This window comes from Heterodontus francisci, chromosome 1 (genome assembly GCF_036365525.1).
Source record: "Heterodontus francisci isolate sHetFra1 chromosome 1, sHetFra1.hap1, whole genome shotgun sequence".
Lineage (NCBI taxonomy): Eukaryota > Metazoa > Chordata > Chondrichthyes > Heterodontiformes > Heterodontidae > Heterodontus > Heterodontus francisci.
In genome coordinates, this window is record NC_090371.1 from 97,033,322 (window position 1) to 97,177,500 (window position 144,179).

Here is a 144,179-nt window from a genome sequence, read left to right on the forward strand (position 1 = left end):
TTGATGATGGATGAACATGTTTCAGCCCTGACCTTGAATAGTGTTCGAAAGATAAGCAGACTTTCCTGTGAATTGCAAGGTCAGTATTTTACTTTGTTTACCAACAATCAGAAGAATCATAGTATTGAAACTATTTTGTGATCTGTAACAATTGCACCACATTTTAATTGCTTCCTGTTGATACCGCAAGGTTTTTGCAGCAGCCACCAAGAAGAGGATGGAGCAGATCATTCTAGTTGGGTGATTAGGGTCAGGCATTGCCAAGAAAGGCTCTCTCAGGAGAGAAAATCAGGCACCACAGAAACTATTACCTGGAGTTACCAGCTGTGGCCTAACCAGCATTTTATACAGCTCCATCATAACCTCCCTGCTCTTATCTTCTATGCCTCGGCTAATAAAGGCAAGTATCCCATATGCCTTCCTAACCACCTTATCTACCTGTGATGCTGCCTTCAGTGATCTATGGACAAGCACCCCAAGATCCCTCTGACCCTCTGTACTTCCTAGGTTCCTACCATCCATTGTATATTCCCTTGCCTTGTTCGACCTCCCAAAGTGCATCACCTCACATTTCTCAGGATTAAACTCCATTTGCCGCTGCTCCGCCCATCTTACCAGCCCATCTATATATCCTGTAAGCTAAGGCTTTCCTCCTCACTATTTACAACATCAATTTTCGTGTCCTCTGCGAACTTGCTGATCATACCTCCTATGTTCACGTCTAAATCATTAATGTACACTACTAACAGCAAGGGTCCCAGCACTGGTCCCTGCTGTACCCCACTGGTCACAGGCCTCCATTCACAAAAACAACCCTCTACCATCACCCTCTGCCTCCTTCCACTAAGCCAATTTTGAATCCAATTTGCCAAATTACCCTGGATCCCATGGGCTTTTACTTTCTTAACCATGCAGGACCTTATCAAAAGCCTTACTGATGTCCATGTAGACTACATTCTATTAGCTTTCCTAATTACTTGCTGTACCTGCATACTAAACTTTTGCAATTCATGCACTACGACACCCAGATTCCTCTGCCCCTCAGAGCTCTACAATCTCTCACTATTTAGATAATATGCTTCTTTGTTATTCTTCCCGCCAAAATGGACAACTTCGCATTTTCCCACATTATACTCCATCTGCCAGATTTTTGCCCACTCACATAACCTATCTATATCCCTTTGTAGCCTCTTTATGTCCTCTTCACAACCGACTTTCCTACCTATCTTTGTATCATCAGCTAATTTAGCAACCACCCTTTGGTCCCTTCATCTGAGTCACTTATATAAATTGTAAAATGTTGAGGCCCCAGCACAGATCCCTGTGGCACATCACCCATTACATCTTGCCAACCAGAAAATGACCCATTTATGCCGACTCTCTGTTTCCTGTTAGCTAGTCAATCTTCTATCCATGCCAATATGTTATCCCCTCCACCATGAACTTTTATTTTTTGCAATAACCTTTGATGTGGCATCTTATCAAATGCCTTCTAGATCACTGAAAGTATTTAAAGAGGCGGTAGATAGATTTTTGAAATATCAAGGAGTTGAGGATGTGGGTTTGAGTCTGAAAGTATACAGCATATCAACTGTACTATGGAGGAGATGGCAGACAATATCAGTTCTGTTGTGATGTTTGAAAATTGACTCATCGGAATGCAGCCTGTCTCTGTGTGCTTTGTGTTGAGGTTTGGCTCTTATTCACAGTACTAGTGTCCTTGGGGGTTGGGGTTCCTTCCCCATACTCCACAAAGTCCAATTTTAAAGTCCAGTTGGGGGGGTAGGAATTCCTATCCCACATCTCCCCCCTTTAATATCTTTTTTTTTACAAAAGATATTACCTCCGAGGAAATCTTCTGTTGCTTTATGAGAATTGTGAGCCTCAGCCAAATCATTATCTATACATCAGAATCCATTATCGAAACCCCTCCTTAACCATTTCCCCATGTTTTGCCTTTTTGGTTTTTCATTTCAGTTTACACGACAATCTTAACATATACAATATTATAAATCGATCACTGACACATGCGAAGCGATTCGAATCCAGGAGGGAATTTCAATATTGAAACCAATATCCTACCAGGGTGGGGAGGATATTTCCCTAATATCGTCCCCCATGTCTCTGTTCCTCTGTTCAAGAGTGTAGTAGTGCTTTTGAGACAGTTCCACCTCCTTCGCCAATTTTGTGAGGTGCTCGGGCAGGGATGGAATATCATATCCAAAGTGGGCTATGTATTCATGGGATGTGGGCGTCACTGGCTATGCCAGCATTTATTGCCCATCCCTAATTGCCCTTGAGAAGGTAGTGGTGAGCTGCCTTTTTGAACCGCTGCAGTCCATGTGAGGTAGGTACACCTACAGTGCTGTTAGGAAGGGAGTTCTCAGGTTTTGACCCAGCGACAGTGAAGGAACGGCGATATAGTTCCAAGTCAGGATGGTGTGTGACTTGGACGGGAACTTGCAGGTGGTGGTGTTCCCATGCATCTGCTGCTCTTGTCCTTCGAGGCGGTAGAGGTTGCGGGTTTGGAAGGTGCTGTCGAAGGAGACTTGGTGCGTTGCTGCAGTGCATCTTGTAGATGGTACACACTGCTGCCACTGTGCATCGTAGTGAAGGGAGTGAATGTTTGTGGATGGTGTCCCAATCAAGCAGGCTGTTTGTTCTGGATGGTGTCGAGCTTCTTGAGTGTTGTAGGAGTTGCACCCATCCAGGCAAGTGGAGAGTATTCCATCACACTCCTGACTTGTGCCTTGCAGATGGTGGAGAGGCTTTGAGGAGTCAGGAGGTGAGTTACTCGCCGCAGAATTCCTAGCCTCTGACCTGCTCTTGTAGCCACGGTATTTATATGGTTACTGCAGTTCAGTTTCTGGTCAATGGTAGCCCCTAGGATGTTATTTGACTGGGTGTGAAGTTTTGTTTGATAATGGTCTTGTGAAGTGCCTTGGGATGTTTTGCTACATTGAAGGCACTATATAAATGCAACTTATTGTTACTGTTGTTGTTGGTGTCTGTTCTATCATCTTGTGTATCATGATGTAAAACTCAATTCAATTCAACAATGTAATGTATGTCCCATTTGATAAATGTAACTTTTATAAATCCCTCTGACATATCACAGCAAGTATTTTACATCAAACAATCAAGGATGACAGATTTCATAAATAATATTAGGGACCAAGGGGGAAATTTGTGGGTGGAGCCAGAGGACATTGGTAGGGTGTTGAATGAATATTTCACATCTGTCTTCACCCAAGAGAATGAGGATGTAGATATGGAACTAAGAGAGAGAGACTGTGAGGTTCTTGAGCAAATTGTCATAGGGAGTGACAAGGTATAGGAGGTTTTGGAAGGCTTAAAAGTGGACAAGTCTCCAGATCCAGACGATTTGTGTCCCAGGATGCTGTGGGAGGTGAGGGAGGAGATTGCAGGGGCTCTGACCCTAATTTTTAATTCCTCTCTGGCCACGGGGGAGGTACCAGAGGACTGGAGAACAGCTAATGTGGTCCCACTATTTAAGAAAGGTTGTAGAGATAAGCTAGGGAACTACAGAGCACTGAGTCTCACGTCAGTGGTGGGGAAACTATTGGAGAAAATTCTGAAGAATCTATCTCCACTTGGAGGGGCAAAGTTTGATTAGGAATAGTCAGCATGGCTTTGTCAGAGGGAGGTCATGCCTAACAAATTTGATTGAATTTTTTGAGCATGTGACCAGGTATGCAGATGAAGGTAGTGCAGTTGATGTAGTTTACATGGATTTTAGCAAAGCCTTTGACAAGGTCCCACATGGGAGACTTATCAAGAAAGCAAATGCACATGGGATACAAGGTAACTTGATAAGGTGGATTCAAAATTGGCTTAGCTGTAGGAGACAGAGAGTGATGACAGACGGCTATTTTAGTGACTGGAAGCCAGTGTCCAGTGGCGTACACAGGGATCTGTGCTGGGTCCCCTATTGTTGTCATTTATATAAATGACATAGATGACTATGTGGGGGGTAGGATCAGTAAGTTCGCGGATGACACAAAGATTGACCAAGTGGTTAACATTGAGGTGGAGTGTCTTAGGTTACAGGAAGATATAGACGGGATGGTCAAATGGACAGAAAAGTGGCAGATGGAATTTAACGCTGAAAAGTGTGAGGAAGGATTGGAAGGAGTAATGTGACACGGAAGTATTCAATGAATGGCCTGACACTGGGAAGTTCTGAGGAACAAAGGGACCTTGGCGTGTTTGTCCATAGATCTCTGAAGGCAGAAGGGCAGGTTAATAGGGTGGTGAAAAAGGCATATGGGACACTTGCCTTTATCAATCGAGGCATAGATTACAAAATGTAATGCCTGTGTGGAGTTTGCAAGTTCTCCCTGTGTCTGCGTGGGTTTTCTCCGGGTGCTCCGGTTTCCTCCCACAAGCCAAAAGACTTGCAGGTTGATAGGTAAATTGGCCATTATAAATTGTCACTAGTATAGGTAGGTGGTAGGGAAATATAGGGATAGGTGGGGATGTTTGGTAGGAATATGGGATTAGTGTAGGATTAGTATAAATGGGTGGTTGATGTTCGGCACAGACTCGGTGGGCCGAAGGGCCTGTTTCAGTGCTGTATCGCTAATCTAATCTAATCTAAAAAGCAGGGAGGTCATGTTGGAATAAAAGCAAAACACTGCGGATGCTGGAAATCTGAAATAAAAACAAGAAATGCTGGAACCACTCAGCAGGTCTGGCAGCATCTGTGAAAAGAGAAGCAGAGTTAACGTTTTGGGTCAGTGACCCTTCTTCGGAAGGGTCATGTTGGAGTTGTACAGAACTTTGGTAAGGCCACAGCTGGATAATGTGTGCAATTCTGGTCGCCACATTATAGGAAGGATGTGATTGCATTGGAGGGGGTGCAGAGGCAATTCACCAGGATGTTGCCTGGGATGGAACATTTAAGCTATGAAGAGAGGTTGGATAGGCTTGGGTTGTTTTCGCTGGAGCAGAGAAGACTGAGGGATGACCTGATCGAGGTGTACAAGATTATGAGGGGCATGGACAGGGTGGATAGGGAGCGATAGGGAGCAGCTGTTCCCCTTAGTTGAAGGGTCAGTTACGAGGGGTCACAAGTTTAAGGTGAGGGGCAGGAGGTTTAAGGGGGATTTGAAGAAGAACGTTTTTACCCAGAGGGTGGTGACGGTCTGGAATGCCCTGCCTCGGAGGGTGGTAGAGGCAGGTTGCCTCATCCTTTAAAAAGTACCTGGATGAGCACTTGGCACGTCATAACATTCAAGGCTGTGGGCCAAGTGCTGGCAAATGGGATTCGGTAGACAGGTCAGGTGTCTTTAATGCATCGGTGCAGACTCGATGGGCCGAAGGGCCTCTTCTGCACTGTATTATTCTGTGATTCTGCAATATTCACTATGTATTTTTGGAATAGTAATGTCCATTCTAGTGTCTCAAAACCTTTGTTTGTTTTGTTAACTAGCACTTTGTCTTCAACAGTCAGTATTGTGAACCCTCAAGTTATATAGATTGTATTATAAAGTCCGTTTTGCTTCCCAGCAGCATTCCATCTTCTGTTCATTAGCAGTGAGACAGCTCCATAAACAAACTGTTTCATCAGCTGCTGCTGAAAACATGATGTTGCCATCAGGACTTAATGCCAGATGCAGAACTCTTCCTCTGTGACCTGCAAAAAGGGAATATGTAGTATGAAACCCTTAAAATATAACACCATCTTTATTCCATGACTGAGCTCTATAGATTAGTCTAAATCACAGAATAGGGGACCAGGTTTACTACAGGTATGACAAGCTTACATCTAAGTATACACCTCTGTGGACTAGCATCCAAATGCTAACTAAAATAACTCTCCCACTGGCTCTCTGGTGACAGTTTAAACATTAAAAATTATGTTTTAAAAGTTCTCGAGTAGTCCAAAGGATCATAAGGCATAAAAACAGAAAAAGCTGAAATACACAAAAGTAGCCAGCTTGTATTTCAGTGTTATACTCATCATCAGCAGTGAAAACTAGATAGAGACAAACAGAGAAAAGGGAGAAACAAAAGGTATTCTAACCAGATGGAGTTAATAGGACAAGTGACCTGCAAAATTCTTACCAGACAACTGCGAGATGACAATATGAGGCAATGCCAAGCAATTAAAGGAACAGCTGAAGCTGCAAATAGTTAGGACAATGATAAAAACAAAAGAGTTCCATACAAACGAAAAGGCAAATGCAGAGATCCGTAATGAAAACAGAAAGTACTTGCAAAATACAGTGGGCCTGCTAGTTCTGGGAAGAGAGAAACGGGCCTGCATCACACGGACAGACTTTCTGCCCCTTTCATTTCTACTTTTCCAAAACTAAAATGGCAACTTAATTTTTCTCATCAATTCTGATGAAGGGTCAATGCCCAAACTATTAACCTGTCTTTCCTCTTTACAGATGCTAGCTCACCAACTATGTGTTTTCAGCATTTTATAGTTTCATTTCAGATTTTCATTTTTTTCTTTTACTGTCATCAAAAGACTTAGAAAAAAAATATTTTTTGCAGGCCTGCGGTCATATTGCATCAGGTGTGAAAGGGAAACACTGTGAAACTATCTCCTGATTGCAACCTCACATCTCATACCTCAAACTTTGTACTCAAATTACACACTGCAATTTGCTTTATTGTGGAACGGAAATCATTTTGCATTGATGTGAATTAACATGGAACTGAACTCAGCACAGGTTTCCATTTAAAATTAGAACATACATTGAAAGCTAGTGTAGATAAAGAGTCAAATTCAGTACACATGTAAATATAAAAATATAAATACAAGTATAAAAACAGACTATAAGCGCTTTTACAAGTACATAAGAGTAGAGAAAAAGGTGGAAAGTAGCTAAAGTAAACGCTGCTCCCTTAGAGGCAAAGACAGGAAAAATTATCATGGGGATTGAGGAAATGGCAGAGATGTTGAACAAATATTTTGGATGTCTTCACAGTAGAAGACACAAATAACATACCAGAAATCAAGGGTAACCAAGAGGCAAATAAGAGTGAGGAACTTAAAATAAATTAATAACAGCAGAGAAAAAGTATTAGCAAAACATAAGGGACTAAAACGTGACAAATCCACAATACCTGATAGCTTACATTCTAGGGTTCTAACAGAGCTAGCTGCAGAGATAGTGAATGCACTGGATGAAATTTCCAAAATTCTCTGGATTCTGGAATGGTCCCAGCAGATTGGAAGGTAACAAATGTAACACTACTATTTAAGAAAGGAGGGAGAGAGAAAACAGGGAACTAAAGGCCAGTTAGCTTGACATCAGTCATCAGGAAAATGCTGGAATCTATTATTAATGAAGTATTAACAATGCACTTAGAAAAACATAGTATGATCAGGCAAAGTTAACATGGCTGAACAAAAGGAAAATGGTGTTTGACAAATCTATTACAGTTTTTTGCAGATGTAACTAGTAGAGTACCTGGTAGACGTAATATACTTGGATTTCCAAAAGGCATTTGATAAGGTGTCACACAAAAGGTTAATACTCAAGATAAGGGTTCATGGAGCTCGGGGTTATATATTAGCATGAATGGAGGATTGGTTAACAGACAGGAGGCAGAGAGTAAGGATAAACAGGGCATTTTAAAGTTGTCAGGCTGTAACTAGTGCAGTATCACAAGGATCAGTGCTGGGGCCTCAACTATTTAATAAGAATGGAAAAGCAGAATATTTCTAAAAGGTGTGAAACTTCTAAATGTTGATGTTCAGAGGGTCTTGGGTGTACTCGTACAAGTAACACTCAAAGTTAGCATATAGGTGCAGCAAGTAATTAGGAAGGCAAATGGCATGTTGGCTTTTATTGCAGGGGACTGGAGTACAAGAACAACAAAGTCTTGCTACAATTGTATTGGGCTTTGGTGAGATGACACCTAGAGTACTGTGTACAGTTTTGGTCTCCAAATCCAAAGAAGGATATACTTGCCTTGGAGGCAGTACAGTGAAGGTTCACTAGATTGTACCTGGAATGAGAGGGTTGTCATATGATGATAGGCAAATTGGGCCTATATTCTCTGGAATTTAGAAGAATGAGAGATGATCTCATTGAAACATAGAAGATTCTGAAGAGGTTTGACAGGTAGACACTGAGAGGTTGTTTCCCCTGGCTGCGGAATCTAGAACACGGGAGCACAGGCTCATAATAAGGGATTGATTATTTAGGACTGAGATGAGGAGAAATTTCTTCATTCAGAGCATTGTGAATCTTTGGAATTTTCTACCTCAGAGGTTTGTGGATGCTCCTTTGTTAAGTATATTTATAGATTTTTGATTTCTCAGGGAATCAAGGGATATGGGGAAAAGGCAGGAAGGTGGAGATCAGCCATGATCGTATTGAATGGAGGAGCAGGCTTGAGGGGCTGTACGGTCTACTCCTGCTCCTAATTGTTATGTCCTTATATTTTTATGGTCACAGACAGGGTGCTCTGAGTTTATTGCAATCCTAGTCCTAGTCCACTTCGGCTGATCCTCTGAGAGATATGTTTCTGCAGGGGACAATGACTTAAAAACTGCAGTAAGTTTGAATTCATCTATGTCTCAAGTTACCAGGAATGCTGACAAGCCCAGGTGATGTGCCACTTCCTCTGACTCATCCATGACACATTCCTCTGCTGCTGGTCCATTTCCTCCTGATCCTCCATTTTAAGCAGAGTGAAATTTCTAAAAGAAGGTCCATGGAGTTGGACAAGTTGCCTGGCCAGGTAAGGTCACTGGATAGTTTGAGGTAAAGAAGAAACCAAGTTGCCAAACAAGCATTAACCAATTCCTGCTCCACTCCACATTAAACAGGAGTAATTATAAAACAAAGTGTCAAAAAGATAAAAATATAAATAGACACAAAGAAGCTGCAACAAGTTCATCAAATGCAATGGGTTATAATTTATCTTGGACATATGCGTGGAATGGGTACTATTGCATTGGCTGCCGGTTATACGGTATGCCCAAGATTCGGTTCTTTGACTTCAGGAGTTGGATAATCAGTGAATTTATTTTTTCTCTGGTGGTATTTGTTCAGGAATGTATGTTGGTCAGGGGACTAGGAAAACTTTCTACTGTCTTCAACTATTGTTATGGGATCTTTGGTGTCTACCAGAACAGACATCTGGGTCTCAATTTAAAACTTTTTCACTCTTTCATGAGATATGAGTATCGCTGGCTAGGCCAACGTTTTTTGCCCGTCCCTAGTTGCTGTTGAGAAGATGGTGGTGAGCCACATTCTTGAACCGCTGCAGTCCATCTGGTGTAGGTACACCAACAGTGCTGTTAGGGAGGGAGTTCCACATTTTTGGCCCAGCGACACTGAAAGAATGGCGATATAGTTCCAAGTCAGGATGATGTGTGCCTTGGAGGGGAACTTGCAGGTAGTGGTCTTCGCATGTGTCTGCTGCTCTTGTCCTTCTAGGTGGTAGAGATTATGGATTTGGAAGGTGCTGTGGAAGGAGGCTTGGTGAGTTCTGCAGTGCATCTTGTATATGGTAAACATTGCTGCCACTATGCATTGGTGATGCAAGGAGTGAATGTTTAAAGTGGTGGATAGTGTGCCAATCAAATGGACTGCTTTGCCCTGAATGGTGTTGAGCTTCTTGAGTGTTGTTGGAGCTGCACTCTTCCAGGCAAGTGGAAATTATTCAAACACACTCTTCACTTATGCCTTGTAGATGGTGGACAGAGTTAGGGGAGTCAGGAGGTGAGTTACTCGCCACAGATTTCCCAGCCTCTGACCTGCTCTTGTAGCCACAGTGTTTATATGGTTGATCCAGTTAAGTTTCTGGTCAATGGCAACTCCCAGGATGTTGATCTCATTCCAAAAAAAAAACACATCTGACAATGCAGCACTCCATTGGCATTGTACTGGAGAGTCAGCCTGGATTATGTGCTTCAGCCCTGATAATTGAGCTTGAACATGATATTTTCTAATCCAGAGATATGAATTCACACAACAAATGTTAACCTAGGCCCAGTGGTGTCACAGTCAGAAGGTTATGGGTTCAAGTCACATTACAGAACTTGAGCACAAAATCTAGGCTAACACTCCAATGCAGTACTGAGGGAGTTCTGCACTTTCGAAGATACTGTCTTTTGGATGAAATTTTAAACCAAAGGTCCCACCTGCTCCCTCAGTTGGACTGAAAGAGCCCATGGCACCATTTCGAAGACAAACAAGAGTGTTCTGTCCAGTGTCCTGGCCAATTATTTCTTACCACCTAGCTATGTGTAAATTAGCTGCTACATTTCCTATATTACAACAGTGCCTACACTTCAAAAGTACTTCACTGACTGTAAGGTGCTTGAGCACATCCCAAGGTCATGAAAGGCCCATAATAAAAGTATTTCTTTCTTATAACAGAGGCACATGGACACATGATGAATAGTTGAATACACACTACACTCCAATATCTTACAGAATAGAAATCCAGAGGACAGTTTAAAGGACAAGCTATCTGTTTCATTACTGTATCCTGCCATCTTTTAATCAGATTCCAAATGACTGTCATATGGAGAAATCCTCATACGTTTATTAACATTAATGTCAAGATTACACGGCAGTATCTTAATAATAATACCCAGTTTTTGTCAGTCCGGACTGTTCAGTTGGGTCAGTTTGAGCGACATGCCTGTTGGTGGGTTTATTTGGTGGGCAATGCCTGACGCACGCACAGGCAAGTGGGACGCATGGAGGACTGGAGCCCATGACACATGTGCATCTGCCAACGGTTGGTAGCAGCAGTGGCAGCAGAGTGGGGGAGGATTTGTGGAGAACAGAAACAACAGAGCCCAACAAAAAAGTTACCTTGGCTGGATAGATTGTTTCTGTGAGGGATGGGATAGGATTGATGGCAGGGATGGGGATGGCAAGAGCAGGATAGGAATGGCATGGGAGAGATAGAAGGAATGGGATGGGAATGGCATAGGAAGGATGGAATGGCATGGAATGGGGATGGCATAGAAGGGAGGGGGTGGCACAGGAGGGGTGGCATGGGAGGGATGGATGAGATGATGGAATTGGTTAAGTTTAGCAAAATGGTGGAGAGTTATTTGATACAACTTATTCTTCAAAAGCTATTCTTTGTGCTAAAAATGAAGATTCACTAGATTTGAATGAAAACATTTTGGAAAAGCTGTCAAGTGAATTAAAATAATACATCTGCATTGATTCTACAGCTAAAGATGATGATAACAGTCTATAGCCTCCAGAGTTTCCACACAGCCTAATTCCAATGGGCATGCCTAGATTGGTAGTTAGGAAGCTGTTTTCTTCGATGATAGATCCTGAAATTATAACAGGCAGATTTCAAGGAAATAGAGTGCTTATTCCTTGAGTAATATTGAGCGCATCAGATGTAAACCTGTCTTTTCAACTCAGGAGGAAACAGTTCCCAATCAGACATTTATGTTCTATGACTATAAACAAGTCTCAAGGCAAGACTCTTGATAAAATTTGTATTTCTATTCCGAGGCCTGTTTCAGACATAGGCAGCTTTTCCACAGTGAGAAGACTTTGGTGAAAGAATAACTAGAAATCCTATATTTAAAGCAGTACTGTTGCAATAAAGATACTAATTTGACCGTAGAAGTTTTGCTGGTCTCTGTTAGTATAACAATTATTTGATAGATTAATTCTGACATCTAGTATTATAACTTTCATGCAAGACCTCCCTTTTCCAGATTTGTACCATCTTGGTATGTTGCTACACTATCTGGTGGAGGCCTGAATGAAGAAACCTATCTCATAAAGTCTTATTCATTCTTGAAGGGATGTGCATATTCCAAACAGCACAATATCACCCAACCATCCCTACAAGACAAAGACTGTATTTTTGGGGAGGTGTGGAGGGGTGGATAAATGTCAATTGGTTTGTTCGTTTAGCATAAGGTCAAAACAGGTTAGAACAGAGTAGAAACATAGGTGATCTAGTAGAAGTATTTAAAATTATGAAGCGTTTTGGTAAAGGAAATCAGTAAAAACTATTGGCACTCATTATTGAGAAGGTAACAAGAAGCCATAAATTTATGATCGTCATCAAATTTATAGAATGTGTTCTCAGGAATTGGAATGTCTGACCAACAACAATGGTGAAGCAGGACCAGAATAGCTTTTAAAAAGGAAATGAATAAACATCTGTAAAAGAAAACTTTCAAAAGGCATGGAGAGAGGGCAGTGGAACTTTCAGAGAGCCGGGCACAGGTGTAAGGGACCGAATCATATCTTTTCTGTAGAATTTTATGCTTCTGTGCTCTCATCTATATAACTTAGGATATGATCTTAGAGCAAGCAAAGGTAAGAGATTTTAATATGGACCCCTAATTACCCAGAAAATACCACTAAAGGATTTAGATTTGTTATGCAATGAGGTAGAAAATGAAAATAAAATGACTAAATGTAAAGTATTTGACTGTGATTTTATGGGAGTACTTGACTGCAACATCAACAACATGGATGTTTGAATGCATATCAACTGTCTCTACCAGAATAGAGTCATAGAGTCATAGAGTCGTACAGCAGAGAAACAGGCCCTTCGGCCCACTGCGTCCATGCCGACCATAATGCCTATCTATACTAATCCCACCTGCCTGCATTAATTCCATATCCCTCTATGCCTTGCTCATTCAAGTACCTGTCCAGATGCCTCTTAAATGTTGCTACTGTTCCTGCCTCCACCACCTCCTCTGGCAACTCATTCCAGATACCTACTATTCTTTGTGTGAAACATTTACCCCTTTAATCACCTTTAAACCTCCTCCCTCTCACCTTAAATCTATGCCCTCTAGTTTTAGTCACCCCTACCATGGCTATCTCTGGCTATCTACCCTATCTATGCCTCTCATAATTTTATACACCTCTATCATGTCGCCTCTCAGCCTCCTTCGCTCGAGAGAAAATAGACCCAGCCTATCCAATCTCTCTTTATAACTCAAGCCCTCCAAACCAGGCAACATCCTTGTGAATCTTTTCTGCACCCTCCCTAGCTTAATCACATCTTTCCTGTAGTGTGGCGACCAGAACTGCACACAGTACTCCAAATGCGGCCTAACCAATGTTATGTACAACTGTAACATGACATCCCAACTCTTGTACTCAATGCCTCGGCTGATGAAGGCAAGCATACCATACGCCTTCTTCACCACCCTGTCTACCTGTGTTGCCACTTTCAGGGAGCTATGTACTTGCACGCCAAGGTCTCTCTGCTCAACAACACTCCCCAGGGCCCTGCCAATCACTGTATATGTCCTGCCCTGGTTTAACTTCCCAAAATGCATCACTTCGCACTTGACTGCGTTAAATTCCATTTGCCAATCCCTTGCCCACTTTCCCAGTTGATCTATATCCTGTTGTAACCTCAGACAACCTTTTTCACTGTCCACTATACCACCAATTTTGGTGTCATCTGCAAACTTACTAATCATGCCCCCTACATTCACGTCCAAGTTATCCCTGCGGCATACCACTGGTCACTGGCCTCCAATCTGAAAAACAACCCTCCACTACCACCCTCTGCCTCCTATCACCAAGCCAATTTTGTATCCAATTGGCTAGCTCATGGTGGATCCAATACGTTCGAAATTTCCGGACCAGCCTACCATGCGGGACCTTGTCAAAAGCCTTGCTAAAGTCCATGTAGACAACGTCCACTGCCCTGCAATCGTCAATCCTCTTGGTCACCTCCTCAAAAAACTCAGTCAAATTCATGAGACATGATTTCCCATGCACAACACCATGCTGACTATCCCTAATCAGACCATGCCCCAATAACTGATGTAAGGCTCACCGGCCTGTAGTTCCCTGGCTTATCCCTGCTGCCCTTCTTAAATAAAGGCACAACATTAGCTCTCCTCCAGTCTACCGGTACCTCACCCATGGCTAACGATGATACAAAAATCTCTGCCAGGGCCCCAGCAATCTCCTCCCTTGCTTCCCATAGCATCCTAGGATACACCTGGTCAGGCCCTGGGGATTTATCCACCTTAATGCACTTCAAAACCTCCAGCACATCCTCCTTTGTAACGTTGATATGCTCCAGGATATCGCTGTTCCCTCCCTTGAACTCACTAGCTTCCATGACCTTCTCCACATTAAATACAGACGAGAAGTATGCATTTAAAACCTTGCCCATTTCCCGTGGCTCCATACGTAGATTACCACACTGATCCTTTACGGGACCTACTCTCTCCCTAGCCACCCATTTACTCTTAATATACTTATAGAATCTTTTAGGATTCTCCTTTATCTTATCTGCCAGGAAAATCTCAAGGCCCCTTTTCGCCCCCTTAATTTCCTTCTTAAGTGTAGTTCTACATCCCTTACACTCCTCAAGGGACTCGCTTGATCCCAGCTGCCTATACCTGACATATGCCTCCTTCTTTGTTCTGACCAGATCCTCAATATCCCTCATCAACCAAGGTTCCCTAAACTTGCCAGCCTTGCCCTTCAATCTAACAGGAACATGCCGGCCCTGAACTCTTCCTATCTCACTTTTAAAAGCCTCCCACTTGCCAGACATCCCTTTACCTGTAAACAGCCTCTCCCATTCAACTTTTGAGAATTCCTGTCTGATGCCTTGGAAATTAGCCTTCCCCCAATTTAGGACTTCAACTTGAGGACCAGTCATATCCTTTTCCATAACTATCGTGAAGCTAGTAGAGTTATGGTCACTGGTCCCAAAGTGCTCCCCCACTGACACATCAACCACCTGCCCAGCCTCATTTCCTAAGAGGAGGTTGAGTGTAGCCCCTTCTCTCGTAGGGCCATCCACATACTGCTTCAGAAAACTATCCTGGATACACTTAACAAATTCTTCCCCATCTGATCCCTTAGCACTAAGACAGTCCAGTCAATATTAGGGAAGTTAAAATCACCTACTATTACAACCCAATAATTCATACACCTATCTGTGATTTCCCTACATATATGCTCCTCCAATTCCCTCTGACTATTGGGGGGGGGCCTATAGTATAATCCCATCAAAGTGATCACCCATTTTTTATTTCTAAATTCTACCCATATGGCCTCGCTGGACATTCCCCCTGGGATATCGTCTCTAAGTACTGCCGTGATGTCCTCCCTAATCAATATTGCAACTCCCCCTCCTCTCTTACCTCCCCCTCTGTCACGCCGGAAGCATCGGTACCCTGGAACATTGAGCTGCCAGTCCTGCCCTTATTATAGCTATAATATCACAATCCCATGTACCGATCCATGCTCTGAGTTTATCTGTCTTACCTGTAAGGCTTCTTACATTAAAGTAAATGCAGTTTAGCCTACCAGACCTTCCATGCTCCCTGTCCTGCCCCTGCCCGGCCTGCCTACTGGACTTGCTTGCTTTAACCTCTACATTTGCCTCAACTATCTCATCTGAGAGACTACTACTTTGGGTCCCAACCCCTGCAAGATTAGTTTAAACCCTCCCGAGTAGTACTAGCAAACCTCCTCGCAAGGATATTGGTCCCCTTCCAGTTCAGATGCAACCCGTCCTTCTTGTACAGGTCACCTCTGCACCAGAAGAGATCCCAATGATCTAAGTATCTGGAGCCCTCCTGCCTACACCAGCTCTTCAGCCACGCATTCATTTGCCATCCTCCTATTCCTACCCTCACCAGCATGTGGCACAGGGAGTAATCCTGAGATTACAACCCTAGAGGTCCTGCTTTTTAACCTTCTGCCTAACTCCCTATATTCACTTTGCAGGACCTCATCTCTTTTCCTGCCTATGTCATTAGTACCAATATGGACCACGACCTCTGGCTGCTCACCCTCCCCTTTCAGAATGTCTTGCAGCCGCTCCAAGACATCCTTGACCCTAGCACCAGGGAGGCAACATACCATCCTGGAGCCTTGTTTACGGCCACAGAAACGCCTATCTGTACCCCTTACAATAGAATCCCCTATCACTATAGCTCTTCCACCCCTTTTCCTCCCCTGTTATTAGTAAGGCTATTCTCCTACAATATATGCAGGATACATACGACCAATCAGGTAAGCAATTACCTTTATGGATCAGTGACTCAACTATCCTGGATGTAGCTGAAACATAGATTTCATCAACATGCAATAAAGATTTATGCATCAATATGAGACTCAACCATCATTATTAGTAAAACTAAGTAGTACATTTCTGCATATTTTAGTTTGATCTACAACTAACCACATCCTGGACAGAGATGTCCATGCAGCAGTGCAAAGAACCCTCAGTCATGACTTTTGCTCCAATCTGGTTTTGTCTGCTATACAACTATTTGACTGATGATGCAGATCTGAACTAAAGGTAATTATTTATTCAGTAAATTCACTTCTGCTGATAGTCAAACAATGCATAAAAGTAGTACTTCCAACCAGTTAACCAGGGTATACCATTTACATCAGCCCAGACATTGAACTCAGCAGCTAAGTAACATCACTCGCTCTTTAGCTCGCTAACAGCTGCCCACAGACATTTTGCAGGCTTATCAGTGGAGATTTCCTTGAATCGGACATGTTTTCCAGTTCACTACCCTCTACAGGAGATCTGCGCGTTTGTGAGAAGGGAATGAAAAGGAGGAGGTTTTCGCGGTTTTAGCGGGCTTAAAAGTTGATAAAGCCCCAGGCCCAGATGCGATGTATCCCAGGCTGTTATGTGAGGCAAGGGAGGAGATAGCAGGGGCTCTGACACAAATTTTCAAATCCACTCTGGCCACAGGAGAGGTACCAGAGGATTGGAGGACAGAGAATGTGCTGCCATTATTCAAGAAGGGTATCAGGGATAAACCAGGTAATTACAGGCCAGTGAGTCTAACCTCAGTGGTAGGGAAATTATTGGAAAAAATTCTGAGGGACACGATTAATCTCCACTTGGAGAGGCAGGGATTAATCAAGGATAGTCAGCATGGCTTTGTCAGGGGGAGATCATGTCTAACTAACTTGATTGAATTTTCCGAGGAGGTGACTAGATGTGTAGATGAGGGTAAAGCAGTTGATGTAGTATACATGGACTTCAGTAAGGCTTTTGATATGGTCCCGCATGGGAGATTGGTTAAGAAGGTATGAACCCATGGGATCCAGGGCAATTTGGCAAATTGGATCCAAAATTGGCTTAGTGGCAGGAGACAAAGGATGAAGGTCGAGGGTTGTTTTTGTAATTGGAAGCCTGTGACCAGTGGTGTACCACAGGGATTGGTGCTGGGACCGTTTCTGTTTGTAGTGTACATTAATGATTTCAATGAGAATATAGGAGGTATGACCAGCAAGTTTGCAGATGACACAGAAATTGGTGGTGTCATAAATAGTGAGGAGGAAAGCCTTAGATTACAGGACAATACAGATGGGCTGGTAAGATGGGCGGAGCAGTGGCAAATGGAATTTAATCCTGAGAAGTGTGAGGTGATGCATTTTGAGAGGACTAACAAGGCAAGGGAATATACAAAGGGTGGTAGGACACTAGGAAGTACAGAGGGGCAGAGGGACCTTGGTGTACTTGTCCATAGATCACTGAAGGCAGCAGCACAGGTAGATAAGGTGGTTAAGAAGGCATATGGGATACTTGCCTTTATTAACCGTGGCATAGAATATAAGAACAGGGAGATTATGATGGAGCTGTATAAAACACTAGTCAGGCCACAGCTGGAGTATTGCATACAGTTCTGGTCACCACGCGATAGGAAGGATGTGATTGCATTGGAGAGGATGCAGAGGAGATTGACTGGGTTGAAGCATTTCAGCTATGAAGAGAGACTGAATAGGCTAGGGTTGTTTTCCTTAAAGCAGAGAAGGCTAGGGGGGACACGATTGAGGTATACAAAATTATGAGGAGCAGAGATAGGGTAGATAGGAAGAAACTTTTTCTCTTACTGGAGGTGTCAATAACTAAAGGGAATAGATTTCAGGTAAGGGAAGGAGGTTTCGAGGGAATTTGAGGAAAAGCTTTTTCACCCAGAGGATGATTGGAATCTGGAACACACTGCCTGAAGAGGTGGTAGAGGTAGGAAACCTCACAACATTTAAGAAGTATTTAGATGAGCTCTTGAAATATGCAATAGCATACAAGGCTATGGGCCACGTGCTGGAAAATGGGATTAGAATAGATAGTTGCTTGATGGCCAGCACGGATCCTGAACGGTCTTGACAAGGTGGATGTGGAGAGCATGTTTCCTCTTGTGGGAGAATCCAGAACCAGGGGCACTGTTTTAAAATTAGGGGTCACCCTTTTAGGACAGAGATGAGGAGAATTCTTTACTCAGAGAGTAGTAGGGGCGTGGAACGCCCTGCCTGCAACAGTAGTAGACTCGCCAACTTTAAGGGCATTTAAGTGGTCATTGGATAGACATATGGATGAAAATGGAATAGTGTAGGTCAGATGGTTTCACAGGTTGGCGCAACATCGAGGGCCGAAGGGCCTGTACTGCGCTGTAATGTTCTAATTCTAATTTTTTTCTCTCAGAGGGTTGTGCGACTTTGGAACTCTGCCTCAGAAGGTGATGGAGGCGGGGCCATTGAATATTTTTAATGCGGGGGTAGATAGATTCTTGTTAGGCAAGAGAATCAAAGGTTATCGGGGATAGATGAGAGTGTGGACTTCAAGACACAAACAGATAACCATGTTCTTATTGAATGGCGGAGCAGGCTAGAAGGGCCGAATGGTCTCCTTCTGCTCCTAATTCATATGTTCAGATTTATTGGGAAATACAAATGGGATTAAGGGAGAAAGATAAAACAAAAAGGCCAGAAGTACAACAATTTTTTTTTAAATCCCCAACACTCATTTCCTTCTGAGGGAATGAGACTCCACACTTGTAACATTGTATTTTCAGGGCCAGAGAGGTTGCTTAATAATTATAACTATTACAGTGTTAAAAACTCACTTTCTCCCGAATGCACCAGCCCTTACTTTTTTAACCATTTTTAGTGTGGAACTAATGGGAGAGTACAGCAAGTTCACACCATTGCATTCATTTCAATGCTGGGTCTATCAGTGAAGACTGCAACAGAAAACCATGTGGAGGCTAACTCTGACAGTAACTTCTGTATTTCCGTGTTTAACTGCGGTATGTGCATACTCCTGAAGTTGCTGTCAGATTTCCTCCATTATAACGGAGAGTGCTGACAGCCTCAACATTATTCTCATTCCAGGCCAATTTAATAATGTATACCATCTAATGGGTGGGGGGGAAGGCTTGAAATGAATCACAACTCATTGTCCTTTTCTATTTGAATCACCATTTGTGCTAGTTCCACACAACTTACTAAAGAAAATTGTACTTGCAACAATCTTCAGCGTTCATAATACGAGCTCTAAAAAGTTCTCCAGGTCTTTTGGGGCAGAACTTCCACCTGCTCCATGAATGTGCTCCTGAATTCCTCCCAAATATTAAGGGCAGGACCTTTGGAAAATTTTCAGAGGACGTCTGTGTCCTTTCAGAGCAACTCTATGTCAGCAGGAAAAAGACGGGAGTAGAGAATTTGCTACAGTAGTTTCCTGCAGCTGTGACTCCCAGAGGTTTTCAAAAACATGTTGCTGTTTCCCCAACATGAATCTATTATTTCATGATCAACTGATATTGCAAAACCAACCTTTGAAATGACAATGAACCATATATTCACCAGGATCAGGTCCAGTCACATTGTCATTCCTACAACAAAACAACTGCACTTACTGTGGAAATTTTAACAGAGAAAAAAAGCATGGAGATCGAGTGTATCTGTGGCTGCCCTAAAATTCCACCTCAACCACCCATATTGCGTGAATTCTGTACCACAAGAGTAGGAATGTCAGGGCTTTAATCTATATGCTAAAAAATCTTGTGTGTATTGGGTCACTTACTATCTACAAAGATTACTTCATTTTTGTCACAAATTTTGGTGACTAGTTTTAAACATTTCCCATTCAAGAGTCTGAAAGCAAGGGGCAACCCTGCTTCGGCGTTCCACAGAACCCAGAGCCACGTTTTCCAGGGGTGGAGTAGTTGGGGGGGGAATGGTGGTAGGCATTGCCGTCAAGGATGCCATCCCTATTAAGGACTACCATTCGCCCCTCGGAGCTACCGGCTAATTAGCAGACCGGCAGCTCAGCTGTCTCAACAGCGCCACCAGGAGCGGTGGTCACTGCTGGGACTGCACCGAGAAGCAGAGGATGCCATTCAAAGACGGCACCTTCCCAACCAGGTAAGTGGCATCCGGGGGTGCCAGTGCCAGTCAGACAGGCCCAGGCGAGGGGTGGGAAGGGACTGATGAGAGCAGGCAGCGCCATTGTCCCAGAGGTGGATATTGCCTCTGGGGAGGCCGACTATGGGACAAAGAGTGCCTGAAATGAGGGCCACTCTCCTAAGCCTGCAGGGAGGTGCTGGGGTTTACCTGGCAGTTTCCCCATTTGGCAACGGGCCCACTCGCCATTGGTAAAATGCCAGCAGCAGTGAGGAGGATCTTAATTGGCCATTTAAATGTCTCAATTGGCCTCTGGTCAGGAAGGCCATCCACCACTTCCCTGCTGCTGGCAAGATGGTATGGTGGCAGGAAGACTGAGGGCACTCCACCCCTCTCCTTCCCTCGCCCATTTCATGGGTCCCCCTGCCTCCCAGCCCATTCCCAGAGGCGCTGGTAAAATCCAGTCCAATGTAACTACATCAACAGTCACAGTGTAGTTGTAGGCTCCTGCCACTAGGTGGCCCATGGCGTGAGTTTCTGAAGTATAGCCTGGCTCGGGTATAAAATTAAAACCCGACCAGGGCCCGACCCGACAACAGCCAACCCAAACCCAACCCGGGCTGAGTCCTTTAATTTTTTTAAATACCCGACCCGAACCCGACACATGTAGTCAGGTTTGGTCGGGTAGCCAGGCTTTAATGCAGAGTGCGGAGTCCGGACTGCACGTTTCCCGCCTTGACGTCCTGAATGTTCAGTTGAAGATGACTTCCCGGAGCAAGGCAGCACTGTCCACGTCCAGTCCGGCCCGAACCGAGCCTGAATGCTGGACCCGGAAGAGAGACCTGACCCGACCTGAACCCGATACATGTCGACGGGTCTGGTCGGGTTCGGGTCGGGTAGCCACACTTTACTCTGAAGTGTCTCTGCCTTTCACCATCTTCTATATTTAAAAGAACATAGGCAACATCATGGACAATTTATTATCATAAAAGATCTGATTCAAAGTAATTTTCAAGACCAAAAAAATCAAAAAAGGTTCAGAAACTTTATTTTAATAATTGTGCAGTATTTTCACATGGCAGCAAGCTTTCATTAATTGTGAATGATAGGCAGTGGTTTTTAGTGGCCAAAGTGACTGCAGGCTGAGTTAATATTGTTAGTACTGTAGTAAATATTCTGAACGATGGTGTGATGAGAAGAGGTGAAGGTTTCACCCCAGACTGATTCCCCTGGAAACTACTGGGTCCAGGCCTATTTGCTGGGCCGTCTGCTGTATTCCCACCGGAGTTATGGCAGAGTTACTATTTATTTATTTAGAGATACAGCACTGAAACAGGCCCTTCGGCCCACCGAGTCTGTGCCGACCATCAACCACCCATTTATACTAATCTTACATTAATCCCATTACCCTCTCACATCCCCACCTTCCCTCAATTCTCCTACCACCTACCTATCCTAGGAGCAATTTATAATGGCCAATATACCTATCAACCTACAAGTCTTTGGCTGTGGGAGGAAACCGGAGCACCTGGCGAAAACCCACGCGGTCAAAGGGAGAACTTGCAAACTCCACACAGGCAGTACCCAGAATCGAACCCGGGTTGCTGGAGTTGTGAGGCTGCTGTGCTAACCACTGTGCCACTGTGCCGCCCATTATAGTAGGGAAGCTATGGAAAACCCATGCCTTTCCAGGGTCCAAATATTTTAAGGATTATAATATTCATGGTAAAGGAAAAGTAATTTAACATATTTGAAGACTTTTTAACCAAAAAACAAATAAAGGGGGTTATTTTCATGTCCCCGCTGATCACCGCCGTATCAGAAAATTGTGACTGTTATGGTTGTTATTTTCCAACCATTAATTTCAATGAACAATTGCTTATAATTTTCCAAGATATGATCTTTTGGTGCAAGATACTTTACCACAGCCAAAGACTTGGAGAATCAAGTTTAACCACTCCGCATACTGCTGAGAGGCCAAATAAATCTGTTCAGTGTGGTTCTTCATACATTGATATTTTCATGTAATCTATGAGATGGTCAAGTCATACCTTTGAGGTCAGCTGACTTCATAAGAGTTGGGTAATTCCAGACAGAGACCTGATGTTTGGGAAAACCATGGCCAGTTACTAACTCCTTGTATTGTGATAACCAGAGCAATGAACAAATCTGGAAAAACAAAAACAATTTGTATCAGCATTGGGTATTTTATATTATATTATTTTATATTACAGCTTGGGTGTTTCACCTTTCTGTTGTTAGAGAACTTTGGCCACCACCTGACCTAGGCTAATTTTTAGGCCAAGGGGTCGTTTGAAAATTGCAAGCAGTTTATGCTGGAGAGTCTGACTGAAATAGAAATGAAATTTTCTTGGGGAGACATGAGAACCTTCGCTCTGCCTGTGAAACTTTTAAAAAACCATTCACATCAACCTCAGAGCAATCCATTGCTTGAAAAATACTGCACAGGGCCTGCAGGAAAAATATTTTATGCCTCTCCCCACCTTGCACTTTGGCAGCTGTTCCTTCCCTTTCACTGAAAAAGTGACAGATTTGTTGCCCCCGACAACAAAGAGCTGCAGTGACTGTTTGATACATCAGTGTATGATCAACTGACCCATCTGAATTATCTCAACAGAAGTGGCTTAAAATCAGCCCGTAGCATAAAAGTTCAATGTGGTGATGACTTTAACTGCAACAGGTCAGGTTACACCTGAATTGGATATTGTTTAAGGTCAGGCGCCAATAAATGGCACAACTTGGTAACTGCCACCTTGCTGAATCATAGACAGTGAAGTCAGGTTTCGTCCAATATACCCAAGTAGTTGTTCTTGTGCCATATGATGTAACCACATGATGTTATTCGTGGGTCATCTGTTGGGTGTAGGATTCCGGGTGCCTGCCATGATTGTGCCCGTGCCTCTCCTACCGATGCAGAAACTCCTCTTCCTCATCCAAATCCAATTCAGCCACTGGAATGCCCACAATTAGCATTGTTTGCAACTGCTGGAGTCAACTGGTGGCAACAAGAATGCTGGTGTGGGAGGAGTGCACCAAAGGGGTGCTGAATCAAAAGAAACCAACAGAAAGGCAGCAGGAAAAACATACATTAGCTCCAGTGCACTTGGATTATCAACACTGCACTCAAAATGAACATCTCACAAATACAACAACCAAACCTCAGATGGTGATGTATCATCACCACATTGACTTCAGCAGTTCATAGAGAAGGCCCAACATGGCCTGAGGACAATGGGGGAATGGATATTCGTTGCAGCTTTCCCAATGCTGCTCATATCCTGAACAACATTTTAAAAAGTTCTTCATATACTAGCTAGGTTGAGAAAATCAGGAGCTGCACTGCAAATCAACGGGGGGAATATGACATGGGACTATTTTTCAACAGTTTACATAATCCTGTAGGGACTAATGAGAAGTTGCACACATATTGTACCGCCTCAACTTAAAAACTTTTGCTCCTATGCAATTGGGAGCTCCACAGGATATATGCTGCTGGTAAGGGGTCACTCTGAAGTGGCGCACTATGAAACTTATATATATGATGCTAAAGCGTGACAGAAAATTTTCTAGGTGTTCAATAATATTGTCAGCACAATTGTGATAAATGATTACATCTTCAGTTTTTTTAAATGCCATGGCGCATCTAACATATAATAATTAGGAGAATTGGAGCCAGGAATTACTGAATAAATATTGTAATTCAACCTTTTATGTGGTTACGAAACACCACCAGTTCATTTCTACATACACACATAATAGACTCTGGTTGTAAGTTGGACAATTTTCAAAAGTGTTTCTCATACATGTGGTCAACCATTACACATCATAGCTGTTACACACAGTCGCATCTGTGCAAACCTCAAGACCTACTAAAGCTGATCAATACTTTCAAAAAGGATCATGATTCAAAAGTAGTCATTTATACAGGCCTGTGTCATACAAAAACAGAGGGGAAAATATCAAGCTGTATGAGGTCAGCTGCTGTTACGGCAATGGAAAAATATATGTACCCACCATTGATCAGGAGAGGTACTTTCCTGGGTCAGCATATTTAAGTGGTGATTGCCATAAAACCTGTGTAAAATGGGTGCAAGCTGTTTGAGTGCATGGAAATTAGAGTGCAGCCTTGAAAAAGAGAGTCCAGTCTGCACACATCAGGAACAGACTACTTCACTGCATGCTGATCAATATTTAATGATGCTTTAAGAAAGTCTACAGCAGGACTCTATGCATCAAGCAGCCAGACAAGGCAGCTGGCTATGGCACCAAGCCAGAACCTTTCTGACTTGGAATATAGTGTAGAAAGTTCAAACTCTCTAGCAGGACATGCATTAAGGAATCACAGACTCTTAGCTGCCCATAAATAAAATTCCGCCATGTGTTCTCGTTATTTTATGAGATCGGAGCAAAATCAGTGAGCAATATTTCAGATTCTCCCAATCAGAAAATATAATCACAAAGTTAAACTCATTAATGCCATGACCCTGTTGCAAGTATTCTTATTGTCTCACTTGTGATTTTGTATCCACATCTCGAATACAGTTCCCACTCTTTGTGTCCCATATACGCAAATGTCCATCTTTCACACCTCCCCCAACAGCAAGAATTCCAGATTGCCAAGGGCACCAGTTCATGGCCTATTGAAAAGGAAATTCAATTATTGTTAAACAAAAGATTTATGTTTTTGCCCAAACACTCTGTGTTTTGCTGCAGTAATTGAAATCACAAGTATATATAATTATATTATCAGAACTACGCGCTGAATCTTTGTATCAATGATCCATTTTAACCATGTAATTTCACAATGGGTAAACCTGGTATCCAGTCAATAAGGCAATTTTCTAGAATGCCTATTCCATCCATACAGAGAGAAGGACAATCATGTTTTCAGTAGGCAAGTGTTTATAGAGATTGGGTGGTGGGATTTAGATTTATGCCTATTTTAATTTAATTCACAATTTCCTCAGGCTTCATGTCCCTCCCCACAATTTCCCCTAGCAATGTTTTATTGGCCAACAATAAAACCTTTGAATACCTATGGGGAAATATTCCAAATGATAAACTATTTTAAACAGCCAGTCTCCCTCGTCTGATGACTCATTAGTAAAAGGCACCATGTAGTGTTGTAAGTAGAACTATAGAAACATACAGCTCATGGAAGAAGGAATTGAAAAATTAGGCTGTTTTCACTTTCTTTCTATGTTATGTCTGCATCCTGTACCATTGAGCTCAGGCTCTTAATTAACCACATTCTCAGGAATATGATCCAGAAATCCCTCATCCTCTCTGATGGAGTGTGGCCATTGTTGCGTGAGCTCCAAAATCCTCTGCTACAGAGAGTTAATTATTCTGACGTTCAATGCTCAATGAAAACATGCTGTCATTGGATACACTGAGGATTCATGACAGCCAACATATCTGCACACATTAAGAGGACACCCTGCATCGAATGTTGATTGTGTTTGCCTGACCTCCCACCAGCACCAAACTCTCACAATAACCAAACTCCACTTACTCACTTCACATAAAAATTAATTATAGAAAAAAACACCTGTCCAACTGTACATCACGGCCAAACCCCATTTAAGACTGAATGCACACTAAGACGAAACTTCTCTGATCATGGCCTTTTGCCCTTCACTGGCAGCCGAGTTCTTGTTACTTTGTTCAAATTCATATTTAATTTATACAATAGCCCAATTGCCACAGGAAAAACAACCAGAGAACAGCTTTACCTACTTGATCAATTGATTAAACTAATCCAATCAGTTCACAGAGAAGGCACCAAATAAATACGTTTAAATGGCTCCTAATAGTGAAGTAAGTGAATTAAAGCTCAAAATACAATAAAAGAAATAAATGGAATTATTTATATCTGAATCAGTCCCACTAAAAGTATATCATACACTCTCTTGGCCTGTCACACTTCACTAGCTGTAAATGCCAAAAAAATTCCCAGGTTTGAATGCTGATCTGTGCTGTGTTAAATTGGGATAACAGTGGAGAAGAAATATTGGTTAGGATTCAATTTTTGAATCAAGAGTAAAGTACCGTGGAAGCTGGAAATCTGAGGTAAAAACCGAAACTGTTGGAAATACTCAGCAGGTTAGGCAACATCTGTGGAGAGAGAAACAGAGTTCAGGTCGGTGACACTTTGTTAGAACTAGCTTCTGACAACTTTTCCGATGAAGAGTTGCTTACCTGAAATGGGCTGGATTTTCATTGCCTGAGGGAGGCAGGATCAGAGGCAGAATAGGCCCAAATTTCCTGAGGCTGGCCATTGGCCGATGTGCTGCTTTGCCAGCATGGTCTTGCCTCTGGGCCATTTTCCAGGAGGGTGGGTCAGGGACAGAACCGCTACCCGCCCACAAGCAGTGGTTAGCCACTAAAGATAATTAAGGGGCCTATTAAGGCCCTTCTCCCACACTGACTGGAATTTTCAGCAGGCAGCTCCCTGCAGTGGTCAAAACACAGCCAGTGAAAGGAGGTGGCACATCAGTGGGTCAGCCTTCTGGGCTCTGGAATCATTTAAACCACCACATCCCCACCCCCCACCACCCTCCCGCCCCCTGCCATTGCCCCCACCGGTGCAGAAAGATGGCTACAGCTGCCATTTTTATTTTCAGAACTTTTAAAAGTGCTGAGAGGACACCTCAAGATGCAGACGCCTTCTCTCTCCCTTACCTGCATCATCAGTCTCCAGCTCTCTCAGTGCTGGAGCAATTCCTATTGGCCCTCCATGTCGGACCCGCCCACCATCCTTAATTGGACAGCAAGCTGCCTCTGACCATTAAATGGCCAATCCTTGGAAAATCATATCGGGTAACTAAGCCTGACATGGTGTGGGGTTGGGCCCGGATTTGATTCCTGCACCGGCTCCCAACCCCAAAATAAAAAGCCAGCCCGTTAACTCTGCTTCTCTCTCCTCAGATGCTGTCAAACCTGCTGAGTATTTCCAGGAATTTTTGTTTTTATTTCAATCGCCATTAAGCGATCGCAACTGAAAATGTATGCTTGTTATGAGGACGGGGTATGGCATGGCTATAGTGAATCCTTATGGATCAACATCCTGCTAACACACTAACTGAGTTCACCTATAAAGACTGGCCATTTGAGTGATTTCCTAGAAGTGGCGCCTGTTGAGCTCTATCCAAGTATGAACCATCACCTTCAGGAGAGTAGGAATAGGTGGACAGAACTGTACAAAAAAGGGTAATAATTCTGTTTTTGAAAAGGTCTTGTTTTTTGTGCAGGTTAGCAGGTTGTGTTGCCAGTATGACATTTACTGCTACAAGTACCTTGCACAAGACGTCATACCATCCATCAATACAAATTCCAGACCATTTGAAAGTAGAGTGCTGTACTAAAAATTATTAACAGAACTCGCAGAGACCTGCAAAACATTTGCAGTAAAATTAGTACCTTTATTGCAACAGCATTTCTTTAAATCCCCATGTCATGCCATTCCGTTTTTCCCATGCCATCCCTCTCATGCCATACCCATCTCATTCCTTTTATCCCTCTCATCATCCCCATCCAATTCCCCATCCCACCTCTTCTTCTTATGTCACCCCATCCCCATCCCTCATTTCACACCTCCCATTCAATCCTCCCTCTCTCATGCCATCCTTTACCCACCACCCCCACATGCCATATCCTCCCATGTTATCCACCCCTCCAACATGCTGGACACCCCCCATGCCATCCTTCCCCCTTTCCATGCCATTATCCCCCCCCACCCCATGCCACAACTCCATGTCGTTTCACTCCCCCACCCCATGCCGTCCCACCTACCCCTCCCCAATCCCTCCAGTCAAGGCAACTGTTGTTGGTCTCCCCCTACCTTCCACTGTTCTTTTTCTCCACCGAGCCACCCCCAACCCCGCCACTACCACCTCCGCCAGCAACCGTTGACAGCCACACGCGCCTCACGTGATGCAACCGACACCACATCAGAGCAGCTATGCCTCAAAGCAGCAACCACAAACTAAAGCTCACAGAAAAATAAGGCTCTTTTTTGAGCAGGGATTCAAAGAGCATGTGGACAGTTTCAGCTTTGAGCCCTACTCCTCACATTTTCTGGTCTCTCAGCTTACATTCTTTGGAAGTGATTGAAATGTCTCCCATTTGAGGGGATGGGTGTTGTGGAGGTGGGAGGAAAGGGTGGGGGAGAGGGAAAAATCAGATTGGAGAGTCACATGATGTGGTCTCTGGCCGTTCCTGGATACAGAGGTTTTGACAGTGGCTGAAGAGCCAGGTTTGAGGCCTACCCAGCCTATCTGCTGTAGAGTGTTCAGCCAGCCAGAAAAAGAGACAATAAAATTATGCGAAACAAATAAAAATATAACAACAAGGCTGTTTTGCTATGTCTGAATTTAGCTTCTCTCTGTGACCCTGAATTAATACAATACATGCCTCATGAGCTCCAATTCTTCATGTGTCCCACGTGCAACCAGGCTCCACCCACCAATCAGAAAAGTGCAGACAGACAAAAGACTATTATTATTACAGATGTTCAATAACGTCTAATATGCTGTGGTATTTCACTTACTGGCCTGTAAATTCTGCTGGGGTTCTTCCAGTTTTCTGCCATAGCTTTAGTCAGAGACCAGACGAACCCCCCCACCAGTCTCCTACTAAAATTAAGGCAGGAAATGGGGAGAACATCTGTGGAATTTCCAGGCCATCTCATTTAAACAGCAGGAAAGGCAAAACAGATTATGGTTTGCTCAAAACATTCAATGGAAAATTTAGCTCTGAACAACGAATGCATAACTGCGTGTGGGCCGGTTCTGTCACTTCACAGGGTCTTAGAATTAGAGAATGTTAGAGTCACAAAAACAGGATATTTGACCCATCAAGTCTGTACCAGTTTTTACATGAGCTCCCTATGACTTTTAATATTCATTTTTTCAGAAACTATTTAATTCCCTTTTAAATAATCTAGTCCCCTAAATTGGCAATGTTTCTGAACACTTAGTTTATTTAAGAAGTAGGAAAGGAAAGAATGAAATACAATGAAACATTTTCATGACTTTTTTTTGAATATGTTTTGCATCCATCAAGGTAAAGAATATAAAGTGGGGAACACTCTCCTATTTGGGCATCTAGTTTCAGCATCAAGCATTAACAAGTGATGTGCAGTGTGTTTGTGAAGTAAAGTTCCCTTTCATCTGCCCAAGCAAGGTGCCTTTAGCCAACCCAAGAAGTGTGATATTTTTCTATTATCTCTTAGTAGCTTTCCTTGGAACCTCACTGAGTGAGATCACCAATTGCATGCAGTATAGCCCTGGAGGCTTATCCCCATTAGAAATTGGATTAAAATTATTCAAACTCAATTTTACATAGAATATTTACAGAGAACAAACAGATGATGCACTCATTCTATTGGCTTGGGTGGATTCGATCCCAAGTCCCAGTGCTAAACAAAACTGTTCCGCTAACACATTAGACCACCCAAACACTACAGAAGAATTCATGATCATTACGGTTTTGAACAAATCTTATTGGTAGCATAAGACAGAACACATGTAACAACAACATTGTTCATAATTAAGTAACATTCACCTTTACAGCTGACTGTTGATTATTGATGGTCATGTCTGGTTTACTGTTAACACTGGTCCCTGGGTCATTGAGCCAGATATTCAGTAGACCATCATTGCCACCACTAGCAAGGAGCCCACCATCTGGTGACCATTTGAGGCTACATACTTGGGAGTTGTGACCACAGAGTGTGCCAACATGGTGTTGTGCAATTCTTACATCATGGTGGTGAATAGATCCAAACCGGGAGCCACTGCAGAAAATATATAGATGAAAATACATATAAATTTCAGGAAACACCAACATTTTATTTCCTCTCTCAGCAAAGTTCAGCACTTATTTAAGAACTGTAAAATTCAGTTTACAAAGTATCTCAAAAATTGCTTCATATTCTAAACCAAAATGCATAATGTAAATTGTGCAAATTGTTATTGTTCATATTAGATTACATAAAACCCTCCACTTAACCCTAAATTTAATTTTTAAGGCAGAGACTTGCAGGTTGATAGGTAAATTGGCCATTATAAATTGTCACTAGTATAGGTAGGTGGTAGGGAAATATAGGGACAGGTGGGGATGTTTGGTAGGAATATGGGATTAGTGTAGGATTAGTATAAATGGGTGGTTGATGTTCGGCACGGACTCGGTGGGCCGAAGGGCCTGTTTCAGTGCTGTATCTCTAATCTAATCTAATCTAAAAGACTGAACCACGAATATGAAGATTCAGATTTAAATCCCATCATTATCTGTTCGGTCTGACATACCCCATCCATCAAAAGGAAATTGGATGACCACTTGAGGGAAATAAACTTGGAGGACTATGGGGATAGAGTGGGGGAATGGAAATGATTGGATTGCTCTGCAGAGAGCCAGCATGGACTTGATGGGCTGCATGGTCTCCTTCTATGCTGTTATGACTCTATGAAACTCTATCTGATAGCACAATGTATTATACAGTATTGCATGGTATTTACAGCAAAGAGGTAATTTGTCCCCAAAAGATCTATGCAAGTTTCTATGCTCCACACAAGCTTCCTCCACATTACTTCATCTCACCCTGGCGTTGGTACTAGAGTGTAAAGGATGGGAATTGATTTTCAATTGACCCTTCAATCAGACAGATTGGAGGTTTCGTGTTACTGTTCCATACCTACCTGAAGACAGGGGAGGGGGTAGGATGAAAATCTACCCTGTGAAGGAGAATTTTAACTTACAAGGTTGGGTGGGGGCAGGCGTCAGTGCATGTGGGGGTTAAAGCATCAAAAATTGTCTGCGTCACAAACCCGACGTAATCCTGCTGACTTCCACATTTAACTGGTGCGTTTTTAGAAATACGCAGGAAACCACATGGAACGGGTGGGTCGGTGATTATAATATGGAAATTACAAATTACCACCATGCTAAATGGGATAGATTATAAACAGACCTAGCAACTCAAAACTAGACATCCGTATAGCAATGTGGGCCATTAGCAGCAGCAGAATTGTACTCAACCACAATCTGTAACCTCATGGCCCAGCATATCCCCCACTCTACCATTACCATCAAGCCGAGGGATCAACCCTGGTTCAATGAAGAGTGCAGGAGGGCATGCCAGGAGCAGCACCAGGCATGCCTCAAAATGAAGTGTCAACCTGGTGAAGCTACAGCACAGGACTATGTGGATGCCAAACAGCGTAAGCAGCATACGATAAATAGTGCTAAGTGATCCCACAACCAACGGATCAGAACTAAGCTCTGCAGTCCTGCCACAACCAGTCGTGAATGATGGTGGGGGTGGGCAAATAAACAACTAACAGGAGGAGGAGGCTCCACAAATGTCCCATCCTCAATGATGGGGGAGCCCAGCACAGCAGTGCAAAAGATAAGGCTGAAGCATTTGCATCCATCTTCAGCCAGAAGTGCCAAGTGTTTGATCCATCTCGGCCTCCTCCTGAGATCCCCAGCATCACAGATGCCAGTCTTCAGCCAATCCAATTCACTCCACGTGATATTAAGAAACGACTGAAGGCACTGGATACGACAAAGGCTATGGGTCCTGACAACATTCTGGCAATAGTACTGAAGACTTGTGCTCCAGAATTAGCTGTGCCCCTAGCCAACCTGTTCCAGTACAGCTGCAACACTGGCATCTAGCCGGCAATGTGGAAAATTGCCCAGGTATGTCCTGTACACAAAAAGCAGGACAAATCTGACCCGGCCTATTACGGCCCCATCAGTCTACTCCTGATTAACAGCAAAGTGATGGAAGGGGTCATCGACAGTGCTATCAAACAGCACTTGCTCAGCAATAACCTGCTCACTGACGCTCAGTTTGGGTTCCACCAGGACCACTCAGTTCCTGACCTCACTGCAGCCTTGGTCCAAACATAGACAAAAGAGCTGAACTCCAGTGGTGAGGTGAGAGTGATTGCTCTTGACATCAAGGCAGCATCTGACTATGACAACAAGGAGCCCGAGCAAAACTGGAGTCAATGCGAATCGGGAGAAACCTCTCCAGTGGTTGGAGTCATACCTAGCACAAAGGAAGATTGTTGTCATTGTTGGCGGTCAATCATCTCAGTCACAGGACATCACAGCAGCCGCTCCTCAGGGTAGTGTCCAAGGCACAATCTTCTTCAGCTTCTTCAATGTCCTTCCCTCCATCATAAGGTCAGAGGTGGGGATGTTCTCTAATGATTGCACAATGTTCGGCACAATTCGCGACTCCTCAGATACTGAAGTAGCCCGTGTCCATATTCAGCAAGACCTGGACAATATTCAGGCTTTGGCTGATAAGGGGCGAGTAACATTCACACCACACAAGTGCCAGGCAATGACCATCTCAAACAAGAGAGAATCTAACTATCTCCCCTTGATGTTCAATTGCATTATCATCGCTGAACTCCCCCACTATCAACATCCTGGGAGTCACCTTTGACAAAAAACTGAACTGGACCAGACACATAAATGCTGTGGCAACAGGAACAGGCCAGAGGCTGGGAATTCTGCAGCGAGTAACTCACCTCCTGTCTCCCCAGTGCCTGTCCACCATCTACGAGGCACAAATCAGGAGTGTGATGGAACACTTGCCTGGATGGGTGCAGCTCCAACAACACTCAAGAAGCTCAACACCATCCTGGATAAAGCAGCCAGCGTGATTGGCACCTCATCCACCACCTTCAACCTTCACTCCATCCATCACTGTGCACAGTGGCAGCAGTGTGTACCATATACAAGATGCACTGCGGCACCTCACCAAGGTTCCTTCCACAGCACCTTCCAAACTGTGACCTCTACCACCTAGAAGGACAAGGGCAGCAGATGCATGGGAGCACCACCATCTGCAAGTTCCCCTCCAAGCCACACACCATCCTGACTTGGAACTATATTGCCGTTCCTTCAAGGTCACTGGGTCAAAATCCTGGAACTCCCTTCCGAACAGCACTGTTGGTGTTCGTGTATCTACACCTGCAGCGGTTCAAGGAGGCAGCTCACGACTACCTTCTCAAGGGCAATTAGGGATGGGCAATAAATGTTGTCCTAACCAGCAATGCCCACATCCCATGAATGAATTTTTAAAAAGGACTTTACCATGCAAGCCTGGGGTTAATATTGCAGTCGCGTCCCGCTGGCATCATCAGCACCTGATCTGCATATTTAAAGCAAGATCCTGCTGTCTTCCTGCTTCTATACCAAGCTTGAGAGCCTTCAGAAGGCAATGGGATTGGAGTGGGTAAGTGGCATGAGGCATTTTAATTGCCTGCCTGTCTGCCCAGTTGACCACCACTGACAGTATCAGAGTACATGAAACTGTTTATATGAAAATTGTAACAGAAATCAATAAGATTTGTACAAAACATGAGGGGCTGGGAAATTCTAATTACACTTTGCAAATTGGTTTAAAAACCATGTAGCATTTAACACTTAAAGTATAAAGCAGGATTTTTGCAAAATTGAGAAAAATGTCAAACTGAAAGTGCAAGTGTATTTTTATTATTCTAAGTTTTAGTCCCAGATTTCTTCGGCTGGATTTTCAATCCCTGTTGAGAGCGGGAATGGCAGCGAGCACGATTTGAAGATTGCGTTCTTGGAGGTTGGGACTGGGTCCCACCACCTCCGGAACATGATGCTATTTTTAAACTTCAGCCAGCAGGAAGGGAATGGGTCGGCCACCCTCATCCAATTAATTGCCTGTTGATCTCATTAAAGAGCTCATTAGCAGGCTTGTCAGGAACAGGGAGCTATTTTTAAAGTCTGGGAATGGGGAAAACGCCATGGAGGGAACACGGCAGGGTCATGAGGACGTGAGCATTGTGGAGGGAGATGAGGGCTATGGAAATGGCTGTTTAATTTCAAGCAGAGGCAGTAAATGATGCTTAGCTGCCTCAGGTGTGTCTTACTGAGGATATTGTTGCAGATGTAGGAGTTAAATGTTACCTTGGGGATTGAAATGAGACCAGATAGGGAAGTGAACCTGCTGGCAGCACTGTGGCTGCTAGGCTTGGCACAGGAAGGCCTGGTGAGTGTTAAAGGCACAGCTGACAGAGGTGTGCTCTGATCCGCAATGACCTAAGGCCTCATGGTCCCCATGGCAGTCCCCTACCGCAGCCGTCAAGGTCTCAGGCACCTTGAACTTCCATGCAACCGGGTCATTCCAGGGAGAAACTATGGACTTGCGTGGCATCTTGCAGTCAGTATCTCATTAGGCCATCAGGCAGGTCACGGATGCCCTTTTCAGGAAGGCGGGGACTACACCCACTTTAGCACAGATGGGTCTGTGCTGGCATGGAGTGCATTGGGTTTTGACATCATTGATGGATTATTTCAGGTGCAGGGCATCATCAATTGTATCCATGTGACCATGAAGACACCCAGTGATCAGCCAGTAAGATCCATCAACAGGAAGGCTTCCTCTCCCTCAACATCCAAAATGGTCTGCTACCACAACAAGAGCTTCCGCCATGTTTGCATTCGCTTTCCTAGCAGCTGCCATGACTCTTTCAACCTCCGCCAGTCCAGGCTGCCTCAGATCTTCACTCTGCCCCCAAAGTGCAAGGATGGATCCAAAGGGACAAGGAAAATCCCTTGAAGAGATGGCTGCTGACCCCTCTATGGCAGAGGCACAGAGGCAAAACAACCAATGCCACCTGCTCAGCGGGCCAAACATTGAACAGGCCATCAGGTTTGTGAAGATGCGATTCCAGTGCCTGGATGAGTGGAGTGGTGCACTTCAATACCCTCCTGCAAGAGTCTCTGCCATTATGGTGGTCTACTGCACTCTCCATAGCAAGGCCCTCCAGAGAGGTGTGAACCTGAGGACATTGAGACCCTGGAAGGAGACAGCTCATCATGGGGGGGAGTAGAGGTAAGAGAGAAGGAGGAAGAGGGGGCAGAGGAGGATAACACTGAACAGATATTATAGGCCAGTGAGCCTTACGTCAGTGGTAGGGAAATTATTAGAGAGGATTCTTCAGGACAGGATTTACTCCCATTTGGAAACAAACGAACTTATTAGCGAGAGGCAGCATGGTTTTGTGAAGGGGAGGTCGTGTCTCACTAATTTGATTGAGTTTTTTGAGGAAGTGAAAAAGGTGATTGATGAAGGAAGGGCAGTGGATGTTATCTATATGGACTTCAGTAAAGCCTTTGACAAGGTCCCTCATGGCAGGCTGATACAAAAGGTGAAGTCACACGGGATCAGAGGTGAGCTGGCAAGATGGATACAGAACTGGCTCAGTCATAGAAGACAGAGGGTAGCAGTGGAAATGTGCTTTTCTGAATGGAGGGATGTGACTAGTGGTGTTCCGCAGGGATCAGTGCTGGGACCTTTGCTGTTTGTAGTATATATAAATGATTTGGAGGAAAATGTAGCTGGTCTGATTGGTAAGTTTGCGGACGACACAAAGGTTGGTGGAGTTGCGGACAGTGATGAGGATTGTCAGAGGATACAGCAGGATATAGATCGGTTGGAGACTTGGGCGGAGAAATGGCAGATGGAGTTTAATCCGGACAAATGTGAGGTAATGCATTTTGGAAGGACTAATGCAGGTGGGAAGTATACAGTAAATGGCAGAACCCTTAGGAGTATTGACAGGCAGAGAGATCTGGACATACAGGTCCACAGGTCACTGAAAGTGGCAACGCAGGTGGATAAGGTAGTCAAGAAGGCATACGGCATGCTTGCCTTCATCGGTCGGGGCATAGTGTATAAAAATTGGCAAGTCATGCTGCAGATGTACAGAACTTTAGTTAGGCCACACTTAGAATATTGCGTGCAATTCTGGTCGCCACACTACTAGAAGGATGTGGAAGCTTTGGAGAGGGTACAGAAGAGGTTTACCAGGATGTTGCCTGGTCTGGAGGGCATTAGCTATGAGGAGAGGTTGGATAAACTCGGATTGTTTTCACTGGAACGACGGAGGTGGAGGAGCGACATGATAGAGGTTTACAAAGTTATGAGCGGCATGGACAGAGTGGATAGTTGGAAGCTTTTTCCCAGGGTGGAAGAGTCAGTTACTAGGGGGCATAGGTTTAAGGTGCGAGGGGCAAAGTTTAGAGGGGATGTACGAGGCAAGTTCTTTACACAGAGGGTGGTGAGTGCCTGGAACTTGCTGCCGGGGGAGGTGGTGGAAGCAGGTACGATAATGACATTAAAGAGGCATCTTGACAAATACATGAATAGGATGGGAATAGAGGGATCCGGTACCCGGAAGTGCAGAAGGTTTTAGTTTAGGCAGGCATCAAGATCGGCGCAGGCTTGGAGGGCCGAATAGCCTGTTCCTGTGCTGTACTGTTCTTTGTTCTTTGATTTGTGCCCCTGCTGCACAATGAGGTGGCCTCCTCCTGCTACCCTCCGGGAAGAGGATCTCCCTCCTGTCTCTCACAGCCTCTATCATTACATCCAGGTGGGCATTGATGAAGTGTGGGTCTGCCCTGCCCCCAGTGTCAGGCCTCCAGCTCCCCTGTAACATCACACTTCTCTCTGGTGCTGTGGAAGGCAGATCTCTCCCTCAGGACAATCAGCAGCCTCAGTGATGGCTGCCGTAGAAGTCTACTTGACCTGACCCATTGCCATTTTCAATCCCACCGGCTCTAAAAGGACAGGAAACCCATCTCTATACCACCTAAGGCTTTCCCACTCACAAATTGCAATCTGTATCAGTTTCCCAGAACTGGCAGGTTGCAGACCAAAAATTAGACCTGGCTCCTGTTTTCTGCCTCCACTTTGAAAATTTGACCCCTTGTTTCTGCTTTTTCCCACTGGAAGGAATTGTCAAACATGAGGCTTTTTTAAAACTATCTGAACAAAACTGTGTGTTTAATCTTATACATACAATAAAAAAACAGCAAATTTTAATAGTCAGCTATTACCTGTTTAAGAAGCATTTAAATGGTCAGTAAAATTAAGCTAAAATGATTGAAACATGTGAGTATATACAAGTTTAAATGGTGATTGAAACATGAGTGTGTATATATATATATATATATATATATATATAATGTGCTTACATGGTGATTGTGCAGCCAGACTACTACAGACATACCTGCTAAGAATGTAGTCGTTCCAGCTCAGAGCACCAACCATTGAGCTATGGCTATGCATATTTCGCAATTTCTTCTTAGTCTCAACATCCCACAACTTGAATTTGAAAAATATTTCTTGTTATGAGAAAAATTTGTGAACAAAATACATCCTTTTTATAATGATCTAACCTTTTGCATGCAAAATATACAATGGAGATATCATTTTTTTTTTGCTTTGCCTCTTTTCCCTCTTCTCCTAAAGGCTGTGGCCTATAACTGCAGTATGGTTCCATGTATGCCGGCAGCACTCTTATACCTCCACAGTGCCCATTTGTTTAAAAACTATTAAATATATAAATAATTTGTTAGCTGGTATTGGAACAATTTTGTAGGCCTCCACCCATAACTCATCCAGAGAAGTGCAAACAGAGATCCACTAGGTTTGTATAAAATCTGGATCCTGAGACTGAATTGCTGTGACCCCCATCTGTATTCCTATGGTGCAAGATGAGGGAAAGAGGTCTGGTTAGGGTGGAATATACAGTGCAACACAGAGATGGCTGATCTCCACTCGAAATCCATTGAAAGGACCTGGTTTGGGACAGCTTTCGTCCATCCTAAAAATGGCTCCTTGATGTCAGAGGATGCTGAGGTTGAGCAGAGAGAATTCTCACTCAGGGAATTTCTTCAGCCCTGGCCTCCATACCATTGAGTGACCTTCACAGCAGAATGAAAAAAAGGGTCAACCTCTCCTGACTATGCAGAAATAGCCATATTTTTTAATTGGAAGTAGCTCCCAAGTGAAGGGTTAAAAGGGAAATAAACACCAGCTTTGTTGAGAATAACAATATTCCCTGAATCCCATGAAGTATATCTCCATCCATTTCGTTTTTGTTTATTTAAATTGGCTTGGCATCCAAGAGGATTTTTCGGCACTGGAGTGCATAGATGTTTCTATTGTCACTTGTATGGTAGCGACAGTTATTATTTGCTGAAGGATGCAGCAAAGAAATCAGATTTTATTGCAATCAGGTTTTTGGAATGGCAGAAGTGGGGCCCATGTGAAGAACCAGGCCTGGGGCCTTTCCTTGAGCTACTCCATAAGAACACTGGCAGTTGTATTTCTATTGGCTACCTTAGATATTTTTACAATGCATGTCTACAATATTGCACACAATCGTTGTTAATATCTCTAGCTTATTTCTTCAAGCCAGAATTTATTACATATGACACCTTAAGCACGTTACAAACTAAAATGATTTCCACAATCTGTTTGGTCACTAAAATTGAGCTGAAAAGAGAATAATTAATACCCTATTACCTGTACATGAGCAGTGCTGGTTCCAATTGCAAGATTGTTTCTATCCTTAATCCAGGCGACCGATGAGATATATCCTGATTCCACATTTATGGCCCCATGCACTCCCTTCTCTGGGTGCCAAAGATACACAGCATTGGAAAGAGCAATGGCTACCAGATTTGCAGCATTCCAGTCAACCAAATTAAGATCTAGAAAATATAATGCAGAATGGTGTAACAACAAAAACCTATATTTTATATGGTGCCTTTAAATAGAAAACTGTCCCAAGGTGGTTCACAGAGGCTTGAGGAAAATGAACACTGAGTCAAAGAAGAGATGGGGAGGGGTGACCAACAGCTTTGTCGAAAGAGGTAGATTTTTAAGGAGGGTCTTAAAGAAGCAGACCATGGTAGAGGCAGAAGGGTTGAGAGGGGAAATTCCAGAAAGTGGGACCCAGGCAGCAGAAAGTATAGCTGTCAATGATAGGAGGTGCCCTAGAGGTTAGTATCAAAGGATCAGAGAATTTGTTGGGTGTTGTAGTGTTAGAAGAGATTATATAAATTAGGAGGGATAAGGCCGTGCAGAGATTTAAACTCAGGAATGAGAATTTTAAATATGAGGTACTGGGAAACTGGAAGCAATGCAGTTTTGGAAGAACAAAGGTGATGGGTGAGCGTGTCTTGGTGTGAGATTGGATATGTGCAGTACAGCTATGACAACAAAATCACTCAAATTTGTGTGGATTTTTTCGGCTAGAGCTTAAAGCTATCTTCTCAGCAAATATTAGACCCTGAAATTTCACTGGAGTTATCCTGGTCTCCCACTGCTATTCCTTTGGGAGACAGGCAGAACTCCTGGCAAGACAGCGGAGACCCAGCTTAACCCAGGTTACATTGGATCACTGCCAGAGTTACAGCGGGAAACTTTGGGAACCCCATTAGAACTTCAGTGCCTTAGCGTCAGTTAATTAGGTGTGTAGTTAAAATGGCACTGATGATGATCATTCACTAGAATTTGCCAAAATCCAAATCAATTCCTTCTACCACAGTATAGTAACATTAAAAAAAGTACTTCCTCTTGGTTACTTTCTCCACCCCAACTTCATCTAAATTATCTTATTTGCAGTAAGGTTTATCACACAAATATGTCTGTAGTAATCTGTTAGAGCAATGCCGCTGCTTAGGCTAGTTGCTGAAGATTCCTTCATCAGCATACTATGGATCCCTCCCTGTCCCATTTTCCCTTCTTCCCTAGGTAACCTGGGTAAAACAGTCTTGTAAGGAAAGCCAGAATGTAAATGACAGCTGAAACTGGGATTCAATTTTTTATAAAAGCAAAATATTGCACATGCTGGAAATCTGAAATAAAAACAGAAAGTGCAGGAAATATTCAGCAGGTCAGGCAGATCTGTGGAGAGAGAAGTAGAGTTAACGTTTCAGGTCTGTGACCCATGCCAGTTGTTTGTACCAGGTCATCACAGAAAGATGATATACCTAAAGAAGAGACAGAGCAATTGCAAAGCTTGATTCGTCAATTAAACTGGTTGTGCACTCAGACTAGACCTGCTGCTAATTTTAATATGTTGGTGTTAAGTACTACAATGAAACACGCAAAAGTTAGAATGTTTTAAGGGCAAATAAAACATTTAAAAAATTAAATCTGGAGAAATGTATACTTAAGTTTCCCTCCTTAGGTGACCCAAAGAATATGAAACTAGTTATTTTTAGAGATGCTTCACATGCTAATTTTGCTGATGGGTTTGCAATTGCAGCTGGCTTCATAATATTTTTGAGGGTGAACATGGGAAATGTTGTCCTTTAGCTTGGAAGCTAAGAAAATAAAAAGGGTTGTTAAAAGTACTTTAGCTGTGGAAACGCTGGCTCTTGTGGAGGCACGGGCTATGAGATTCTATTTGTCAAATATTTTAGGTGAGATTCTGGAAAAGGGGCATAATGAAGATAAAATACCCATTGAATGTTCTTTAGATAATCATTCCTTGTGAGATAATGTACATGCTACAAAAAGTGTGAGCGAGAAAAGATTACGATTGACCTTGCTGGATTGAAAGAAATGTTGGAGAGAAAGGAAATCTCCAAAATTAAATGAGTACATATAAGTCATCAATTATCTGTTTTCTGAAAAGAAATGTTTGTACAAAGAAATTGTTAGGGGTCCTAGAGGAGGGGATACTTTGGATAATGCTTTGTACAGAATATAGAATTTATTTTGATTTGTTTTGAAATGTTTGTGCATGTTAAACTCTAAGTTTTATTTAAAGAAAAAGAAGGAATCTGTTCATTGTGATTAATTATATGCAGGTGGAAGGTGTTAATTAGGGTCTTACTTGAATATATATAAGGAGACACTTACTGAAACTCAGAAAAGGTTTGAATGAGGAGATGCATGTTTGTAATCTTTCTACTTTGTAAAATAAATGCAATACTGAATAAAGAAAGATTGACTCCAGCATAATCCTTCAACAAAAAGATTTCTGGAGTATATCAACAATGATATTTGCTTTAAACCCAGGTCAAGTAAAAATGCTTGTAAAACTCAGAAACATGCAAGAATACGTACAGTAATCATCCTTCAGACCTGGAGCATCCAAGACTTTCATAGGGATTAGAGATATACATCGTTTGCTTTTTGTGCCATCACGTTTACCATGAAGAAAAGCTTCACCTAGATTGTTCTTGAATGCTGAAACAAAGAACAGGAACTTCAACTTTGTTGATAGGGCCTGTAATTCTTTTCTTATTAGGCACAAAATCTAGACACAAATACTGACCAATAATTGGTACATAGATGCACCACAGTAAAATTCATTGGAATATTTTACCTCGCTGGAAGTGTGTATGTGCAGACTTTCTGATTGTTCACTCTCTGGCCTGAAGAATGATCAGTTGGGTGAGCTAAAGGTAATCAATGCCCATTTCTGTGGATGATAAACAAACTACAAGGGGTAGAAATTCATCTTGGGTGGCAGCATCACATGGGCCACCTGTTATACCCCCTACCCGATATTTAGTTCCAGAGTATTGGGTGGGTATATAACAGGCAGCCAATGTGATCCCACTCAGTTTATGCTACAACCCAAGATGAATTTCTCCTGATTATAGTCATATCAGCACTGGGAAGAATATTGAAGCCAAGATGCACAATAATTCAAAAATCAGGATCCTGGACACAACATGGATCTGAAAACACTGTCACAGGCAATCACTGTACTAATGTGATATCATGTGGCTTGATAAGACTGCAATTTATTGTGATCTTGTGGTTTAATTTTGCATTTAACAGGCCTAGTCAATTTTCTACTATAGCATGTGGTGAGGCCAGGCGAGCATAACCAAGAGTTATCACTTGACTTAACACCAGCGAATAACTGTGAAATGTCTCTAAGAAGAACTCGAAGAGGACAGTGTCATACCTTACCGAACGAGACTACAGTGTCAATTTTTGAAGCTTTGTGCGCAAGGCAGAGTCTGACTGGCCATCGTTGCCCATTGGAGAATTTAGCCTGGATGCCCATATGCCTGATTCACTGTGTGGCACATTTGCAAAATAAAAGGTTCCTAGTGAGCAGATAGTGGAAATAGGGACAGCAGTGAAGAGACCCATTTGAGGGCACAGGACATTCCAACCTCTGCTTAACTGGACATAGGGGCCATCAACAAAGATGGAACAGCAAAAAATGTGTGAGGTGTGTCAGACTGTTCAGAGACACTGTGCATGATTGGAGAGAAATCGGAGGATCAAACTGTGAAATGAGTGCCATGATGTCTCAGGCCCTCGCGTTGATGTCTACGTCCATAGAAAGAGTGGTCACCTGCATGAAGTATAAGATGCAGCAGGCAACCAAGTGCATCTGGCCCTCAACAATGGTTTGCACACTCAGCTTAAACAGGATTGATGAAAACTTCGGCTTGGCCATTCAGCACCTCAATGAAGTGCAGTAAAGTGCTCTCCAACTCAGTGCTAGCAGGGATTTGTGGTGGGCCAAAAGGGGAAGGATGAAGAAAGGGGACATGGAATTGAGGGCTCAACTCAAGGTGCTTCCATCACTGATCCCTTCTACCTCCCACCCCACTCATTCAAGGCATTGCTGCCTCTGGTCCTGATGGCCATGTTTGCCCCTGTATGGGTGCAGATGGGGCAGTGATTGACTATAAAACCCAACGGATGCCAGCGACGAGCATCTTAGCAGTCAGAGCAAGGATATGAGCAGCCTACCTCTACCTCTGCTGAAGCCTCAGGGGAAGCACCACTTAGGAGTAGTCATAAAGGAACAATAAGGAATTTTGTTGCACAGGGTATGGACAAGAATGTCGAAAACAGTGTTAGAATGTTAATTTCCTGTTCATTGTTTCCATACAATAGAATTTCGCTGTTTGCTCCATTTTCCTGTATTGCCTATTTTTGCCTGCTGCTTGGCAAGTGACTTTCTGCTTTGTGAAGAACGATAAGACAAGAGTTAAAGACGAGCAATAGCTGTATGTAAAAGGGATGAATTGCTGATTGTGGGACTGTTTAGTACTGTGGGCTGTGGGGTGGGTGGGGGGTGGGGGGGTGGCAGTGAATTCAGTATTTGACAGCCTATCAGGTGCACTGCCTCAGTCTGCATGAACCATGCCTGAATCAGGCCAGCCGAACATCCTGACAGCTACGAGTGTGGCTGCTGGTACCCTCGCCATGCACACTCTTCCTTCTCCTGCTCCTCTTGTTGTTCCTCCTCCTCCACCTCCACCTCCTCCTTCTTTGAAGAGGCAGAGAGCTCAGCACCTTCCTCCTTCACAAGGTCTTGGCCTCACTGCTTTTACATGTTGTGCAAGGCCCAGCAGACCACTATCTTGCCCTGGCTGGGGCATACTGAAGGGCTTTCCAGATCTGTCCAGGCACCTAAAGTGCATCTTTAACATCCCATCTTTAACATGCTTGATCAATGATAGCTCTCCTGGTTAGGTGGCTTCAATTGTATTTCTCCAAGGCATTACTGTCTGGGCTCCTCACCGGTGTCATCAACCACATCTTCATAGGGTAGCCTAGTCTTCAAGAAGCTATCCGCTAACTTTTCTTCAAAGTGTGAATATCTCAGGGAGACTTGATAGGCGCAGAATAAAAGCATCATGCCAGCTCCCGGGGAATCTTGCACAAATATGCATGGTGTTCTGTTTGTGGTTGTAGACGGGCTGAACATCAATGAAGCAAAATCCCTTTCAGAAGATGAAGACTCCAGGGTGTCCTGGGGGCACCTTCATCGCCATATTTGTGCAGTCGGTGATTCCCTGGACCTGTGGGAAGCCAGCCAGAGTGGCAAAACTGAACACCCGCTCATTCTGACTGGCCTCAATGGTTGAGAAGAGCACATAACTCCTGACTTGGCAAACATGGCATCGGTCACCTGTGAGATGCACTTGTGGGCAGCAGATTGCAAGGTTCTGCAAATACCACCTGCAGATTCTTGCAAGAAGCCAGAACCTAAGAAATTAAGGACTCTGGTGACCTTGCCAGCCATCTTGCCCACTTGGCAGGAGGTTGTCTTTCCATGTCTGCGACCACCGGAAGCAAAACCTTAAGCCTCCTGAGGCACAGTTGCTCAGTCATGTCCAGAAAGCTTCTGCTCTGCCTGTAAGTCCTGTGTTGAGGATATCGCCTCCTGCAGGCTGGAGTTCTGTGTTCATCCTCCCTCTGCTATGATGCAGTGGGTGGTTGAAGAGGAGACTGCTGCTGCTTCTGCTGCTGCTGTTATTGTTACTGGTGTTGCGGCTCCTCTTGTTCCTCATCTGAGTTCCAAGGTAAAGCTGCATAAGCGACTCCCATGCTGAACTGAAGGTTGACAGCTGGGAAGTGTAGGTCAAACGCACTGGTAGAAATGACTTCCAAAGCAGTGTAAGCACACACCATGAACAAGTCCTGTGAGCAAAAGCCTTTCAGCTAGGCAAGGAAGCAGGTGTGAAGTCTCATCATTTAAAGGATTTACTGCCTGTCAATAGTTCAGCCCTCTCAAATGCTGCAGTCTTCTCACTTTGATTTCCCTGGCAAGTTCCCTGAAGCCCAGTAAACCTATGCACCTACAATTAAAGTTCAAATCCTGAGTTACACTAGCTCTTAATGAGCACTTCACATATTATAATTGCCAACCCACCTTTCCCATGGTGCTTTCCCACATGCGGTGGATTGCTGGCGATTTGCCATCAGCTTCCCAACACGCTGGCAGTTTCAGCCCTTTTAACCAACCTCCCGCTCACAAACCCATTCTTTTTTCCCAGTTAAAACTCTCCCCTTGATATCCAGCTTGAATGTCAAGCGAATGCATTGTTATATTCCCTAAATTATGCTATCATATAAATAGATATTCAGTAATGTGAGTCAATTTCAGCATTGGGTGAGAACTGCTTATTGGAGTGCCTAACACCACTGAATCTAAGAATGTCTCTAAGTCAAGATTCTAAATTTGGAACAGTATGCTTGAGACCACAGCTGATTGGTTCTGTCACTGCCTGTGCTATTCCAGTGACATTTGTTTGCAAATCCTTTTACAATAGATGCAACAGCTCTGCATATGGCTCTGCGGTGACCCAGGACCCAATAAAGTTCTTGCTACTTCTAGTGCCAAGTTTCCTTGCACTGGCTCCTATCTGCCTGCCCTACAAAAGTGTACATCATGCGCAATCCAAATGAAGATCTGGTATTACATATTTACACTCCTTTCTCATTCCAACATCCAAAGATTCATACTCAGAGGTGAAATCAGCTCACTGTGTCTGATGTATGTGTAATTTAATGTATGCCTGTGTAGAAGTGAGACTGAAACAAGCATAAAAACTTGCACTCATATCGCATCTTTCATGTCCTCAGTACAGTTATCGTTGCAATGTAGCAAAATGCAAAAGCCAGTTTGCACACATCATGCTCCCACAAGTAGCAATGAGATGAATGACCAAATAATCTGTTTTTAAAATTATGTTGGCTGAGGGGTAAGACATGTTGCATTTTGGAAGGAAGAATGAGGAGAGGCAATATAAACTAAATGGAACAATTTTAAAGGGGCACAGGAGCAGGGAGATGTGGAGAGTACACACAGAAATCTTTGAAGGTGGCAGGACATATCAGTGAAGCTGTTAATCCATGCCTTTTTTACCTCTCGACGTGACTATTCCAAAGCACTCCTTGCTGGCCTCCCACATTCTACCCTCAGAAATGTGAAGTCATCCAAAACTTTGCTGCCCATGTCCTTACTCGCACCAAGTCCCATTTACCTATCATCCCTGCGCTCGCTGGCCCACATTGGCTCCTGGTTAAGCAACGCCATGATTTTTAAAATCTCATCCGTGTTTTCAAATCCCTCTATGGCCTTGCCCCTCACTATCTCTGCAATCCTCCAGCCCCACAACCCTCTGAGATATCTGCGTTCCTCTAATTCTGGTCCCATGAGCATCCTTGATCTTAATTGCTCTGCCATTGGTGACTGTGCCTTAAGATGCCTAGGCCCTAAGCTCTGGATTCCCTCCCTACACCTCTCTGCCTCTCTACCTCATTTTCCTCCCTTAAGACGCTCCTTAAAACCTACCTCTTTGACCAAGCTTTTGGCCATCTGCCCTAATATGGCCTTATGTGACTTGGTGTCAAATGTTGCTTTATAATGCTCCTGTGAAGTGCCTTGGGACATTTGATTATGTTAAATGTGCTACAAATACATGTTGTTGTTACAAAGCATATGGGATCCTGAGCTTTATAAATAGTGGTATAGAATACAAAAGCAAGGAAGTTATGTTAACCCTTTATAAATCACTGGTTAAATCTCAACTAGCATATTGTGTTCAATTCTAGACACCATGCTTTAGGAACGATGTCAAGGCCTTGGAGAGGGTGCAGAAGAGATTTACTAGAATTATACCAGTGATAAGTGACTCAGTTATTTGGAGAGACTAGGGTAGCTGAAATTGTTTTCCTTAGAGCAGAGAAGGTGATGGGAGATTTAACAGAGGTGTGCAAATCTATAAGGATGTTGATAGAGTAAATAAGGAAAAAACTGTTTCCACTGGCAGGAGGGTCAATAACCAGAGGACACAGATTTAAGATAATTGGCAAAAGAACCACAGAAAAGATAAAGAGAATTTGTTTTATGCAGCCAGTTATTATAACCTGGTTTACACTGCCTTGTGGAAGCAAATTCAATAGAAACTTTCAAAAGGGAATTGGATCTATACTTTGAAAGGAAAAATGTGCAGGGCTATGGAGAAACAGCACGGGAGTGGGACTAATTGGATAACTCTTTTAAAGAGCCGGCACATGCACGATGAGCTCAACGGCCTCCTTCTTTGTTCTATGATTTTTTTTTTAGAGATACGGCACTGAAACAGGCCCTTCGGCCCACCGAGTCTGTGCCGACCATCAACCACCCATTTATACTAATCCTACACTAATCCCATATTCCTACCACATCCCCACCTGTCCCTATATTTTCCCTACCATCTACCTATACTAGGGGCAATTGCTAATGGCCAATTTACCTATCAACCTGCAAGTCTTTGGCATGTGGGAGGAAACCAGAGCACCCGGAGGAAACCCACGCAGACACAGGGAGAACTTGCAAATTCCACACAGGCAGTACCCGGAATCGAACCCGGGTCACTGGAGCTGTGAGGCTGCGGTGCTAACCACTGCGCCACTGTGCCGCCCAAATGCTTAGAACTCCCCTGTTCTTCTTTGAATAGTGTCATGGGAGCTTTTACATCCATATAAGTGAACAGACGAGGTCTCAGTTTAACATTTCATTTGAAAGACAGTTACTCTGAAAATGCAGCACACCCTCAATACTATAAATTGAAGTGGCTGCCTGGATAAGTCCGAATGGACTTGAACTCATAATCTTCTCAGAGACAATGCTGTGGCTGAGTAAAACAGTCACAGAAAAACCTGCTGCTGCAGCAACAATCAGGTTCCTGACCCACTGCCACCAAGCCCCATCCCCCCGACCCCCACCGCTGCAATTGGGTCTGTTGCATTAAAATTCTGCTCTAAGGATGAAGCAGAACAAAACATAACATTCAGAGACAATAATCCTGAGCTTGCAAGAGGACTGATGCTTCATGCTTCCCTATTCCTTCCATGCTCTGATATCCCAGGATACCCTAGATTTCTTATCTACAGAGGCGAGAATCATGGATTATGGTCATGCCACTGCACCTCATTATGTAAAATTTAAAACTACACACTTTAAGATTGAGATTTTAAAACTTTAAATAATTTTTGCTGAGACCTGTAAATGTTTAATCCATCATTTTCATGGCCTATGTACATAACATAGAAAGCATTTGTGCTTATGTTTGTCAACAGGTTACCTCTTTAAATGGTTAAACAACCAGAGAAAATGGACTTTCAAGAAATTAGAATGGAACATTTTGGTCACCAAAGTTTAATTTTCTGGTAAAGTTTATATCTTGCAATCTTTTGCAGTTTTACATGCAATTCTAAAAATAATTTACTCAACTCTTTCTTGTGGGAAAACTTTTGACACAGATAATGAGGTTTTAAATCTTGTGCTCATAGAGCCACTTTGCCTCAGGAAGTAGCTATAGCAACTAGTAGAAAAAACCTCAAGTTCGATGCAAATCATACCACACAAATTCTCAACAGACTGTGAGTGGAAATAATGCAATTTGACCAACAGTCTTAAAGATCATGTAGGAGATTGTACAGCAATTATTTTCATTCTGTTGCTTCTTTGTTCCATTCCACTCCTCTCCCCTACCATCCAGCCACCCCCACTTTCACACACCAATTATCATCAAAAGGAGCTTAAAGTGGCAATCTAGAAAACTCACAAAAACTAAAGAACAGCTTAAAAATAGCATAACAACATAAAACTGAAAAAACAGCATTGAGCAATAATTAAATACCTGTTCCAGGGGAATTGGACCAACTTCTAGAACACGGAAAACTACACTTCACCTGAACCAAAATGGCACCAGTGTGCTTGTACAGAGGGTAAATAAAGCTGTAGTAAAATGTGAGATTATCCACTTTGGTGGCAAAAACATAAAGGCAGATTATTAGCTGAACGGCGATAGATTGGGAAAGGGGGAGGTACAGCGAGACCTGGGTGCCCTTGTGCACCAATTGCTGAAAGTAAGCATGCAGGTGCAGCAGGCAGTTAAGAAGGCAAATGGTATGTTGCCTTCAAAGCGAGAGGATTCAAGTACAGGAGCAAGGATGCAATTATACAAGGCCTTGGTGAGACCACATCTGGAGTATTGTGTGCAGTTTTGGTCTCCTTATCTGAGGAAGAATGTTCTTGCTATGGAGGTAGTGCAGCGAAGGTTCACCAGACTGATTCCTGGGATGGCAGGACTGACATATGGACAGAGATTGGGTTGATTAGGCTTATATTCGCTAGAGTTTAGAAGAATGAGAGGGGATCTCATAGAAACCTACAAAATTCGAACAGGACTGGACAGACTACTTGCAGGAAGAATGTTCCCAATGGCGGGGGAGTCCAGGACCAGGGGTCACAGTCTAAGGATAAAGGGTAAGCCATTTAGGACTGAGATGAGGAGGGATTTCTTCACCCAGAGAGTGGTGAACCTGTGGAATTCTCTACCACACAAAGTAGTTGAGGACAAATCATTAAATATATTCAAGAAAGAGTTAGATATAGTTCTTAGAGCTAAAGGAATCAAGGGATAGGGGGAGAAAGCGGGAACAGGGTGCGGAGTTTGAACGATCAGCCATGATCTTGTTGAATGGCGCTGCAGACTCGAAGGGCCGAATGGCCTACTCCTGCTCCTACTTTCTATGTTTCTATGTTTTATTGCAGTAGGTGGAAAAGTCTACATTTGCAAACAGAGAGGGAGAAAAGGATTAATATAAGCTTGTGGGATAGAAGCTGTAGTTTTTAGTTGAAAATATTATCCAAGGAGAAAGGGAGAAAAGAGGATCTGAGATAATGAATGATAGACACACTGGGCTGAATTTTAAGTTTTGAACGCCAGTCCCGCCATCATTCCCAGAGTCAGCCACAAGGCACATCAGGGGATGCAATGGACGGCCGCATGCGATTCAGCGGCGGCCAGCCAGTTAAGACTAATGAGCCGTGAGCTCCAACCAATTGCAAGGTCAGAGTCGGGCCCGAAGGCAGGGAGCAGGTGACGCCTCGGCAGGATCTGGCACCATTTTCAAAGGGCTGCCTGTCCTATATTGAACTCTGCATTGGGAAGGCCTGGAAGAGGAGGAGGTGACATCAGATGATTAGAGATGGCTGATAGTAGACCCCATGCGGCCCTACACTTTCTGGATGCCTCCTTCCAGGTGCTACTGCAGGCTGTCAGGGAGAGGAGAAACATTTTGTTGTGCATCACACAGCAAACCACTACAATACAGGAGACCCTTGCTGAGGCCTCAATGGAGTTCCCGAAGCCTGGGTGAATGAGGTCCATGATAAATGGCCTCTCCCTTAAAGGCGTACTGAAGGACCCCACCATACCGATCTAGGCATCTGAATCTTATCTTCAGCAGACCAATGGCAGTGGCGTAGTGGTATTGTCACTGGACTGATATTCCAGAGACCCAGGGTATTTCTCTAGGGACATGGGCTTGAATCCCACCACAGCAGAAGATGGAATTTGAATTCAATTAATAAAATCTGGAATTAAAAGCTGGTCTAATGATGGCCATGAAACTATTGTCGATTGTTGTAAAAACACATCTGGTTCACTAATGTCCTTTAGGGAAGGAAATCTGCTGTCCTTACCTGGTCTGTCCTACATGTGACTCCAGAGCCACATCAATGTGGTTGACTCTTAAATGGCCTCGCAAGCCACTCAGTTGTATCTAAACGCTACGAGCTACGAAGTCAATTAAACAGAATGAAACCGGACAGACCACCCGGCATCGACCTAGGCACCGGAAATGACAACGGCAAACCCAGCCCTGTCAACCCTGCAAAGTCCTCCTTACTAACATCCGGGGGCTTGTGCCAAAGTTGGGAGAGCTGTCCCACAGACTAGTCAAGCAACAGCCTGACATAGTCATACTCACCGAATCATACCTTACAGAAAATGTCCCAGACACAGCCATCACCTTCCCTGGGTATGTCCTGTCTCACCGGCAGGACAGACCCACAGAGGTGGCGGCACAGTGGTATACAGTTGGGAGGTAGTTGCCCTGGGAGACCTCAACATCGACTCTGGACCCCATGAAGTGTCATGGCATCAGGTCAAACATGGGCAAGGAAACCTCCTGCTGATTACCACCTACCGCCCTCCCTCAGCTGATGAATCAGTGCTCCTCCATGTTGATCACCACTTGGAGGAAGCATTGATGATGGCAAGGGTGCAGAATGTACTCTGGGTGGGGGACTTCAATGTCCCTCACCAAGAGTGGCTCGGTAGCACCACTACTGACCGAGCTGGCCGAGTCCTAAAGGACATAGCTACTAGACTGGGTCTGCGGCAGGTGGTGGGGGAACCAATAAGAGGGAAAAACATACTTGACCTCGTCCTCACCAATCTGCCTGCCACAGATGCATCTGTCCATGACAGTATTGGTAGGAGTGACCACTGCACAGTTCTTGTGGAGACGAAGTCCCACCTTCACATTGAGGATACCGTCCATCGTGTTGTGTGGCACTACCACTGTGCTAAATGGGATAGATTTCAAACAGATTTAGCAATGCAAGACTGGGCATCCATATGAGGTGCTGTGGGCCATCAGCAGCAGCAGATTTGTACTCAATCACAATCTGTAACCTCATGGCCCGACAGATTCCCCACTCTACCGTTACCATCAAGCCGGGAGACCAACCCTGATTCAACTAAGAGTGCAGGAGGGCATGCCAGGAGCAGCACCAGGCATACCTCAAAATGAGGTGTCAACCTGGTGAAGCTACAACACAGGACGACTTGCGTGCCAAACTGCGTAAGCAGCATGCGATAGACAGAGCTAAGTGATCCCATAACCAATGGATCAGATCTAAGCTCTGCAGTCCTGCCACATCCAGCTGTGAATGGTGGTGGACAATTAAACAACTAACTGGAGGAGGTGGCTCCACAAATATCCCCATCCTCAATGATGGGGGAGCCCAGCACATCAGTGCGAAAGATAAGGCTGAAGCAGTTGCAACAATCTTCAGCCAGAAGTGCCGAGTTGATGATCCATCTTGGCCTCCTTCTGATGTCCCCAGCATCACAGATGCCAGACTTCAGCCAATTCGATTCACTCCACATGATATCAAGAAATGACTGAAGGCATTCCAGCAATAGTACTGAAGACCTGTGCTCCAGAACTTGCTGCGCCCCTAGCCAAGCTGTTCCAGTACAGCTACAACACTAGCATCTACCCTGCAATGTGGAAAATTGCCCAGGTATGTCCTGTACATAAAAAGCAGGACAAGTCCAACCCGGCCAATTACCGCCCTATTAGTCTACTCTCAATCATCAGTAAAGTGATGGAAGGTGTCATCGACAGTGCTATCAAGTGGCACTTGCTTAGTAATAACCTGGTCAGTGACGCTCAGTTTGGATTCCACCAGGGCCACTCAGCTCCTGCCCTCATTACAGCCTTGGTTCAAACATGGAAAAAGCAGTTGAACTCAAGAGGTGAGGTGAGAGTGACTGCCCTTGAAATAAAGGCAGCATTTGACCGAGTATGGCATCAAGGAGCCCTAGCAAAACTGAAATCGATGGGAATCAGGGGGAAACTCTCCACTGGTTGGAGTCATACCTAGTGCAAAGGAAGATGGTTGTTGGAGGTCAATCATCTGAGCTCCAGGATATCACTGCAGGAGTTCCTCAGGGTAGCGTCGCAGGCCCAACCATTTCAGCTGCTTCATCAATGACCTTCCTTCCATCATAAAGTCAGAAGTGGGGATGTTCGCTGATAATTGCACAATGTTCAGCACCATTTGTGACTCCTCAGATACTGAAGCAGTAGAAATGCAGAAAGACCTGGACAATATCCAGGCTTGGGCTGATAAGTGGCAAGTAACATTCGCGCCACACAAGTGCCAGGCAATGACCATCTCCAACAAGAGAGAATCTTACCATCTACTCTTGACATTCAATGACATTACGATCGCCAAATCCCCCACTATCAATATCCTAGGGGTTACCATTAACCAGAAACTGAACTGGAGTAGTCATATAAATACCATGGCAACCAGAACAGGTCAGAGCCTAGGAATTCTGCGGTGAGTAACTCACCTCCTGACTCCCCAAAGCCTGTCCACCATCTACATGGTAAAAGTCAGGAGTGTGATGGAATACTCTCCTCTTGCCTGGATGGGTGCAGCTCCAACAACACTCAAGAAGCTCGACACCATCCAGGACAAAGCAGCCCATTTGATTGGCATCCCCTCCACAAACATTCACTCCCTCCACCACTGACACACAGTGGCAGCAGTGTGTACCATTTACAAGATGCACTGTAGCAACACACCAAGGCTCCTTAGACAGCACCTTCCAAATCCGCAACCTCTACCAACTAGAAGGACAAGGGCAGCAAATGCATGGGAACACCACCACCTGCAAGTTCCCCTCCGAGACACACCATCCTGACTTAGAACTATATCGCTGTTCCTTCACTGTCGCTTGATCAAAATCCTGGAACTCCCTTCCTAACAGCACTGTGGGTGTACCTACCTCACATGGACTGCAGCAGTTCAAGAAGGCAGCTCACCACCACCTTCTCAAGGGCAATTAGGGATGGGCAATAAATGCTGCACTAGCCAACGACGCCCACATCCCATGAACGAATCAAAAATTTTAAAAATGGCCTGCTCAACGGTAGTTCGCGTTGTCCTGTGACAGGCCTTGTACCTCTCCTCTGCATCTATGCAAGACTTCCTCACAGGCATCAGTCGCCATATCTTCAGTGTCTCCAAGGATCCATACCTGAAGGCTGGAGGGAAGGTGGTAACGTTCAGGCACTTGTGTCTGCCTTAAAATGTAGGCATTGTAACAACTTCCCAGATAGCGTGCGCAGACCGTGATCCATTTACAGTGGTCGTACACCAGTTGTACATTGAGGGGGTGGAAGCCCTTCCTGTTGGTGAAGGCCACTGGCTGGTGTTCCGGAGCTTTGATGCCCACATTGATGCAGTCGATAACCCCACTGCACCAGGGGGAATCCAGCGATGGTCCCGTAACCAGTGGCCCTCTCAACTTGTGATTTGGGATCCGTGTAGAAGCACGCATAATCTCCGGCCTTCCTGAACAGGGCATTGATGCACTGATGTACCTGGACTGTGAGATTCCACAAATGTCCCCTGTTGATCCCTGGAATGATCTGGTGATATAGAAGTTCAGTGTCATGGTGACCTTCAGGGCCACTGGAATTGGATTCCCACCCAGTCCCCTGGGGCACAGCTGATTAAGCATCATTGCAAACAAGTCAGTGATGGCATCCCGAGAGAGGCATAGTCTTCATTGGCATTGCCTCTCAGACATCTGCAGGTAGTTGAGCCTCAACCTGTACACTCTTTCTGGAGGGTACATCCTTCTGCGCCGGCCACCTCCCTCTCTGTCTCCTCTTTGCCCTTCTACTGTGTCTGGACACCACTGAGGTCCCTCCTTGGTCCATAGTCCATTGCTGTGCCGCTGCAGGTGCCTGACCCTCCCTTCCACTCAGGTACACTTCGTCTTCGAAGGGGTCCCTGAAGCCTGGTGAATTAGGCCCATGATATATGGCCTCTCCCTTAGAGACAGTCTTGCCCCAGCTGTGTCCCCCTCTTGATGCCCACACTTGTGACCCTTGCCTAGTTGTCACTTGCCTGTTGTCCTCTTGTATTGGCCCCCCTGCAGCACAGCCAACCTTCCTCTCACTCTTTACATGCTAAGCTCAGCCCTCCCCTCGTGGCCCTTCTTGGGCCTCAATCTTTGCCCTTTTGATAGCCTTCCCTTCCAGGCAGCCATGATCTGCTCCCTCAATATCGCCTCCTTGAAGGAGGTGAAACTTTGAAGCCTCATGAGACCCTTGTGCTGTTTACAAAATTGCATCCGACACATAAAATCGCTTTCAATTGGCCATTTAACAAGCTTAATTACTGCCCGCCGCGTTGCCATTGGACCTCTGCCCTCCATGTTTGCCATCATGGACAAAATCGGGATGGGATGTCACTACCCTGACGTGTTCTGCACCGATTTTATGTCCCCCACGACTCCATGCCTGTCCACATCATTCCCTTAAAATTCAGCCCACTGTTGTAGATCGGGCAAGGGATACAAAAATTAAAAGATAAAACGAGGAAAAAGAATATGAAAGTAAGAGGGGCCAAAAGGGATTATGAAAAATAACTGATAGGTAATATAAAAGGAAATATTAAATATAAAGCAAGAACTTGCATTTATATAGTACCTTTCATAACCTTCCAAGGTACTTTTGAAATGTAGTCACTACAGCAATGTAGGAAACGCAGCAGCCAATTTGTGCCCAGCAAGAGTCCACAAACAGCAAGGGATTCATAAGCATAAAAATGTCAAACATTAGTTGAAGAAAGGATAGGACAACTATGTGATGATAGAAGGAATCTAATTGAGGAGGATGAAAGCACAGTAGAGATACTAAATAAATAAATTGCATTATTTTTATAAATATTGGTGGAGATGCAAATATTGGTGTACAAAAGGAGAACATGGAACAACTGTTAGAGTTAACTGTGGAAAAGGAATTAGTTCTGAAAAATTAGGAGAACTCAGAGTGAATCAGTCAACGGGCCCTGATGGAATAAAGTCTGTTGAAAGACGTCAGATGCAATAGCAGTGACTTTGGTCACAATTCTTCACTCCTCCTTCAATATGCAAATTATACCATAGGACTAGAGAATAGCTGATGTAACATTCTTATTCAAGGAGGGATATAAAGTTAAACCAGATAACTATAGATAATCAAGTTCAATACAGCTATGGGTTAAATCTGAAAATTTATTACTCAAGATCAAATTAGTTTTTTCAAGAAATGCCCCGAAGGGAATGCAGTAGAGGCAGTGTATATGGATTTTAAAAAGACATTCAACAAAGTTCTCACAAGAGACTTGTTCCAAAAATTCAAGTTTATGGTACAAGAAATATCGCACCATGGATAGAATGTTGGTTGACAGACAAGAAGCAAAGGAGAAAAAATTCATTTGCGTAACAGACTATGTAGATTTCTTGGGAACAGAGCACCATGGGCCACTACTTGCACTTTGAACAACACTACATGAATGAAATTTTCTGCCAAAGAGTTAGGGTAAATTGATGTTGCTCAGACTGGGACAGCAATGTGGTTGACATTTAACCGTCCTCTAAAATGGCTGAGCAAGCCAATCAGTGGTGTTCAAGAATTAGGGATGGGCAATAAATGCTGACCTTGCCAGCAATGCCCATGTTGCTATGGGTCTGGAGTCACATATAGACCAAGCTGGGTAAGGAAAACAGATTTCCCTCCCTGAAGGATATGAGTGAAACAGATGCATTGTTACAACAATCCAGTAATTACATGGTCAATATTAATGATACTATCAGATTTATTTCACTGATTTTTAAGCTCACCAGCTGCCATGGTGGGATTTGAACTCATGTCTCTGAATACCCACATCCTGTGAATTAATTTTTTTTAAATCTTAATTTTAAAGTAAAAATTCAGTACGTTGAAAGCAAACAGATAAGTAATGGCATCAGTTTACCTTTACAAGTCTGGCTACATTTTCTATTGATGGTCACAATTCTGGACTTGTTCAAGCTGGAAGATATCACTCTCTGGGGTTTCTATTTAAAAATATAGTTAAAACAATTATGAACACTCGTTTTAGTCATAAAAATAGAAAATGCTGGAAATACTCATCAGGTTTGGCTGCCCTGTGGAGAGAGAAAGAGAATTAACGGGCCAAATTTTCAAACAGCCGTGCAGAGGTGCATCCTGCAATTTCCTGCCATCGGCTGGCATGCCAATTTACCGGCATGTTCCTGCCTCCGGGCTGCCGATTTGTCAATGCTGGAGGGCCACCTATTGGCCCTGCAGCCTTGGGAGCTTGCGCTCTGTCTTTGTTTCCAGGGTCCCACTGCCAGCTGTTTTGGGTTCCCGACCCAGAATTCAGTCGCCATCATGATCAGGACCCAGGAACAGAAATCCAGCCCAACATTTCAGGTCAATGACCTTTCAAGAGAACTAGTTTTAGTAGCACATGCTTGCAATACATACACAAGAGCCTAGAAATTGCTGGACACAGGCAACATAGAAACAGGAAAAGGTCATTTAGCCTCTCAAACCTCTTCCGTCGTTCAGTGAGATCGTGGCTGATCTGCAGCTTTTTCCCCATATCCCTTAATTCCTTTGGTATCTAAAAATCTATCAATCTCAGTGTTACAGCCAGATGAGAAAGGTGTCTAGGGGTCTTTTCAGCCTTTACCTGGTCTTATTTTAACAGGATTTGTGGTTGATCAACGGGTGGTTGCTGTGTCAGTTGGGGAGCACTTTGGGACCAGTGACCATAACTCTATTAGCTTCAAGATAGTTATGGAAAAGGATAGGACTGGTCCTCAGGTTGAAGTCCTAAATTGGGGGAAGGCTAATTTCGATGGCATCAGACAGGAGCTCTCAAAAGTTGAATGGGAGAGGCTGTTTACAGGTAAAGGGACGTCTGGCAAGTGGGAGGCTTTTAAAAGTGAGATAGGAAGAGTTCAGGGCCGGCATGTTCCTGTTAGATGGGAGGGCAAAGTTTAGGGAACCTTGGTTGATGAGGGATATTGAGGATCTGGTCAGGACAAAGAAGGAGGCATATGTCAGGTATAGGCAGCTGGGATCGAGCGACTCCCTCGAGGAGTATAGGGGATGTAGGACTACACTTAAGAAGGAAATTAGGAGGGCAAAAAGGGGCCATGAGATTTCCCTGGCAGATAAGATAAAGGAGAATCCTAAAAGATTCTATAAGTATATTAAGAGTAAAAAGGTAGCTAAGGAGAGAGTAGGTCCCCTTAAGAATCAGTGTGGCAATCTATGTGTGGAGCCAGGGGAAATGGGCAAGGTCTTAAATGAATATTTCTCATCCGTATTTACTATGGAGAAGGTCCTGGAAGCTAGTGAGTTCAAGGGAGGGAACACAGATATCCTGGAGCATATCAACATTACAAAGGAGGAGGTGTTGGAGGCTTTGAAGCACATTAAGGTGGATAAATCCCCAGGGCCTGACCAGGTGTATCCTAGGATGCTATGGGAAGCAAGGAAGGAGATTGCTGGGGCCCTGGCAGAGATTTTTGTATCATCGTTAGCCATGCATGAGGTACCGGAAGACTGGAGGAGAGCTAACGTTGTGCCTTTATTTAAGAAGGGCAGCAGGGATAAGCCAGGGAACTACAGGCCGGTGAGCCTTACATCAGTGGTGGGAAAGTTATTGGAAGGGATTCTGAAGACAGGATTTATATGCATTTGGAATGGCATGGTCTGATTAAGGATAGTCAGCATGGCTTACGAGGGCAGGGCGATGGACCTTGTCTACATGGACTTTAGCAAGGCCTTTGACAAGGTCCTGCATGGTAGGCTGGTCCAGAAGGTTTGAACACATGGGATCCAGGGTAAGCTAGCAAATTGGATACAACATTGGCTTGGTGATAGGAAGCAGAGGGTGGTAGTGGAAGGTTGTTTTTCAGATGGAGGCCGGTGACCAGTGGTGTGCCGCAGGGATCAGTGCTGGGCCCTCTGTTGTTTGCCATATATATTAATGACTTGGATATGAATGTAAAGGGCATGATTAGTAAGTTTGCAGATGACACCAAAATTGGTGGTATAGTGGACAGTGCAGAAGGTTGTCTAAGGTTACAACAGGATATAGATCAACTGGGAAAGTGAGCAAGGGAGTGGCAAATGGAATTTAACACAGACAAGTGTGAAGTGATGCATTTTGGGAAGTTAAACCAGGGCAGGACATATACAGTGAATGGCAGGGCCCTGGGGAGTATTGTTGAGCAGAGAGACCATGGCGTGCAAGTACATAGCTCCCTGAAAGTGGCAACACAGGGAAACAGGGTGGTGAAGAAGGCGTATGGTATGCTTGCTTTCATTGGCTGAGACATTGAGTACAAGAGTTGGGACGTCATGTTACAGTTGTACATAACGTTGGTTAGGCCGCATTTGGAGTACTGTGAGCAGTTCTGGTAGCCACACTACAGGAAAGATGTGATTGAGCTGGAGAGGGTGCAGAAAAGATTCACAAGGATGTTGCCTGGTTTGGAGGGCTTGAGTTATAAAGAGAGATTGGATAGGCTGGGTCTGTTTTCCCTGGAGCAAAGGAGGCTGAGAGGGGACATGATAGAGGTATATAAAATTATGAGAGGCATAGATAGGGTAGATAGCCAGAGTCTGTTTCCCATGGTAGGGATGACTAAAACTAGAGGGCATAGATTTAAGGTGAGAGGGAGGAGTTTAAAGGGGATCAAAGGGGTAAATTTTTCACACAAAGAATAGTGGGTATCTGGAATGAGCTGCCTGAGGAGGTGCTGGAGGCAGGAACAGTAGTGACATTTAAGAGGCATCTGGACAGGTACTTGAATGCGCAAGGCATAGAAGATATGGAATTAATACAGGCAGGTGGGATTAGTATAGATAGGCATTATGGTCGGCATGGACGTGGTGGGCCGAAGGGCCTGTTTCTCTGCTGTACGACTCTATGGCTCTATGAGTCTAATTTTTTAAACACACTGTTTTGAGCTCCCCCTTGGTGAATCCCTGTTCACCGCTTTCCAATTATAAGGCAAAGAAACCAGCACACCAGGTTTTCTTAGGTTTAAAGAAGAAAAGTGAATTTTACTGAAACTTAAACTGAAACTCGAATTCAGTTAACACCTACGAATACACTCCGCACCTCACACTAGCATGCATAAGCGATATGCACATGCAAATAGAGACAGGAAAGAGCAGAAGAAAAATAGTGGAGAGGTTTGAGGCAATCTCTGAAGAGGGTTTTTTTTTTTACTGTGCTTCGAGCTCGCTGCAGAGTCCTTGCTTGTAGGTTGTCTTGCTTTTCGTTGGGGCTTAGTATTCTTCTTAACCCTTGTTCACGGTAGAAGACTTTTCTCTCTTGGGGTTCATGTGTCTTCAATGGATTCCAAAGCTGGTGAGAGAGAGATGAGAGTAGATAGGAGAAAGATGTTCTCAATCCAGGAGTCAGGAGCTGGCTGCCAGTTCAAAACTCCGTGGTAAGTTCAAATTCCTGCAACAGCCAATTAATCATGAGACTAATATAATATAAACACAAAAAATGCTGGAAATACTCAGCAGATCTGGCAGCATCTGTGGAGAGAGAAGCAGAGTTAATGTTTCGGTCAATGACCTTTGATTAGAACTGGCAAAGGTTAGAAATGTAATAGGTTTTAAGCAAGTAAAGCATGGGAGGGACAAAAGATAACAAAAGGGAAGGTGTTGATAGGACAGAGGGTCACAGAGAATAACTGAGCAGAAGGTGATGGAACAAAGGCAAAGGGTGTGTTCATGGTGTGGTGAAAGACAAAGCGTTAGTGCAGAGAGGGTATTAAGTGACCAAATAATAAACAGCCATGGCCAAAAGCACATGCATGAAAAAAACCAGTGGGCAGGCACATGGTAAAAAAAATGAATGATGAAACAAACTAAAATAAAATAAAAAGAAAAAAGAAAACTGAAAATACAGAAGGGGGGCAAGTCATGCTCTGAAATTATTGAATTCAATGTTCAGTCCGGCAGGCTGCAGCATGCCTAATTGGTAAATGAGATGCTGTTCCTCAAGCTTGTGTTGATGTTCATTGGAACAGAGATGTGGGCAGGAAAGCAGAGGGGTGTGTTGAAATGGCAAGTGACAGGAAGCTTGGGGTCGTGTTTCGAGACTGAGCGAAGGTGTTCTGCAAAGGGGTCACCCAATCTGCACTTGGTCTCCCCAATATAGAGGAGACCACATTGTGAGCAGCTGCATACTAAATTGAAAGAAGTACAAGTACATTGCTGCTTCACCTGAAAGTAGTGTTTGGGGCCTCAGACAATGAGGAGAGAGGAGGTAAAAGGGCAGGTGTGACACCTCCTGTGATTGCATGGAAAGGTGCCATGGGAAGGGGATGAGGTGTCGGGGGTAATGGAGGAGTGGACCAGGGTGTCGCGGATGGAACGATCCCTTCAGAATGCTGACAGTAGAGGGGAGGGGAAGATGCATTTGGTAGTGACATCACGCTGAACATGGCAGAAATGGCAGAAGATGATCCTTTGGATGTAGAGGCTGGTGGGGTGGAAAGTGAGGACAAGGGGAACCCTGTTGCGGTTCTGGGAGGAAGAGGAAGTGGTGAGGATAGAGGTGCGGGAAATGGGACAGACACGGTTGAGGGCCCTGTCAACCACAGTGGGGGAGGAACCCTCATTGAGGAAAAAGGAAGACATATCAGAAGCGTTGTTGTGGAAGGTCGCATCATCAAAGCAGATGCGTTGGAGATGGAGAAATTGGAAGAATGGAATGGAGTCCTTACAGGAGGCAGGGTGTGACGAAGTATAGTTGAGGTAGCTGTGGGAGTTGTGGGCTTATAATGAATATTAGTAGACAGCTTATCCCCAGAGATGGAGACAGAGAAGTCAAGGTAAGGAAGGGAAGAGATGGACCATGTAAAGGTGAGAGAAGGGTGGAAATTGGGAGCAAAGTTGATAAAAGTTTTCCAGTTCGAGGTGGGAGCAGGAAACGGAACCAATACAGTCAATGCACCAGAAAAAGAGTTGGGGGAGGGGGCCTGAGTAGGAATGGAACAAGGAATGTTTGACATATCCCATAAAAACACAGACATAACTAAGACCCATGTGGGTACCCTTGGCAACCCCTTTTACTTGAAGGAAGTGAATGGAGTTGAAGGAGTTGTTTTTCAATGTAAGAACAAGTTCAGCCAGGCGGAGGAGGGTGGTGGTGGATGGGGACTGGTTGGGCCTCTGTTCAAGGAAGAAGCAGCGAGCCCTCAAACGGTCCTGGTGGGGGATGGAGGTGTAGAGAGATTGGACATCCATAGTAAAGAGGAGGTGGTTAGGGCCAGGAAACTGGAAATTGTCAAAATGACATAGGGCATCAGAAGAGTCACGGAAGTAGGTGGGAAGAGACTGGATAGAGAAAAGATAGTCATGATAGGAAGAAATAAGTTCAGTGGGACAGGAACAGGCTGAAATGATGGGTCTGCCAGGATAGTCCTGTTTGTGGATTTTAGGAAGGAGATAGAAGCGGGCTGTCCTGGGTTGTGGGACTATGAGGTTGGAAGCTGTAGAGGGGAGATCTCCGGAGGAGATGAGGTCAGTGACAGTCCTGTTGACAGTAGCCTGATGTTCAGTGGTGGGGTCATGGTCCAGGGGGAGGTAGGAAGAAGTGTCTGAGAGTTGGCGCTCAGCCTCTGCAGGGTAGAGGTCGGTATGCCAGACAACAACAGCACCACCCTTGTCTGCAGGTTTGATCACAATGTCGGGGTTAGACCTGAGAGACCTGATGAAGGGTCATTGACCTGAAACGTTAACTCTGTTTCTCTCTCCACAGACGCTGCCAGACTTGCTGAGTATTTCCAACATTTTGTTTCAGATTTCCAGCATCAGTAGTATTTTGCTTTTATTATCGTCATGTGACTAAACTGGTCGGACCATGTCTTTTGTGTATTGGGGAGCAAGGACTGGTTCCTTTGTTCCAACTCTGTCTGCTAGTATGCAAAAAATGTCTTTTCAGCCAGGGACTTGGCAAGCCCTTGTAATAGGCCTTCATTTCTTCCCAGCAACAATTTGAAGTTTAATGTCCATGTGGCAAAATTAATGTGCCTCATTCTTGGCAGGTGGGGGCCTGCATCACACTGGGTTCCAGACTGCACCGTTTGATGTTGGTCAGAGTCTGTGAGCAGGTTCTGGTCCTTGCAGATTTCTCCTTGGTAATGCTCTTGTGGATAGTTATGATGTTGAGGTTCTTACACGCTGGTCATCCTGCCACTGCTGGTCTGCTCGTTTCTACTCGGTAAAACATTTGTGGTTTCCACGCTGACTTGCTGTATCTGCATTGCATTGTTAATGTGCCACTGCAAGGGATGGGTGACCCATTGTATGCAGATAGTTTGGCGGTTGTCAGTTGTATCATCGATCTCCAATGACTCTGGTACATGCCTTTGAGGATTCGGACTGGTAGGATATTTGCACTATCGCCGGTGTCAATCTTGACCTTCAGTGTGTATTTGCCAGCTTTCTTTGAGCATGTGATGTTGATGGTGGTGAAAACTTCCAGTTGTTGGACTTCATCAACATGATGTGTAAGGTTGACAATGTGGAATGCTTGCTCGTCTTCTGACTGAGACTCGCTCCTACCTGAGTCTTGTGTCAGGTCTGTTTTGCTGTGGACCTCATGTATTGGCTTGCGACTATACAGCCCTCTGCCTCTTTCCTTGCTGCTCTTGCTGTGTTGTCTGTTCGCTTGCATCCGACTGTGACTTCTGGCTTCGTCTTTGGAGCCAGAATTCCCACATAGGCAGTGTCTTTTTGCACTGCATGCCTTGCACAGGTCTCAAAATGCAAGGCAACTTCACCATGAGTGGGACCAACCACACTTACCACACAGCTTGCTTGCTCTTTTTGACCTGGCTATCGTGCTGATACTGTTGGCTACACCTAGTTCTTGTAGGTGCTGTTGTCCAGCTACAATAGCTTCATACTTCCTACCATCTTCCAGAAGTGCATCAATGCTGTGACCTTTCTTTCTCTCTAAGAGGTCTTCCTGAAATACTTCAATGGGTGTCGATACAATCACCAGCTCCGTTATTTGGTCTGATAGCTCAGCTTCTGAGAAGTTGCATTTGTTGCCCTAATTACAGCATCTGCTGATAAACTGGTTTATTGATTCTTGTGGCTGTTAACGTTAGGCAGTGAATTCAAAAATTCATTCTTATTCTGAGTTGATCTTCCAGCACTTTCCATATCTTTGCAGGATCTTTCTGGTCCTGTTCAGATAATCCAGAGGTATCGATTCTGTACAATCCATCATTTCCAATCGGTATCATTATTTTTACAGCTGGCTTCTCTGGTTTTACCTTCACTTGGTCTGCGAAGCATAACTGCATTCTCTGTTAGAACAGTTGGAACACAGATAGGATATCCAAAGCTTTCCAGTTCATGCTGGGAAATAATTTGGTATCCATTTTTCTGCTGTTCTTTTGCTTTAAATCTTGCTTTAAGACCTGGTTCTGTGACTCTGCATTGAATTGCCTTTAAGAGGCTTATTTGATTGAAAGCAGCAGTTTGATTGTTTGTCTAGCTTCCAGCACTAAGCCTGCTCTGTTTACACAACTATGCAACAGGTATTTCAAGTGCTTTCTTCTGCTATTTTGTTTCTATAGCTGTTCAATAGGCAATTCTGCACAGTTGAGTAGGTTTATGAGTTTTTAAACTTTTTAAACTCTGCAGCGTTCAGATGATCTAATGGGGTTTCTATTTATAGTTGTGAATGGAGGATTCCCGCGCTTTCCACTGTCGGGCCCCTCCTGTAATGGCGAAGACTTAATCAGCCAAAGAAAGGGATTGGGTCTTCCTGGTATATTTTACTCTCCCAAGCAGCCTTTGAGAGACAAAAGAAATCAATCTTTTGAGGACCTCAAGGCTTCTCTTTTTTTTTTTGAAAGGGGTTCCTCTGCCAATGGCAGACTGACTCACCTGATCACAGTGATTGATCTGCAGCCGATCGCTCAGCGCTCTGTCTCTGCAGCTGGAGGTGAGTTTATTTTTTCTTTCCCGCTTTGGGCCAGTATTTTCTTTAACTTTCCGTCTTCCAGCAGTAGGTAGTTTTTAAAACTGTTTTCCTGTGGTCTTCAAACTTGGGTTCTGTCTTCTCACTACCACTGCCACCATGTAATGTAATGTGGGAGGTCCAAGTAGTTGAAGATCTCAAAACAGGTTTAGTAAACAGCTAACAACTATATACAGTACAGAGCCATCTATTTGCAAGTCTTGCCACTTGGTGTTGCAGTACAGAGTGGGCATGTAGTCACATGACTATGTCCTGGCATGTAGCTTATTAGCATACTACAATCTTAAAGGTACATTACTCTTAAAGGCAATCACAGAACAAAAAGAACCATAGAACCATAGAAAAATTACAGCACAGAAGGAGGCCATTTAGCCCGTCGTGTCTGTGCCAGCCGAAAACTAGCTGCCCAATCTAATCCCACCTTCCAGCACCTGGTGCATAGCCCTGTTACTGTACTTCAGGTGCATGTCCAGGTACGTTTTAAAAGAATTGAGGGTTTCTGCCTCCACCATCATGCCTGGCAGTGAATTCCAGACACCCACCACCCTCTGGGTGAAAAAGTTTTTCCTCGTGTCCCCTCTAATCCTTCTACCAATCACCTTAAATCTGTGCCTCCTGGTAATTGACCTCTCTGTTAGGGAAAACGGGTCCTTCCTGTCTACTCTATTTAGGCCCCTCATAATTTTGTACACCTCAATTAAGTCACCCCTCAGCCTCCTCTGTTCTAAGGAAAACAACCCTAGCCTATCCAATCTTTCCTCATAGCTGCAACTTTCAAGCCCTGGCAACATTCTTGTAAATCTCTTCTGCACTCTCTCCAGAGCAACTATGTCCTTCCTGTAATAAAAGCAAAATACTGCGGATGCTGGAAATCTGAAACAAAAACAAGAAATGCTGGATTCACTCAGCAGGTCTGGCAGCATCTGTGGAAAGAGAAGCAGAGTTAACGTTTCGGGTCAGTGACCCTTATGTCCTTCCTGTAATGTGTTGACCAGAACTGTATGCAATACTCCAACTGTGGCCAAAGCAGCATTTTATACAGTTCCAGCATTACATCCCTGCTTTTGTATTCTAAACCTCGACCAACAAAGGAAAGGATTCCATATGCCTTCTTCACCACTCAATCTACCTGTCCTGCCACCTTTAGGGACCTGTGGACATGCACTCCATTGTCTCTCACTTCTTCTACCCCTCTCAATATCCTCTTGTTTATTGTGTATTCCCTCATTTTATTTGCCCTCCCCAAGTGCATTACCTCACACTTCTCCAGATTGAATTCCATTTGCCACTTTTCCACCCACTCAACCAAACCATTGATATCATTCTGGAGTCTACAGCTATCCTCTTCACTATCAACTGCACAACAAATTTTTGTGTCATCAGCAAATTTCCCAATCATGCCTCCCACATTTCAGTCCAAATCATTAATATATACCACAAACAGCAAGGGATCCAACACTGAGCCCCGTGGAATGCCACTGGAAACAGCTTTCCGTCTGCAAAAACATCCGTCAACTACTACCTTTTGCTTCCTGTCACTGAGCCAATTTTGGATCCAACCTGCCACATTCCCCTGTATCCCATGGGCTTTCATTTTACTGGCCATTCTGCCATGCGGGACCTTGTCAAATGCCTTACTAAAATCCATATAGACCACATCCATCACACTACCCTCATCAATCCTCCTTGTTACTTCCTCAAAGAATTCAATTAAGTTAGTAAGACATGACCTTCCCTTAACAAATCCATGCTGACTATCCCTGATCAGTCCGTGCCTTTCTAAGTGGCAGTTTATCCTGTCCCTCAGAATTGATCCTAATAATTTACCCACCACTGAGGTCATACTGACTGGCCTATAATTATTTGGCCCATCCCTCGCACCCTTTTTAAACAATGGTATAACATTCGCAGACCTCCAATTCTCCGGCACCTCGCCCATATCCAGTGAGGATTTGAAGATGATCCTCAGCGCATCTGCTATTTCCTCCTTGGCTTCCTTTAACAACCTGGGTTGCAATCCATCCAGCCCTGGTGATTTATCCACTTTCAAGGATGTCAGACCCTCTAGTATTTCCTCTCTTATTATGCTAATCGTATCTAATATTTCACACTCCTCCTCTATTACTACAATGTCTGCATCATCACTCTCCTTTGTGAAGACAGAGGCAAAAAACTCATTAAGAACCCTGCCCACATCATCTGGATCAATGTGCATGTTCCCTTGTACATCTCTGATAAGCCCTGCCCTTTCCTTAGTTATCCTCTTGCTCTTAATGTACTGATAAAATATCTTTGGGTTTTCCTTGATTTTACCTGCCAATATTTTTTCATGTCCTCTCTTTGCTTTTCTAATTTCCTTTTTTACTTCACCCCTGCCCTTTCTATACTCCTCTAGGCTTTCTAAATTATTATGTTTTTTGTGATCATCATTTCTTTTTCTGCTTCAACATATCCTGTAAGCCTCTAGATAACCAAGGGGCTCTAGATTTGGCCGTACGACCCTTTATCTTTGAGGGTACATGCCTACACTGGGCCTGTAGAATCTCGCTTTTGAATACCTCCCACTGGTTTGCCACTGATTTTCCTTGCAGTAGCTGTGTCTACACCACTTTCGCCAGATCGCCTCTCAGTTTTATAAAATTTTCCTTCCCCCAATTTAGAACTATAACTCCTGTCTTATCTTTGTCCTTTTCCATGATTATGCTAAAACTAACTGTATTATGATCGCTATCTCCAAAATGGTCACTCACTGCTACTTCATCTACTTCCCAGCTTCATGACCGAAGACTAAATCTAGAATCTAGAACTTCGATCAAATCACCCCTTAACCTTCTAAATTCCAGGGAAAATAACCTTTGTTTGTATAATTTTTCCTCGGAATTTAAACCTCGGAATCCAGGCATCATCTGGTAAACATACGCTGCACCCCCTCTAAGGTCAATATGTCCTTCCTACGATGTGGTCCCCAGAATTGCCTGCAGTACTCTCGGTGTGGTCTAACCATGCCTTTGTCTAGCTGTAGCATAACTTCTACCTCTTGTATTCTAGTCCTTTAATTATAAAGGCCAGTATTCCATTAGACATTTTGATTATTTTTTATAGCTGTTCATGACATTTTAATGATCTGTGTACCTGGACCCCCGCACCCCTTCCCCCCTCCCCACAAGTCTCTTTGGACCTCCACTGTTTCCAGCTTTTCACCATTTAGATAATATTCTGTTTTATCCTTTTTAGGTCAAAAGTGAATGACCTTTCATTTGCCTATATTGTAATCCATTTACCATGGTTATGCCCATTCACTTCATTTATCAATATCTCTTTGCAATTTTATGCATCCATCATATATCTTCATAATTTTATGCTTCTATCTAGCAACAATAGCATCATGTTAGCACTTAATGTGATTGCATCAAATTCCTTTGCTATTTTAACAAAGATATCAACCTAATTATCAAAATTTTATCGGACAGAAAATTAAGTGAAGCATGAATCGAGTACACTGACCTCAGCACCAGAACTTCCAGCACAACGCCCTATCATCCAAAGCTCTGCACCTGGATTGCTAAGTCATAAAATATATCTCAAAAGCCAAACAGTTATTAGAGTCATAGAGTGATATAGCACAGAAACAGGCCCTTTGGCCCATCGTGTCTGTGCTGGCCATCAAGCACCTAACTATTCTAGTCCCATTTTCCAGCACTTGGCCTGTAGCCTTGTATCCTATGGCGTTTCAAGTGTTCATCTAAATAATTCCTAAATGTTGTGAGGATTCCTGCCTCTACTACCCCTTCAGGCAGTGTATTCCAGATTCCAACCACCCTCTGGGTGAAAAAACTTTTCCTCAAATCCCCTCTAAACCTCCTGCCCCTTACCTTAAATCTATGCCCCCGGGTTATTGACCCCTCCGCTAAGGGAAAAAGTCTCTTCCTATCTAACCTATCAATGCCCCTCATAATTTTGTATACTTCAATCATGTCCCCCCCTCATCATTCTCTGTTCTAAGGAAAACAACCGTAGCCTTTTAAGTCTCTCTTCATAGCTCCAGCCCAGGCAACATCCTGGTGAATCTCCTCTGCACCCTCTCTAGTGCAATCACATCCTTCCTATTATGTGGTGCCCAGAACTGTTATTATTATAGATTTAATAATTGTTAGTTTGATAAACTATTATGTACTTTTTAAAACTTACTGCCTGAATTAAAGCAAGGAGGTAGATATTTGCTAAAATAAGTCACGTCATCAATGTTACTTTGTAAGACATTCTGCATTTGCCTACCTGTTTTGTTACAATGTAGTTTTCTTCCTGATTGTTTAGAAAGTGGTTGGCAGTGCTTCGGTTTGAATGCTTATGATCAGGGGGGCAGTAATCGAGAAAAGTTGTTGCAGATACTCTCTTCCTGTTCGTAGACTCTGTCATTTTGGTCAACATAAACAAAAAGAGTTAACAAGCACAGCTGTGAACACATTTACAAACTAAGACAGGCAGATAATAATATCTGGTTTACGAACATATGAATTAGGAGCAGAAGTAGGCCATTCTGCCCCTCGAGCCTACTCCGCCATTCAATAAGATCATGTTTATGTCTCGAATTCCACACTCCCATCTACCCCCGATAACCTTTGATTCCCTTGCAACAAGAATTTGTTGGGCCGAAGGGGCTGTTTCTGCGCTGTATAACTCTAAGAATCTATCTACCTCTGCCTTAAGAACATTCAATAACCCCGCCTCCACCACCTTCTGAGGCAGAGAGTTCCAAAGTCACACAACTCTCTGAGGGAAAAAAATTCTCCTCATCTCTGTCCTAAAAGGGTGACCCCTAATTTTAAAACAGTGCCCCCTAGTTCTGGGCTCACCCACAAGAGGAAACATCCTTTCCACATCCACCTTGTCAAGACTGTTCAGGATCTTATATACTTCAATCAAGTCTCCCCTCACTCTTCTAACTCCAGTGAAAACAAGCCCAATCTTTCCTCATAAAACAACCCACTCATTCCAGGTATCAGTCTAGTAAACCTCCTCTGAACCACCTCCTTTTACATCCTTACTTAAATAAGGAGACCAAAACTGCACACAGTATTCGAGATGTGGTCTCAACAATGCCCTGTATAAACTGAAACATAACATCCTTACTTTTATTTTCAATTCCTCTCGTAATAAGAGATAGCATTCCATTAAATTTCTTTATTATTTGCTGTACTGGCATACTAACTTATTGTGATTCATGCGCTAGAACATCTGGATCCCTCTGCACCTCAGAATTCTGCAGTCATTCTCCATTTAAGTGACACTCTGCTTTTTTATTCTTCCTGCCAAAGTGAACAACTTCACATAAAAATAAAAATCCGTGTCTACAGCTGTTCTGTGTGTTCATTTTTTCATACAATGATGACCTGAAAAATAAGGCATGTGAAGACAGGGAAGTGCAGTGAATTGATCTCTGGGATTTGGATTAAATCCGGATGGGATAAATTGGATGCAAGTCCATTCTATCCGTTCCCACATGAAAAGATCTGAATTGTTCCTAGTGAACATAGCCTAACTGTACAAACTAGCCCTATTTTGGTATTAACATTTCAAACTGAGTATACATTATACAATACAGGTTGACGCTGGGGCCATGGCACATTAATGGGGCAGAGTAAAGGGAGATTTATCATGTTGTATCTAACCTGTGTGTGCATGATGCTGAGTCAGGGTGCCTGAAATGGGATTGTATTCTACTAACATTCCTTATATTGACGAGTATAAGCTTCACTAAATGCATTTCTTAAAGAAACATTTGAAATAAATACAGACTTTAAATATTGGAACATTGCTTAAAACTGACCTAAAGATTAAAAGAGCTGTACATAATAGCAAGTAAAGCAGTTGTGCATAAAGTTTGCTTTTAAAATTTGGGGGTATAATAATGGACTCAAAAACAAGGTTCTAAACTGCATGTACCTGCCACTATATACAGCTTCTTTAATTGTTCAACAACTTTCGGCAATATCACAGTTTGATCATTTATTTTAAACTTTCCTTTAAAATATAATCATTATACAGTGATTAGTTTTCTTGTATATTGTTTCATTTAAAAACATAAGAAAGTGGAATGAGAAATAGCTGGGTCAGTTAGTTTTGCTGACCGTGACTACCTATACGGCCACTGAGGACCAATGATTGATGTCCACTGGTCCTCAGTGCTGGAGGACCATAGTGTAGCTGGCAGGTGACATCTATTCTGGAGGATTAGTAACTGACTGAATTAGTTCAAGTTTATCAAATTATATTCCATAATTGATTGGAGGAAAATAACAGCCGGTACATATATGCTATGTTATTGCACCACCTAGCTTCAGTTTTATAGCAAGCATTGCATTAAAATCATTTCTCTTTGGGATTATTTCATTCTGTAAATATTAAGAATCTAGCATTAATGTGTAGAACACATCGTGCAGAGAATGTTTCAAGGCATCGAGGGATAATATCAGAAACTGTGATCGTGTACCTAAGGTTTATTCTTTGGAACACACGAAAGTTTGTCATTCTTTACAATACATCGAGATCTACGCAGGTTTCTGTTTTCTTGTCAGTTCTCCACATTTGCCTGCTCTCTTGAAAGCATTAACTCCTAGTTGGAATATGGCTCTTCAGACAGACTTCAGCATCTCGCCTAAGTGGCCATTATTCACAAATGAGCCTTGACAGTGTCTGCTGGGAAAACTACTCGGTCACAGGGTTTTAACAGTCAACTTCACCTGACATCCAAACAAGCTGCCAGTAGGTGTCAGTGCTGGATAGCATACAGCTAGGGAGCCCAAGGATGTTGAGAACAATTGCAACAGCCCTATTATTGCTGCCCATCTGAATTCAGCCAACTCAAGACATAAACCTTTCAATTTCTTTTTTCGTTTTGGTCCATGTGATCTCACAATTTCTGGTGATAAAGTTACTGGCATGGACTCGATGGGCCGAATGGCCTCCTTCTGTACCGTAAATGACTCTAATGATCAGGGAAAGAAAAGATGTTGGGAAGAAATTGTGCAATTTAAATTGTTCAATTACCAGATAATTCTGGTGGGGCCAATGGGTCAAAAATGGGATGGAACCTGAATCCACTGAGATTTCACCCCATTCATAAAGTTGCAGGTAATTGTGAGCTGTTGATAGGCGCTTCTTCTAGCTGCTTCAACTACATTTAGCTAGCACTTTGGGGTGGTATCTGGAGGACACTTCCAGGCTACCCTTGGAATTCATGAGATGCACTCCTGACAGGCCCAGTAGGACCTATATCTGCTAAGGTTTCCATCCTGGAGCTACAGTGAAGCAAAAGGTTCCAAAGGCAAATGGCAATCAATCCCAAAAGGATTCCAACAAAGGCATTTGCCAGACAGGCAGGAGAGATGGTCCCAAACACAAAAGCAAAATACTGTGGATGCTGGAAATCAGAAAGAAAAACAGAAAATGCTGGAAATACTCGGCAAGTCAGGCAGCATCTGTGGACTGAGAAACAGAGGTAACATTTCAGGTCTGTGACATTTCGTCAGATGTTTCCAAAGTTTTTTATAGGCCCTTGGCTTTTCCCCAGTCAGAAGGAAGTTCATGGATTGTGATGCCTGTCATTACACTAGGATGGTGCCCACATGTGCCCTCCAGTGTTTACAGGGTCAGTGAGAAAGCACCCCATATCATGGTGCAGGTGGGCATAAGTATCACTTCAAGTTCATCTCCAGTAACTGCCTACCCTTGGTGGAGCGGTGGGGGGTGGGTGGGGTGGGGGTGGTGGAGGTGTATAGTAGTGGTTTGTGCAGGACTGCCCATTACCTGGGTTTAGTAAGGAGGCAGATCGATCCAATTTCTATTTTAAATCCTCTTCTTTATAGGTACAAGCCATTTCCCAATAGGCCCACACCAGCCTTTGGAGAACAGTATGCCTCAATCCACTCAGTGTGCCTCTCCACTGATATACCAGTTTCTACCTGAGCCAATGAACTGGAAGAAATTTTCATGTGAGCCAATGAACTGGCACAGAAAGTTTGTCTAGGATTTTGACTACGGTTAAGCATGACAGAACATTAGGTTGGCAGAGAGAAAATATGCACTAGATTTACAGTTTTTATTACATTAAAACATAAACTTAGATAAATGAGGAAACACACTTTATTCCTGTTTTTCATTTCCTTTTAATAATTATTTTGGTTAAAAGTTACGGAACACACATACCTGGAGTCTCACAGTGCCCTGGTCCCATTGGTGGGAAATCCACCTTCCTCATTGTAGAGAGATCCAGTTTGGCTAAATCTTCTGTATCTGCCTCTATCTCTGTCACTGCCTCAAACCCAGGCCCAGTCTCTGTTCCTGGTCCTGTTACTGTCCTTACCACAGTCCCAGCAACGCTCACAGATCTGGTTTCATTCTCTGCTCCTGCCCCAGTCTCACCCTCAGCTGCTATTAATGTGCCTTCATCTGCCTGTATCATTATCACTACTTCTACTCCAGACCCACACTCATCTCTTGCTAGTATATCTGTTGCTATCATTGCTTTAGCCTTAGTAGCTGCCCCAGTTAATGTCACTGCCCCAGTCCCTGTCACTGCCCCAGTTCTAGTTCTCCCTTCTGCCTCTATTACAGTCACTACTGGAGCTCCACTTGATGCAGCTGCACTTCTGTATTCTCTCCTCTGTAAGTCACGCCACCGTGCAACAATAGGACTGCTACTGGCAACCGGACTCGGCAGCTCCCACTTCAGCTTGTTCCCTGTTGATCTGGTTTTAAATTGAGAAGCCGTCAGCTTTCCTCTTTCTGCCACCTGCAAACCAGTACAGAGAGAGAGAGAGAATACATGTCAAAAGCAGATGTAGGCAGTTCTGATTAGCTTTGACGACTACAATAAGTCTTTGGGAAACATTCTGGGAGTTGCAAACAGACAGCAGCGATGTACCATGTGATCTTTAACAGAACTATAAGTCCCGATAAATGCAATATTATAGACACTAGAACAATGTAATTTTAGTCCTTTTCTATTACACCATAGCCCCTTTTATAGAATAGGAATCATGTGTGCAGGGGCCAGAAAAGCTGTCTATCCACCTTCCTGGAGCATGAGGATTGGGCAATTTTAATTCCCAATCCTCATTTTAATCCCCCTTCACTGTCTCCCCTGCAAAGCTAGCAGGGATTATGTACAGCATAAATAAAAACAAGAAATGCTGGAACCACTCGGCAGGTCTGGCAGCATCTGTGGAAAGAGAAGCAGAGTTAACGTTTCAGGTCAGTGACCGGTCACTGACCCGAAACGTTAACTCTGCTTCTCTTTCCACAGATGCTGCCAGACCTGCTGAGTGGTTCCAGCATTTCTTGTTTTTATTTCAGATTTCCAGCATCCGCAGTATTTTGTTTTTATTATTATGTACAGCATATTGGATGGGAGTGGGAAATCACACGGCTGCAGGACATTGTCAGATACCCAAGAAAACAGGCCCCAGCAAGGTCAGTGAGGAGGCAGGGGGTCATGTTTGGAGGTCCAGGATGATCACAGCCTGTAGGGAGAGAAAGCTGGGCACAGAGGTGGCCTAAGGTTTCCTTGTTAGAAAGTCCTGCTCCTCCTGGCCCACAGCAACATTTGGAAAAAAGATAAAAAATTTGCCACTGCCTCCTCAGGCCTGCTGCTACTTGTCATACAAAAATGCTTGCTATCTTACATAAACAGAGTAAAGAATTTACCAAAATTACTGAGATAAGCGAATCAGAACCACCTGGCTGTCAGCCACCAAGTTTAAAAACAGAGACATGGGGCCGAAATTTATGGTGCAAATGATGACGATCCGCCCAGGCAGACCGCAAGTCGCAGAGCCGCAATGATATTCAACACAGTGACTCATTTAAATGGCCAGGGAGGACCGCCCACCTCAATGACATGGAGGGGGCCCACGATGTTGTGCCGAACCTTTAACCTACTCTAAGATCAAACTACCTACCTACCCTTCATTCTACTATCATCCATGTACCTATCCAAGAGTCGCTTAAATGTCCCTAATATATCTGCTTCTACTACCACCGCTGGCAACACATTCCACGCACCCACCACTCTCTGTGTAAAGAACCTACCTCTGACATCTCCCTGAAACCTTCCTCCAATCACCTTAAAATTATGCCCCCTGGTGACAGCCCTTTCCACCCTGGGAAAAAGTCTCTGGCTATCCACTCTATCTATGCCTCTCATCATCTTGTACCCCTCTATCAAGTCACCTCTCATCCTTCTTCGCTCCAATGAGAAAAGCTCTAGCTCCCTCAATCTTTCTTCATAGGACATGCCCTCCAGTCCAGGCAGCATCCTGGTAAATCTCCTCTGCACCCTCTCTAAAGCTTCCACATCCTTTCTATAATGAGGCGACCAGAACTGAACACAATATTCCAAGTGTGGTCTAACCAGGGCTTTATAGAGCTGCAGCATAACCTCACAGCTCTTAAACTCAATCCCCCTGTTAATGAAAGCCAACACACCATACGCCTTCTTAACAACCCTATCAACTTGGGTGGCAACTTTGACCGATCTATGGACATGGACCCCAAGATTCCTCTGTTCCTCCACACAACCAAGAATCCTGTCTTTTAGCCTGTATTCTGTATTCAAATTCGACCTTCCAAAATGAATCACTTCACACTTTTCCAGGTTGAACTCCATCTGCCACTTCTCAGCCCAGCTCTGCATCCTGTCAATGTCCCGTTGCAACCTACAACAGCCTTCCACACTATCCACAACTCCAGAAATCTTCGTGTCATCGGCAAACTTGCTAACCCAGCCTTCCACTTCCTCATCCAAGTCATTTATAAAAATCACAAAGAGCAGAGGTCCCAGAACAGATCCCTGCGGAACACCACTGGTCACCGAGCTCCATGCTGAATACTTTCCATCTACTACCACCCTCTGTCTTCTATGGGCCAGCCAATTTTGTATCCAGACAGCCAACTTTCCCTGGATCCCATGCCTCCTTACTTTCTGAATGAGCCTACCATGGGGAACCTTATCAAACGCCTTGCTAAAATCCATATACACCATATCCACTGCTCGTCCTTCATCAATGTGTTTTGTCACATCTTCAAAGAATTCAATAAGGCTTGTGAGGCATGACCTGCCCCTCACAAAGCCATGCTGACTGTCTCTAATCAAACCATGCATTTCCAAATAATCATAAATCCTGTATCTCAGAATCCTCTCCAATAATTTGCCCACTACTGACGTAAGACTGACTGGTCTATAATTCCCAGGGTTATCCCTATTCCCTTTCTTGAACAAGGGAATAACATTTGCCGCCCTCCAATCATCTGGTACGATTCCAGTGGACAGTGAGGACACAAAGATCATCGCCAAAGGCGCAGCAATCTCTTCCCTCGCTTCCCATAATATCCTTGGGTATACCCCGTCTGGCCCCGGGGATTTATCTGTCTTCATATCGTTCAAAACTTCCAGCACATCCTCCCTCTTAACCTCAACCTGTTCGAGCACATCAGCCTGTTTCACGCTGTCCTCACAAATGACCAGGTCCCTCTCACGAGTGAATACTGAAGCAAAGTATTCATTTAGGACCTCCCCTACCTCCTCCGACTCCAGGCACAAGTTCCCTCCACTATCCCTGATCAGCCCTACCCTCACTCTGGCCATCCTCTTGTTCCTCGCATAAGTGTAGAATGCCTTGGGATTTTCCTTAATCCTACCCGCCAAGACATTTTCATGTCCCCTTCTAGCTCTCCTAAGTCCATTTTTCAGTTCCTTCCTGGCTGCCTTGTAACCCTCTAGAGCCCTGTCTGATCCTTGCTTCCTCAACCTTAAGTAAGCTTCCTTCTTCCTCTTGACTAGCTGCTCCACATCTCTTGTCATCCAAGGTTCCTTCACCCTACCATCCCTTCCCTGCCTCATCGGGACAAACCTATCCAGCAGTGCTCCCTAAACAACCTCCACATTTCTGTCGTGCATTTCCCTGAGAACATCAGTTCCCAATTTATGCTCCCCAGTTCCTGCCTAATAGCATTGTAATTCCCCTTCCCCCAATTAAATATTTTCCCATCCCGTCTGCTCCTATCCCTCTCCATGACTATAGTAAAGGTCAGGGAGTTGTGATCACTATCACCGAAATGCTCTCCCACCGAGAGATCTGCCACCTGGCCTGGTTCGTTGCCAAGCACCAAGTCCAACATAGCCTCCCCTCTAGTCGGCCTATCTACATATTGAGTCGGGAAACCTTCCTGGACACACCTGACAAAAACTGCTCCATCCAAACTATTTGCACTAAGGAGGTTCCAATCAATATTAGGGAAGTTGAAGTCACCCATGACAACAACCCTGTTACTTCTGCACCTTTCCAAAATCTGTCTCCCAATCTGTTCCTCCGTGTCTCTGTTGCTATTGGGGGGTCTATAGAAAACTTCCAACAAAGTGATTGCTCCTTTCCTGTTTCTGACTTCCACCCATAATGACTCAGTAGACAAACCCTCCTCGACGACCTCCCTTTCTGTAGCAGTGATACTATCCCTGATTAGCAATGCCACTCCCCCACCTCTTTTCCCTCCCTCCCTATTCCTTTTGAAACATCTAAACCCCGGAACATCCAACATCCATTCCTGCCCCTGTAATATCCAAGTCTCTGTAAGGGCCACAACATCGTAGCTCCAAGTACTGATCCATGCTCTAAGTTCATCACCCTTATTCCTGACACTTCTTGCGTTAAAATAGACACCCATCATACTGGCTGCAACTTTGCCCTGTCAATTGTCTAACCTTCCTCAAAGACTCTCTGCACTCGGTATCTGCCTGTTCAACAGCTACCCCATCCACTGATCCGTAGCTCCGGTTCCCATCCCCCTGCCAAATTAGTTTAAACCCTCCCGAAGAGCTCTGGCAAACCTCCAGCCCAGGATATTGGTGCCCCTCCAGTTCAGATGCAACCCATCCTTCTTGTACAGGTCCCACCTTCCCCAGAAGGTATCCCAATGATCCATATATCTGAAGCCCTCCCTCCTACACCAGTTCTGTAGCCACGTGTTCAGCTGCACTCGCTCCCTGTTTCTAGCCTCACTAGCACGTGGCACTGGTATCAATCCTGAGATTACTACTCTGCTCGCCCTGCCTTTTAGCTTCCAACCTAACTCCCTATATTCGCTTTTCAGGTCCTCATCCCTTTTCCTGGCTATGTCATTGGTACCGATGTGTACCATGACTTCTGGCTGCTTCCCCTCCCCCTTAAGAATCCTGTAGATTCGATCTGAGACATCCCTGACCCTGGCACCCGGGAGGCAACATACCATCCGGGAGTCTCGTTCGCGACCACAGAATCTCCTGTCTGTTCCTCGAACCATTGAATCTCCTATCACTATCGCTCTCCTATTCTCCCCCAGTTCCTTTAAGCATTCCTGCACAAAAGTAATTTTTTAAATTGCTGCTTGAGATAATGGAAATCCATACAACTCACAACAAATCTTATACAAGAATTATGTAAATAAAATGAGATAAGCCCAATCAAATCAAGTTCTTATAACCTGTGTGGATATAGTGCATCCTCTTCAATGCCCAAGAAGGCATCAGTGTGATGGCCAAGTGGTATAAGTACTTTGAGATTTGTCCAATACCACTCCATCCACCACAGCAAAAGACCACCATTGCTGACAAAAATACATATTCTATTTAAACTATTTTCTGACTGAAATATGCAGTGCAAATGCTGAGTGGTCTCAGAATTGCAAAAATACTTCACTTTTTGGTGGTGCTGAGAATGCTGAATTCTATGCCTCATTGATTACAACTGGGCAGTACCTAACATTACGTGACAGGTCCAAACTGTACACTTACTAATCCATTGGAGTTCCTTTCCTTACATAAAGGCAATGTTGCAGCCTCCCAGAAGAAGGGGAACTGCACAAACAATATTGCAAAATAACCTCTGCTGTCCGAGTTTAAATAGCTATATTTTCTGAGAGGAAACGAATGTACAGAAACAAAAGTAAGTCTGACAAAGTTCAGTCCAAAATTTGTGAAGGTGGCCCTGCAGCAGTGTGAATATGGAGGTGGGCTGTCAGAACTGTCAGTCTTTGTAAATCATGAGCAAATGTGGAACAATGTACTGAAGGAGCAAACGAATATATGCACCCACGTTACCACTACAGATAGTACAAACTTCCACAACTTTGTAAAATTGATGAAATATAGACAAAAATGCATTTTTTATTCATTCCTGTGATGTGTGTATCATTGGCATGGCCATCATTCAGTGCACATCCCTAATTGCCCTCGAGAAGGAGATGGTGAACTACCTTCTTGAACGGCTGCAGTCCCTGTGGTGGAGATACATCCACAAAGCTGTTAGGGAGGGTGTTTCAGAATTTTAACCCAGCAACAGTGAAAGAATGGCAATTTAGTTCCAAGTCAGGATGGTGTGTGACTTGCAGGGGAACTTGAGTATGGTGGTGTTCCTATGTATCTGCTGCCTTTGTTCTTCTCGGTGGTAGAGGTCACGGGTTTGGAAGGTGTTGTCGAAGGAGGCTTAACGGGTTACTGCAGTGCACCTTGAATTTGGTACAAACTGTTGCCTTTGTGCACCAGTGGAGTAGGGAATGAACGTTGAAGATGGTGGATGGGGTGCCGATCAAACTGGCCGCTTTGTTCTGGATGGTGTCAAGCTACCCGAGTGTTGCTGGAGCCGCACTCATCCCGGCAAATGGAGAGTATTTCATCACACTTCTGACTTGTGCCTTGTAGAAAGGCTTTGAGAAATCAGGAGGTGAGTTACACACCGCAGATTTTCCAACCTCTGACCTGCTCTTGTAGCCATAGAATTCATAACAAGATGGATGAATTGATGGCCCAAATATAAATAAATGATGATGATATGATAGCCACTACAGAGATGTAGTGCAAGGCGACAAAGTGAATATTCAAGGGCATTTAACATTTTGGAAGGATAGGAAGAAAGGAAAAGAAGGTGGGGTAGCTCTGTTAATATAGGATGAGATCGGTACAGTAGTGAGAAATTATCTCGGCTAGGAAGGTCAAGATATAGAATCAGTTTGGGTGAAGATAAGAAATAGCAAAAGAACTAAGTCACTGGTGGGAGTAGTTTATAGGCCCCCTAACAGTAGCTACACTGTAGGACAGAGTATAAATCAAGAAATAATGGGAGCTTGTAAGAAAGGAACTGCAATAATTGTGGGCGATTTTAATCTTCATATCGATTGGACTAATCAAATTGGCACAGGTAGCCTGGAGGATGGGTTTTTAGAGTGTATTCAGGACAGTTTCTTGGAACAATACATTTTGGAACCTACCAGAGAGCAGGCTATTTTAGAACTGGTAATGTGTAATGAGGCAGGATTAATAATGACCTCAAAGTAAAGGATCCTCTAGACAAGAGTGATCATAACATGATAGAATTTCACATTCAGTTTGCTTGTGCGAAATTTGAGTCTGAAACTAGTGTCTTAAAAGCAATTACAAGGGTATGAAGACAGAGTTGGCTAAAGTGGATTGGGAAAATTGGTTAAAAGGTAAGATGGTAGAGAAGCAATGGCATACATTTAAGGGGATGTTTCATAACTCTCAACAAATATATATTTCATTGAGAAAGAAAAACTCTATGAGAAGGATGCACCATCCATGGCTAACTAAGGAAAATAAGGATGGAATCAAATTGAAAGAAAGAGAGTACAATTCTGATGGGCCAAACGATTGGGAAAATTTTAGAAACCAGAAAAGGGTGGCTAAAAAATAATAAAAGGGGAGAAATTAAAGTATGAAAGTAAACTAGCAAGAAATATAAAAACAGACAGTAAAAGCTTCTACAAGTATATAAAAAGGACAACAGTAGCTAAAGTAAGTGTTGGTCCCTTAGAGGATGAGACTGGGGAATTAATAATGGGAAACAAGGTGTTACAACCAGGTGAGAAAAGTGTCTAGGGGTCCCTTTCAGCCTTCACCTGGTCCTACTGTAACAGGGTTTAATTCTAAACACATCGTGTTTTTAGCTCCCCCTTGGTGAATCCTTGTTCACCTCTTTCACCAGCAGAAACAGGTTTCTTAGGTTTAACAAAAAAAGATTGAAATTTATTAAACCTAAACCTAAATTCTAATTCAGTTAATGACTACGGATATACTACGTGCCCACGCTAGCGTGCATACGTGATACACGCATGCAGATAGAGACAGAAAAGAGCAAAAGAAAAGTAAAGTGGAAAAGTTTCAGCAAATCTCTGTAGAAGGTTTTTGTTACAGTTCTTCAAGCTTACTGTGGAGTCCTTGATTTTCATTGGGGCCCAGTATTCTTCTTAAACCTTGTTCACTGTAGGAGACTTTCTCTCTTGGGGTTCATGTGTCTTCAGTGGATTTGGGATTCCATGAGAAAGAGATGGGAGAGGCTGTGATGAGTCAGCCAGGAGAGGTCTTTTCAGTCCAGGAGCAAGCAGATACTCTCAGTTCAAACAATTTGTACCATTCAGAAAACCCCAGGTTGCTAAGCAGGTTAGTCATGTGACTGGTCTTGGCTCTGTGGATTGTATCATCTTAGCAGGGAATGGAATGTGCTTCCCTGCCTTCAATGTCTGGTGCTCAAAGTCCATTGTGGGTTAAATGGATAAGAGGAGTAAATTCTCTTGTCCCTATTGGTATGTAAATGTCTTCCAGCCAAGTGTCTGGCAGCCCTTGTAACAGGCCTTTTCTTTTTCCCAGCAACAATTTGAAATTTTATGCCCATATGGCAAAACTAATATGCTTCATTCTTGGCAGTTGAGGGCCTGCATGGCACAAGGAAATGGTGGGGACTTTGAACAAATATTTTGTATCTGTCTTCACAGCAGAAGAGACAAAAAGCATTCAAGAATAGTAGAAAATCCAGAGAAAAAAGGGAGGGAGGAACTTAAAACAATCACTATCACTAGAGAAAAAGTACTAGGAAAACTACTGGGACTAAAGGCTGATAAGTCTCCTGGATCTGATAGTCTACATCCTAGGGTCTTAAAAGAAATGGCTGCAGAGATAATGGATGCATTGGTTGTAATCTTCCAACATTTCCTAGATCTTGGAAATGTCTCATGGGATTGGAAAACCACATATGTAACACCTCTATTCAAGAAAGGAGGGAGATGGAAGCAAGAAATTATAGGCCAATTGGCCTAACATTTGTCATGGGGAAAATGCTAGAATCCATTATTAAGGAAGTAGTAGCAGGACATTTAGAAAATCATAATGCAATCACACAGAGTTAGCATGGTTTATGAAAGAGAAATCATCTTTGATAAATTTATTAGAGTTCATTGAGGATGTAACAAGCAGGATGGATAAAGGGGAATCAGTAGATGTCATGTATTTGGATTCCCAAAAGACATTTGATAAGTTGCCACATAAAAGGTTACTACACAAGATAAGAGCTCATGATGTTGGGGATTGGCTAACAGGAAACAGAGAGTCGGGATAAATGGGACATTTTCAAGTTGGCAAACTACAACAAGTGGCGTGCCACAGGGGTCAGTGCTGTGGCTTCAACTATTTCATGCCCTATATTAATGACTTGGATGAAGGGACTGGCTGTATTTGCTGACTATACAAAGATAGCTCGGAGGGCAAGTTGTGAGGCGGACACAAAGAGTCTGCACAGGGACACAGATAAGTTAAGTGAGTAGGCAAAAATTTGGCAGATGGAGTATAATGTGGGAAAATGTAAGGTTGTCCACTTTGGCAGTAAGAATAGAAAAACAGAATATTATTTAAATAGAGAGAAACTGCAGAATGCTGTAGCACAGGGTAATCTGGGTGTCCTCATACATGAATCACAAAAAGTTAGCACGCAGTTACAGCAAGTAATTAGGAAGTCAAATGGAACATTGACCTTTATTGCAAAGGGAGATGGAATATAAAAGTAGGGAAGTCTTGCTTCAACTGTACAGGGCATTGGTGAGACCACATTTGGAGTACTACATACAGTTTTGGGCTCCTTACTTAAGGAGGGATATACTTCCATTGGAAGCAGTTCAGAGAAGGTTCACTAGGTTGCTATCTGGGATGAAGGGATTGCCTAATGAGGATAGGTTGAGCAGGTTGGGCCTATACTCATTGGGATTTAGAAGAATGAGAGGTGATTGTATTGAAACATATAGGATTCTGAGGGGGCTTGACAGGTTAGATGCGAAGAGGATGTTTCCCCCTGTGGGGGAATCTAGAACCGGGGGACAGTTTCATAATAAGGGCTCTCCCATTTAAGATGGAGATGAGGAGGAATTTCTTCTCTCAGAGGGTCCTTAATCTTTGGAATTCTCTTCCCCAGAGAGCAGTGGATGCTAAGTCATTGCATATATTTAAAGATGAGTTAGACAGATTTTTTATCTACAAGGGAGTCAAGGGTTATGGGGGCAGGGGTTGGCAGGAAAGGGAAATTAAGGCTACAATCAGATCAGCCATGTTCTTAATGCATGGTGGTGCTGGGCCGAATGGCCTACTCCTGCTGCTATTTCTTATGTTTTAACGCCACTGAATACTATTTTGCATGAATTCTACCAACAGGTAAGGCTCAGTTGGGATTTATATTTGACCTTAAAGCAAATATTTTTCAAGTCTCTACGGTGATGGACGACAATCATGGGTTGAAGGATAAGGGAGCCGTAGCTGAATATCTCAATTTGCCATGTAAGCTGTCTCCTCCCCTCTCTTCCATTCCCCTCCCCCAGGAGAGTTCCATTTACAGTCCAGCCCAATTCCACTTTTTTTTCTCTCCCAGCACAATGGAGTCTGTGCCTGCTTTCAAACTGAAATCCTCAACGCCGAAAGCCCGAATCTTTGCTATCTTCACATGCATGCTGGTCTGCCTGGCTGCGTTATGCGTCCTGCAGTTTAAGTTGTTTAAACCCAAAAACAAAGACTTCTATTCTTTCCAAGTCCTGAATTCCAAGGGGAAGCCCGTCTCCCTGGAAAAATACAGAGGCAAAGTGAGTTGCATCAGAACCTTGGCTTCTTTGCATTTTTGAACACGTTTTTTGCGCGTTAATCTGTTTTATGTACGGCAGTGTGTAACTCTGTAGGCATTTGCTTTTATTTTACAATCGTGTCTGTTTACAGTGTGTGTATGATTGAAATTAATGTCTGCATTCCTTCTGTGTTCCCCCCCCCCCAAAAAAAAATTAACTTTTACTTTGATAATACGGTTTGTCTTTTACTTTATATTAGTTATAATAATCCAATTCTCCCTTTAGGATCGATTGTCGTGCATTGACAGCAGGTCTTGCTCTTGACGTGTTGGCCAGTTTTTGCATCACTAGTGAGTGAATGTTTTTTCTTGTGCTTCGTCCTATAGGCTTCTCTGGTTGTAAACGTGGCGAGTAATTGCGAGCACACGGAGAAGAATTACCAGGGCCTGCAAGAGCTGCAGAGAGAGCTCGGGCCCATGCACTTTAATGTGCTGGCATTCCCCTGCAACCAGTTCGGAAAATCCGAGCCTGGCACTAACTCTCATATCGACAGCTTCTCCAAAACAAGTTATGGAGTCACTTTCCCTATTTTCGGCAAGATCAAAGTGTTAGGGAACGAAAGCGAGCCTGCATTTCGCTATCTTATAGGTAAGACAACTTCGATCGTTAACTAAAACTTCACTTGTAAGTCTACATTTACGTTGCCTGAAGAGCTTAAAATAAAGCTATCATTTAATTACACATTTCCTTCATCTGTTTCTTCAACAAATGATGATCTAAAGTTAAACATTGTTTTAAAATTGCTGTTGTATTTATGGGCTAAGCAATGGAAAACAAACCAGAACTGTGGTGGTGTGGTGACCAGAACTGGATGCAATACCCTAGTTGTGGGCTAACCAGAGCTTTATAAAGGTTCAGCAGAACTTCCCTGCTTTTACACTCTATGCCTCTATCTATGAAACCCAAGATCTCATACATATGCTTTGCTTACCACTCTCATAATGCCCTGCCACCTTCAAAGATCTATTCACATGCACCTCCAGGTCCATGTATCCCATGCAATCTTTAGAACTGTGCCATTAAGGCTATATGACCCTTCTGCCAAAATGCATCACCTCACACTTGTGTATTAAATTCCATTTGCCACTTGTCAGAACTTTCTGCTAACCTGTGTCCTGTGGCAGTCGATTTGTATCATCCTCACTGTTCACCACTCGTCCAAGTTTGGTATCGTGGCAAATTTTGAAATGTTACTCACTATTCCAATATCCAAGTCATTTATATATATCAAAAAAGCAGTGATCCTACCCTTTGGGAACACCACTGTCTACCATCCTCCAGCCTGAAAAATAACCGTTTACCATGATTTGCTGTTTTTTGTTATTAAGCCAATTTTTTATTCAAGCTGACACTCCTATTCCATGAGCCTCAATTGGGTTAAGAAGCCTTTTTATGTGGTACTTCGTCAAATGCTTTCTTAAAATCTAAATAGACAACATACATTGCATTCCTTACATCAACCTTCTCTGGGATATCAAAAAATTCAATTAGATTAGTCAAGCACAATCTCCGTTTCACAGCTCTGTGCTGGCTATCCTTAATTAGCTCAAACCTCTCTCAGTGTCCGTTGATTATTGTCCCTAAAACCTTACTCACCACTGAAGTTAAACTAACTTGCCTTTAGTTGTTAGGACTGTCTTTTCACTCTTTCTTGAATGAGGGCATCACATTTGCCACTCTCCAATCCTCTGGCAGCTCCCCCATATCCAGGGAAGACTGAAGATTATGGCAAGCCCTTCCACTATCTTCACTCCAACCTCCTTTAGAAACCTTGAATGCAAGCCATCCAGACCAGGCGACTTATTCACGCTAAACATAGCAGCCTTTTCAGTACATCCTGCCTCTCAATTTTCACCCATCCATACCTCTACCATCTCCGCTTCCACCAATATTTTATCAACATCCTCTTCCTTAGTAATCACTGATACAAAGTACTCATTAAGTATTCTAGCCTGGCTTTGCGCCTGTTTGTCCCTAACGGGCCCCACCCCACCTCTTACTACCTGCTCACTATTTACATGTGGTGGAAGATTTTTGAGTTCCCTTTTATGTTGACTGCCATTTTATTCTCATATTCCCTCTTTGCCAGTCTTATTTTCCGCTTCACTTCTCCTCTCAACTTATTGTATTTGGCCTGGTTGTTACTTGATGAATTCACCCGACATGCATCATACACCCTCTTTTTTTGTCGCGCCATAATCTCTATCTCCCTGGTCATCCAAGGAGCCCTGGCTTTGGTTCCCATACCTTTTGCCCTTGTTGGAATGTACCTAGCCTGCACCTGAAGCATCTACTCTTTAAAGATCATCCATTGTTTCGTTACTGTTTTTCCTGTCAGTCTTTAGTTCGATTTTACCCTGACTAGATCTCATCCCATTGACGTTAGCCCTTTTCCAATTTAGAAGTTCTACTTTAGATTGTTCCTTGCTCTTCTCCATTACTAATCGAAACGTTATGATGTGATGTTCCTTTCTATTTTCCTCCAATCACCCTCCACCAACAACAATGCTCTTCTCATCCATAAGACTTACCTCCTGCTTCTCCACTTCATTTCAATTAAACTCCTGATGACCCAACTTACCTTCCTGACCCCATGCTAGCTGATCGAGTAAATGGTTCCCTCTCCTCAGGCAGCGCCTCCCCCTTTCAAAATTACTATTGTCACATTCCTCCTCAAAAAACTTACCTCAGGCCCCTCTGTTTTCACTAATTAGCACCCCATTCCCAACCTTTTTTTTCCTATCCTAGATCCTTGAACATGTTATTGTCTCACAGATCTGTGCCCATCCCTCCTTGCTTGAATCCAGCCATTCAGGTTTCCAGTCCTCCCATAGCATCAAAACAGACTTAACTTAAGTGACAAATGGTATCCTCTGTAACTGTCACCAACCTGCACTATCCCTCCTCATCAACCTTGGTCTCCCCAAAGCCTTTAATACAGACAACCACACCATCCCCCTCCAGCACGTTTCCTCTAAGGTCCAACTGCATGTGACTACTGGCACTTGGTTCCAGTCTTACTGTCCAATCACAGTCAGAGCATCTCTAAAAATGCCTTCAATTCCCATTCAAGCACTGTCACCACGGGAGATATTCAAAGACCCATCCTTGGGCCCTTCCTCTTGCTCATCTAAATGCTTCCCTTTGGAGACATAATTATCAGACATGGGTCAACCTTCACATGCACATTGATGACACCCAGCACTACATCTTCACTGCCAAATCTCTCCTTTAGCTTGGTCTCTGTTTTCCTTGGGATGTTTTTCTACCTTAAAGGCGAGTTGTTAAAGGTCACCGTTGGTGGCCGAGCCTTCAGTTGTGTAGGCCCTTAGCTCTGCAATTTGCTCCCTCGACCTCTGCACATCTCACTCCGCCTTAAAATCTACCCCTTTACCCAACCTTTTGGCCACCTGTTGTAATTACTTATTGTGTGGCTCAGTGTCAAATTTTGTCTGATAACACTCCTGTGAAGCATCTTGGAATGTTTTACTGTATTAAAGGGGCTATATAAATACAAGTTGTTGTTCTTCTTCTTGGCCAATTTATTTTAAATGAGTTTACCCCACGGTTCTCAGAGGTGGGAACGGCAATGGCGCAGCTGCCCACTGACCGGAGGTGGGTGGCCTATTAAACAAATTGATTGGCCAATTAATGGCCACCACCCCCGCCAACATTTTACTTTCATCGGGACAGACCCCCACTGCATGGCGAGACTGCTGGGTAAACCGTGGTAACATCGCAGCAGGTTCCCGGGATGGGGGAACCTTCCTTTATACCATGGCTCACAGAGGGACTTCCTGGCAGCAATGGCTGCCCCAACAGCTTGATGCCACCACTGGAAGGTTAACCACTCAGATCACCGGGGCCTGCCTATCTGGCCTTCAAGAGCGCCTCAACATGGAGGCGCCCTCTTCTTCCTGCAGCCTCATCAGCGGCCACCTCTATCGATGGCGCTGCCAGTCCTCTGATTGGGCCGGCAACTGGGAGGTGGACTGCTGTCCTCAATTGGACGGTGGTCCCGGCAGCAGCCTCTTGATTGGTCGCTGCCGGTCATATCCCACCCTGTGTCCTGCTGTCCATCCGCGCAGGCTCACAATCCACTTTTGGCCTCGGTGGCGGGACAACCTCGCATTTAAGAAAATTCCAGCCATTCTCAACCATAAACCCTGCATAACCACATTCTCGGAGAAGGTTCTCCTGTTGTTCCCTCCGACATTTCTGATCCTTCTGACTCTCACACCTTGCTTCCACAGTGGCATGGCATTGTAGTTCAAAGCCCTTCACTTCTTCTTTCATTTCAACATGTCATTGTGGATTCTGACCAGGGTGTCCGAACAGAAATGATCATACTACGTTACTTCAAGTGAATATTCAGTGTGTTCTTACAGAACTTTTATTGTCCACCATGTTTTCTTCTGCCATTCACCAATTCTCCATAAAGCATTTGCTTCGGCAACTGCATGTCATCCATCCTAACATGTCCAACCTACTGCCACTGCAGGGGCACACAAGTATTGCAAGGGATAACTGATGCAAAAGTACCACAGACATATTTTTTACTCTGCTGTGGACGCTGGCACTTGCAGTGTTATCCTTCAATGTTGATAAACTAAAAAGCTTGGGAGTACAAAGATGTTTCTTTTATAATAGCAGTAATATAAATCAATACTGGATTTATAAGTGCTTATCCTAAATAAGACTCAGGTAATAAGTTGTTTCTGCTGCACTTAATTTTATCATTTAAAAGATGTTTGCAGGAAATCTTCATTGAATGATATAGACTAAGGATATCCCCTTGCAGCTTGTTTACTCTTCAACACAGTGAGACCAGTTTGTTCAGTTTGACCATTTGACCAATGATAATATTTAAACTTTCAAAATAAACTGTCCCTAGTATAGGTAGGTGGTAGGGAAATATAGGGACAGGTGGGGATGTGGTAGGAATATGGAATTAGTGTAGGATTAGTATAATGGGTGGTTGATGGTCAGCACAGACTCGGTGGGCCGAAGGGCCTGTTTCAGTGCTGTATCTCTAAAAATACTAAATAAAAATAAAAAATAAAAAAAATAAACTCATTACCTAACAATGCATGTATATTTAATTAGTCTCAAATTAGGCACTACTGATTTATACTTCTCGTGCATTTGCCAACCTCTTCTCCCAGTGATTAAAGTTTAAGGGGCCATATTGGGAAGTTACGGGCTTACTGACCAGGACTGTCCATACATATCTTTGACTACTCAACACATTTGTGGATGACAAGAAGCTTGGAAGTATTGTGAACTGTGAGGAGGATAATGATAAACTTCAAGGGGACATAGGCTGGTGGAATGGGCAGAACAAGTGGCAGATAATATTTAATGCAGAGTAGTGTGAAGTGATTCATTTTAGTAGGAATAACGAGGAGAGGCAATATAACATAAAGGATACAATTCTAAAGGGGGGTTGCAGGTGCAGAGGAATCTGAGGGTATATGTGCACAAATCATTGAAGGTGGCAAGGGAGGTTGAAAAAGTGGTTAATATAGCACACAGGATCCTGGGCTTTATAAATACAGACATAGAGTACAAAAGCAAGAAAGTTATAATGAACCTTTACAAAACACTGGTTCGGCCTCAGTTGGAGTATTGTGTCCAATTCTGGGCACCACACTTTAGGAAAGATGAGAAGGCATTAGAGAGGGTGCAGAAAAGATTTATCAGAATGGTTCCAAGGCTGAGGTACTTCAGTTACATGGATAGATTGGAGAAGCTGGGGCAGTTCTTCTTAGAGAAGAGAAGATTAAGAGGAGATTTGATAGAAGTTTTCAAAATCATGAGAGGTCTGCACAAAGTAGATAGGTTGAAACTGGTCCCATTGGCGTAAGGGGCGAGAACCAGAGGACACTGATTTAAGGCAATTGGCAAAAGAAGCAACGGCGACATGAGGAAAATCTTTTTTGCGCAGCAAGTGGTTAGCATCTGGAATGCACTACCTGAAAGTGTGGTGGCGGCAGATTCAATCGAGGCTTTCAAAAGAGAATTGGATATTTATCTGAGGTGAAAGAATTTGCACGGTTATGGGGAAAAGACAGGGAGTGGAATTAGATGAGTTGGAACTAGATCTCTTGCAGAGATCCGGTATGGACACGACAGGCCAGCTGGCCTCCTTCTGTGATGTAACCATTCTATGATATCGCATGATAGACTTTTTAGCAAAACTAAAACATGGGATTAAAGGGACAGTGGCACTGTAGATACGAAATTGGCTAAAGGCCAGAAAGCAGAGAGTAGTGATGAATGGTTGTTTTTCAGACTGGAGGGAAGTTTACAGTGGCATTCCCCAGGTACAATATTAGGATCAATGCTCTTTTTGATATATATTAATGATATTAATATTGGATATACTGTGCATAATTTCAAAGCTTGCAGTTGACATGAAACGTGGAAATGTAAACTATGAAGAGAATTGTAACAAACTGCAGGAAGATTTAGTCATACTGGTGAAATGAGTAGACAATTGTCAGAGAAGGGTGAAGTGATAGTGATACATTTTTTTAGGAAAAATGAGGAGAGGCAATGTTAACTAAATTGAACAATTTTAAAAGGGGTGCAGGAACAGAACAACCAGTCATGTATGCACACAAATCCTTGGTGGCAGAACAATTTGAGAAGGCTGTTAAAGAGCAAATGGGATCCTTTGCTTTATTAATAGAGGTCTAGAGTATAAAGTGAGGAAGTTACGCTAAACCTTTATAAAACACTAGTTAGGCCTCAGATGAAGTATTGTGTTCAATTCTGGGACCCACATTTTAGGAAAGAAGTCAAGGTCATAGAGAGGGTGTAGAAGGGATTTTCTAGAATGGTACTAGGGAGAGACTGGAGAAGCTGGATTGTTCCCCTTAGAGCAGAGAAAGTTCAGAAAAGATTTGATAGAGGTGTTCAAAATCTTGAATGATTTTATTGAGTAAATAAGGAGAAACTATTTCCAGCGGCAGAAGAGTCATAAACCAGAGAGCACAGATTAAAGATGATTGGCAAATGAACTACAGGCTTCATGAGGAAACATTTTTTTTAAGCAGCAAGTTGTTGTGATCCAGGATGCACTGTCTAAAAGGGTGATGGAAGCAGATTCAATAATATTCAAAAGGGAATTGGATCAATACTTGAAGGGAAATATATTATAGAATCATGTGGAAAGAGCAGTTCCCTCACAATTTCCTGAGTTGGGAAAGATGAGGCTTCTGGATAAAAGCAGGCATTTGTACAATAAATTCCAAATAGTTTAAGGAGCATAGACTAATAGCTAATATTGGCAATATCTAATCATTTAAATTAATTTTAGATAGTATTATGAACTATCTAGGATGGCCAAATGATCCACAAGCCAACTTTTATACCCAGTTTGATATTGTCCTGGAGTTACGTTCCATGCAATGTCAAACCTAAATCCTTGAAGGAGGCTCACATTTCTGTACTGATTTAGATTGGCACTACAGGTTTATCATCACAATAAGCAAACTATCTCAAAGTGACAATAGTGCAGTATAAATTAACTCTTGGGGTACTTAGTACTATGTTCGTGTTCCTGTAATAATTTTAATTTATTGACAGCTTCCTAAAATATTTGTGTGTATAGCCGTGCTTCCTATGAATCATGCACTGCTGTTATTGAGGACTTCATCCTAGGGTGTTAGAAGAAGTGGCTAGTGAGACAGTTGATGCATTAGTTTTAATTTTCCAAAATTCCCTAGATTCAGGGAAGGTTCCTTTAGTTTGGAAAATAGCAAATGTAACTCCTTTATTCAAAAAGGGAGGGAGACAGAAAGCAAGAAGTTACAGGCCAGTTAGCTTAACATCTGTCCTGGGAAAATGTTAGAAGCTATTATTAAAGATGTTATAGCAGGGCATTTAGAAAAATTCAAGGTAATCAGGCAGAGTCAGCATGGTTTTATGAAAGGGAAATCATGTTTAACCAATTTATTGGAGTTCTTTGAGGGAGTTACATGTGCTGTGGATAAAGGGGAACCGGTGATTGTATTGCACTTAGATTTTCAGAAGGCATTTGATAAGTTGCCACATCTAAGGTTATTACAGAAAATGAAAGCGCATGGTGTAGTGGGGTAACATATTGGTATGGATAGAAGATTGGTTAGCTAACAGGAAACAGAGAGTAGGCATAAATGGGTAATTTTTTGTTGGCAAGATGTAACGAGTAGTGTGCCACAAGGATCTGTGCTGGGGCCTGAACTTTTTACAATTTATATAAACGACTTAGATGAAGGGACTGAAGGTATGGTTGCTAAATTTGCTGATAATACAAAGATAGGTAGGAAAGTAACTTGTGAAGAGGACATAAGGAGGCTACAAAGGGATATAGATAGGTTAAGTGAGTGGGCAAAGACCTGGCAAATGGAGTATAATGTGGGAAAGGGGTAAATTGTTGACTTTGGCAGGAAGAATAAAGAAGAAGCATATTATCTAAATCGTGAAAGATTGCAGAGCTCTGAGATGCAGAGGGATCTGGTTGTCCTAGTGCTTGAATCACAAAAGGTTAGTATGCAGGTATAGCATGTAATTAGGAAAGCTAATAGAATGTTATCGTTTATCGCGAGGGAAATTGAATACAAAAGTAGGGAGGTTATGCTTCAGCTATCCAGGGCACTAGTGCGACCACTTCTGGAGTACTGTGTACAGCACTGGTCTCTTTATTTAAGGAAGGATGTAAATGCATTGGAGGCAGTACAGAGAAGGTTTACTAGACTAATACCTGGAATGCGTGGGCTATCTTACGAGGAAAGATTGGACAGGCTAGGCTTGTAGCCGCTGAAATTTAGAAGAGTAAAAGGCGACTTGATTGATACATATAAGATCCTGAGGGGTCTTGACAGGGTGGATGTGGAAAGGATGCTTTCACTTGTGGTAGAATTTCAAACTAGGGGTCACTGTTTAAAATTAAAGGGTCGCCCATTTAAGACAGAGAGGAGGAGAAATTTTTTCTCTCAGAGGGTCGTAAGTCTTTGGAGTTCAGTTCCTCAAAAGGCGGTGGAAGCAGAGTCTTTGAATATTTTTAAGGCAGAGGTTGATAGTTTCTTGATAAGCAATGGGGTGGAATGTTAACGGGGGTAGGTGGAAATGTGGAGTAATCAGTTCAGCCATGAACTTATTGAATGGCGGAGCAGGCTTGAGGGGTCGAGTGGCCTACTCCTGCTCCTAATTCGTATGTTCATTTCATAGAGATGAAAATATACTGCAGTAATCTACACACTACTAAATTGTATTAGTGCTGCACACCGGGGCTGAATTTTGTGGCACCGGTGGGGCTCCCAGCGTGGGCTGAAAAGGCTATTTGGAGCCCCCTCCCCCGGCATGGCGCCCGGATTCCTGTTCCTTTAAAGACAGGGATTCCACCTCCAAGAGCTGCCAGCCAATCAGAGGGCCAGCAGCTCAGTAATATCGGCAGCGCCACTGGCAGCAGTGCCTACTATCAGCAATACACCAGGTCTTGGATCCAGGCCCAGCGTTGGAGACCTGCAGCTGAGATAAGTGAGGCAAGGTCGCTGGGGCCAGTCCAGCAGTTTATATTGCCACTGTTTATTTCCCTTCCCTAATCTCATTAGCTTGTGCTTATTCACAGCAGGTACCATTTTGCATTTATCGGCCTCTTTCCCAACCTAACCAGATCCCTTTGCATTTGATTTGCTCCTCTCTATTATTTGAACCATCATGCTCCCCCCACCCCCTTTCCCAATTTGGTGTCATCCACAAACTTAGCTTTGTTTCTGTCTCCTTCTTAAGATCATTTATATATACTGCAAGCAGCAACAACCACAGCAGCAATCACTCAGAATCCCCGTTAATGACCCCTTGCCATTGGACACAACTCCTTCGTTTTTTCTGGTTTAGCCAATTGTAATTTGACCTCAGAAGTTTGCCACCTGGTCCATAGCTTCAAAACCACAAAAAGTAATTATTTATGCATTACCTCCATTTTTTTTAAAACTTTAGATGCTACAAAGATGGAGCCTCGATGGAACTTTTGGAAATTTCTGGTTAACCCAAAGGGTCAGGTGATAAAGGTCTGGCGAACTGAAGATCCCTTGGCAGCCATCAAACAAGAAGTTTCAGAATTAGTGGCAAATATCATATTGAAAAAAAGAGATGAATTTTGAAGCAGAACTGCAGTGTGTGACAGCTTCCTCTTGTTTGGAATTTCAATAAGAGTCATCTGTCTTATGGCTCATAGACCCTGTTGCAGTTTAACTTGGTAGTGAACCTCACTGAGATCTGAATTATCCAGCTGCATGAAGGTATTGTGGGATTTCATATTGGATGTTTAAGTCTAAAATTATTTAGTCAGATGATCAGCTTTTCATACAATTAGTTCCAAATATTTACATGTGTTTTGGTTGCAATGCAAATAAGTCATCAATTAAAGCTAAAGTTTACATGACTGCCTTGCAAGATATATACATGTCTCATAATTTCTTTGAAAGATATCATTCCAGCATTGCAGGTCATTGTCAACTACTACTGCACATACATTCACACACTGTGGTAATCCTAAAGTCAATTTAAATTGTTTATAGGTGTAAGATAAAATAACCACTAAGAATGAAAAGATTACCTTTTCTAATTGAAATTGGTTTGCGATGTAAGTACAATAGTATAAATCAGATGTGATTTAAAATGAATGCTTTTCTGGTCTCACATATGTAAATGTATTGTATGCCTTTTATTTAAAGGGGCATTGGAATGTTTTGTACATACGTTCAGATCCTACATCAGACAAAATCAATTACACAAAACCCCAGATTACAAGTCACCATGTTGGCTATTGGAAATGTTTGTACTGAAGCAGATGTGCTACCTGCTGTAGAGCAAATGGCTGAACTGCATATTTGACACAATTACCTACATTTCTGAAAGAAAATGTTTACTAGCATACAATGGTTGGTAATATGATCATCAATGCATTAGTAAATGTCTCATTGTCTACAAACCTGGCAAGTCATCTATCTTTTGTCGGACGACAATGCCCCTTAAATATCTAAATACACCAGTTAAGTTAAAGTGATAATTATTCACAGTTTTTACACGTTACCATCACATCACACAGTTCACTGGTTTGAGTTCATGTCCAAACTACTACAACATTAATTTGCAGATTGTACCTTCATATTTTTTAATTCAGGTGATCTGATTCATTCATACTTCTGCACTGTTACTGGTTAATTGCTAGTTTGGTATCATATTTGTATACATTCCTATGAGTGGCCCAATAATTTTTATTGCCAGTCCCAGGACTGACAGTTTGTGTACCTAAAGAAAATATTCAACTTCAGATATGTTTCCTTCAGCATTCAAATAAATAGATACAGATAGTGATACTCCAATTTTGTAAAATAAATCTTTGTAATGCATTCCTTCTTGTGCATACTATCTCAACGAGAGCACTCTTTTTCATCACGAGGCTTGTATCATCCCTTTTCCAATGTGATGCCATTCCTCAATAAATAATTGAGTTGTGTTGTATATTGTATAAAATAGTAGCTGGCCAAGAGTGTGTGAAAAGATTAATGCACATTCCCAATGTTCTGATTATTTTCATAAACTGCTCTCATTTCACACTTGTGATTTATGACGCAAGGACCTCATGTTTGTGATTGTAACAATTCCGTTTGAGCATGTGATTTATCAGTATCTAAGAAACAAAAATATTCCTACCTAACATAAATAAAAACAGAAAGTGCTGGAAATACTCAGCAGGTCTGGCAGCATCTGCGGAGAGAGAAACAGAGTTAATGTTTCATGCCGATGACCTTTCATCAGAACAGCCCAGTTCTGATGAAATGTTATCAACCTGAAACATTGGGCTGAAGTTTATGAGGACGCCGCTGATTTTGGCAGCAGACAAGAAAATGGCGGCCCACCAGCACGCCAAAGAGCCACCGTGATTCCAAGCGCGGTGGCTCATTTAAATAGCCGGGATCACATGGAGGGGGTGGGCTGTCCATCCCTGGGAATGGCATCAGCTACCTGTGCACAGGTGCTAACGCCATTTTTAAAGGGCTGTCAGCCCTACTGGGGAAATTTAAATATCTAAAGGAAGTCAATAAAAATAAATAAATACATCTCTTTTGCCCCTCTCCCACTCCCCAATAACAATTTATTTGCCCTTCTCCCCCCCCCCCACCCCCAAAACACTGAGCTTTACCATCTGACCTTCCCCCCGCAAACCAGGACAAAGCAGCCCGTTTGACTGGCACCCCATTCACAAACATTCACTCCCTCCACCACCGACGCACAGTGGCAGCAGTGTGTACCATCTACAAGATGCACTGTAGCAATGCACCAAGGCTCCTCAGACAGCACCTTCCAAACCCGCGACCTCTACCAACTAGAAGGACAAGGGCAGCAAATGCATGGGAACACCACCACCTGCAAGTTCCCCTCCAAGTCACACACCATCCTGACTTGGAACTATATCGCCGTTCCTTCACTGTCGCTGGGTCAAAATCCTGGAACTCCCTTTCTAACAGCACTGTGGGTGTACCTACCCGACATGGACTGCAGCGGTTCAAGAAGGCAGCCCACCACCACCTTCTCAAGGGCAATTCGGGATGGGCAATAATTGCTGGCCTGGCCAGCGATGCCCACATCCCATGAATGAATTAAAAAAAACACAAGCTTTAAACTATAATCCTTCCCATCATTCTCTACACCCATGGCATTAATTTGACCCCCTCCTTGCTCCCCATACTGAGAAACATACCTCCTCCCCGCTCCCCACGAGTGTTCCGCCTCGTTTCCCCGGACGGGGATCCGAAGGCACACCAGTGCCAGTCGCCAGGATGAAGATCACGGCGGGAGATCAGGAGGAGATGTAAGATTAATTAATTCAATTATTTTAATTTATTTAAACATTTAAATTGTGGTCCCGTCACCGAATGGCGGGGGAGGCCGCCATGAGGCCTTGCTGCCACTGGCAATATCGGGCCAGGCCATGCCGGCGTCGCGGTCCGTGGCAGGCCTCATCCGGGGCCATCATCAGGCCCCCCCACCACTCCACCTCACCACGGATCCCGACATAGAGGGCTGCTTAAAATCCAACCCATTAACTCTGTTTCTCTCTCCACAGATGCTGCCAAACCCGCTGAGTATTTCCAGCATTTTCTATTTTCATTTCAGATTTCCAGCATCCGCAGTATTTTGCTTTCCTACCTAGCATATGTTTCATATCATGTGTACTGAGGACTTTTTGCATGATTGCAATTGGACCTGATTATTCTGTCACATGATACAACTGCAACATCCCCAGGCTCTCAACGTGAATAATGGTGCCCTTTAATTACTTGTGGAGCACTTTGAGCTTGCTGGACAGTATATATTTGGGGGTGTTTGGGAAAGACCAACACACTACTCGTGTCCAGCTTGAGATGACAAGAGATTTAGGAGGCCCCCATCATCACCATTCCCAACCATCCACCCTCTCCCGCACCCCCCCTCCCCAACTCCCGGCCCCCAGGAGCTGTTCCATTATCTCTGTGTCTGTGTTATTCCTTTTCTCTTCCACTGTTGCTGTTCAGATATCTCTTACATGTTACTTCCTTACTCTTTATCTGTTATTCTTCTCTTTCTATTGTCCCTTCTACTAATTTACCACTGTACCTCTGTTACTTTTCTGCATCTATTAGTTTCTATCTCTGTTTCTCTCTTCATTACTGTCTCTGAACCAAAACGATGAAAGAGTGCAAGCGAAGGATGGCTGAGACTGACGCTGAAAGGAGAACTGCAAAGAGAATAAGTATGGAGTGCTTGGAACCAGCAGTGGTGGACAATGAGCTTGAAGTCAGGAGTTATGTGCTTGCCATTGATCTGCTACACATGCACATGTCTTGTTCATATCAGCCCTAGATATCAGAAATGAGGATGGGTATGGAATAGCCTGCTTGCTGAGAAAGTTGTATTCAAGGTTGAGGCTGTTAACTTTGATGTGACGGGAATACATCAGAGCACCAGGATAGTGGAATGGAGAGGTTTTGGGTAAGGATATGATTTTTCTGTGAATTTTTGAATTTCAGATAAATTATTGTGATTTAGTTATGTACTTAATACCGTATTGAATTAATATGTTTTTAAATGTGAGAGAATTTGTTCTGGTTAGACCTGTACTGTGTGTTCAGGAGCTTTCAGTGCTTCTGTTCAATGATAGTCAATGTGATTGACATTTCAGTATTCCAAATGCTTGCATCATTGTAGCTGTGATGATATTAAAATAGAACAAAAGCCATGAAGGGTATCATATTTCCAGTTTATTAAAGGGTCAAATATTTGATCTAAAGAAAAATCTCTCTGTGGCAGCCGTGTTGTGGAGGATTTTGTTTGAAAAAATGGTATATTTATGTGTATCTCAATGTGACTCCAATCCTTGTGCTTTGTATATATCTGCAAAAATCAATAAACATACTTTATTTTGAATGTTTTTTGTGTTTTGGGTAGTAACATTGACTGAAATGTTTCCCTCAGTGTGTGCCTGAATTGCACACTTAACCAACACACTGGTAGGTGTATCCTAATATGCTTCAGTTTCCACTAACAAATTGATCCTTCATCTGTTGCCGTGCTATCAGATTCCCTGTTCAATATCAGGTTGTCAGTGAGACAGAGTTTCTTCCTACTCAACTCTGGCAAGATCAAAGTTATCCTTTCCAACTGAAACGCCATGCCCTAGTCCATGATCTTACTCTTCACCACTGTCATTTAAACTAATAGTATGCAACCTCGGTATCCTGCTCAACCTTTCCCTGAACGTTTAACACCACCCAATCATCTACACCGTCTACTTCCACCTCAGATACATCACTCATCTTCTGCCTTTCCTCAACCCTATTGTCACCTACAACTTTGATACTTCTTGACTCAACTTATCTGATACCTTCCTCATTGGCCTCCAGAGTTTCATCTAATAAAAAGACAATTTATCAGATCTCCATTGCCCACATCTTTTCCTGCTCAAAATGTCTTCATAGTCTTTCTCCTTGTATCTGCAACCCCACCACAGGGCATTGGTGAGGCCACACTGGAGTACTGTGTGCAGTTTTCATCTCCATATCTAAGGAAGGACATCCTTATCTTAGACTGAGTGCAACTAAGATTCACTAGATGGGTTTCTGGGATCAGGGGATTGTGCTATGAGGAGTGATTGAGTAGACTAGGCCTATATTCTCTGCAGTTTAGAAGAATGAGAGGTGATCTAATTGAAACATGTAAAACTTTTAAGGGGCTTCACATGGTAGATGCTGAGAAAATGTTTCCAGTGGCTGGGGAATCTAGAACATGAGGCCACAATCTCAGAATAAGGGGTTGGTTATTTAGGACTAAGATGAGAAATTTCTTCACTCAAAAGGGCTGTGAATCTTAGGAATTCTCTATGTCAGAGAACTGTGAATGCTCAGTCGTTGGCAATATTCAAGTCAGAGGTCAATAGATTTTGGATTCTAAGAGGAATTAAGTGATATGGGGATAGTGCAGGAAGGTGGAATTGAGGTAAAATATGAGCCATGATCTTGGTGAATGGCAGAGCAGCCTCGAAGGCCAAATGGCCTACTCCCTCTCCAATTATGTTCTTAAATATCACGTCCCTCACTCTTTGCTCTTCCAATTTTGATGATCTACACACTCCACAAACAGTACTTCTCACCATTCTCCCTCACCTACCCCTTCTATTCCTGCTGAAGTCTTACGTCCAACTGATTTTCAATTGCTGACTGTTGTAGCACAGGTCTCCAGCAGGCAAAAATCATATCAATGTAAACTAGCCAATTAGGTCAGCAGCAGAGAGGATACATATTTCACTAGGTCTTCTGAATTGTCACTAGCCTTACTAACTCTGATAAACATACTGCTTACCACAACAGTGTATTTTGATGGTGACAACATCATGCAAAAACTTGGCTATTATCTTTGTAGTGATATCATGACTCAATATCCATTACTCCACTACTATGCACATGCACACTGGAAAATGTAATGGTCAGCCTTGTGCATGTAAAGGATGTTGGGCCTCCATAATGCAGCCAACTTACAGATGCCAATTAAATGTCGGAAAGTGACTTACTCTGAGTCCCAGAGAGCAGCACGTGAAACATCTTGAGCCATTTTGCATTGTTAAAGGTGCTACATAAATATAATTGTTCTGTTGTGAGGACATGAGCTAATGTGGTAGTGCATGTAGCTGCTGATTCCTGTTTTGCAGCCAGCTAACATTACACTGCCTAATCAACACACATACTCCTGATTGCCTCTCATTCATTGTTCTCGATAAAGCCCCAGCACACAAGTATTACTGTGTAAGTAGTTTACTCTTTAGCTGGATATCTGTCAGTGACAGACATCTGCTGTCAGGCATCCAGCTGGCAAGAGGCAAAGGGACTTTATACAAAAATCAGTGAATAAAAGAGGAGAAAATTTAGTTCTCATACAGATATCAAACTCTGGACTGAAAATCTTGACTAAACTACCAAATAATTCCTTTTGCTCTTAACTTAAATACTGATTTGCCATAAATACTGACTTGACTTCGAAATCTCATTTGCGTTACAATTAGTAATGAATACACTGATACATAGTATGAAACTCCTTTACACATTATTTTAATGAAGCCACTAATCAATTTAAAATAAATCAGTTAACACTTTATTAAAGTAGCCAAGGATAGAATTTCATGCTAACATATTCTTTAATATCACACAGAGCAATTTCAATGGAATTGCATTTTCAAACGTAGGTGCCTCCAAGGAATGATGGTAGAGTAAGCATGCACGGTAGGAGGGCAGCAGCAAGTTAACCGGTGTCATAGATAGATACAACCAGCTAACGTTACACTGCCTTGCCACCATGCACAAAATATATAAAGAATCATTTGTTCTTCTGGTGGTTTCCTTCCCTTGTCTTGAAACAACAGAGGCACTGACCATGAGGCAGGTGGCGGGGTACATAGCGGCTGCTGTCTAAACAATATGCAGCCAGCTAACTGTACACTGCCAACCTGGCTCAAGCACTTCAAGGATAAACATTCTGGCTTAAAGATGCTATGTTTCAGAGATTTGTGTCAAAAATATTCTGTCACGGTCATATTCCTCTAAATAGGATAAAGGCCAATGTTGGACTAGCCAAAAGACAAAAGCGCAAGGAGAGAGCCAACTGTGTAACAGCCCCGACAAACAAATTTTTCTGCAGCACCTGTGGAAGAGCCTGTCACTCTAGAATTGGCCTTTATAGCCACTCCAGGCGCTGCTCCACACACCACTGACCACCTCCAGGCGCTTACCCATTGCCTCTCGAGATAAGGAGGCCAAAGAAGAAGAGCAGGAAAGCAAATCAGTAGAGTAGTTCTCAGTCGAGATTCCTCAGGAACATAAGACTATGCAGGATAAAAATAAATGACAATTTCTGTCCACTGGGTCAGACCCAAAAGTCACAGATCTCTAATCCTATTTGTGATACCCTTCAATAGCCCTGTCTGCCAAAAATGTGTCCATCATCTTAAAATTTGTAATATCCTCCACTTTTAATGTCTTTTTCTGTAGGCTATTCTACACATTCACTACCCTCTACATCAAGATGTTATATTGTAGTTGTGTATTCATTCTGGAATCTAGTTATCTATTCCCGGCACAGACACAATGGGCAGAAAAGGCTTCCTTCTGTGCTGTGATGTTCTATGGTTCAACCTTGATAGATTGCACTCTCTTAAAATATATGACCCTGAAATTTTGCAAGGGTTCTCCTGATCTGTCATAACTGCACCATAGGTGATTGGCAGACTGCACCCCACATCCCTCCATTTCGGGGAAAAGGTATAAAGGCTGAAACTGGCCATTGATACCATTTCTCCAAATAGTCCAAAAATCTCCCACAGCTCCCACAGAAGTTAATGGCAGGAAATCAGGACAACCCACCTTCAGAAATTCAGGGTCCTTACATTGGGCTGAATTTAATGCCAACAGTGGTGGCTCCGATGACAGGCCAGAAAGCCAGGGGCAACTCCACCGCGACCATTTCCGGGAGCCCGCATGATTCGATGCCCATCAAGCAATTAACTGCCTGGTGTCAGGGCTCCCATCCCTTGAAGGGATTATATTCTGCCTCCAAGAGCTGCCAGCCAATCAGAGGGCTGGCAGCTCTTCAGTCCCAGCAGCGCCACCAGGAGCAGTGGCCACTGCTGGGATTGCACCCAGCCCGGAGAAGCAGCTTGGAAGGTGCCCTCGGACCAAGGTAAGTAGGGTCGGGATTGCCATGGGCAGTCAGGCAGGCACCAGCGAGGGCCTTGGTGGGGTCATTGGTGAGGGCGGAAGGGGGTTTCAGTGGGGGTGGCCCTTGCTGCTGGGGGGCCCCTCCATGGGCCATATGGTACCCAATCTGGAGGGCCATAACTTCTCCCCCCAAGCCCACAAGGAGGCTGCCATCTCCCCATGTAGCAGAGGGCCTTGTGGCAGTGGGAAGAGGCCCTATTGGTCACTTAGGGTCTCAATTGTCCTCTGGGTGGGAAGGTCGAGGACGACCTTCCCCGCCCCTGATTGAATTGAATGAAATTGGGAAGGCAACAAGCACTCCAACCCCCACCTCCTCTCCAGATTCTATGGCCCACCCCCATCACACTACCTGCTCCCGTGGGTCGGTTTAAATTCTGCCCATTGTCTCTTATATTTAAGACTTCCCAATTTGATTGATGCAAACGTATTTCAATTGGATTTTCAGTGGTTAAAAATCAAATGTAATTTAAAGTATGTTGGGTACATTGTTGGTACAAGCTATAATAGATAATGACTAAGCACAACAGGTGTTTGTGTGAGGTTCACTTAGGTATACAGTTACTAGTACTAGTGTATCTGAGGAAGAAAATCTGATCATGAAAGACCACTTCTCACAATCCAGCTTTTGGTGGGATGTCTGAGGATGGGCTTTCATGGGATCTGTGGAGATGTCTACTGGTTGGACAATACCTTCCAGGGAAGATAACTTTGGAAAGGATTGTAAAATTCAGCTTTAAAAAAGACATAAAATGTTGACTTTGTTGCTCCTAGTCTAGTTTTAGGATGCAATAGGATGATAATTATGTGGGAAAATCAGTTTTGTTGGAAAATATTAAGAGCTGAACCATAATCAAGTTTCAGATGTGGCTCTGAAGTCATCAATAAAATTAGAAACGTGAGATTTTGAGACATTGAGCTGGATTGTCACAGCGCAGAAGAGGCGGGCTCGGAGGCGGTCGTACTTGCAATTTTACGCTACTAGCCAGTGTGCCAGTCTGCCGGCATGTTCCTGTCTCCAGCCTATTTTGAGGGAGGCTTCCAAGGAGTGATGGGTACCTGTCCACTAGTGGTGGGTAGCCAATTAGACCAATTAAAGTACCTATTGAGGGCAGTCTTCACATGCCATCTGGAATTTTCTAGACGGCAGGTGGACACCCCCTTTAAGGCAAAAGCCATCTGATGGATGGAGGTGGCTTCCCTGCGGTAGGCCAAGTGGCCAGCTATACCTCATTTAATTTTCCAGCACACCACCCCCCCCATCCTGACAGCCACGATTGCCAGAGGGCCACAGCTGCGGCCGCCAGCTGCCCAGAGCCTCTGGCACACCCATTGCCTCTCCCAGATACGGAGCCCACCCGCCATCCTTAATTAGATGAGGTTCCTGGAGGCAGCCTCTTAATTGATTTCTTCCTCTAAAATCTCCCTTGGAGTCCCGCCGCTGGCACTTCCTGGTTCCTGACCCATATTTCATCCCAATGGCGGAATGTGGACCTGAGAATGAAAATTCTACCCATTGATTTGTTTCACAGTACAAACTTCCTATAAGTAATTATCATTCTCTCTCAAGCCTTATATAGAATATTGAATATTTTGTTCTAACTTTTGCATAAAGCAGTAATATGAAGCAGCCAATGTGGAACTTATTTGTTATACCTCTATTGATGTCACATTTTTGTGTGGGTGAATGAGGCCTTAGTCAAAATGTTAGGTTTTAATTGGAGAGCGTATTTAGGTTGCATTTGAATGTTAGTTGAGTGTAGTGGGTTAGAGCAGGACCCTTTCATATCTCACACCCAGATTGAATCCCCATTAGTAGATATTGACGTCTTCTCTCATTGACAACAAGTAGGTTTTGGCTATTACTTTTGTATTGTGTCAAAAGGAGCAATCTTAGCTCTATTTTCATAGAAATGCAATTACAAATGTGCATTTCTACTGCTTACTCTGGGGTTAATTACAAGAACTTTGCATTAAATATCCTATTCATCCTATTCTGGGGTACTGGTCACTGGCTGACTAAAATGGCAAAATGCACATCAATGTGCTGAAAATGAAATAATGTAGAAGAAGTGGTCTCACTACCATCACTCTAATGTACATTTGCCTATTCATACTACATTTGTAGCATTGAATTAGTAGAAAAAAAAGGAAATGACAAACACAATAAAATAGCACCAAAAATTGAATGAGGCTGAACAGTCTCAAATCAGCTCCACAGTACTACTGAAATAAGAACTTCACTCAGAAAGGTCATAGCTGATATGTGACATTGATAATTCGAATCAGTAAATGTTCTACTGAAACTGGCTTTAAGGGACATTGTACGGGAGTGTAGACGCAGCTTTTTTCTATATCTAACCCATGTTATACCTAAGTCCTCCCCCCACCTCCAGTGTGTTTATGTTTACATAAGGTATCAAAAAGTGTTCCATTGCTCTTGATTGGCATTGCTCAGTTGAATAGGATCAAATTCACTGAAATTGAAATTGCATGAATCCCTGGTTATAAACAGACAGATTATATATTAAAGGTTCCAATCCCTTTACTCTGCCTTTCTTAGATCTATAGTGGTTGGTAACATAATTTGTTTAGTTGACTTTGTGTAATTATCTTGGAAATGAATTTATGCATTACGTAAGGGCCAGAACATCCTACTTGTAATCAAGTCCAGGTGACACAATTTCAGAATTTCTGTCATACTGAACTGAAGTCAATAGATCGGCACTGGGACAAAATGTATAAAGAATTCTTTTGAATTGTATTGTGGTCAAATTACTAGTCTTTGACTAATAATCTACCTAATTCATTTAAACACAAAGGTGCAGCAGTCAGTGTGCCTTTGAAAACCGTTGATGATGAAGTGCTCTCAGATGCAGTAGTGTGGAGTGTAGCTAGCAGCTGCTGACCTGTCAGACACAACAGCCAGCTAGCAGTACACTGCCTAACTGCCACATCTTTCTTATCTTTCATTTCTTTCAATATAAATCTGATGCTATACATCTTGTTCTTCTTTAGAACTGGGTTAAGTACTTCACAAATATTGCATTTTTAGCCACTCTGTGTTAAAAATGTAACACAAATACTTGCAACATTTTTAAGCTGTCAATTAATTAATATCATGCTGGCTTGTAATAAGCAAAGGATGATAGGTATCAGGGAATGATAACAAGACATAACATAATTCACACCAGTTTACGCTGAATGAAGCTGAATATGTTTCTCCTGCAAATTTGACTAAGCAATCATTTCAAGCACCAGTTCTGAAGATATGGGTAAGACTTTTGACATTATAAAGAGGTACCTTAAACAGTCGGTGTACGTATCGCTGTGAATTCCACTTTGTTTCATTGGCAAGTTTCTTCATTATTTTCTCCTGTAAAACAAAATGCTAATAATTTACACAAAAACTGGTTTATTTTGTGAACTTTGTACAGCCTAGATCTCAAAAGCGTTAATTTCTCATTCAGTAACCTGCTTCTTTCTGCAGTTTTAAACGAGGGTTATTTACTCACATACTGTAGTGAATTAAATTTCACTCCAATTTGTAAATGAATGTGTAAGTCTAAGAAATCAATGTCACTAGCTACTGCCCTATTAACTGCAGTTACTTTCTTTGATACCTACTTTGCTTTTTAATTACAATCGCTCAACCGAACTCCATCTTCACTTTCAGCCCAAACTCCTAAATATCTATTTCCCAGTCAGTACCATGTGTCAACTGAATATGATTACAGCTAATTACTTACCCATTGCATCTCCTAAGTGACACTTACCCATTGCATCTCTTCTCCTGTCTTGCTTTTACGGGGAAAAAATCTTTCTAACTCCCATTCCATTCTCCAACATGGAAAATAAACTTGGGTTAAGCTACATTAAAACAGATCAACAGAAACTCTATCCTTGCAATTTATCTCAAAGCGGCTCTTTATCTCTGCCCTTTTCTTTTCAGTATAACCAAGTACAATATTTTCACTGTCTGATTCTAGAAGTACTTGTCTAGACTAAGCCCTGAGTCAGTTCCTTCTTCCCTGAATCTCACTGCCTCAGCTTTTGTTTTTAAAGCTTTTTTGAGCGCCGGAGCGAGCGGGAAATACCTACCCTCTCACCTGATAGGTGGAAAAGTGGGGAACGCCCCCAGTTCTGTGACGTCGGCGGAAGGGATTCCCTCAGCGAAACCCGCGGGATGAGGTGTGGAAATGCGCCCTCGTCGAGCAGGCGAGACAGACACCGACCCGCCACTGGCAACAGAAGAATGGCGGGGCTTGGAAACAGAAATAATTGGCAGGAACAGAGGGCAGTTTAAGGCGGGAAGAGGGAAGGAATGGGAGGATAAAAAAAGTATCGGATAGTTTAAACATAAATCAATGTAAGATTGATTAGCTGTATAATGAATATAGGAAGTAGGAAATAATTATTAAATTAGTGATAAATGAACCTCAAAATAGTTACTCAAACTTTTTGATCTTAAAAATCATACAATTAATATATCCAAGGGGATATCGTTGTACATCTCCCGCACAAATAATATAAACGATGTTATGTTTTTTAGGAGGAAAAAGGTGCATTCATTAATATTAACTCACTCCTCAACACACCATGCAGAGTTCAAAAGTTATTCACAGTCGGTTCCTATAAAAACACAAAATAACAAGATCACAAAGCATCGCACACAATTGTTACAGCGCAGAAGGAGGCTATTCGGCCCATCGTGTCTGCACCGGCGTTCCAAATGAGCATTTCACCGAGTGCCATTCCCCCGCCTTCTCCTGTAACCCTGCACATTCTGCCTTTTCATTTACCAGTCTAATTCCCTTTTGAATGCTTCACTTGAACCTGCCTCCACCATACTCGCAGGCAGCACATTCCAGACCTTAACCACTGGCTGCCCGTGAAAAAGATTTTCCTCATGTCACTTTTGCTTCTATTACCAATAGTTTAAATCTGTGCCCTCTCGTTTTCGATCTTTTCACAAGTGGGAACAGGTTCTTTCTATCTACTGTGTCTAGACCCCTCATGATTTTGAATACCTCTATCAAATCACCTCTCAACCTTCTCCAAGGAACAGTCCCAACTTCTCCAATCTATTTTCATAACTGAAGTTCCTCATCCCTGGAACCATTCTTGTGAGTCTTTTCTGCACCCTCTCTAACGCCTTCACTTCCTTCCTAAGGTGCGGCGCCGCAATACTCCAGCTGAGGCCGAACTAGAGTCTTATACAAGTTCAACATAACCTCCTTGCTCTTAGAATTAGAATTAGAATTAGAATTAGAACATTACAGCGCAGTACAGGCCCTTCGGCCCTCGATGTTGCGCCGACCTGTGAAACCATCTGACCTACACTATTCCATTTTCATCCATGTGTCTATCCAATGTCCACTTAAATGCCCTTAAAGTTGGCGAATCTACTACTGCTGCAGGCAGGGCGTTCCACGCCCTTACTACTCTCTGAGTAAAGAAACTACCTCTCACATCTGTCCTATATCTATCACCCCTCAACTTGAAGCTATGTCCCCTCGTGTTTGCCATCACCATCCGAGGAAAAAGACGCTCATTATCCACCCTATCTAACCCTCTGATTATCTTATATGTCTCTATTAAGTCACCTCTCCTCCTCCTTCTCTCCAACGAAAACAACCTCAAGTCCCTCAGCCTTTCCTCGTAAGACCTTCCCTCCATACCAGGCAACATCCTAGTAAATCTCCTCTGCACCCTTTCCATAGCTTCCACATCCTTCCTATAATGCGGTGACCAGAACTGCACGCAATACTCCAGGTGCGGTCTCACCAGAGTTTTGTACAGCTGCAGCATGACCTCGTGGCTCCGAAACTCGACCCCCCTACTAATAAAAGCTAACACACCATATGCCTTCTTAACAGCCCTATTAACCTGGTTAGCAACCTTCAGGGATTTATGCACCTGGACACCAAGATCTCTCTGTTCATCTACACTACCAAGAATCTTCCCATTAGCCCAGTACTCTGCATTCCTGTTACTCCTTCCAAAGTGAATCACCTCACACTTTTCCGCATTAAACTCCATTTGCCATCTCTCAGCCCAGCTCTGCAGCCTATCTATGTCTCTCTGTACCCTACAACATCCTTCGGCACTATCCACAACTCCACCGACCTTAGTGTCATCTGCAAATTTACTAACCCACCTTTCTACACCCTCTTCCAGGTCATTTATAAAAATGACAAACAGCAGTGGCCCCAAAACAGATCCTTGCGGTACACCACTAGTAACTAAACTCCAGGATGAACATTTGCCATCAACCTCTGTCTTCTTTCAGCTAGCCAATTTCTGATCCAAAGCTCTAAATCGCCTTCAACCCCATACTTCCGTATTTTCTGCAATCGCCTACCGTGGGGAACCTTATCAAACGCCTTACTGAAATCCATATACACCACATCCACTGCTTTACCCTCATCCACCTGTTTGGTCACCTTCTCGAAAAACTCAATAAGGTTTGTGAGGCATGACCTACCCATCACAAAACCGTGCTGACTATCTCTAATGTACTTATTCTTTTCAAGATGATTATAAATCCTGTCTCTTATAACCTTTTCCAACATTTTACCCACAACCGAAGTAAGGCTCACAGGTCTATAATTACCAGGGCTGTCTCGACTCCCCTTCTTGAACAAGGGGACAACATTTGCAATCCTCCAGTCTTCCGGCACTATTCCTGTCGACAATGACGACATAAAGATCAAGGACAAAGGCTCTGCAATCTCCTCCCTAGCTTCCCAGAGAATCCTAGGATAAATCCCATCTGGCCCAGGGGACTTATCTATTTTCACACCTTCCAAAATTGCTAACACCTCCTCCTTGTGAACCTCAATCCCATCTAGCCTCGTAGCCTGAATCTCAGTATTCTCAACAACATTTTCTTTCTCTACTGTAAATACTGACGCAAAATATTCATTTAACACTTCCCCTATCTCCTCTGATTCCACACACAACTTCCCACTACTATCCTTGATTGGCCCTAATCTAACTCTAGTCATTCTTTTATTCCTGATATACCTATAGAAAGCCTTAGGGTTTTCCCTGATCCGATCCACCAATGACTTCTCGTGTCCTCTCCTTGCTCTTCTTAGCTCTCCCTTTAGATCCTTCCTGGCTAGCTTGTAGCTCTCAAGCGCCCTAACTGAGCCTTCACGTCTCATCCTAACATAAGCCTTCTTCTTCCTCTTGACAAGCGCTTCAACTTCTTTAGTAAACCACGGCTCCCTCGCACGACAACTTCCTCCCTGCCTCACAGGTACATACTTATCAAGGACACGCAGTAGCTGCTCCTTGAATAAGCTCCACATTTCGATTGTTCCCATCCCCTGCAGTTTCCTTCCCCATCCTACGCATCCTAAATCTTGCCTAATCGCATCATAATTTCCTTTCCCCCAGTTATAATTCTTGCCCTGCGGTATATACCTGTCCCTGCCCATCGCTAAGGTAAACCTAACCGAATTGTGATCACTATCACCAAAGTGCTCACCTACATCTAAATCTAACACCTGGCCGGGTTCATTTCCCAGTACCAAATCCAATGTGGCATCGCCCCTGGTTGGCCTGTCTACATACTGTGTCAGAAAACCCTCCTGCACACACTGGACAAAAACTGACCCATCTAAAGTACTCGAACTATAGTATTTCCAGTCGATATTTGGAAAGTTAAAGTCCCCCATAACAACTACCCTGTTACTCTCACCCCTGTCGAGAATCATCTTCGCTATTCTTTCCTCTACATCTCTGGAACTGTTCGGAGGTCTATAAAAGACTCCCAACAGGGTAACCTCACCTCTCCTGTTTCTAACCTCAGCCCATACTACCTCAGTAGACGAGTCCTCAAACGACCTTTCTGTCGCTGTAATACTCTCCTTGATTAACTTGTACTCTATGTCCCTATTAATAAAGCCCAGGATACTGTATGCTTTATTAACTGCTCTCTTAACCTGTTCTACCTTCAATGATGTGTTCGCATATACACCCAGGTCCCTCTGCTCCTGCACCCACTTTAGAATTGTACCCTTTACTTTATATTGTCTCTCCATGTTCTTTCTACCATGTTCTTCGCATTTCTCTGCACTGAACTTCATCTGCCACCTCTCTGCCCATTCCAACAACTTGTCTATGTCTTTTTGAAGTTCTACACAATATTCCTCACAGTTCACAATGCTTCCAAGTTTTGTATCATCTGCAAACTTTGAACTTGTGCCCTGTACACTAAGGTCAAGGTCATTAATATATATCAGGAAAAGCAAGGGTCCCAACACTGACCCCTGGGGAACTCCACTACAAAGGTGACAGGACTTTACTAAAACTAAAGTTTGACAAGATTTTTAATTCGAAGATTATATATATATATATTTCTTCTTTTGGGCCTCCTTATCTCGAGAGACAATGGATACGCGCCTGGAGGTGGTCAGTGGTTTGTGAAGCAGCGCCTGGAGTGGCTATAAAGGCCAATTCTGGAGTGACAGGCTCTTCCACAGGTGCTGCAGAGAAATTTGTTTGTTGGGGCTGTTGCACAGTTGGCTCTCCCCTTGCGCCTCTGTCTTTTTTCCTGCCAACTACTAAGTCTCTTCGACTCGCCACAATTTAGCCCTGTCTTTATATATATATATATATACCGTTTAAAAACATCAGAATATTTTGCTACAACGAGAAGTTTGGGCTGAAAAAGAATTTTATTTTCAGGAGTGGAAATGCAATAATTTCTGTATAACATTCTGGATTGAATTTTGTTTTGAAGTGTTCATTGAGCACGTTCAAAACTGAAAATATGAAATGGACACTAAGGCAAACGTTTCTGTTATTTTTTCATGGTAATAAATTTAGAGCTATAAGCAATGTTCATAGATTATATTGAACGCCAACAACGTATTTTATTTTTATCAATTGTGAAGTCATGCGTTTCAATGTCGCTTCTCTATTACACGCACCTTTATATTACTGCATTGCAGTTTCAATTGACAGTAGTGAATTGAATGAAGATGCGATCACTACAATCTTAGATAAATAATGATAGTTGCTCTGGGCTAATACGTGATTGAATTAAATGGGATTGAGGATGAGCGCGAAGTTGAGTTCCGGGGCGCCAGATTTTTTATGAGTTCACCAGAGACCAACACCGTACAGTGTGACCACAGCAGGAGCTGATTGGAGCAACAGATAAAACACTGTAATGTTGTTTGACACAAGCTTGATTGTGCACGGTTAAAGACGGTCCAGGACTGAATGCTTGAAGTAACTTTCAATTCTTTGCTTAAGAAAACGTATAATCCTCCTTTGTTTCAATTATTCCATTTCTTAATCACTTAGATAAGTTTCATTCCAGTATAGTCAGTTCTTGACAGTCCGGTTTCGGAGCCAGCCGAGTATTCCCAATGATGGCCTTTGAAATGTCTGGCATTAATATAATGATAAAAAAGACAAAAAAATGCAAGTTCTACATTTATGAAGTAAAAGCAGGAAACGTACATAAGAAATACACAGCAGGGCCATCTTATGGCATTCTGAATCCTGTGGTCACCAACAACAGCGGCTCAAGTGAACCAAGTCACAACTTCCGCAACTTTTAGTTCTCTTTTCAATCTTCCTAAATTGCTAAATTGTGTGCGCGTCTCATTTTCATGAAAAGTTGCAGTGCAATTTTGGGAACTCCGTTATAGAAAGGGCCTTAAAACCATCAGAAGCATAGAGTGTAGATTTACAACAAACACTTGCATTTATATAGTGCCTTTAATGTAATAAAACGTCTCAAGGCGCTTCATTATAAAACAAGATATGACACCAAGTCCCCGAAGGAGATATTATGGCAAATAACCAAATGTTTGGGCGAAGAGGTAGGTTTTAAGGGGCGTCCTAAAGGAGGAAATAGAGGTAGAGAGGTGGAGAAGTTTAGGGAGGAAATTCCAAACTTAGGTCCTCAGCAGCTGAAGGCACAGTCACCCATGGGAGACCGATTAAAATCGACGGTGCTCAAGAGGCCAGAATTAGAAGAGCACAGATATTTTGGAGAGTTCTGGGGCTGGAAGAGATTGCAGAGATAGGGAGGGAGGACACCTTGGAAAGAATTGAAAACAAGGATGAAAATTTTAAAAGCAAGATGTTGCTTAATTGGAAGCCAATATGGATCAGCGAGCGCTGGGTTGGTGGGTGAACAGGATTTTGCACAAGTTAGGATACTGGTAGTAGAGTTTTTGCTGACTTTACATGGAAGACCAACTGGGAGCGCATTGGGATAGTCAAGTCTAGAGTTAACAAAGGCATGGACAAGGGTTTCAGCAGCGGGTGATCTTAGACAGGGGCAGATACGAGTGATGTTATGGAGGTGGAAATAGGCAGTCTTAGTGATGGTGTGGATATGTGGTCAGAAGGATTCAAACATGGAGCTCCGGAAAAGCTAGGCATGGATTTGGAAGATGAACACATTCAAAGACTTTGGTTAGGAAAGGGAGGTTGGAGATGGGGTAATAGTTTGCAAGGACAGAGGGGTCAAAACTTTTTTTTTGCGGAGAGGGGCAACGACAGTAGATTTGAAAGAGAGGGGATTAGTACCTGAGGAGAGCCACGAAGGGAAGTTGGGTGGTCAGCAGTTTAGTGGAAATAGGATCAAGGGAGCAGGAGGTGGGTCTCATTTGCAAGAACTATATCACCGTTCCTTCACTATCACTGGGTCAAAATCCTGGAACTCCCTTCCTAACAGCACTGTGGGTGTACCTACACCCCAAGGACTGCAGCAGTTCAAGAAGGCAGCTCACCACCATCGTCTCAAGGGCAATTAGCGATGGGCAATAAATGCTGGCCTAGCCAAAGATGCTCACATCCCATGAACGAATAAAAAAAAAGATCTTGGAGATGGCATGAGAGAAGATAGGAAAGAAACGAGAGAAACTGGGATGTTGCCAGAGATGGGAAACCGTAATGATGCAGAGGACCCCAGACATTGGGACTACGGAGATAGGATTAGTTTTGAATTGTTTGAGAATTCATTGCATCATAAGGTATGGGCGGCACAGTGGTGCAGTGATTAGCACTGCAGCCTCACAGCTCCAGCGACCCGGGTTCAATTCTGGGTACTGCCTGTGTGGAGTTTGCAAGTTCTCCCTGTGTCTGTGTGAGTTTCCTCCGGGTGCTCCGGTTTCCTCCCACATGCCAAAGACTTGCGGGTTGATAGGTAAATTGTCCATTATAAATTGCCCCTAGTATAGGTAGGTGGTAGGGAAATATAGGGACAGGTGGGGATGTGGCAGGAATATGGAATTAGTGTAGGATTAGTATAAAAATGGGTGGTTGATGGTCGGCACAGACTCGGTGGGCCGAAGGGCCTGTTTCAATGCTGTAGCTCTGAACTAAATAAACTAAACTAAAATGTCTTGTTTGTGCACATTGCCAGTGGCAGTGTGGGGGATCCTACCAATGTACTTCACCAGAACATTCAGTTTTGCAACTAATTATATATTCATGGAAAGGTCATATCTGCACAAGGGGCTACCTGCTGAAGCTCACACAACTAGGCTGCAAACTTATATTGCTGCTGTAAAGAGCTTTGAAGAGCTACAGCAACCATTTAGTTGACTCTTATTTGTTATACACAGAAGGAATGGGGGTTAACACTTTACATTATTGTTGTACAATGAAGGATTCCAGACACTGCAAGAAGAATTGACACATGGTTTCCTTGAGGTTCTGCTACATCAGTGAGGAAAAGAAAGTTTGCGTCGGTTGGCACCAATGACCACCTTTTCCAGTAAGGAGAACTAACAAGCGAATGCTCTCTGCAACATCCAGAGGACCTGGTTTCAGATGCAGAAAAAAATGGAAGATGAAGGAAATGTGTCAAAGTTATGGTACACAGCAGGTTCATACAAGTATCTGTCCAGAGTATGCATGCTACAAAGTGTGTCCCTGAAGGTGTATTACTGTTCGCCCCTCCAAAACTACCATTCAACCTTAAAACCTGGTGATCTGTTAGCATGCTTGGCCATACACAACCATGGCACACATGATCGAAGAAGAGCCCAGTATTCTCCTGGTGATCTAATAACATTGCTTCATCAGCCAAGACCAACAAGCACACATTACGTGATCATTTAACTTTTTGCTGTTTGTGGGAGTTTGCTGTGCACAAAATAATTACCATGTCCTCCTATATAAAATGTCACTGCATTTCAAATGTATACGAAAGTTCCAAGGAATGTGAATAAATACTATACAACTGCAAATCATCCTTCTTACATTATCCATCCTTTTCCTTCACCTTAATTTATTCTGTAAGGCCAATTTACCAAATGCATTCTAGAGGGGGCAGCAAGGAGCCTCATCCACCAGCATATCCAGCTTTCAAATAACAACTGTGAATTTTTAAATTGTTTTGAACAAAATTTCCCAGTAAAAGCATTTCATTGTTGAATCATTTGCTTTAGTCCTGAAGAGACTTAGTAAACATAAGAACACATTCTTTGAGATACCAGTGCAAGCTGATAAGGCAGTTAAGAAAGTGTATGGGATATTTGGCTTTGTAAATGGGGGCATTCATACAAAAACAAGGAAGTCATGCTAAACCTTTACAAATCATTGGTTTGGCCTCAGCTGGAGTATTGTATACGATTCTAGGCGTCACACATTAGGAAAGATGTCAAAGCCTTGGAACATTGAAACATATAAGATTCTAAAGGGGCTGACTAGGGTAGACACTGAGAGATTATTTCTGCTGGTCGGGGAATCTAAAACACAGGGGTACAGTCTGTACCCCAGAGGATTATGGATGTTCCATCGTTGAATACATTTAAGGCTGGGATGGACAGATTTTTGGTCTCTCAGGGAATCAAGGGATGTGGCGAGCAGGCGAGAAAGTGGAGTTGAATCCTAAGATCAGCCATGATTGTTTTGAATGGCGGAGCAGACTCAATAGGCCATATGGTCTACTCCTGCCCCTATTTCTTGTGGTCTTGTGGGGTACAGAGGATGTTTACCAGGATAATACCAGGGATGAGGAATTTCAATTTTGTGGAACGATGGGAGAGGTCGGGGTTGTTCTCCTTAGAGCAGAGAAGGTTAAGGGGAGACCTAACAGAAGTATTCAAAATTATGAGGGATTTTGATAGAGCAAGTAGGAAGAAGCTGTGTCCTCTGACAAGTGGGTCATTAACCAGAGATCATAGACTTAAAATAATTGGCAAAAAAGAGGGAAATTAGGAGAAATTACTTCACACAGAGTTGTTATGATTTGGAACAGTTGAAAAGGTGGTCAAATCAGATTCCATCGAAACTTTCAAAAGATAACTGGACAAGTATTTGAACAGAACTCTTTTGCAGGGTTTCAGGGAGAAAGCTTGTGTGCGGGGCTAAAGTGGACAGCTCTTTCAAAGAGCCGACACAGGCCTTCTGTGTTGATTCGGTGATTCTAATATGAATAGAGAAACAAGAATGGCCATTCAGTATAACTAGCTTGCCACATTCCTTAGGCTCATGGATAATGTGGCTACAAGAGCACCTCGGAGGCTGGGTATTCTGTGGCCAGTGACTCACCTTCTGACTCCTCAACGTCTTTCCACCATCTGCAAGGCACAAGTCAGGAGTGTGATGGAATACTCTCCACTTGCCTGGTTGACTGCAGCTCCAACAACACTCAAGAAGTTCAATAAGTTTCTATATTATTTAGCTTCATAAATAATATGCATATTACTGCATTTCTATGTTAGCAATTCCTTTGCATTCCCTTGGCCAACTGATTAATCGCTTACACTTGGTCACTATCGCCCTGGACGATGTGCAAGGAGGCGACTTTGTGGTCATACTATTTCTGCCTGTCCTATCGGCAGCTTTCAGTATTTGTTGACTTACCAACCAATAATTTTTTATATTGATGTACTGTTATTGCTGTATACTAATAATCACTTTTCTCTCCCTTGATAGCCCCAGTTTCATTTGAGTGACTGCCATTGTCTTTTAAAAATTAAGGTAGGCACTATGTTAGCTTTTGCAGGGGTCCTTCAAATGTTAAATATGAAAATCACTGCTGTGTGTGTGGGTGGGGGATGGTGAGGTGTTGTATGTATTAATACAAATAATATTTCAACTTATTGTTCTCCTTACCGGATAAAGATTACATTTTTAAAAATGCAGCTCCTGCAACTTGATCACATTCGAATAGTCTAATAGCAAACTGGAGCCAACACAAACTGGGAACAGAGAAGAAATATAAAAACGCGGTCATACTGATTGAACGTAATTTAATCCAGCGATGTACAAATATATTAATAGCGAAATTGTTTATCAGATAGTGACAAGGAATACAAAATGAAAATTAAAGAGCAAATCAAAGTGAATTTTTTGCAAATGTTTGCTGGGTCAATCTACTTTTTGAGTCTGGTCGAACAGAATATTGCCAGTACGTTCTCTGGACATCTCGATGCAACAGTTGAAATATCAAATAATATAGTGGAAATCTGTCTTTTGGGTTATTTACAGTTGTCACTTATTTCAAAGTGTTCGACCTCATATAACCTACTCAGGATTAAGTAAAACATATTTTAAATTTCGTTTTTTGTTCACTTGTTCCTTGTCTTTAAATGATTCTTTTGGGCCTCCTTATCTCGAGAGACAATGGATACGCGCCTGGAGGTGGTCAGTGGTTTGTGAAGCAGCGCCTGGAGTGGCTATAAAGGCCAATTCTGGAGTGACAGGCTCTTCCACAGGTGCTGCAGAGAAATTTGTTTGTTGGGGCTGTTGCACAGTTGGCTCTCCCCTTGCGCCTCTGTCTTTTTTCCTGCCAACTACTAAGTCTCTTCGACTCGCCACAATTTAGCCCTGTCTTTATGGCTGCCCGCCAGCTCTGGCGAATGCTGGCAACTGACTCCCACGACTTGTGATCAATGTCACACGATTTCATGTCGCGTTTGCAGACGTCTTTATAACGGAGACATGGACGGCCGGTGGGTCTGATACCAGTGGCGAGCTCGCTGTACAATGTGTCTTTGGGGATCCTGCCATCTTCCATGCGGCTCACATGGCCAAGCCATCTCAAGCGCCGCTGACTCAGTAGTGTGTATAAGCTGGGGGTGTTGGCCGCTTCAAGGACTTCTGTGTTGGAGATATAGTCCTGCCACCTGATGCCAAGTATTCTCCGAAGGCAGCGAAGATGGAATGAATTGAGACGTCGCTCTTGGCTGGCATACGTTGTCCAGGCCTCGCTGCCGTAGAGCAAGGTACTGAGGACACAGGCCTGATACACTCGGACTTTTGTGTTCCGTGTCAGTGCGCCATTTTCCCACACTCTCTTGGCCAGTCTGGACATAGCAGTGGAAGCCTTACCCATGCGCTTGTTGATTTCTGCATCTAGAGACAGGTTACTGGTGATAGTTGAGCCTAGGTAGGTGAACTCTTGAACCACTTCCAGAGCGTGGTCGCCAATATTGATGGATGGAGCATTTCTGACATCCTGCCCCATGATGTTCGTTTTCTTGAGGCTGATGGTTAGGCCAAATTCATTGCAGGCAGACGCAAACCTGTCGATGAGACTCTGCAGGCATTCTTCAGTGTGAGATGTTAAAGCAGCATCGTCAGCAAAGAGGAGTTCTCTGATGAGGACTTTCCGTACTTTGGACTTCGCTCTTAGACGGGCAAGGTTGAACAACCTGCCCCCTGATCTTGTGTGGAGGAAAATTCCTTCTTCAGAGGATTTGAACGCATGTGAAAGCAGCAGGGAGAAGAAAATCCCAAAAAGTGTGGGTGCGAGAACACAGCCCTGTTTCACACCACTCAGGATAGGAAAGGGCTCTGATGAGGAGCCACCATGTTGAATTGTGTCTTTCATATTGTCATGGAATGAGGTGATGATACTTAGTAGCTTTGGTGGACATCCGATCTTTTCTAGTAGTCTGAAGAGACCACGTCTGCTGACGAGGTCAAAGGCTTTGGTGAGATCAATGAAAGCAATGTAGAGGGGCATCTGTTGTTCACGGCATTTCTCCTGTATCTGACGAAGGGAGAACAGCATGTCAATAGTCGATCTCTCTGCACGAAAGCCACACTGTGCCTCAGGGTAGACGCGCTCGGCCAGCTTCTGGAGCCTGTTCAGAGCGACTCGAGCAAAGACTTTCCCCACTATGCTGAGCAGGGAGATTCCACGGTAGTTGTTGCAGTCACCGCGGTCACCTTTGTTTTTATAGAGGGTGATGATGTTGGCATCGCGCATGTCCTGGGGTGCTGCTCCCTCGTCCCAGCACAGGCATAGCAGTTCATGTAGTGCTGAGAGTATAGCAGGCTTGGCACTCTTGATTATTTCAGGGGTAATGCTGTCCTTCCCAGGGGCTTTTCCGCTGGCTAGGGAATCAATGGCATCACTGAGTTCCGATTTGGTTGGCTGTATGTCCAGCTCATCCATGACTGGTAGAGGCTGGGCTGCATTGAGGGCAGTCTCAGTGATTCAATGATTACGTAAGCATAAATGACCTAGTAGTACCAGATATTATTTCAGTGGGATTCTTTCTATGAATGCAATAACAGTCGAAGAAACCATCAGATGGAGATTATTGATTACTGTTTACAAACTGAACAATAAGTACTATTTATCATGGAACGTTAAATGGTCTTTTACTATTAAATATCAGAGCTGCAATTCCAACCAATCCTGCATTCCTGATGGGTAATTCTCGCTTGGTGGCACTGTGGTATTTCTAGTAGAACAGCTTTCATAGTTAAGTACCAACGAAAGCCATTGATTCATCTATCCAGAGAGATCCTAAATTCTTCCCATTTCAGCATTAATTTGTTAAAAGATCCCCAGATATACACCTCTGTTACTCCATCTTGAAGGCGATTCCATATCTTTGTTAGTATTTGCATGAAGAAGAATTTCCTGATGTCAGCCATAAATTTACTTTAGTTTGGACTTGTGTTCCCTTGTCCTACACTAACAATTGAATTTAAAATAATATTTCGGACCTACCCTATCCACTCCCTTGACTATTCCTGTATATCTCTCTAAAATAATCCTTTAGATGCCTCCTTCCCAGGTTGAAGAGCCAAGCTTTCTCCTGTCATTCCTCATAACTTAGACCTTTAACACTAAGCTTCAATTTGGTTATCTTGCTTGTTCTGGTCCAGGCTTTTTGTGACTTGAACTTTTTTTTAAAAAAGTAACTGCCCTAGGCAGTTCTCAAGATGGAATAAAAATGAGTACTCATTCGAAGTCTGATGTGGGTGGAAGGGAAGTACTGTGTGGGTGCACGAAGGCTCAGTGTTGCGAGCATTACAGTTTGTAGCTTATATCGCTGACTTGAATTCCAAAACTCAATGCAGTCAAATTTGCTGATGACACCAAACAAACCTGCCAAATTTGCATTGAATTTCTGAATCCAAGTCATCGATGTAAATTCTGGTACAGTGACCAGAACTGGACACCATATTCAGGTTGCAGTCTGACCAGAGGACAATACAGGTTTGATCAAAACTTACCCTTGCTGGGCTGCGTTTTACAGACCCCCTGACGTCGGGGGTCATGGCGGGGGGAGGGGGGGGATGGGGAGCTGGAAAATGCCTCCAGGAGAGGCCTACCACCAGCCTCAACGACGGGAAATTGGTGGTAAGGCCTCGTGTCAGTCCCCCCGATGCTCGGCGGCGGGAGCCCAATTTAAATATGCAAAGAGATACTTACCTTGCCGCGTTATGCATCCCACTGTGACTTCTCAAACACTTTCAAATAGTCATCTGAATGGGCGTCTCTCACATGCCTTCCCGTTCCCAACTGATAAAAGCCGGCATGATAGAAGTTGCAGTGCTCGGAGCCTGTGAAGGTCAGTGTTGCGAGACGGGTCTGAACTCTGCATGCACGTGTACGGAGATGGGAAGGGGATGGCATTACCGGGGGCACAACTCTGCAGTCATGAAGGGAGGTGGGATGAGGGTGCTAATACCAGGGGCACAACTCTGCAGACATGAAGGGAGGCACCACATACCCTCCCTCTGTAAAGGGGGCCACTCAGTGCCCTTGAATGTTTGTGGTAGTGAAGGAACAATGGCACTCCAGGAACCTTTTGTGTGGGATGGGGGCCACAAATCGTAGGCGGTTAAAGGTAATTCAGCTGGTAGGCCAATCCATGCAGTTGTTACAATCTGAATGTGGTCATGCTGCTGTGCCACTCAGTGGAAGTTAAGACAGGCAATGCCATGCCACGCAATGCCATGCCACGCCACATAGTTGACGCATGAAAGCATCTGATGTACCAATCAACATTCTTTGCCCTGTTAGGTGCCTTTGAAGTAGAGAAGGAACCGCGCTTAATTGCAACTTGAAGATGGGGATGGTTCACCCAGTATTCATTGATCTGCTTGTCATGAGGAGCCATATGCTCTGCAGGCAGAACCAAAGGCAGATGCAGCCCACTTGGAAGACGGTCATAAGAAGCAGCAGTCCTCAAGGCGAACTTGCCACTATAGAATGCCACGTACCTACAGGTTCCACATGACATACCTGCAGATGTCTGAGTGTCAGTGTCAGAGGCGACTGTGGACGTCGAGAGAGGCGGTGACACATCTCTGTGCCCTGCTCAACAATGACCTACAGCCGATGGGCTTCGGTGGGCATCCTATGCTTGTGGCCCTCAAAGTGACAACGGCTCTTACCTTTTACGCCGCTGCATCATTTCAGGAGCCCGTCGGAGACTTTTGTGGGTCACACAGTCAGCAGTGCACCGCTGCAGCAAGGAAGTCACCAATGCCCTGTACGGAGGGCCGGTGACTATGTCCGCTTCAGGATGGACCCTGGGAGCCAGGCCCAGAGGGCCATCTGTTTTGGCTCTATCGCTGGATTCCCACAGCTACAAGGGGTCATAGACTGCACCCATGTGGCCATCAAGGCTCCCGCCGGGCAACCAGCTGCACATGTAAACCATAAGTGCTTCCACTCGCTCAGCATGCAGTTAGTATGTGATCACTGCAAATCTTTATGCTTTTTGCAAATCTGTGCCCACTTTCCAGGCATATGCCATGACACCTTCATCCTGTGCCAGTGCCAGTGCCAGGTGCCACTGCTGTTCACTGAACTGGCTCAGATAGAGGGGTGGATTCTTGGAGACAAGGGCTACCCCTTGAAGACATGGTTCCTAACGTTGGTGAGAAACACCACACTGCTGCAGAGGAGAGATACAACACCAGCCACAGCGCTACAAGAGCTGAGCGATCGGTATGCTGAAAATGTGCTTCCACTGCCTTTGTTTTGTTGCTGTTTGCTGTGCTCTGCACAACTTCGCACGAAATAGGGGAGGCCTTGCAGGATGAGGGGAGACATGAGCAGGACTTCTCCTGGGATGATGAGGACACAGAGGTCTTGCAGCAGGAAAGGCACATCAGAAGACACAGAGCATCCAGGCGCCACATGCAGGGTGAGCAGCGAGCAAGGGATGCACGACAGCGCTATATTGATCAACAGTTCTCCATGCCATGAAGTCCATCATGGGCTCTGCAAGCCACACAGCACCCTCGCTCACTTGTTTTGCAGCAGTCCACATCGGCAATATCTTTGTCTCTACCATTACTGGCAGCAGCAGACTGATCCATTGCCCATGTTACTGCATCCATGGAGACGCACATGAGTAATACTGGCATGGTAATGATGTCATTGTACACATTGGCAGTTTTGAAAGGCCAATAATGTAATGGAAGGAGACATGATTGGTACATGCTGGCACACTTCATTCACACAGTAAAAATTACACATGCCAGTGAAGAACATGTAGTGAGTTAACTTTTTACATTGTAGTGTCAGCCGTGCAGACCCATTTGTGTCACGATGATTTTTTGAAATGTTTGCAGGTGCTCCTTCATGGTGCCACTTATGCTTCAGCAGCCTGACTGGAGGAAGGCTGCTGATCAGATTGCCCTTTGGCTGTGGATGATTTCAGTGGTTGTCCTCTGTGCGCCTGAGGCCTGGAGGGCCCTGACTGGCTGGGGGAATCCTGCATCAGTGCAAAACTCTCTTCAGACATCAGAGCTGCTGGAGCTTGACTCACTGGTAGAGGGGCAGAGGGGTTGGTGTTCACATTGGAATGACCCCAGATACTGCGCGCAGGCCCGCCTCCTCCATCTCAAGGCTTGTTTGAACCCCTCTGCTCTCCCGAGAAGGACCGGGGCAGGGACAGTCTCCATGCCCCTGGTCCCTCTCTCGCCTTGCCCCTGCTGCATGGATCTCATGGCCATGGTGAGAGTTTGCAGGTCAGCACGGAGCAATGGAATCTGGCTCTCCAAGAGAGCCACCCTCCTCTCCATGGATGAAGACATGTGCTCAAATGCCTGGGACACGGCAGCTGTCATGGCCTGGATGGACTCCCCCATCATCTGCTCAAGGCTGCACATGGCCTGTGACATCTGCACCAGATGTTGCCATGACTGCTGCTGCAGCTCCAGCATGCCCTGTGCTGTCAACAACAGAGGGTCATCAGTAGCCTGGGGCTCAGCATGAGCCTGGACACACACACAGTCCTCCGACTGTCAGGGACTTCGACTGTCTCAGCTTAAGTTAGTTGCTCGGGCGCCTGTGCAGTGCTCTCACCATCTCGTGAACCAAACTCTACAGTCAATCAGATTCCCACCAAGGTGAGCATATTTGCGCTGTTGGAAGGTGCGAGAGTGTCATGGGACGCTGCATCCTCTGAGGTTGTCTTTTCCTCAGAGGTGCGGACGGACTCCAGGGCCTACAGGATGGATCTGGAGCGTCGACCCGCAACATACAATGTGAAGAACACACTGTCAGTCTTTATGGTGCACATGTAATGATTATGACAGCATTGTCTCAAACAATAAGATTTTCACGGTAATCACTATATATATCAAATGGCTATCTGTTCACCCAGGACTCTGAGCTCAACGTCACCAACGGAACGTTCCGCATGAATTTTCACGAGTTCCGTGGCCTCCTCCTCAGCCTGTGTCAGCGGGCGTACGTCTGGCACTCCGCCACCAGTCCTGTTTGCCTCATGCACATTGTGGGCCCTCTTTGCCTGGGGGAGCAAGAAAGCAGATATCGAGCACTGCAAAGCAACAACATGACACATGTCATAAGTGGGGTGCTGGGCCCAAAGGTGGGGGAGGTTCAGTCTGCACTACTGAATGAGCCTGTCATGTAGGTGCCATGCTCTGAGCAGCAAACAAGGGTCAGTTCTTTCATACATGCAAGTAACATCATTCCTCCCTGCCCAACCTCCCTGTCTTTGGCATGACAGTGGTACACATGTGTCACTCTGTGTGGGGACACCCAGGTTCAGCGGAGCCATGCAACAAAGTGCCACTTACCTTTGCAGAGCGCAAGAGATCGTTCACCCTCTTGCGGCACTGCACCCAGTTCTGGTGAATGGCTCCATGGTTACTACCCACCTCTGCCACCTGTTACGAACAGGTGAGAAAGGTGTCCAGGGGTCCCTCTCAGCCTTTAGCTGGTCTTACCATAACCGGGTTTAATTTTAAATTCACTATGTTTTTAGCTCCCCCTTGGTGAATCCTTGTTCACCGCTTTCCAATTATAAGGCAAAGAAACCAGCATAAACAGGTTTTCTTAGGTTTAAAGAAAAGAAGGTTGAAATTTATTAGACTTAAACTTAAACTATAATTCAATTTAGTTTAGTTTAGAGATACAGCACTGAAACAGGCCCTTCGGCCCACCGAGTCTGTGCCGACCATCAACCACCCATTTATACTAATCCTACACTAAGCCCATATTCCTACCACATCCCCACCTGTCCCTATATATTTCCCTACCACCTACCTATACTAGGGGCAATTTATAATGGCCAATTAACCTATCAACCTGCAAGTCTTTGGCATGTGGGAGGAAACCGGAGCACCCAGAGGAAACCCACGCAGACACAGGGAGAACTTGCAAACTCCGCACAGGCAGTACCCAGAATCAAACCCGGGTCCCTGGAGCTGTGAGGCTGCGGTGTTAACCACTGCGCCACTGTGCCGCCCCGGATACACAACATGCCCATGCTAGCATGCATAGGTGATACACACATGCAAATAGAGACAGAAAAGAGCAGAAGAAAAATAAAGTGGAAAAGTTTTGAGGCAATATCTGAAGCGTTTTTGTTAAGGTTCTTTGAGCTCACTGTAGAGTTCTTGATTGTAGGTAGATATTTCTTTTTGTTGGGGTCCAGTATTCTTCTTAAACCTTGTTCGCAGTAAGAGACTTTTCTCTCTTGGGCATCATGTGTCTTGAGTGGATTCAGAGGCTTGTGAGAAAGAGATGGGAGCAGACAGGAGAGATCGTCTCAGTCCAAGAGCAAACAGTCTTTCTCAGTTAAAACTCTCTGTGGCCAGTTCAAAAAACCCTGGAGCAGCCAGTTAGTCATGTGACCAACTGGTCTAACCAGTCCTGGATTGTATCAACTTCGCAGTCTCTGCAATGCTCCTCTTACACACAATACTTGGTGATCAAGGTCCATTGTGGATGGAATGTGTCAGGGAATGGTCCTTTGTCCTTCCAAGCCCTGTCTGTTAATATGCAAATGTCTTTTCCAGCCACGGCTGATCTGTTTAACAAGTCATTTTCTCGCTCCAGCAACAGTTTAAAATAAATGTTCATGACAAAATTAATGTGCCTCATTCTTGGCAGGTGGGGGCCTAGCATGACACACCTCCACCCAGGCTTGCTTGGTCAGGCAGGAGTGCCTCTTCCTAACATCATTGGGGAAAAGGACCTCCCACCTTGCCCGCACAGCCTGGAGGAGACTGAGTAGGGAGTCATTGCTAAATTGTGGGGCCACCCTGTATTCCACCTCTGACATCTTCTGGAAGTCATAAGGATGTTGTTGTTAAGACATTGCTATGGCTTCTTTATTGTGCAGCAGCAGACAGAATGTTTTTATTTCAGGTTTTCGCTTAATGCAGGGCTGGCTGCCATTTAAATATGGCGCCAGCACCTGCTTTCCTGTCAGCTGATGCCGTTCACAGTGGCGTCAGGCCCACCCTCTCCATGTCATTGAGTGAGCGGTGGCGCGACACGGGCATGCTAATGAGCTGCCGTGCTTAATATCACAATGGCTCCACGACATGCAGCCCACATGGACGGGCTGCCATTTTTATCGGCGGTGGGCTTATGAAATCCAGCCCACTGTGTTCTATTGTTTTGACTATTTAATGGATTTATGTAGTGAAATGTGTCTCTACGTGAAGGGAATGTGTACTTTATATCGACAAATAGAAATTCTATCTGTATTAGAAATAGATATATCGATGGATTGTCACTGACATCATCTGCTCTGGAGATCTTTCCTCCATGGCCACCAACCTCATAGTCTCCCAACCCTGAACAGCCCACTTCCACATCCTTCCCAAAGTCCACAAACAGGACTGCCCTGGTAGACCTAGTGTTTCAGCCTGTTCCTATTCATTGAAATAATTTCTTCCTATCTCATCTATTTTTCTCCCCTTCCTGTCTCTTCCCACCATGCCGTCCGTCATTTCAACAGTTTCCAGTTTTCTGGCCCTAACTGGTTCTCATGAAGGGTCACTGACCTGAAACGTTAATTCTGCTTCTCTCTCCACAGATGCTACCAGACCTGCTGAGTATTTCCAGTATTTCTTGTTTGTGACTGCAACAACTACCTTGACTATAATTCCACACATTCTGCTTCCTGTCAGGACTCTATCTGGGCCTGATGATTTATCCACTTTCAAAGATGCTAAAGCCTTTAACATTTCCTCTCTCACAACATTTATCCCATCCTATACTTTACAGTCCCCCTCCTTAATTACAATGTCTGCATTTACCCCCCCACCACCCCACCCACCACCACCTCACCCCACCCACCCCACCCACAACCGCCCCCCCCCCACACCACCGCACCCCCCCGCCACCCACCACCGCCCCCCCCCACCCACCCCCACCTTTTGTGAAGACAGACGCAAAGTATTCATTCCACCTCCATACACAGGTTAAGTTTTTGGTCTCTAGCAGGCCTTACTCTTTCCTTAGTTATCCTCTTACTCTTTATGTATTTATAAAACATTTTTGGGTTTTCCCTGATTTTACTTGCTAACATTTTTTCATGCCCTCTCTTTGCTTGCCTAATTTCCTTTTTTAGTTTTACCCCTGCACTTTCTATACTCCTCTAGGCTTTCTGTAGTATTGAGCTATCGGTATTTTTTTTTGCCTTATCCTACTCTGTTTGCTCTTTGAAATCCAGGGCCATCTAGATTTGGAAGTCCAACCCTTTATCTTTCTGGGAACATATTTGTTTTGTACCTTCTCTATCCTTCCCTTGAATACCTCCCAAAGCTCTGACACTTATTTACCTTCAAGTAGCTGTTTCCAGTCCACTTTTGCCAAATCACAGCTCAGCTTAGTAAAATTGGTCTTTCACCAATTTAGAACTTTTACTCTTGGTCTATCTTTGTTCTTTTCCATAACTATGCTAAACCTAAATTAATTATGATCACCACCACCAAAATGCTCTCTAACTTTAGGGATGCTGCCAGTGAGGCAAGTGGCCCAAATTGGATCAGGCCATATAGGCGAGCCATTGACATAATGGGCTGAATTTTATTCCGGTGATGCACTCTGCGGCGGCACCCTTTAAACTTAGCGTGGCACCCACATTCAGCGGCCGCCAAGGAGCCCCCACAATATTTCATGCCGGGGCTCATTTCAATAGTGGGGGTGGAGCCCCGCCCCTGATGACATAAGAGGGCGGCCTCCACGTTCCTGCCAACATTGTCCAATGCCACCACACAGGTGCCGGCACCATTTTTAAAGGGCTTTAAGCCCTTTCCAATAAGTATAATTTGTAAAGGGATAATAGACGAGACTTTTATTACAGATAAAAATAAGTGATAGAGGCCCTTCCCCAACCCCTGCGATGGTCATTTCATTCCCTGAAATGACCATCAATTGCTTGTACAAATACCCAAAATTTCCCGCCCGATCTTCAATCTTTTGCCCTCCAACCCCTTCCCACCATCCCCACATCCAATAAATATTGTTTTCCCTGCTCCTCCACCCCTCCCGCCCTGAAAATTTTATTCCTCCCCCCTCCCCATCAGGTTCTTACCTGGAACTCTGTATGGAGTTCCAAAGGCGTGTGGAGCACGAACGGCAGCCGTAATATCGGAGTGGGACGGCCGCTGCCAACAGGTAAGTTTACTTACATATTTTAAACGTTCACCTGCATATGCTGATAAAGGGCCCGCTGCCTGGTGGTGGGGGAGGGGGGGTGGGGGGTGTGCCACACCAAGGTCCCGCCACTGCCAGTAATATGCGGCGGGCCCTTCTCGACATCACAGGTCGAGGCAGGCCTCTCCCTGCAGCATTTTACCGGCCCCCACACCGCAACCCACGGCATCGAGGGGCCGGTAAAATTCAGTCCAATCTTGCACCTCCGGAGGCAGCTATTATTAAGTGAGACTGAAGCTCAATTGTGGGCTTGCATCAGGCTTTGTAGTTCTATCTTGCACTGGAATTGCGCCATCAGTTATACATGCCTGATAGCGGACCATTACAAATTTCTACCTCCATGTCTCCTCGCTTTCCAATTTTTTTTTTAGATTTTAGATATACAGCACTGAAATAGGCCCTTCGGCCCACCGAGTCTGTGCCAACCATTAACCACCCATTTATACTAATCCTACACTAATCCCATATTCCTACCACATCCTCACCTGTCCCTATATTCCCCTACCTCCTACCTATACTAGTGGCAATTTATAATGGCCAATTCACCTATCAACCTGCAAGTCCTTTGGCTGTGGGAGAAAACCGGAGCACCCGGAGGAAACCCACGCAGACACAGGAAGAACTTGCAAACTCCACACAGGCAGTACCCAGAATTGAACCCGGGTCGCTGGAGCTATGAGGCTGCGGTGCTAACCACTGCGCCACTGTGCCGCCCATAACAATTTTTGTTCATCATTTTAAAATATGAACAATATTTACAGACTAGTCAGAATAGTAAATAAAGGAATGCTGTTTAAAGCAGGTAATAAGTATATTTTTTGTTTAATGGAATATATGTTAATTCTATTTGCAAATTATCTAAATCCTGATGAACTCTGTAACCCAACGATCCTTCACACGGTCAAATTCTGGATTGGATGGCCAGTGTAAACAGGCTGTTAAGTGACAATGTCATTTTCAGGCTTACACACCAGATGGAGGGACTTAAAATTGTTTGATCCAATGCAAATAAACTTTGGTTATAACACAGTTAAAAGGTATCTACATTTTCAATTGAGCCAATATACAGTGTACTGCATAAGCCTTTCTTAATATCCTACAATTATTGAACCATTGATTATACGCAGTTCAATTGTTGTTATTTCCTTTGAAACTGTTGAAAATTAAATAGAAAGCCAAACAACTCCAGGAAAAAGTAGTAAAGAGTGAATTATAGAAGCTGCTGGTGTTTTTCTTATTCGATACAGCAGATGCCACTGCCATCTGGTATCATATTCAGTGCTGCCCTATCACTTAGTAATTACAATGTCTAATTCACATGCCAATTAACTATTCCATTTCTCTTCCAGACAGATGTTTCTTACCTACACTACTAGCAGTTTTAAAGATTGTCAAACACAATAGAGAAATCAGTTTTAGTTATTCAAATGTAAAACATGAAATACAAAATTGAATCGTAGTGTCGAAAATAACATTGAATGGAATGGTTATATGGGCAACAAACAGCTGTAACTGTTCTTGATTGAAATACACCATTAGAATCAAGGTTGTAAGTATCTTATATACTCCTGAAACAATATAATGCATGTAACCAGTACAAGATGTGATCTTTTTAAATATTACATGGATCAGATTATATTAGATAACTGCTGATGCAATAACTATATTGTGAATGACTATCACTGTGTTATATCTCCCTTCTCTCCACCCACAGTATACTCACTTAAAAATTATATTGCAAATATTTTTGGTCTGCTGCCCACTCTCTTTGTGGCCCTCACACAGTTCCATTCTATCTTTCTGTAAAGCCTTCTTTTTGTCTCTGTCTCTGTTGCTCTCTCTCTCTCCATTTCTATCTCCCTCTATTTCTTTTTGTCTATCTTTCACTCCCTCATTTTCAACTCATCCATGCAGGGGGTCATTTTAACTTATATTGCTGGCTGAAAAACAGTTAATTGTGAGTCAGCAGTCTGTTTTACACCTCATCTGATTTTCTTTTTTATTGATTTCAATGAAAAAGTACATCGGGCAAGATCTAAAATGGGCTAACAGTTCGATTTCACAGTTGTTCATCCAACAATAAAAGTTAAAAAGACCCTATAGACAGCTGGAGCCAGATTCAGGATTCTGACTGCCAACAGCCACAGAAATAATATAACTATGCCGTGAGTATAAAGGAAGGATCTGGGATATGAGGAGCTCGGGCCTGAAAAGCGGGCAGATGCCCGTTGAAAGTCAAAGTGGGGTAGGGCACTCAAAGCAATTATCAGCAGGGCTTGTAATTGGGCAGGTAAACAGTCCAACTGATGAAAGGTCACAGACCTGAAATGTTAACTCTGCTTCTCTCTCCACCGATGCTGCCAGACCTGCCAAGTATTTCCAGCAATTTCTGTTTTTATTATAAACAGTCCAACTGCCTGTTCATGGCAGGAGGCTTCTTAAATATGCAACTATGGGTCCTACGCCATATGTATGACCCTAATTGCAATTTTTAGGTACAAATGGGATGAGCATTTGCCACACATACTCTGTCTATTTGCACCAGTCATTCAGATGCCAAAACAGCTGGAAGTCAGTCAAAATTGCCCATAGAAACTTTTTTTAAAAATCTGTACAGCCACTGTTGACCCTGATGAGCATCTCACCCCCACCCCAGGATTCCAGCCTTCAGCCCTGACCTGCCAACTGGCTCAGCATTGGAGATGGTAAATTTTCCACCTTTCCACAACTGATGAGTGGAAGCAGCTCACTGGCTGCATTGAAATGGCGCCTGAACCGGAAAATATTTTGGGCCTTCCAATGTTGGCTGCGGGCAGGTGGCACAGCCACTCCCCTGACTTTATACCCATTTTGGGTAGAAGTCTAAAAACACTAACCAATTGGTCAACAGACCATTGAGGTTTGTTTCACAGACGGAGGTCACTTCTCAGCTGGAGTAACACCAAACTAATTCCACTGCACCACTCTTTCCCTGTAGCTTTGATAGCTTTGAATCTTTCTCTGCTTCAATACAATTTTCTCTTAAAGAAGAAATAGTCTTTGCCTCAATCACATCCTGTGGCCAAGCTTTGTGTAAATAAATTTCTCTTAACCTTTCTCCTTATTCTGTTCGTAATAATTTTAAATTGATAACTCCTTGTCATTGACCCCCCCCCCCCACCCCCACAATAAGAGGAAATAGTCTTTTTTTTACTCATTTTGACAAAATTCTTCACAATTTTAAAAACCTCTAATAAATTGTCTCCATGTTTTCTCTGCTCCAGGAGAAGTAGTACTAGTACTTTAAGTCTGTCCATATAATAATAGTTTCTGATCTCTGGCATCATCCTGATATATCTACTCTGTATGCTCTCTATGGTTTTAATGCCTTTTCAATAATGGGGCACCTAAAATGTGCACCATACTCTATGGGGGAGAACTTCATTGGTATAGCACCATTTCTAGCAGTTCCACACAGACTTACATTGATTCCATAGGGTCAGGCACATCATGAGCTGCTACCCACACAGCATTCTTCAATTATGTCATAAAAGCAGTGCTCCATGAATGAATTTCTCACCTATATATTGTCTTACAATTTTTTGCATGAATTCATCATTTCTTCATTCTACAACTCAATTTATATAGCCCATATTTTATGGCTTTGTCTACTTGCACTCACACTGTCAGGGAATTATTATAATAATATTATTAACCCAAACTGCATGCAACAACACTCTAGAATCTTGACACCTTCCAGGACTGAACAGTTCACTTGATCAGTGCCCTTGCCTTTGGACACAGCATACTCCTCATTCCCCATCAATGCACTGTGCCTACAATCTATCTACAGGATGCAACAGCTCACCAAGCTCTCTTCGATCGCACCTTCCATCATTGCGACCTCTACTGCCAAGTGACAAGCTCAAGTAGGAACATCCTTTCCAAATTCCCCTCCAATTCACATACCTCTCAAATACACATGGAAATGACACTGGGGCTGCTCTGCATAAAGGTGCTTGTCTGATTTATTTCTGTTGAGAATAATTTTTAAAATTTATTTACTATGATCAAAATGTACAATATGAATTAAACTTTCAAAGTATAGACTATTGCTAAAAATGATGCAACTGATATTGCAATCTATTATAACTATAATCAAAGGAACCTTTCCCAAGCTCTGCCTTTGTTTCTGAGAGGATTTTAAATGAACATCACAAAATTTTGCAGCACCCATTGACACCAGATTTGTAATAGGACATTTGTTCTCAAATATCATCCAATGGATTATATTACACATCTAGACCAAAACCACGGAATCCCCTAACGTTCTCATGTGTCATGCTGCACATCAGTGTGAAACAGCGTGGGCTTACAAAGAAGAAGGCACTCTTCTTCCACTGATACATTTGGTACCAATGTTGCGATATCTTCCACTTAGTACCACAAACTACAGTTTCTTCTTATATACAACACCTGCTGTGATTTATTTAGCCATGCCACACCTCTAAAGTTAGTCACCGCTTACATACTGAATGTAATATTACAACAAAATAAGACGCGCGATTTGAAATAAATTAAACTTCAAAATAAAATGCATTGCACATTTTGTATTTTAAATGTATTAGCTATAAATTCAACCAGTAACTGGATTCAAATGCAAGCCAGTTGAGTAGGGAGGAAACATCAGAAACAACCCATATGGGCTACCCTGTTAGTAATCAACCCTGTGCATTCTTGCAAAACAAAAACATAAATGTACAATACTTTTAACTTTGAAGGGACAATTGCAATGCTTTGTGGGCTTTTATGATGAGTTTAAACGGATTCACAACGATTTCATCATTTCGGGTACATTTATTAAGAATGGAATGAACATAATCCCGGCGAGGAGTTATATTGGGAAGAATGTTGACGCCTTTGGACGTTGCTTTGAGATCTGGACTACCTTTAATTGTAGTGTCACCCTGACCATTTGTAGACATGATCAACAAAAAGCCACGTAGGACCGACCACATAACGAAAGGACCTAAGTCACTCCTTTCAGTTGAACAGCCCACAGTTATTGAATCGGGTTTTATTTTGTCAATCCAGTGTTTATTTTCCTCCTTTTGTGTGTGTTTTACCCTGTCAGAGTGTCTCAGTCTCCTTGCCCTTTCTCTTCCTGCACCGTCCTGCCTGCTGCTGGTGAGGCGGAGAGTTTCCCTGGAAACAGTCGGACGCCCCGCGCCCACTGCAGTTTGTGCGCTCCCCGGACCGGGAAAACGAGGGGCGATCGAGCGGCAATCCCGCAGCCTTGGCGCTGTCACAGCACCGCTCCAAACTGCCAGGACTCCTCCTAGTAACAGACACGCCTATCAGAGAGAGAAAGAAAAAAAAAATGGACAGGAAAAATACCCGTTGTAAATTTACCTAACAATCGCTTTTCTGTAATCCGGTTACAGTTGACTGGGTGCAGCCACACAATTCTCGGCACCTAAGGTAAACAGTTGATTTAACGTTCATTTTACACTGGTCAGAGGTATCACACAACAACTTGGACTAGTAATTATATGTAAGCCTTTAAACACACATTATAGGAGTTCATGATTTTTGATCGACTAGTAAATGTTGTTTACTCCAACGGTTTTTTCTCTCCCCAATTGTATTCACTTTAATTTGGAGAATTTCCTTGTCAGATATGTGGAACGTGAACTATTTTAATCTTAATTCTTCCGTTGCAGTGTGCATTGTTCATTATATTTAGGCAGTTGTGGGTATAATTGCAGCTTTGCTTAGAAGCCAAAGAGTAACAGAAATTAGCAGGGGCATTTAAAACATAAAGGGCACTATGGTTTATAAATACAAGCATGACTAGCTATTTATTTAGAGATACAGCACTGAAATAGGCCCTTTGGCCCACCGAGTCTGTGCCGACCAACAACCACCCATCTATACTAACCCTACAGTAATCCCATATTCCCTACCAACACTAGGGGCAATTTACAACAGCCAATTTACCTATCACCTGCAAGTCTTTTGGCTGTGGGAGGAAACCGGAGCACCCGGCGAAAACCCACGCGGTCACAGGGAGAACTTGCAAACTCCGCACAGGCAGTACCCAGAATCGAACCCGGGTACCTGAAGCTGTGAGGCTGCGGTGCTAACCACTGCGCCACTGTGATCACATCAGAACATTAAAAGAGTCATGCACTGACATGTATGTACATAACTAGACAGGCAGTTTAGGCTTGGTTTCTTAGTTTAAACATTGATCTAGAATTTGCAGGGATTTTTGACAGAGAACTGTGTTCACTGTATTTACTTCTCCAAATCTGACTGCAATTTCAGGATTTAGTGCAAGCGCAGGTTAACACATAATCTGTTTTTGTTTCAGATTTCCAGCATCCGCAGTATTTTGCTTTTATTATCTGTTATTCATTGTTTGCCACAGGCTGTGCTGTGGATCACTACACCTCACCACCACCATCCCACCAAGCTAACAATCAGTGAGATCAATTGCTGGTGAGAACTTCCTCTTCTACTCTCATATCACTGTTAAAAACCCAATAAAAAGTTAAGCCTTGAGTTTTTAAAGGCCGTCTGAGTAATAACTACTGCTGAACAACCGACCTGGCTCTGAAAAAATAATTTTATATTTGTGGAATGTTGTTAAATGGCTCCATTATGATTAATTACTAGATTTTTTAAATTAGAATTTTAATTTTTTTTAAAGTTCTTGATATATCATCTACCTTCACCCCATGTGTATGTCCCAGCTTTTTTTTTTGCTGTCTTGTAACATTTTTGAAGAGTTTTTAGATTTTTTGTGCTTTTCCTTTCCTGGTTGGTTGTGAGAACACTTTAATGCTGTTTGGATAGCTTAATAACATCACTGCTGCTCCATGCTGGGAATCCCATTCAAAATCACTTCACTCAATTCAGTTCAGAAACTAGCATCTGCAAGCATCTGCCACAACACTAAAATGAATGTAATTCAATAAATACATTTTTGAAACTTTACACAGTATAATTGGAGCAAAGGAAGTTGAGGGCAGATTTGATAGAGATGTACAAGATTATGACAGGTTCAGCACCAATTCTCACAGGCAATTAGGGGTGGGCAACAAATTCTGGCCTTGCCAGTGACATCCACATCCCATGAAACGAATAAAAAAAGATAAGATAGACAAAGAAAAGCTGTTCCCATCAGCTCATGGTATAAGGACTAGGGAAACAGATATAAGGTTTTGGACAAAACATAAAAGGGGGTTGTGAGGAAGAACTTTCACTGCCTACAAAGCTGGTGGAAGCAGAAACGATCAATGATTTCAAAATGGATGGGCACTTGAATGAACTGGATTGCTCTACGGAGAGCCAGCATGAACACGATATAACATAAGGTTGATGGGTATAGCACAATTCAATGAAAGATGATTGCAGATATTACCGTTCCACAGAATTGCAATTGATTAGATAATTTAATTGAAAATAGGTTAATTAGTGCCTTGAGAGAACAGGAAAAAGTTTACCAAATCTATTAGAACTTGGTTCCAGGCCAGAGGAAAATCAATTACATCTTTCTTCCATCTTTACAATTAGAAGCGATCCCTCCAATACCACAGTACTGACGCCTCCTGGTGGGACTCGTTTTTATGTGGCCTCTCAGCCATGCTCTGTAGTGCTGAAGTTGTAGGTTAAATAACTTTATTGTAGGTGATTAGCATCCCAGGAGTTAATATTTTATCATTTGGGGAAGGCATTGCCTGAGGCGCCCTCCGATGCTGTCAATGCCTCCAACGTACTATGTGTCTGTAAGCCGCAGTTATGAAATGTTTAGTACAAATTTAGAATTACTTCTTTACTGAGGAAAGGTAGATTTTGCCACAGTGCAATTAGTCTTCCTAGAGGAGCCAATTTCATGTCTTCATTCAGATCTTCATCCAGAACTATCAGCTCTGCCCCAAGCAATTGACCACTGCTGCATTTTCCTGATTCACCTCAACCTTGCAGGCACACCAGTCACATTGATACTGTCGTGGGCCCCAGCCAACAATATGCAAATAGTGTAACACTGGGGAATCCAATAATGTCAGGCACTTTACTCTCGGGTATTTCATAAGCTCTGCTTCTCTGTTTTTAGGGTGTTAGAAGGCAATTAGGAGTTTTCGGGATATAAATGTTTTCTCCAAATTTAACCAGCTCTATCTTTAATATTTTATGGACCTGCTTTGCTACTAAAAAACAGATTAGTGAGTCACAATAATTAGCTTCAAGAAAAATACTGTTTGCTTTCTAATTTTTTGAGAAATGTTCAGCAACTGTACAGTAATTGTTTTTAATTAGAATTTTTAGCTATAATACAGGATCCTAATCCTTGGCAACTAGATTATAAAAGAGCTCATTACATGACATGAAATTACTTGTAAGAGAATTCCACATGAGATGTATATCATACTCACATATAACATCTCCCCCTTTTATCTTAAAGTTTTTTTCAGAAAAATATGTTTCCACTTCTGTTAGAAACATAGTATAGCGACATAGATAAGTACAAGACCAGAACAGATTCTGAAGACATCTTCTTCTTCCTTGGGCCTCCTTATCTCGAGAGACAATGGATACGTGCCTGGAGGTGGTCAGTGGTTTGTGAAGCAGCGCCTGGAGTGGCTATGAAGGCCAATTCTAGAGTGACAGGCTTTTCCACAGGTGCTGCAGAGAAATTTGTTTGTCGGGGCTGTTGCACAGTTGGCTCTCCCCTTGCGCCTCTGTCTTTTTTCCTGCCAACTACTAAGTCTCTTCGACTCGCCACATTTTAGCCCCGTCTTTATGGCTGCCCGCCAGCTCTGGCGAACGCTGGCAACTGACTCCCTCGACTTGTGATCAATGTCACAAGATTTCATGTCGCGTTTGCAGACGTCTTTATAGCGGAGACATGGACGGCCGGTGGGTCTGATACCAGTGGCGAGCTCGCTGTACAATGTGTCTTTGGGGATCCTGCCATCTTCCATGCGGCTCACATGGCCAAGCCATCTCAAGCGCCGCTGACTCAGTAGTGTGTACAAGCTGGGGATGTTGGCCGCCTCGAGGACTTCTGTGTTGGAGATACGGTCCTGCCACCTGATGCCAAGTATTCTCCGGAGGCAGCGAAGATGGAATGAATTGAGACATCGCTCTTGGCTGACATACGTTGTCCAGGCCTCGCTGCCATAGAGCAAGGTACTGAGGACACAGGCCTGATACACTCGGACTTTTGTGTTCCGTGTCAGTGCGCCATTTTCCCACACTCTCTTGGCCAGTCTGGACATAGCAGTGAAGACATCTACCATTCCCAAAAACTAATATCCCTAAATTGCCCAATCCTTGAAATATCTATCCCATTCTCCATTAGTTTTTCCACACTATACATCTCCACTGCCTCCTTGAGCAGTCAATCTCTATGGATTATAAAGGTAGAGCTTGTTAAATTAGGACACAAGATTCAGGTCCTGAAAGCTCACCATCCTCAGTGTAATGTAATTAAACCTAAACTATGTGCATCTTCCCTTTTCTAATCTTGAGTCAATGCACTCTGATTCTAAAATCTGTGGCCAGCTCAAATTATCACATTTCACTTTATCTATTCCTTTAAGAATCTTGAATGCTTGAATTATATTTCAACTTACTCTACCTGTTTTTTTGAATCAGCACAAGATTCAGTATCTACAAGGCCATGTTATGTCCCAAATCTTTATTACCTTCATCACTTTTTACATTCCCTCTGTCTAGGTCTTTCTGATTGCCCTTTCTCATTACTTTCTTAGTTTATATAATCCATCACTGCCTAATTTACCCGTTCCTCATAACATTTATACTGGTTTTTATAAAATGAAGCTTGTCCTGCCTGCGGGGCTTGTCTGTCAATCAATCAGAACCTGTCCCAGTGTCCTGGAAACTGGAAACATTCCCTTCTACCTGATCTTTCAAGCCATACATTGAAGCATCTAATATGTTCCTCCCTAACTTGTCCAGTGTTAATTCTGAGATTGCTGCTTTTGAGGCCTTACATTTCAATCTATAATCTAAGTCTTCAAACTCTACCTGCAAGACCTCCATCCTATTTTTTACTATTTCATTTATTCTACATGTCTCTTTTCTTTATGCACAGTCATCCATTTGCTTTCCTCTGCTTCTGTAATTGTAGAATTACCACCTTCTGAAGCTTGCCTGTCAGAGACTTGTCTTCTTCCCCTCACTTGTTCTGAATTGTAACCAATTGGTCCTCGTATTCAGAGCTCCTCTGCTCCTACAACAAAACTCTCACATTTCATGCCATATACTCTTTCTGGATGCTTTGTAAACCGGCAATCTCACATCACTAACCTAGCTCATAATCCCGTCATTGCTGTACTCCTAACTTGTATGCTATGCTAAACTTGATTAATTAAAACTAACTCTCACTTACCTGCCTAGTCTCACAAATTCAGGCCCACTATGTCCGGCACCAATGAAAGCCCCTTTCAGACCAAACCCACTTCCTTACCTTTTCCGAGCAAAAACTCACTGAGCAAGCATCTCACTCAGTTATTCTCTCACAGAATTAAAACACAGTTTTGTTTAATTTTCAAGCTGGTAATCTGTTTGCACATAAAGATTTCTTTTCCCCTGTTAGTCTTTACCGCAACACCCACTTCTTGAAAATTACATAGTATTACACAATATTTACAGTACAGAAACAGGTCTTCTGGTCTCACCAGTCCATGCTTGTGTTTATGCTCCACATGAGCCTCTCCCACCCTTCTTCATCTAACCTCATCCAACATTTTTTTTTCCCAAAATATACTTTATTCATAAAAATCTGTAAAAATTACATTCCCAAACAGTTTAAAACAGCATCAAGTCAAAAAATACAAACAGTGCAAAGGTGATCAGTTTCCTTCAATACAATCATGAGTTGCCTCACAACCCTTCCATTTCATTGTCATGCCATATACATTTTTACATTTACAGCACACAAAATTTTCCCGATACAGTTCGAGGGGTTTCCCATGGATCCAGCCCCTCAGTTCAGCTTGGTGGGGGGACCTTACACTGTGGTCTTTCCCCATTGAGCCTTTGCTGCGGCTGCCCCAAGCTTTAGTGCGTCCCTCAGCACATAGTCCTGGACCTTGGAATGTGCCAGTCTGCAACATTCGGTGGTGGACAACTCTTTGCGCTGGAAGACCAGCAAGTTTCGGGCAGACCAAAGGGCGTCTTTCACCGAATTGATAGTCCTCCAGCAGCAGTTGATGTTTGTCTCGGTGTGCGTCCCTGGGAACAGCCCGTAGAGCACAGACTCCTGTGTTACAGAGCTGCTTGGGATGAACCTCGACAAAAACCACTGCATCTCTTTCCACACCTGCTTTGCGAAGACACATTCCAGGAGGAGGTGGGCGACCGTCTCTTCCCCACCACAGCCACCGCGGGGGCATTGTGCGGAGGGGGCGAGACTTCGGGAGTGCATGAAGGATCTGACGGGGAGGGTCCTTCTCACCACCAGCCAAGCTACGTCTTGGTGCTTGTTTGAAAGTTCTGGTGATGAGGCATTCTGCCAAATGACTTTGACGGTCTGCTCGGGGAACCATCCGACAGGATCCACCGTCTCCTTTTCCCATAGGGCCTTGAGGACATTCCGTGCAGACCACTGCCTGATGGATCAGTGGTCAAAGGTGTTTTCCCGCAGAAACTGCTCCACGAAGGATAGGTGGTACGGCATGGCCCAACTGCATGGAGCGTTCCGCGGCAATGTGACCAGGCCCATCCTTCGCAACACCGGGGACAGATAGAACCTCAGCACGTAGTGACACTTGGAGTTTGCTTACTGGAGATCTACACACAGCTTGATGCAGCCGCACACGAAGGTGGTCATCAGGATGAGGGCCACGTTGGGTACATTTTTCCCGCCCTTATCCAGAGATTTGAACATGGTGTCCCTCCGGACCCGGTCCATTTTAGATCCCCAGATGAAGCGGAAAATGGCTCTGGTGACCGCCACAGCGCAGGAGCGGGGTATGGGCCAGACCTGTGCCACGTACAGCAACAACGTGAGCGCCTCGCACCCGATGACCAGGTTCTTACCCACGATGGAGAGAGATTGCTGCCCCCACATGCTCAACTTTTGTTGTACCTTGGCTACTCGCTCCTCCCAGGTTTTGGTGCACGCCCCGGCCCTTCCGAACCATATCCCCAGCACCTTCAGGTAATCTGACCTGAGGGTGAAGGGGACAAAGGATCGGTCAGCCCAGTTCCCAAAGAACATGGCCTCGCTCTTGCCGTGGTTAACTTTGGCTCCCGAGGCCAGTTCGAACTGGTCGCAGATGCTCATCAGTCTGCGCACGGACAGCAGATCCGAGCAGAAGACGGCGACGTCATCCATGTACAGGGAGGTTTTAACCTGAGTGCCTCCGCTGCCTGGGATTGTCACCCCTCTTATGCTCGCATCCTTCCTAATAGACTCAGCAAAGCATTCAATACAGCAAACAAACAAAACCAGGGAGAGAGGACAGCCCTGTCTGACTCCAGATTTGATCGGGAAACTTTCCGATTCCCACCCATTGATTGAGACTGCGCTACTGATGTTAGTGTAGAGCAGTTGGATCCAAGTGCAGATTCCCTCCCCAAACCCCATTTTGGAAAGCACGTCCATCATGTAGGTGTGCGATATCCTGTCAAAAGCCTGGTCCAGGCTGATGAGGCAGGTGTCCACCCTCCTGTCCCGTACGTAGGCGATCGTATCCCTGAGTAGCGCGAGACTATCAGAGATCTTCCTGCCAGGTACAGTACAGGTCTGATCGGGGTGGATCACCAACTCCAGAGCAGACTTGACTCGACTGGCTATGACTTTGGACAGAATCTTGTAGTCAACATTAAGCAGTGAGATGGGCCGCCAATTTCTGATTTCTGCCCTCTCCCACTTCCACTTGTAAATGAGGGTGATGATGCCTTTCCTCATGGATTCTGACATGCTGCCGGCCAGGAGCATACTCTCGTATACTTCCAGCAGGTCCGGGCCGACCCAGTCCCACAGGGCCGAGTACAACTCGACCGGTAAGCCGTCGCTTCCGGGAGTTTTACTCGTCTCGAAGGACTCGACGGCCTTTGTCAGCTCGTCCAGAGTTAGCGGCTTGTCCAGTCTCTCCCTCCTACTGTCATCTAAGACCTCTGTGATAGATGACAGGAAGGACTGGGAGGCTCTGCTGTCTGTGGGCTTCGCGTCATACAGCCCCGCATAAAAGGATTTGCTGATCCTTAGTATGTCGGACTGCGAAGACGTTACCGAGCCATCCTCTTCCTTCAGGCTGCTGATAACAGAGCTCTCTCTGTGTACCTTTTGGAAGAAGTAACGCGAGCACGTCTCATCCTGCTCGATGGAGCGGTCTCTGGACCGGAAGATGATCTTGGAGGCCTCCTTGGCAAAGAGCGAGGCCTGCTGGCTCTTCACCTCTTGGAGGTCCTCCTTGACCTCGACCCCCATTGACTGCAACCGGAGCAGATTTTGCATACTTTTCTGGAGTCGGGACATTTCCCTCTGTCTCTCTCTCGCCCTCTGAACAGCTTTGTGGATGAAGAACCTCTTGATGTTCTCCTTAATCGCTTCCCACCAGTGAACTGGAGACTCAAAGACGGGTTTCACGGTCCTCCAACCTTTGTAATCCCTTTTGAGTTCCTCAACGTTCTCTGGGGTCAGCAGTGTAGCATTGAGCTTCCACGTCCCTCTGCCAACCCGCTGGTCATCCTGTAAGTGACAGTCAGCCAGTAAGAGGCCGTGGTCGGAGAAGAACACCGGCTTGATGTCGGTGGATCCGACCGTGATGGGACGGGACACAAACAGGAAGTCAATCCTGGAACGGGCAGACCCGTCCGATCTTGACCATGTGTATCTGCGCTGCGCTCCGTCTGCAGGTTTGCTGAAGACGTCGTGCAGTTTGGCATCTTTAACTGTTTCTATTAGGAACCTGGACGTAGCGTCCAGTTTACTGTCGTCACTGCCGGATCGTCCAGCCGCATCAATGATGCAGTGTGGTTTTCCTCTGGACCACTTGCCACTGACCTGTTTGTCCATCTGCTGCCTCCTCCTCCATTGATTTTGTCTGTGGAGGAGGGGTTTCCGGGCGCTGGGTAGGTGCTGGGTCGCTGGTTTCAGCTGCCTCCCCTTCCTTCTCCTTCTCAGGTTGAAGTTCCTCACTGCGGAGAAGGTTGCTGGTCTCCTTTCGAACACCGGACGCCTTCGTCGAACCTTCTCCCGGCCTTTCCTTGGACCTTGCCGCCTGAACATAGCTGAGGCAGCGTTTGGGGCAGGATTTGTAGAGATGGCCTGCCGCACCGCACAAGTTGCAACACTTAGTCTGCTTACAGTCCTTGGTCTGATGGCCTTCCTCCTTGCAGTTCTTGCAAACAACCATGCTGCAGTTGGCCGCCACGTGACCAGATTTGCCACAGGTGCGGCAAAATCTGGGCTGCCCAGCGTAGACCAAGAAGCCTCGACTTCCCCCGATAGCGAAGCTGGAGGGAGGGTGGATGATGGCTCCACTGGGATCGACCTTCAAGGTCACCTTGACCTTGACCTGCTTGCTGGTCCAAATCCCAAAGGGGTCCTTGACATCAGTGCTGCTGCCGGCCACCTCGACGTACCTGGCGAGAAAGGTGAGTACATCCACCACCGGAACATGGGAGTTGTAGAGGTGAATCGTCACCACCCGGTCCCGTTGTGACGGAAGCGTGAAGAGCGGCTCCGCTGTGAGGATCGACAGTGACGCCCGGTCCCCTTTCTCGTTGGACGCCTTCAGGAACTTGATGCATCCCGCCACGTTCCGGAATGTCACGTCGAAGTATCCACTGCTGGGGAAATCCTGCAGGCAGAAGACGTCCGTCGCTTGAAATCCGCAGCAATCGAAGAGAATTTTCTTGATGAAGAAGGTGCGATCGACCGGTGCATCTCCTTCCTTGTCCTTCACGACCATCCGAACGGTGTTGCGCAATCCCTGGCCCGAAGCTCGAAGATTGGTTATAGCCATTTTACTCAAAGCTTCCCCAGGATCAAAAGGCTCATCCAACATATCTTTTAATTCCTTTCTCCCTTGATTGCTTATCTAGCTTTCTTTTAAATGCATCTGTGCTAGTCACCTCACTCAACTCTCCTTATGGTAGTGTGTTACATATTCTGACAACTCTGGGTGAAGAAGTTCTTCTGAACTCTCGGTTGGATTTATCAGTGATTGTGCTGTGATTATAATTTCAAAACTTAAAAGCTTTGACAGCTATTTTTTTCAATAATTTCAATATGTTGTGCACTAGTCAGATGACTCGACAGGAACAAAACTTGCATTGTACAGATCACCAAATTCTGTTGCACCTCTGAGCATCACACTAAATAAATACAAGCCTTCCCAGCAGAGGGCAGTGGAAATCTATATTTAAATACGACTTGCCAGAACAACAATGAGGCAAATTTTAACTCAAATTGGACTTCTGGTAAGCAGCCTGCTGAGCTGAGTTAATTTCCCGTCTGATAGAAGCAGCAGGGAGAGATTTGATTTTAATTGCTGGGCCTTACTTAAATGGCCCTGGTTCACCTGCCGTCCGGAAATGGGTGTGAAGAGAGTGAAGAGTGGCTGCCGATAGACGAAGATCAGGTGATCGAGGGCCACCTGCCTGCTTCCAGGTGAGTGGTGAGGAGAGGGTTTTGGGAGGGTCACACAGGAGGGAAGTGGGGCCACGGCCTGGACAGGGAAAATTTTAGACTTCCCTGAAGGGCCTTTTCTCTCTACAGACCTGCTTCTGCCTAATGGGAAGGTCATGCCTCTTCCAGACAGATTAGCTTAAAATGGGCACCATTAATTTCATAAGTCTGTTCAAATGATAAGAAAAGTTTTCAACAAATATTCCTGATGTTTCAGGGTTTTTTTCTTCTACTGTTGCTACTAGATCAGGGAATTAATGCACAGTAACAACCTTCTGGCAGATGCTGGTTGTAGACAGAAACTGCTGGGGCTCGAATGTGCAGAATCTCAATATCAACCATAGCTCAATGGTAGCACTCTTGCCTCTGAGTCAGAAAGTTGTGGGTTCGAGAATGTTGAGCACATTATCTAGGCTGACACTCCAGTGCAGTACTGAGGAAGTTCTGCATTGTCAGAAGTGCTGACTTTCAGATGAGAGGTTAAACCGAGGCTCCATCTGCCCCCTCAGATGGACATAAAAGATCTCACAGCACTACTCAAAGGAGAGGAGAAGGAGCTCTCTCCAATGTCCTGGCCAACGTTTATCCCACCAGTCAACATCAATTATCTGGTAATCACCTCATTGCTGTTTGTGGGAAATTGGCTGCCATGTTTCCCTGCATTACAACAGTGATTTCACTTCAAAAAGCATTTAATTGAATGTAACGTGCTTTGGGACTTCCTGTGGTTATGAAAGGGGCTATGTAAATGCAAGTTCTTTCATTTACTCTGGGAGTTCACACTTATCCTTGGAAGCGATGGAGCCTCCGAGAGTCCTTCACAAAACCACTGATGCAACGGGAGGCAGATTGAGGGCTTGGAGCCAAGATGGGGATTCCCCAGGCTGGGAGCTTCCAGCATCCTTGGTCATGGTGGCACTGGGCATGTGTTTGAAGGCTAGCACACCAAGTGAGATGAGGTGTATCAGTTTCCCTTTTCTCATGAGAGACCAACTCAATCGTGATTCTCTGCTTTCTAGGAGGAATTCACCACCTGCTCAAGCAGGCCAACTTCCTCCGACGTTTCCATGAACTTCAGCAGCGTCACCGGTGAGGTTTTTTGTGGGTTTGATCCTGGTGTGACTGCTGGGACGAAGCTCCTGTGGATTTTAAAAAAAATCTACTGTGGCTTTTAACTGTGTACAGGCCTAATTTTTCTAATCTTTCTAATTTTCTTCCTTTGTGTCTTTTGTGCTGAAGACATTGACTTACAGTGAGATGTGGTACCTCAGGTACTGGGTGCTGGTATGTTGGTTAAGTGAAGCTAGCAAGTGAATGCTGGCAGTCGCTTGAATAATGACAGTGTCATAGCCAAGCCCAGTCCTGTGTGACATCCACACACAGACATTTTCCAGCAGGAGATACTGGATAGTAATCAGGAGCAGGAAACGTGGCTCATATTTCCCTTCTTAGCATGTGGGACAAGGAAGATAATTATAATAGCTCAGTGCCATCCTGGTTGAAATCACTTAATTCTACACATGTCAAATCTGACATGTATGGTTCAATTCCATTATATAAAAAGTTCTCACTTATTGAGCCTAAGGGGCAGCCCTATGCTACAGTATCATCCTTTGTGTAAAATATGCCTCTACAATTGTCATAATTCATGCACATGCATTATTAAGTGTTTATGTATTGGACTCTGGCATAAGTTTCTGGTTTTGTGGGTGGTGAAAATGTGTAGTTTATTTGCATTAGCTTGGTGAAAAACCATTTACCTTGAACTATTTTATTATTTTGTTTTTGGAGTTAGAAATTGCCTAGGCAAATTATTATTTCCATTGATTTATC

The 144,179-nt window shown here is 43.8% G+C and overlaps 3 protein-coding genes across 5 annotated transcripts; 1 reads left to right on the forward strand and 2 right to left on the reverse strand.

Annotated features, from left to right (window-relative positions):
- Positions 1-5,477: 5,477 nt before the first annotated feature.
- LOC137381996 (cell division cycle protein 20 homolog) lies at positions 5,478-72,623 on the reverse strand. Of its 2 annotated transcripts, XM_068054439.1 has the most exons (11): positions 72,449-72,623; positions 68,519-68,652; positions 59,456-59,593; positions 56,174-56,255; positions 41,089-41,211; positions 38,533-38,720; positions 37,232-37,326; positions 29,727-29,958; positions 24,671-24,796; positions 22,190-22,307; positions 5,478-5,659 (listed from the first exon to the last, which is right to left on the reverse strand). In XM_068054439.1, exons 1-11 carry the CDS (start codon positions 72,498-72,500, stop codon positions 5,508-5,510), a joined length of 1,440 nt encoding a protein of 479 aa, XP_067910540.1. In that variant the 5' UTR covers positions 72,501-72,623; the 3' UTR covers positions 5,478-5,507. The 2 variants fall into 2 exon arrangements, with proteins under 2 accessions (XP_067910540.1, XP_067910550.1); XM_068054449.1 differs by lacking the exon at positions 59,456-59,593.
- Positions 72,551-105,457, reverse strand: LOC137358285 (cell division cycle protein 20 homolog B-like). Its single transcript, XM_068024538.1, has 4 exons — positions 105,294-105,457; positions 104,822-104,893; positions 72,627-73,034; positions 72,551-72,583 (listed from the first exon to the last, which is right to left on the reverse strand). The coding sequence occupies exons 1-4, from the start codon at positions 105,354-105,356 to the stop codon at positions 72,551-72,553; spliced, it is 576 nt and encodes a 191-aa protein (XP_067880639.1). The 5' UTR covers positions 105,357-105,457.
- On the forward strand, positions 82,965-97,663 carry gpx8 (glutathione peroxidase 8 (putative)). 2 transcript variants are annotated; one of them, XR_010975177.1, is made up of 4 exons: positions 82,965-83,185; positions 83,551-83,812; positions 93,212-93,513; positions 96,345-97,663. XR_010975177.1 is itself a non-coding variant. In XM_068032970.1 (3 exons), exons 1-3 carry the CDS (start codon positions 82,982-82,984, stop codon positions 93,373-93,375), a joined length of 630 nt encoding a protein of 209 aa, XP_067889071.1. In that variant the 5' UTR covers positions 82,965-82,981; the 3' UTR covers positions 93,376-97,663. The 2 variants fall into 2 exon arrangements, 1 of the variants encoding a protein (XP_067889071.1); XM_068032970.1 differs by having other exon boundaries at positions 93,212-97,663.
- Positions 105,458-144,179: the final 38,722 nt, after the last annotated feature.

What these genes read in the sequence shown, in the direction of transcription:
- LOC137381996 (XM_068054439.1), bottom strand. Translation starts at nt 72,500, where the DNA reads ATGAGGAAGGTGGATTTCCCACCAATGGGACCAGGGCACTGTGAGACT. An exon ending in ATGTGGATACAAAATCACAA is followed by an intron (nt 22,308 to 24,670) that starts GTGAGACAATAA and finishes TTGTTTTTCCAG; the next exon opens with ATTTGTTCATTGCTCTGGTT. An exon ending in GAAGTCAGCTGACCTCAAAG is followed by an intron (nt 5,660 to 22,189) that starts GTATGACTTGAC and finishes CCCTTTTTGCAG; the next exon opens with GTCACAGAGGAAGAGTTCTG.
- gpx8 (XM_068032970.1), top strand. Translation starts at nt 82,982, where the DNA reads ATGGAGTCTGTGCCTGCTTTCAAACTGAAATCCTCAACGCCGAAAGCC. An exon ending in TGGAAAAATACAGAGGCAAA is followed by an intron (nt 83,186 to 83,550) that starts GTGAGTTGCATC and finishes TTCGTCCTATAG; the next exon opens with GCTTCTCTGGTTGTAAACGT. An exon ending in TGCATTTCGCTATCTTATAG is followed by an intron (nt 83,813 to 93,211) that starts GTAAGACAACTT and finishes TTAAAACTTTAG; the next exon opens with ATGCTACAAAGATGGAGCCT.
- LOC137358285 (XM_068024538.1), bottom strand. Translation starts at nt 105,356, where the DNA reads ATGGAATGGGAGTTAGAAAGATTTTTTCCCCGTAAAAGCAAGACAGGA. An exon ending in CAGGAGAAGAGATGCAATGG is followed by an intron (nt 104,894 to 105,293) that starts GTAAGTGTCACT and finishes TTTGTTTTACAG; the next exon opens with GAGAAAATAATGAAGAAACT. An exon ending in ACGTACACCGACTGTTTAAG is followed by an intron (nt 73,035 to 104,821) that starts GTACCTCTTTAT and finishes ACTGGTTTGCAG; the next exon opens with GTGGCAGAAAGAGGAAAGCT.